Source organism: Camelus ferus, chromosome 5, assembly GCF_009834535.1.
Source record: "Camelus ferus isolate YT-003-E chromosome 5, BCGSAC_Cfer_1.0, whole genome shotgun sequence".
Lineage (NCBI taxonomy): Eukaryota > Metazoa > Chordata > Mammalia > Artiodactyla > Camelidae > Camelus > Camelus ferus.
Window position 1 is genome coordinate 89,886,192 of NC_045700.1, and position 120,032 is coordinate 90,006,223.

Genomic DNA, 120,032 nt, shown 5'->3' on the forward strand with positions numbered 1-120,032 from the left:
CTCTTTCCCTGATAGCCCATAGCAACCTTAAGCTGGAGGAATCTGAGAAACAAACTCAGGAAGGACTCAGTAACCTTCCCCTGAAACAAATGATAAGACCGTCCCGTGAGAGGTGCCTTCCACAGACCCAGAGGAAAGAAGCATCCTCAACTCCAAGACACAGATGACTATCACATTTTAATTATCCTCAAACCGAGCATAAAAAGGCTCAAGTTTAACAGCTTCCTCAGGTCTTCCTTTCCTTATGCAGGCTCCCGTGTCACATAAAACTTATATTAAATAAGCTTGTATGTTTTTCTGTTATTAATCTGTCTTTTGTTACAGGTGCCCCAGCCAAGAATTTAGAAGGATAGAAGAAAAAGATCTTTTTCCTCCCCTACACATGCCTTCAATGCTTTGCTCAAATGTCATTTTTTCTCAGTGGGGTCCATCTTGACTGCCCTGTTTAAAACTGCACAACCCTACTCACCTCCGTCCTCCATGGCCCTCAGTACCCTATATTACCATACCTAGTATGCTGTCAAATTTATTTATTGCTCATGGTGATTACTTATTACTTGTCTCCCTCCTCCAGCCTTTAAGCTCTAATGGGCCAGGAATCTTTTTTTATTTTCTTGTTGCCTAAAGTATCACCAGCTCCTAGAACAGTGCCTGGTATATAGAAAGAGGTCAATAACACTGTGTTTGGATTGAAAGAAAGGAAGAGAAGGATAGGAGAGAGAGAGAGAAGGAAGAAAAGACAGGGAGAGAGGAAGAAAGAAAGAGTGGGGTGTTGCATACCATTTTTCTGGGGGAAGGAGGCCACATGGGGAGGCATTTTGTTCTACTAGTTTGTTGTCCATTTTATTACCTTGTTTGGTTCGTTAATAGTAGAAATAAAGTCAAGGGTAATGTCTTGGTCTAGTGTATAGGCTGGTCTTAGAATAAACTCGCCTGGAATGACATCCTATCATGTCACTGGCTTCCAGGGGCATCTGAGGTTACACATCTGGACCCGTCAGCAATTTGATCCCAAGTGCACACTCAGGACCTGCAGCACGAATTGGAGCAGTGACTTCATAGGGTCTCTGGTCCTTTGCTGGTGTTCATTCTTCTAAGAGGATACATCCAGCAGGCAGACCACAGGCCACAGAGGGAGGACTCAGCGTGTGTGGGGGAGGGTGTTGGTCAAACACGTGCATCCTTCTCACTGTGACCTCTGGGGCACTTCCTGTGGGTCTAGCCAAGTACCCACAAAGGGCTACTGGGTACTGAGGCCTGAAACCTTGGGCCGATGTTGGTGGGTAGAACTTTTGAGCTTGCTTCCTTCCTTCTCAAGGCTTTCTCTTTCAGCCTCTCCAGAGCCTGAAGGCAGACAAGGGATGGGGCTGAAGGAAGCACTAGTAAACCACACTGGTAAGGTCTCCTGACTGCCATGGTCACCACAGGTCCCTAGTGAAGTGAGAAGGGATGGAAAAGGAGCCCATCTGAGCATGGGGCTGAATCCCATATAAACATCAAACAGCCAGAATCCGCCCCTCCCCAACGTTGCCCACTGGGCTGCCCTGCCCCTCCCCACAAAGGCCATATCCTTGAGGTAAGACGAGGTTACATAGCAAGTGGCCCTTGGCATCGGGAATAAGGTTGCGTATTTACCTCATGCAAACCAGCTCCCTGGAAACTTGCAGAGGAGAAGTGACTCAACACACACATCCCAGAACCCTCACAGCTCTTGGCAAATGCACTTCCCCCACCGGCTGGATGCAGTGCACCTCCTTTCTCTTATCCCTTCTGTACTGTTCATGTGGAACAGCAAACACAGGCTTTATTCACAGGCTCCAAGGCTCAGACTTCTATTGAAAGCTTTCCGAATATGCAAATTCCTCAGTACTTGGATTCTCCTTTTCAAGGACTTTAAAGTTGCATGTTCCCACTGAGAGCAGTTAAGCAGATCTAGACTTCCCTGGGCTGGAGGCTCCTTAAAAATAATATTTGCATTTAAAGGAGAAACTACTGAAACTGCCAGAAAGCAAAATTTTCAGCTGCAAAGTCAGGCTTGATGACAAAAGGCAGGCACCCAGTATCTGGGGCTTCAGCTCACTGGGGGTATGCAGGTGTTAAACCCCACTTCTGCTGTCTGAGCCCCACCCTCACCATGGCCTGGTCTCCTTCATTCAGAACTGCCCACAGTAGTCCTGGGTGACTGGGGACTCAAAACAAGACAGTTGTTGCCCACCAGAAGCTCAAATTCCAGGAAGCTAGACAAGGCTCTAAATGAGCCAGCTCTCCCCTCTCCAGGGGCCCTGCTCCTTCCTCCCCTAGAGCCAGGAGGTTCTGGTCTCAGACCCTCTCCAAGGGAATAGATCCCCCTGTGATAACTCTTGTGTCATAAGCGCTGGGCATTTTAAGGCTTGTAGTCTGTCTGTGCACCCCCAACCTTGGCATTTCAAAGACTAGGTCCCTTCCCCCCAACCCCCAGCTCCCGTGCTTCTGGTTCACCCTCTGAACAGGTCTCTCTGGAGGACGGGGTGCCCTCTCTTCCCTCAGGCATCAGATAGGATTCAAGCTGAGATAACTGAGAAAAACAGGATCCCTCTCTCCTGCCCCTACCTTCCCCCATTCCACCAATAGATCACGTGGTTAAAAAGGATATTTTCCCCTTTGATTATATAGGATTTCATGCCATATATTTGATACCTGCTCTTTTCACTTCTCGTTGAAATCGTTCCATGCAAAATCTCATTTTTAGCAGCTGCGTGATGTATCATCATATGACTGTTTCATAATTGATTGAATGAGCCTCTGCAGCCCGCAGTAGCGCCAGCTCCCAGCACTGCTCAGTGGATCCTGCCTGTGCTACCAGTCAGGCTCTCTTACAGGGAGGGGAGATCTAGCTCTATCTGGCTTAGACAATAAGGAAAACTGTGGCTCATGACCTGTAGAAAGTCTACAGGTCAGGCTGGCTCTGGGGTGAGGCTTAATCCAAAAATCCCATTTCTTTCTCTTACTCTGCCTTCCGTGAAGTCAGCTTGGGGCTAAAACTGACTCTCCTTGTGGTTGTAAGATGGCTGCCAACAGCACCTATTACTGAACTGAACTTGGGTCTTCTCGCCCCCATGCAGTAAAGCCAATTTACTGACACCAGGCTGTAGTGAAGGAAAAGTGCAGCATTTATTACAAGGTGCCAGACAAGGAGTCCAGGATAGCTAATGTTCAAAGAACCAAAACTCCCTGATGGGTTTCAGGGAAGCAAATGCTTCCCTTAAAGGCAAGGTGAGGGAGGAAGAGTCACAAGCTGCTTGATCAGCTTGTGCAAAATTCTCTGATTGGTTGATCGTGAGGTTATGGGGCAGTGTCACAAGGGTTAATATTATCAATCCTCAGGCTCCAGTAGGTCTGGAGGGCTACGTGATCTTGGTCATCAAATAATACTTAACATCTTCCATTTGGTGGGGGCTTTAGCATCTGTAAAACAACTCAGGAAATGTGCATCACATACTGTTATCTAGATACTTCAGGGAGGAACTAAAGATTCTGTGACTACCATATAGCTGATTTACAGTTTAAATTCTTACCAGTTCTCCTAGTGTTACGGAAACGACAGGCCAGCCAAGAAACAAGCACCACTCGGAGGGTTGGAGTACTCAAATGTATTACGCCGGCGGGCTCAGAGGGGCTTCTGCTCCGAAGCTCTGAGCACCTCCAAGATGTGTGCATGAGGTTTTATAGGGTAAAGTAGAAGCTTGGGGTATTCGGCCAATAGGCATGGAACAGCTTTAGCAGCATCATTATCACAAAAGTGGAGGCAGGGAGGCAGCAAACCAACATTCCAAAGGCAGATATATCTCTTTGAAAATCCAGCTGGCTAGCAAAAAAATATGAACAGCAAACCAACTCTAATTAACTTAGATTTACCAATTAGTCCAGCAGATCTCAGATCAGTATTCCAATACTTAGATTTGTGAGTTATCTTGTTAGCCCAGCCCAGCCTCTCCTTCACATTCCTAGACTTGTGAGTTATCTTGTTAGACCAGCCCAGCTTTTCCTTGACACTAGCTCAACTGCTAGTTTTGTCACTACATATTCACATCCTTTCAATCATTAATTCATGAGCCAGGCTTTTGTGACTCAGGGGAGGCCTGGGAGACTACAGCCTTTCTGCAAACAAGAGGCAGGCAGAGGACACGGGAGGAGGGATCTGTCCCGGGAAGTTCCCACAGAATCCTGCTCCGTTATGCACCCAGGGCCATGAAGGGAGGCAAAATATGCTATCCCAAAATATGCCTCTTTGGCATAAAGATATTTTGAGCAAAAAGTACTTAAAACACAGATAGTGCAAGAAAGGCATTCTAGTCTCCCTGTTCTTCCTGAAAACAGGAGATAAAATCTCCCATGTCAAAGTAGCCCTCCCTGTACCAGAAAGCAAGCAATATTCTTACCTCAAGGAGCAAAAGTTGAGACTGAGAGAATTCTATACAAACAGACCTCATTAAAATAATTCTTATCTTCCCTTAGCCTCCCCAGATAGTTTAGTAACTTTTCTACAATTGCCTCTCTTTGTTAAACCTAATGTAAAAGCATGTAGGTTTTGTCATTTCTTGGGGTGTTCATTCCCTTGTGAGGGCTCTCATGTCATATAAAAGTGTATGCTTTTCTCCCATTTATCTGCCTTACAGTCAGTTTAAATCTCAGGCCCAGCTGAAAAACCTTAAGACAGTACAGGGAAAATATTGCCTCCCTTGCTGCTGTAATACGGTCTTTGTCCACCTCCAGAGAAAGTGTCCACAAGTCTGTTCCTCTCCCAGCATTCCAAGGAAGAGTCTTACACAATTCACTCTAATTGGACCACCTTGGGTCACATGACCCCAAGTGATGTGGATGGGGTGGGGCAGAGGGGCTGGAGTGTGCTGATTGGCTTAGACCACACAGAGCCCACCCATGAGTTGGGTTGGGTTAGCTTCCCTGAAATGAGTAGACTGCAAGAGGGATGGCAGATTATGTGAATCAAAATTACGTTATTATAGTAAGGAAGCATGAAATGCTAAGGAAGCAATCAACTCACATGCATTCTCAATACGTTTTGTTCCTTTTTTAACACATCGCTCACCTACTGATGGATATATACGTTTTCCCAATCTTTCACTTTTATAAACAGTACTACAGGGAACATCCTTAAACATACGTACTTTTTCACACAGAATTCCTTCTCAATGCCTCTCCTCTGATTTCCAGGCCCCTGATACCCTCTTCAGTCTTGCCCTACACCTCTCTCTCCATGTTTGGGGCCCTAAGAACAAGCTGCCTGACATCTTCACTGTCCTTACCTCCGCAGCCTGAGTAATGGAAACGGAAATGAGTCAGGGTGGAAAAAGTAATGCTTGATCTCACTGCACCATGGCCAGTCATGGCCATGCAGTACTTCCCTAGCACCAGAAATCCTGGTCAGTTACCTTCATTGGTCCACCTACCATGTGTCTAGAGACTAATTCTTTATGCCTTCCTTTAAGCCAGGCACATCCTGCCAGGAGATGGTCTTGGCATCAGATAAGTTATTTGTAGCCCCTTTCCTATATCCCCCAGTGGGCTAGTAGTGGAAGTCTATAGAAACATGACTGTAGTGCATGCTGGACTATGCTCCCCGGATCAAGGCACTCATTCCCCTAGATGCCAGAAGTGTTGGCTATAACCGCTCACAACTGTGCCCATCTCTGGGACTTGCCCTTGGCTAAAAAAATGCTGCCTCACCCAAGACAATACCATCTTCCAAGAGGCAGCATGGTTGTAATGACAGGTCTGTAGGGTAGGGGAAGAAAGTGTTTCCCTTCTTCCCTTCTAGGTTCTTTGGCTGGTCTAATAACTAACTGATGTAATACAGAGTAACAGGAGAAAAACAAATTTAATTTCATATATAAGGGAGCTCTATAAAAATACAAAACTCAAAGGCAGTCAGGCAGTTGAGGCTTATATACTATCCTGAGCTAAGGAAAGGGGTAGAGGCCTGGGGCTCCAAAGCGGAGGAGGGCCACTCCCAGGAAGGTGAGAAGAGGAGATGCTATAATCAGATGTTTGCTCTGCCGGGCAGATGTCTTTCAGGGCTTTTGTTGTTGCTGTTGTTTTTAAGTCATCTCTGGTAATAGCTCTCTTTCTGGTAGAGGCCTTCTGTCTAAATTCTTTTAGGTAGTTAAGGGAGAGGTAAAAGGCTTTTTCTGAGTCTACTGGGCTTTGATTGCCTTCAGCTTAAAATAATCCACATACCAAGTAGCACATTGTGGGATGGCCAATTCTGCTCTCCTCCAGGGAGTAAAAAGACCTGGACTCCTGTTTCTATGAGACAGCTCTGAACAACTCTTCTGGTTCCAAAGTTTCCTGTGTGTTCCAGGTATCTATTGCCACATAACAAACCACCCCACAAATTAATGGCTTAAAACAATGATTTGTTATTTCTCATGATTCTGTGGATTACCGGGGCTCACCTGGGAGATTCACAGTATAGCTGAGATCACTCAGGCGGCTGCATCCAGCTGGGAGCTCGGTGAAAGCACCCAAGATAGTCTCTCATCTCCCACGTCTCTCTCCACACCACCCTCACCTTTCAGTCATCTGATACGGGCTTCTTTACACATGGCAGCTGAAGTCCCAGGAGTGTTTCAGGAGGACAAACCCTATTGTGCAGGCACTTTTCAAGTCTCTGCTTACGTCATCCTTGCTAATGTCACATTAGCCTTGAGTCAATATGGAACTACCCAAGGATGTGAATGCCAGAAGGCATGGTTCACTGGGGGCCACCAATGTAACTCCTCTAAACTCCTAATGATTCATAACCACTTGACAGTCACCTCTCAAAACAAAACAAAACAAAACTTCCAAAATGTCTTTCCATTCCAGCATCAGACTCAGCCTTGAAGTCCAGGGTCTTACCAGCAGAATCAGACCCAGGCTGGGTGATCTCTTCAGCTGTGGTCCTCAAGTGTGGCTTCTCAGCTCTGGTTTCATAGATGCAGAGGCCTGTGGACTACAAAGACCAGTTAGCTCCCTGACACCTACCTGACAAATACTGGTGAGGCAGAGATAGGAGAATGCAATAGATACCCTCTTATTCAAAAAGCTGAGGGGAAAGGGGGCGCATACTCATCCCTCATCCACAGCTATAACAAAAGGAATCTTCATACTGATTTAGTTGCATTCCACAAACTTTGGTGTTTTATTTTCACTCTTACTCAATTTAAAATATTTCTTAATTTCACTTTGTGATGCTTTCATTTGTCCCACGGGTTATTTAGAAAGTGTGTTGCTCAATTCCCGTATATTTGAGGGATTTCTAGACATTTTATTGATGACTAATTGAATACCTCAGATAACGTACCCTGTGTGTTTTCAATCCTTTGAAATTTATTAAGACTCGTTTCAGGGCCCATCTTATGGTCTATCTTGGCAAGTGTTCTATATGATTTTTAATACAATCTGACAATTTCTGTTGTCACATTAAAGTATTTAGTTCATTGATATAAATAACTATTAAGATGGTTAGATTTAAATCTACCATCCTAGTTTAGTTTTCTGTTTATCCCATAAACTCTTTTCCCTCTGTTCACCCTTCTCTGCAATATTTTGAGTGAACTAAATATCATTTAGTTTGCCATTTATTTCCTCTATTAACTTTTTAGTTAAGCTCCTTGGTATTGCTTCTAGTGTTTTTTGTTTTTTGTTTTAAGAAACTGAAATATTTGTCTTGAACTTATCCATGTTACTGAACTCAAGCCTGCTTAACACCGCTTGCATGTCACCTTCTACCTGTGGACTCTCTGTCCCTCATCCACACCATGTCTCCAGTCCTGGAATCTGTTCATTCATCTATCAAAGACACACTTAATGAGCACCAGGATTATGCAGGAAAAGGGTGTCAGGTCTCAAAGGAGGCATAAATAGAAAGGGAGCTGGTTCCTTCCACCACCAGAAGTGACGAAGCAGTGTAACCATTAACTCCAAGATCAACAAGAGAGGATGCCGTCACTGCAGAAACTAAGGCCATTAGAAGGAAGAAGCCAGACGCTCTCTTCCATCATCTCCTGAGCATTCTTGGTCAGCTAGACCTGAATGTGAATGAGTCAGGCTTCATGCACAAGATGATTACCAAGGTACAGACAGAAGTCATTGAGCTAGAAAACCCAGAAAGATTATGGGCGACCTGGGGCCAGTTTTCCACACTGGTGCATCTGAGGTTGAAGAACATTTTGAAATCATAAGACCAGCACACAGGTCTGTATGTGTCAGGTTGCAACAGAGGTGCTTTTGATAATTGTCTAAAAGGTCCCAACTTTAGGGGACTGATTAAAATAAACTGGTTAGTTATCTACATAAAATTATTCAGCCTTTTGAAACGACAATGTCAGTGTATAGATGTTGACATGACAAGATATCCAGAATATACGGTCCAGGAAGAAAAGCAGGTGTCAGAACACTGTATACCGGGTGATGGCATTTGTATAAACGGGCTCTGGTAGAGCAGATCTAGGGTAGGAGGCATAGAATAGAGGCTGTGTCTAGTTTTAAACACTGCTATATTTATTCTAGGACATCACACAGTGATTTACATACAGCAGGCCCTCAGTAAATATTTGTTGAATATAATAAATACTTTATTAAAAAATCTTGATAGTTAACCCCCTAGCTGTTAATAATAGGACAATGGGTGATATTTTTTCTTTTTTATGGTCTTTACTTTCTGGGTTTTTTTTTTCCTCTACAAGAAATATGCTGATAAGAAGATTGATCACTGCCTTCAGAATTACTCCATAATGAACACATGCCTTTTTTCTGTAAACAGACACTGGTTTTTTATGTCCCTGTTGTACGTGTTGGTGACTGGGAGTGAGAGGCCAGTGGAGGCTCTAATGAGCCTCAGGGACTGCAGGTTGTTCTTAAGTTTGCCTCTCAGACGAACTAGTGACTTTTTAATGTTGATCTGTACCAGATCCAGGTTCAAAGAGGAAAAAAAGCTTAAAAACTCAAAATTCTTAGAATTCTTCTACAGGATTACAAAGCTGCATGAAGATGTGAGTTTCTGAATCCCATTCCACTATCCAGAGAATAAAGGTTAAGTTCATAACTTTTGTGCTGGGTGTAAAATAAACATCAGATGGAAGAAAAGGTGTTTTGAAAGAATACAAGTGGATGAAAATTCTTTCTACCACAGGAATCACAGGAGTAGTGACAAAATGATTATTCTCAAAGACTGAAATTAGAACTTTAAACTCAATAAAACCCCTGAGCTTCCTAGATTAGAGAATGGCACAGAGTTCAGTATAAGTCCAAGTGAAAACATTTTAAATATTTAATGTGTGTCTTTATTCTACCCTGACTGAAAAAGTTAAAACATTTAGGTTTGCTTACAAAATATATTAATAAAATATTTTTTAAAGAAATCAGAGAGGACTAAAGTCCTCCTAAAGGAAGAAGAGAAAATTAGGTTAGGAGAAATCATATGAAGCCAGGGATAAGATTAATACACAAAATGCTTGCCATGAAAGTCCTCTACACTTGTTAGCTATGAGCCACAATTTCACTCTGAGTTTCCTAGCAGCCCATGCAAAGAAAGAAACAAGACCAGCTGTTTTACTCACAATGTCCATTAGATTAAAAACCAATCAGATGTTTAATTCCAAGACCAGAAAGGAATTGCTTCCATGTGTTTTCATACTGAACAAGGCCCTAAAAATATCCTTATAGTAAATAAAATAGTGAATGCCATGGACTTGGTGATTCTAGTCTTCCTTCTTTAAGTCAATGGCATGACTCCATGTAGGTTCAAATAAAACAATCCTAATAGGAAGAGAAAGCATGCGATCATCTAAGATGTAGTATTCAACCCCAAAATAAATGCTAATGAGAATTAGAGCTCTCATGCGTGAATGAATGTGTATTACTGTTAAGACAAATCTTCATAAATGTTTTTCAATTCAAGCAAATGTTTGCTAAGTTTGAGGTTGTGGCTTTGATCTACTGCTGGTTAAGTGTAGACTCCAGTGTTTGAACAGGCAGCTGAGCTGGGAGCAGGTTAACAACCTCTTCTGAAAATCAAAGAGCTTGAATAGAGGGCACCAGACGTCCCCTACAGAGGATCCCAGCAGGACCCAGGCAGGCCACTTGGGTTTCACCCTCACACATAAATGACTGAGGTCCCAAATTCTTAGGCTAGTATTCCTGATCTTTTCAGGTCCAAGAACCATTTTTAATGCCTTCCCTCCTCCTAACATGTATAATAATTGTAACTTTGCAATTGGTTGATTAAAAAATATATAAAATGACAGACTCCTTTAAAAAAATTTCACATGTAATAAATGCTCATTCTAGAAAAAATTTTATAACTATGTATGGGGCTAGATGCTTACTAGACTTATTGTGGTGATCATTTCACAGTATATACAAATATAAAATCACTATGTTGTACACTCGTTATATTATATGTCATGTTATGTTATATGTTAACTGTACCTCAATAAAAGAAAGAAAGAAAGAAAGAAAGAAAGAAAGAAAGAAAGAAAGAAAGAAAGAAAGAAAGAAAGGAAGGAGGGAAGGAAGAAAGGAGGGAAGGAAGAAAGGAGGGAAGAAAGAAAGGAAGAAAGAATGTCCAACCACATAGATAAGCAAAAAGTAAAGATAAAAATCACCAAAAATTTGGCTGCCCGGCCTCTAGGGCAGATGAAAAGCAAGCTTCTTATCTACTCTCTATGGAAGCCAAAGGGGAATCAAATATTCTCTTTCCCAGCTTCTTTATAATTAGTACATGGTCATGTTACCTAAACTAAGCCAGTTAGATACTCCTGCCAAGGACTCTGAATTGCAGAGGAGTGAAGCAAAGGCCGTGTGGTCAACTAGAGACTTTTCACAGTGTACTCACAGTGGCTACAACAGAGCCAAGAGTCCAACAACATAATTCTGAGGGGCCAGGATCAGTGATGCCAGGGCCAGCATCCCAAGCAGACTGTTACTGGGGAGATACTGCTATCAAAATAGTCTCTCTGATTTCAGATCCCAGAGTGGTAGAGTGGCTTCTCTGATGTGTCAGTTCATAGCCCCTTGAATTAAATGGAAACTGGGTCCCCTTAGGAAAAGACCATATTTTAAAAAAACAAAAACAGAAACAGAAAAAAAAAAAACTGTGTTGCCTGAAACAAAACAAAAAAACTGCTGTTTAAAAATTTAAAAATTAAAAAATGTTTAAATACCATATGATAATATCAAACGTATATGTTTATCTGTCTTAATTCTGCTTTTCCTTCGAGGGATCTGACCATACACTTGACAATTGTGCCATGGGGAAAGGGATGAATCAGTCCTTTTCAGGGAATTTACAACATTAGGTCTGAACTAACACTAATCACTGGGGGACCAGAACATCACCGGATTGGGTGATAAATGGAGCTCTGACTGGAGTCCTGCTTGTAGTAAGACTCGTGGAATCCTGAACCCATTACTTCTCCAGCATCTGGGTATAGTTGAACAGGTACCCTAAACTTCAGGCAGAATCCATATTTTGGCTCTGTGACCCAAAAAGTAGACTATTATGATAGAAAGCACAAAAGGGAAGCCCTTGGAGTCCCCTACCTTTTTTTTTCTTTTTAACAAATAGCAAATCTAAAGGAAAACCACATCCCAGCAGGGAGTACAGGTGTTAGTGTCACTGTGAACGAGGTGAAGGGGTGTGCATATATAAGGGGGTGATTCCTCTCACAGCCCCGTATAACCCTCCCATCTGGCCAGTGCAGAAAAAGGGTGGGGAGGGAGTGGATGGCAGCATGTTTCCTTCATTTCGCTTCTGGACTTTGTGCTGGATGGACCTTGGCCACCTCACAATTCAGCAGGATATCATACTGGTCTACAGTATTGACGATATTGTGCCTAGACTTGGTGAGATGTCTTAGATGCTCTAACAGTACATGGGTTCACTGAGTTTTCCCAAGATCCTGATTGTCTTGTCCTTGCCCTCATGATGACACTATGGCTGCCACAGCTCCAGATATTAAGTCCATACAACAGTGTCCCACACAAGAAGGAAGATGACAGGCCAAAAAGGACTATTCACCTCTCATATTCAGGGAAGAAAATCTTTCCCAGAAGTCTCCCCAGGGAACCTTCTCCTGTATTGGATTGGCTAGAATTGAGTCACATCCCCACCCCAGGACCAATTACTGGCAAAGAAGAATAAGAATTTCATGGGTGCTTCACCTATTTGTGATCCAACCCCCAAGGCTGGGCCCATAGCCTTTGTAACAAAATCAGGGCTCAATAAACATGAGTGTCAGTGAGTAGGGAACCAACAGTGTCTGTCACAGTAAGTACCCCTTCTTCTCATTGTCTAATGTTGAAGACCAATCTAAGCTAAGTTGTCAATAAAGCCACAGAAATCATCCTCACAAGACAATAGTAATAGCCTATCTTCTAGATGGCCAGTTGCTTCTCCAGCTGCCGCTACCAGTGATAAGAGGCATCTCCTAAAGCTATGAGGTGAGGGCTTCATTGTCCCCCCAATGCCTGCCACCATCATGTCACTGGCAACACTGCCGTTGACTTCACCCAACACAACCTGAGATTGGTAAGCTGAGCAGCCTCCAAGCCAGGGATCACGGAAGCCTCTGACCTGGGAGGTTCCATCAAACACATAGATCTGGCAGTGAAACCCGTGTTTCCTTCCATGCACTCACTGAGCCCATTCTTCTGATTCCTTGATTCATCCCTCTGGGTAGAAGAAGAGCTGGCCCGGAGCTGGACTGAGCAAGAAATGTTTTCATAAAATTAATATTTAACAGCCACTTGTCCTGTATCAGGCCCCCTGCGCACAGCGATCATGACATCACCCACTGTCCATATCCCCAAAACACACACACTTCCTAGAGCTCATCAGCTGGAGATCACGTGGCTGCAGAAAGTGCCCAGAATGAGACACACAGGTCCTGGGGCAGGAGCCCATAGTGAGCGCTAGCCCTCAGAGCCACCCCATGGACACAGCTGGCATGTATTTAGAAGTCTATAAAGAGGTGCTTGCTCTGAGCCTTGACTGAGGAATGGAGACACCTCCTATGATTACTGCCCTTTAATCCTACTCAGACCTCGAGGGGCCTGGCAGGTAAGGGTGCCTGGTCCAGTGAGGTTGGTACATTCATGTTTGGGGCGAGGTAAGGCCCCATTCAGCTCTTAGAGACCCTAGTCGCTTCCTGGCCCTTCTTGACCATTCTCCCACAAGGCTGGATCTGTGTAGACTCACTCTCAAGCTCTAACTTGATCTGGCCAGGTGGATTTTAAAGGAGGTAAGTGGCTTTGAGGTCACCACCATGTCCCTACAGCACAGGTAAGCTATCGCGCCCTCCTTGTCCCGCCAGAGCCTCAGGTGCTGACAGAGCCTCATGAAGTCACCTTGAGGCTGGGGCCAGGGCCGGGGCAGCAGGTGCAGATGCCTTCTCTGAGGCTGCAGGCTGAGGCTGCATTTTGCGCTGGGCTGGTGACGCAGATGTGCGCCCTGCTCAGGCGAGCCTGTCAGCCTCTCCCAATGCCAAGTAGAGCTGGCTGGTGCCTGTGCTTCACACAGAAGTTCCCTCAGTTGTTACTCCCAGGTCCCCTCCCTTATGCCCCTCAGAGGATGGGTAGGGGTGGGATGGGCTCAACACGGTGGGAGTACAGGTTTCTACTGATGGAGGATTGCCTCCCTGCCCCACAATTCACTCAGCCGGTGCAGGTGTCCAGGGGGCGGTGTGCCGGGGATGGGACGGGAGGCAGGTCCACCCGCCTCTTCTTCTGACACCACTGAGCCCAGCAGGGGTACAGTAGGGGTTTAAGCCCTGGCTCACAGCATCCTCTCCCAGGCTTCTTAACAAACCTTTATTAGACCCCTGGAGTTCCAGTAAAACTGAGATGCTTGACCCCCAGAGGAACACCAGCTGTCTCAGAGAGCTGCACTCCCTGCGTCCTGATGGGAGCTAGTCCTGGCCAGGTAGGGGCCCATGAAGGGGAACAGGATATGCTGCCCCCAAAATGTTTCCCCTTTGGCATATAATTTGTTTTGAGCTGAAGGCGATCAAGACCCAGCAAACTTAAGAAAAGCTTTTTGCCTCTCCCATGACTGCTTCAAAGATTTTAGGAAGGAGACCTGTATCAAAAAGTCAGCTATTACCAGAGATAAATTTTTTTTAAATTACCATTTGTTTTTTTAAATTTTATTTATTTATTTTAATTTGTTTTATTTTATTTATTTATTTGGGGGGGAGGTAGTTAGGTTTACCTACTTATTTTTAGAGGAGGTACTGGGGGTTGAACCCAGGACCTTGTGTACGCTAAGCATGCGCTCTACCACTTGAGATATGCCCTCCCCTACTTTTTTTTTTTTTTTTTTAACCTCTGAAAGACTTAACCTGCACAGCAGGGCAAACATATGCTTGCAACCATCTGCTCTTCTCATCTTCCTGGGAGTGGCCCTCCTCCCCTCTGGAGCCCCAGGCCCCTATCCCATTCTTCAGCTCAGGATGGAGAATAAGCCTCAATCACCCAGCTGCCCTTAAATTTCCCGTCTTTGTGAAGCTCCAGTACATAATTGCAACTGGTTTTCTCCTATTAATTTGCCTTCTGTCAATTTACCTATTAGACCAGCCGAAGAATCTAGAAGGGAGGGAAAATTTTTCTGCCCCAAGGATGAGGAAATGAAGTCCTAGCTCAGTGGTGCCCTGTCTGGCCATCCAGCAGCCAGGACACAGCAGAGGGCTGCCCCACAGTGGGACCCACAGCCCCTTGTTGGACTGTCTTAGAACTTTCTCCCATGCCTCCTCCTATCCCAACCTCATTCCTCTGTGGTCCAAGAGGCTTCCCTAATATTCTTCCTCTCCGTGGTCTCCTGAACATTTAAGATCTTTTTCCCCTCTATCTGGCTCACCAGGGAGCCCATAGAGTCTCCCCAGGTCCCACTTTCCTCATACAATTGTTTTGGGGAGAATAGAGAGTGAAGGGAGAAAAGAAAGGAAAGAAAGAGGGACAAAAGGGTGATGGAAGAGGAATAAAGGCAGAGGTGGAGACAGGGAAAGAGGGGAGAAGAGAAGCAGGGAGTGAAGAGGGAAGAAAAGGAGAGTAGGATGAAAGAAAGGGAGAAGAGAGGAGACTGGAGGCACCAGCCACCAGACCAAGATTGCTCCTTGTTTACCAAATCAACACTTTTCTGTCACACCTCCTCCCACGTTCTGCTTGAGCGAACACTAAGAAGCAAATTGCTTCAGAAATCCTAGTTTCACTTTGTATCTCCATTGATAAACCAGAGAAGTAAGAAAAAGCCTGTTTGTTTTATGATTTTTTAGGGCATGGACAGAGTAAAGGAAAAATATTCTTGGCTTCCTGCCTTTGTTCTAAGGTCTTTGCAATTTCTTGTTAATTTAATACCTAAACCTTTGCCATGTAAATAGCACAGGTAAAGATAAACTTTGCTGGCCCTGGACTCTGACCTTTGTTTAACACTCTGCCCTCTCTGATCCATCCTCCATCCCGTCAGTAGGAAGTTTGGGATTGTTACCTGGAAATTTACAGCCAGAGAATAAAGAGTTCCAGAGGCAGCATGTTGGTTTTAGACAAGCCTTGTAAGAAAGTACAAAAACACTGGCCCCTTTGAGAGTTCCTCTCTAGTCTGCTGATATGTTTTCCTCTTTTTCTCAAAAAGGTGACCTAGATGGGGTCAATTCCCTTACCTGGTAGAGCCCCCACCCGCTCTGCCACCCTCTCGTCTTATGCCCACCCAGGCTGTGATTTGCTGGTGCTACACGGCACCATTTAGACAATAATTGAAACAAGTGATTTAATCCCTCTTACTTGCTGTTATTCAACACGCCCGTGTTCATTTCCCTTCCTGTTGGAACGCTTCCCCTAACAGTGCTTTCAAAGAGGGGCTATACGTGATAAACCCTCTGATCCCTTAAAAACCTGTTAATTTAGCTGGAGATCAAAAATCTAGGTTCAAAGTTCTTTCTCTTTGATACTTTAAAAATATTCAAATATCTTCTTAAATCCAGTGTTGCTGTTAAGAAATCTGAAGTCAATTGATTTTTGTTCCTTCCTCAGCCCTCTGCTAGCCAGCTGCCTAGAACACAGATGTGATGGCTGGAGCTTTAGCTGTCAGCTTGGATCATGAAGACAAAATAGGGGAGCATTGATCTGGAATGAAACCTGAGTCCTCAAAGACCTAGCAAAATGGAGCTACTCTATTAGCCATGAACTGTCCACCTTCAAACTTCTACAAGAGAAGAAAATACTTTCATTGCATGTATGATACTGTTATTTGGAGTTTGTGTTACTGGTGATTGAGATGAATCTTAATTCATATATTGATTAAATCGGCACTGTCTTACATTTTCCAGAAATCTGATTAATTTTTTCAGCGAGCTCGCGTTCCTCTGGATATCAGCTACCTTGGCTGGCAGTGGGTAAATCTGAAAGGGACTAATGTTTAGGTTTTACTTTGTATCTTTCCTAAGGAGCTCAAAGAATACAGGTGGGCATGGGAATTGCTTCTGGCATTATAGTGTGACTTGGCTACTCCGCATGTGCCACTGCCACCCCCTCTCACTACTAGGCAACTTCTGGGCACACTCTCCTGGCCACTGCTCTTTTCACAAGCTAGGTGTTGTGGATGTAATGCCCTGACCCAGGCAGGGGGAAGAAGGGACTGCTAGGTGCTGCAGGTTTATTAGTTTGTACTTCTAACCTCAGCCTCATGCTCCATCTGAGGCTACAACAGTTTTCTGCCTTCCAGTGCCATGGGGTGGGGGGGTAAATGGAAATGGGGCTAGAGCTGGATAATGGTCTATGGAAACCAAAGTGGGCAGAGAAAAGAGCACATTGTAAGGTGTTCACTTAGCCTATCCTGTTCTAGGGCACCCAGCTCTTATCTGGAAGGGGCTTCTGTTTCCTTCCCACACACCACAACCCAGCTGCCTGCTGCCTCCTGGACAGTGGTAGGGGGCAGTGTGCTTCTTGTGGTTTTTACATTGGTTTCTCAGTCCTCTTCAACTTCCCTCTTGCTTCTGGGACATCTTTAGGATTGTATTTACAGGAAGAGGCCAGCATCTCAAGTACATTACCATCTTGTCAGCCCTGCATTATTTCTTTTCGCAGCACCAATCACCATCTGAAGCTGTTACTTATGTGTTTGCTTGTTTATCGTCTGTCTTTCCCAGTCTCCACTAGACCATCAGCTCCACAGAGGTAGGAACTTGTCCTGTTCGCAGCTGTCTTCCCAGCACCAGGCACACAGCATGGTAGAGATGCTTAATAAATGCAGGGTGGTTGACTGAAGCACTGAGCTGGTGCTGGAACCCAAACTGACTCCAGCCCAGGGCTTTTTGCTCCAAATCTTGTGCTTTTCCCACCCAAGCCCCTGGACCCCTGTTCCAGACAAAGATGGTACAGAAAGGCAAGAGGTCATTTTAAGACTCCAACAAAGATATGGGGTTCTTCCCCCAAACATTGGCTAAAACCACTGCTAAATGATCAGATTTAGGGCAGGGCTGCTTTGTATATATTTGAGTCCCCAGTGTTTGTACACAGAAGGTGCTCCCAAAAGGTTTGTTTTATTAAATGGACATACAAACCCTCCAGGAGGAGATGTTTCAACATAACTATAGGGGGCAGGAAATGGGGTCACCATGAAGCAGACTGGGGCTATATGGTGAAGGAGAGGGCTGAGTATTAACATGTTCTTGACCCAAAGGGGCCCTTGGTATATACAGTGTAACAGAGGGGAGGTAATGAGCCCTGACCAGCACTGTCTAATGCCCTAGCCACTCACTTCATGTGGTTATTTACATTTAATTAAAGTGAAATAAAATATAAAATTCAGTTTCTCAGCTGCACTAGCCAGATTTCAAGTGCTCAATAATAGCCACATATGGGTAGTAGCTACTGCATTGGATGGTACAGATATTATAAAATACTTACATCATCACAGAATGTTCTATTGGATAAAGCTGACTTAGATCTTTAGAATGAAAGGAAATGCATTCTTGCTTCTGATGTGGCTTTTTGACACCCTCCTGCCCCCTCCCCTCCCCTCCCTCCCCCTCCCCTCCCCTCCCCTCCCCCTCCCCCTCCTCCCCTCCCAACTCCCCCTCCCCTCCCCTCCCCCTCCCCCTCCCCCTCCCCTCCCCTCCCCTCCCATAAACCAGGTTGCCATCAGTGCCCCACCTCCAACCCCCTAGACTTTCTGCTCCACAGAGAGCAACACTATCTGCCTTCACTCCCCAGTGCCGAGGGAAGTGTTCTGCAGGTAATAAGGATGTGTGGAAATAATGATCCTTCAATTTGTTTTTGGTAAAGGCTGAATGCCCAAAACTAAATTAAGGACAGAAGTAACAGAAGAGACCGCTGCTTCCCTTCTTTTCTCACCTCCCAACCCCCTTCTCTGGTGCCCACTCCTACCCTGAACACTCCAAAGTAGCAGTCAGGGGCAGCCCTGCCTCCAAAACTCCCTGTCCCCAAACCGTGAGAACTCCTCAGAAATATCTGCTCCACGTTTCAATCCAATCTAGTTTGTGAAGGTATATTTGTTCACATGATAATTTTCTGTCTTTCTCCACCTTTGGCTCCTCTGCACCTAGTAGGTGTTCAAATGCTTGTTGAATGGATACAGATGAACGTATATAGATGGATGGATGGATGGATGGATGGATGGATGGATGGATGGATGGATGGATGGATGAACAGCTTAGTTTCCCCGCCTCTGCCACAGGGACTGCGGGAGGCGCCACCTGTAGACCGCTGGGGGAGAAAGCCTCTGCCCCCGCCCAGCTCCCGGCTAGAGCTCGGGGATCTCAGGCTGCGGGCCCGGGGTCGGGCCGGGCGAAGCCTTCGGGGGCGTGTCCTCCCGGGCCCGGGCGCCGCCGCCACCGGAGAGGCGGGCAGCTGGCCCAGCAGGGCCGCAGCAGGCGCGCGGCGGCGAGCATGGAGCGTGAGCTGGAGGCGCTGGCGGCCCGGCCTGCGCGCCCGGCCGAGCCGCCCTTCCAGGCGCTGGTGGAGGCGGCGGGCGGCTGCGGGCAGGTGCTGCTGGTGGGCGAGCTGTGGGAGCGCGAGCAGAGCCGCGCGCTGCTGTGGGACTTCGCCCGCGCGGTGTTCCCGCCCCAGCGAGCCGCGGGCAAGCCGGGCGGCGCGGCGGCCGAGGGCGCCGAGCCCGGGGCGCCCGGCGCGCAGAAGGCGCTACGGACGGGGGCGGCGCGCGCCATCCGCTCGCCGCTGGTCTTCGTGCTGTGCCGCGCGTCGTCGCTGGCCGCCCGGGAGCCGCGGCGCCACCTGCGAGAGATGCTGCGGGACGTGCGCGGGCGGCGACGGGCCGGCGCGGCGCTGGTTGGGGTGCTGGTGGCCGAGGCCGAGGCGGAGGACTCGGTGGTCCCGGAGCTGCGGCTACTGGAGGCGCTGCTACGCACCGTGTTCGGCCGCCAGGCGGGGGGCCCGGTGCAGGCGGTCGCCTACTGCCCCGGCCACCCGGCCTCCAGCCTGGCCGTCCAGGCGGCCGCCTGCAGGGCCCTGCAAGCCGCCGGGCCTGCGCGACCAGGTGAGGAGGCGCGGGGCCCGGGAGGGCGAAGGCGAGCCGCGGGCGGCGGCTGGGGGAAGGCCCCCACGTTGGAACTCTTTAGGCCAGCACCCTCATTGTACACCGAGGTAAACTGAGGCCGGGAGAGGGGCGGTACCTAGCACGAGGCCTCCCAGCTAGCGTGGAGCGGGCCCTGGGCAAGGCGCCAAGTCTGTCCTGGGAGGGTCCTGAGTGCATGGGAAATACAGAGGCTTAGGAAAACGTAGGGGACAAGCAGAAGTCAGGAGAGTTGTTGGAGAGAGGGTTGGACTGAGCTGGGCTAACATCTGGGAGTTGGGAGGAAAGGAAGAGACGGGGAGGAGATAGGAAAGCCTTGGGACGCGCTAGTTTCAAGATGGGAGGAGGACAGAACTTGGACTAGGGGGGGTTTCCGGTACTAGGAGCTTCGAGGCACGGAGCTAGGGGTGCGACGTTGCAGACTCACAGTGGAAGCGCCTCTGGGTCAGAGGAAGAAGGCAAGGATGCCGGGACTTGGAGGTGGGGGGAAAGGATGTAAGGGACGGAGGGCACAGAACTTCCGAGTCCTTCTTGGCTACTCCTCCAGCTTGTGCACCCACTGCGGTGTCTCCCTGTCTTCCCTTCACACTCTCCTGAAGTGTGGAGAGGGGAATGAGGGTCTCTTCCCAGCCCCGGTGACTGTTGCCATCAGCAGAAGGGTCAGAATCTCCTCTATCCCTGTATACAAGGTCTTACAGAACCTTCCCAGTGCCCCGGGATTAAAATATGGACGTTAAGTACAGCTTCATCTGGCAAAGCAGGGGAATGCAGAGGCGTCCTTTACAATCTAGCTTCTTTCCTCAACTCCTCTCCAGCACCTGCCGCTCTCCAGCATCTCCTGCCCTCCAAGCCTTCCAGCTTCTGCAGACCCTTCTAGATAAAGTGTTAATGAAGATAGAGCCTGTGTTCTGCCTTCTTGGGCACTGATGTGTTAATCCAGCAACCGTGCCAAGGGTGGGGATGTGGGGGGTGCAGGTGGTGGTGGGGTTCCAGCAAGGAGACCTGGTACCTCTGATGTCACAAATGTCACAGACTTACCTGCCAGCCTGGCCTGCCTAGGTGAAGATCATCCCTCTCAGCTGTAGAGCCTGCCCTAACCTCCCCAATCCCTTCCCACAACCCTTCTGTTGAGTCTGTGAGGAAACCTGCCAAATTTGAAACTCAACAACCATCCTGAAAGCCTTGGAGAAGGTCCTGAGGTGGATTGTCATTTTGAATGTCAATGCCAGCACCTTTGCTGATGTGGACGCATGGGGAAATTCTTTTCCCCTAATCAACTGGTGCCTAGAAAATTTTCTGAGCCCTTAAACTCTCTTAGTCATCTCCTATTCCCAGCAAACAACTTTCAATTCCCCAGAGCCAAGCTTGCTCTGGCGTCCAAGCTTTTGCATACATTGCAGTTGCCTCAGAATGAAAAGCCTTTTCTTCCACTCTGCTTTTCCTTCATTCAGAACTGGACTTCCTCCTCCAGAAAACCTTCCCTGACCCTCCCTGCTCCCATTTGCAAGTTCACAAACGAAATCCCAGAATCTGCTTCTGCTCTCCAAGTTCTTACCACGTGGTTTTGTCACTTTCCCTTGTAAGTTTAATCACCACTGTATCCCCATTTCCCCACACCCTGCTTGGCATGCGGAATCCTTGACTCCCATTAAACACTAACACTTAAAACTTCTTAACATTTTGCAAGGGAGTCATTCTCTACTGCCTTAAACTTGATTGTACTTCTATAAAAAACATACTGGACATGAGACCTTTCATTAATGACTAAAGGTCATGAGAGTAATTATAACTCATGGTCCAGTAATTTCTTCAGGGCTGTTGCAGTAGGCTGCACCACAGATTCATGTTGCTAAGGTTTTGCTAGCAATTGCAAAGTTTCTCTATCTCTTTCCTCACTCTCTCATAGCTATTCTTACAGTTTTAGGTTGCCTGCCTCTTGGCAGTGCCCTTTTACCCATTTTATCCCTAATACAGCTGTCTTTGGGTTGAAAAGTAAGGCTCCAGTCTTATTAGAGTTGGGTGCAAATTAAGAGTAAATAGGCCCCAAGTAAAGAATCATGAACAAGGACTTTCTGTGTTTTGGCTGCCTGGAGTCCTTTTTAAAAACTTTGTTCCAGTTAACCTTATCCCAGATGGTTGGGGATCTCAAGTGATCTCCAGATAACTGAGGTGGTATTATAATAAGGAAACTCAAATCAATATGCAATTATTTTGTGTGTGATTATCAAAAAAAGATGAAATCTGTTCCTATTAAGAAAGAGTTTGAACTAAAAATCAGGGAGGAAGTAACTGCTCTTTGAGTTTTGTCTTCAGTGCTCTATAATTGTAATTAATTTAATGTCATTTTTGTTACTGTAGTTTCCCTGACATGATACCTACATAGGGTTTTTGTGAAGATGAAATGAGGTAATACATATAAAGCTGTATTTCTTTTTTCCAGCTCATTTTTTTAAAGTACAAAAACTCCATCCCCTTTTGCAAATCAGAATCTTTTTTTTTTAATCAGACAGTTGAAACTAAGGCAGCTGACAGCTGAAGCTCTTGGTTTGCTGAACAGAAAAGTCTCTCAGTCATGTCGAGCACCATCTGACCCATTCCTCTGGGACTTTGTGTTCTTTCTAGCAGAAGGAGCCTGGGACAGACCTGGCCTCCCAGCACTGCTGGCATGCTTTTCCTGGGGTCCCTGGAGCCGGGGGAAGGACCCAGATGCCACCTCCCCCAGTGGCCCAGCTCAGGGTGAGTGTGTCACCTCCCTGGCCTCCTGGACCCTGAGGGCTGGGGCTTGGGATTGTGGTCACATGCACACAGGGACAGTAGGTTGAAGTAGACCGACATCCATAGAGCACTTGCCACATGTGGGGCATGAGGATGGGTAATGTGAGGTGCCCACCCGGACCACTGGGCAGCCGGCACCCAGGCTCAGTCTGCAGGGCTCTCGCCCCAGGAGTCTCTGCCTAAGGAAGGCGGTGTGGGCAGGGCTGTACCACAGGTGTTGGACACGCATGGTAGAGTATCTGAAGCCAAAAGCATTCTGTCTCTCCCTGAGGATCCAGGGAGTTTCACAGAGCAAGTGACATTTGAGCTGGGGGCTGGGGAAGTTTTCTTAAGTGGGAAGATTTGGAGAGGGAGCACCATGAACAAGGCTGGTGAGCATGATGTCAAGCTCAGAAAAGGGACCCCTGTCAGGAACACCCCAGGGGTGAGGTGCAGAAGACTGGATTAGGGGATGGGGCATGGCTGAAAAGGAGAGTTGGAACCAAAACGGGGCCCTGGACTCAAGTCTCTCAGGAACAGTAGCCACTGGTGACTTCTGTAACAAGGGTGTGCAGATTAGGGGTGTGTTTAGAGAGGTGACTGGACTGCAGGAGCAGGGAGAGACCAGAAGCAGAGCCCAGCTAGAAGCAGACTGCACCCTACTGGAGCACTGAGGTCCCCCGGCTTGCTGGCTGTCAGCTCCAAGAGGCCCCACAGCTCCCTCCCTCACAGGCCCTTCAATCAGCAGGAGAAATCTCCAGTCTCCTCTAACATAACACAATCACAGGAGTGACTCTCCATCACCTTTATCAGATACCCAAATCAAGGGCGTGACTCTCTTATCATACTCACAGGTCCCACCCACACTCAGAGGAGGGGATTAGGCAGAATGAGTTCACCAAGGGGTGAGAATCATCCTGGAATTCTGCCTACATAATTGAAAACTCAAAAACTACAGAAGAAGGAAGATAAATATTAAAAGTAATTCACTTAATCCTATCACTCAAAGGTAACTACCACTATAATTGTGGTAGACTGTTCTGTTTGTCTATTTATATCCCCTTATACTATTTAAATTTTAATAAATTCACTTCTATGTAATATATAAATCATCTTCAAAATGCATCACGTATTTAAAATATTTAATTGCAAAAATGGTAACTTCAACCTCTCCATCGTCATTTTGGATGTATCTGGAAACTAAAAGGAAACAAAAACAAAGGCTTCATACACAACTTCATGTAAATCTTTGATAACTTCCCCTTGTAGCATGTAATTGTCTAGTCTCATACAGAAGTGAATGTATTAAGATGCAAATTGCATGTCTGGAGTATACTTATACATTTATAATATCTACAATAAATACATACATACATTTACATACACTGTTTTAGAACCTTTCTTTATCAATAACGTATTGTGGCTGCAATATTCCACGGCAATAATTATACGTCAACATCTTTCATCTTTTTTTTTTTTTGAGATAAATGTAGATTCACCTGCAGTTGTAAGAAATTATGTAAAGAGATCCTGTGTTCATTTTGCCCGGTGTTCCCCCATGGTAACATCTTGCAAAACTGCAGGATAATGTCGCAACTGGCATATTGACATTGAAACAATCCACAGACCTTTTTCAGATTTCCCAAATTTTACTTGTACTTGTGTGTGTGTGTTTAGTTCTATGGGATTTTTTTTTTAACATTTTTTATTGAGTTAGTTCTATGGGATTTTATCCATCATTTTTAATGCCTGAATCCCATTATGTGAGTGAGCCAGAGTGTACTCAGCCAGTCCTTTTGTCGGACATCAAATCAGGACATTTTCAGCCGCAGGTAGAGAAACGATGACTCAAACTAGCATAAGCAGCAAGGAAATTCATTATTTCACCTAAAAGATAGTCTAGAGGTTGAGTTAGCTTCAGGGCTAGTTGATTCAGGGGCCAGTGACCCCATTAAGGACCCAGGTTTTTGAGTTTTCTGCTGGGCCTGCCTCAGCATTATTTCATCCTGAGGCTGGCAGCAAGATGACTCAAGCAGTTCCACTAATTATTTCCTTAGAGTAAAACCCTAGAAGTGGAATTGCTGGGTCAAAGGGTATGTACAGAAGATTTTTTATAGTGTTTTGGTGTGTTTTTAAAATAGATAGTCACTGGGGCCAACTTCTTCCCTTTCGTTCTTAGCCTACCCACTCATAAACTTTATCTTGTGATTGGATGGTTCCTTCTCTTGTGTTCCAGATAACTTCCAGGACCCTGAGGAGGAGCTGGCACTGACAGCCATCTACCCCAATGGAGACTGTGACGATCCTGCAAAGGGGTCGAGAGCCTGTGATGGAGTTGCTCCCACTCCTGCTGAGCCTGATGGAGACTTGAGATGAAGGCTGGACCCCTGGCTGCCCCGGCTCTAATCTACAGACTGGGGGCTGGCTCCTTCTCACTGAGCTGCCATGCCGCCATGTTGACCTTGGGATGATAGTAACTACGAAGGCCCCACCTGCCACCTGCCACCTGCCAGCTGCCAGGGGGGCTGTTGGATTGACAGTTTTGCCAGCCAGGCAGCAGGATTTAGCAAGCTAAGCAGGACCTGGGAAAGTGTATCCTCTGGAAACCTGCCCCCCACCTCATATTTGCATACTCTCTGGTCATAATGGGGTTATTTTTTCTCTCTGTGCCGTTGAGACAGATGGCTGTCTACTTTGAGGTGCTGTGGTGCTGTGGTATCCCATGGTTGTTTGCATGAGCATCCACCACTTCAAGTGCAGCTGGAAAGAACTCTGGATCAGAAATCATCAGATCTGGCAGGGGGTGGCCTTGGACCTGTCATTCAACCTTTGGGGCTTCTGTTTCTCAAACGCACAAGGGGGCTACTAGCCCAATGGCTCTCAGCCAGGGACCAGGCCCCTCCAGGCAGCACTGGAAATTTGTGTGTGTGTGTGTGTGTGTGTGTGTTAGGAAAGTCACTGTGACTGAGGGGAACCCCTGACATTTAGTGGGCGTTTCACAGTGTGCAGAATAATCTCCAACAGCACAAGTTTGTTCCACTCAAGATGTCAATCATGGCCCCTTTGACAAACTCTAGATGAGACAATCTCCTCCCGGTCAAATTCTAGGAAGAGTCCCTCAGAACAGGAGGCTTGGGCTTCCTGGGACCTCGACTCCCAGAGCTTCCCTGGGGGCCCGTCGCACAGAGCCAAGATGGTCCGTGTGCTGCAGGCCCAAGGCAGAAACAGCTTTGCACATCTGGAAGAAGAAAGGGCCGTCTTTCTTCCTCATGTTGACATTGACTTTCTGTGCCAAGTTCTTTGAAAATAAAGATGCTGGGAACTAACCATGGCACCAAACAGGAGGAAAGTTATGGGTGTGGATTACAAGGGCGTGGGGCTTGCTCTTGATCTCAGGTCCTAACCCAAGGTCAAAGCAGACGCAGACCAGAGCCCTTTTTTCTCTGTTTATGAGTCAGTCAGGGTCAGTGATGTTCCCTTAAAAGCCAGGAAGTCCATCTATCTGTTTACTTGGAGAGGGAACTCTGGATTACCTCCCGTGTTTTCCTCACCTAACCCCTGGAGACATCCAGTCTTTGGAATGGCAAGGACAGCTCCTGATTTTCCTTAGGAGGAAACACTATCTAAGGGAGGTGGCCAAATCCATTCACTCCTGCTTGACTCATTCAGCAGACATGCAATTTTGCCTACTAGTTGCCCAGCGCTCTGCGAGGTACTGTGTAACTTGCATGAGTTATTTCAGCCCTGGCTATCATGGTGACCAAATGAGAAATGGGAAACCTTTGTGGCCAAGGGGCTCCTTGTGATTAAGGAGGAGCCCTCCCTGCCCTGTGCCTCAATTTATCCTCTCTAATAGGGAGCCTAACCCGTATCAGTGTGAGGGCAGGAAGGATGACAGGAAGGACCCAGCTGACTTCTTCCTACATAGGCATGGACTCGGTAAATTACTGTTGATTTTGTTTTAAATGGGGAGACTGGTATTTTTGAAGCTGCTGCATTTTTCTATTTCTCTGCTAATTTCTTTGTAATCATTTGATTGGAGTTTTATTATTTGGTGAGGGGAGGGAGCTTTTTTAAGTTAGGAAATTATCTAAGGCAGAAGTCACAAGACAGCAGCCTCTGCTGTGTTTAGAAATCTTTTTAGTTGTTGCCAATATTTGAAGCTTGGGCAGTTGCACGTAAACAAGCTAGTTTTCTGGGTGAAGGATGGGGCACGTTTTCCTCTCCAGTTTCCTACTTCTCCCCCACCCACCCAGCCAACTAGAGCCCCCCTCCCGCTGACCTATACCACACTCTACAGCTCTTCATTCATATGCGCCACCTGCATGGTCCTGGCCCCGGGGGACAGGTGAGGCTGCAAGACTCTGGTGTAAAGGGCAGTTGGCACATTGGTTTTCAATTCCCTTCAGTATTCCTGTGAATAGTTGAAGAGGGAAGGTCTTTCTTTACTGACATGTGGGTTCTGCCTCCCGAATGCTCAGCAGGAGACAAGGAAGCAATTTCGCTTCCTTGAGAAATTGCGAAGCTAAGCTGCATCCTTTTGGGAACGGTGTCATTGCTGTCTTGTAGCAGACAGAAGAGTTCGGTGCCAGGAGGGATGGCCTTGGTGGTGGGTCTCTTCTCTAAGGACCTTTACATGGCATGAAGGTTGGGGTGGGCCCCTCTGAGGGCAGAAACCCTGAATTAGGTCAGTGGTACCAGGAGCCATCGGCTGGGGGCCTCCAGGTAAGGCCCCTGTCTGGGCTCTTGGGTACTAATCTCTCTAACATGGCAGCAGTTATGTGACTCTGACTTGAATCGGTAATTCCTAATATCTAATAAAACCAAGAAGTACCTCTGCTGTCTAATCGAGAACAGAATGGATCTTCCCCTTTATTCTCATAAAATGCTCCTTGTAGGGACCCTTGGGAGCAGGGCATCTGGGCAAATGGCAGGACTTCTGGAATCGTCTGGACTGAAAATCCCCCAGCTCTCCCTGGATGACATCTCTGCAACCCTATTGGCTGGGACTGGAAAACATGTAGCTGGAAAGTATAAGTAAATATTTAAAAAGAGGTTGGTTTTTTTTTAATAGCATTTAACTTGGTATTTATTAGTGTGTGTGTACCCATGTGAACGTTCAATGAGATGAAACAGTCTCAGCGGAGTCTCAGAGAACCTTTTATGGGACGTGGGTCAGTTTCTCTCCTCTCAAAGAGTTTGTCTGCAAGACTTTCTGCATAAGAGTCCCTTGGTTGTCAAACTAACACCTTAAGGCAAACCTGCAACAGGCCAAAGACTGAGGCCCCCAAACCTGTGATCGAAACACACCCCTCTTACCCAGGGCAGACGACCTAGGACCCCGCCTTCCTGGGGAAGGCTGGAAGGTTGACAGCAGCCACGTTAACCTGAAAGCGGCCTGTACTTCAAAGTGTAGCAGAACCACGCTGCAGAGCTGTTCCCTGTGGTGAGGAGGCTGCACTTTGTCCTGTTTGAGTGGCAAACACAGCCAACACAGTGGAGGATATCGGTTATTTTGTACCCAAGGCCTGTGTAACCCCACTCTGACCCGATTTTGTGTGTTAGTGGATCAAGATTGGGACAGACGTGGAATTTGGCCTGGGCTGCGTGCCACTTGTGTAATCTTGGAGTTCAAAGGGAAATGAGGTCCAAGGCAAGGGTGACAACCAGGATATTACACATATCCCTCAGATGCCTTTGGGCCCTGAGCCAGAGCCCTCTGGTTGCCTTCTCTATGGGGCTGTCTAACATGGAGCAGGGCAGAGACTGCCCCACTGGGCCGTACTGTGGTTCACAAGGATCTCAGAATTCAACTCCAGGAGACCATGGTGTGGGACAGGGCACCAGGGCCGCTGTGGGGCCAGGGCTTTGGCAAGAGCGAGAATCCTGCCTGGCTTCCTCCGTGAGCTGCCCAGTGCCAGCCAGGGCTCCTGCTGCAAATGCAGACCAGGCCTGGCTGTTCCTTGACCAGTGAAATACTCAGGCAGAAATTCAGATCTTAAGTTGTAAGTCACGCTTTTTGCTGTCCTGCTCTGCACTTGGAGTAATCAGGCACTTAGCTTAGTCCTTGTGACTGAGTCCTGGTGGCAGAAACTGGGTCTCTGTCTTGTCACATGAGCTCTTTCTTGCTCTCGCTGGTTAACAAGGTCTCAGAGCAGGGTGTTGCCTCAGATCATTACCCTAACCCCAGACAGCCCTCACCCTGACCGTCCCAGGGGCACTGCTCTCTCCAGGGCAGTCACTCCAGCCCCCTGCTCCCTGACAGGAAGGGGTCTTACCTTCTGCCTATGCCCCCAGTCTGGTCTGACCCGGCACGTGCCACTGACAAAGAGCCGCCATGACCGTGAAGCAGGCCAAAAGGCCAGGCCCAAATGGGAGGGCAGAGGGACCAAGACCTTGGGGTGGGTCTAGACCAGCCCTGTCTCAGAGGAACCTGATGCCAGGCACATATGTAGCTTTAGGTTTTCTAGAAACATTAGGAAAAAAAAATCAAAAGAAACAGGTGAAATTAATTGTAATAACATTTTATTTAGCCTAGTATGTCCACGATGTTATCAACTATAAATATTTAAAATTTTTAACAAGACATTATACATTTCTGAAATCCTATGAGAATTTTACACTTACAGCCCAATTCAGATATAAAATTTTTATCCAAAATACTTAGATATCATAATTTTATAGTTGAAAAAATAGACTTATATCCTCAAATTGTTCCAAATACAGTTAAAAGTTTTCCAATGACTGATCAGGTATCTTTAAATTTCAATTAAATAAAAATTTAATTGAATTGAAAATCAGTTCCTGGGTTGCACTAATCACATTTGAAGTGGCCACCTGTGGCTAGTAGCCACGGGATAGGGCAGCAAGACTGCAAGAGACCTGTCTTGGGGGTTCTTTGTGGCTCCTCCTACCCCTTGCCACTTGCCCAGATCTGGCTGGTTACCTCGGACCCTTCCCACCCCCACATCAGCTCCTCCAGGGCAGGCTTCTGGTTCCCCAAGATAAGCGTTGGGCTCTTGGACACTGTCCATAGAGGGAAGAGAGCCTGGCTCTGATGGCTTCCTGGGTTCTTTCGTGCCTCAGTCCATCCAAGCCAATTCTAGTCCCCGACAGGCGTTTCCCTCCGACCTAGCACCTACACGCGGGAGGCCCCGTCCCTGTCTGCGTTTCACGTTTCTGCTCCATGATCAAATGCCTTTACTGTAAAAAAAATAAAATAAAATAAAATAAAATAATAAATAATAATAATAATAATAATAATAATAATAATAATAATAATAATAATAATAATAATAATAATAATAATAATTAAAAGCATGTGGCCAGCGTGCTGTACATGAAGCCATCACTAGCCTCTGGCCAGTTTTATCGCGCGTGGCTCTGTGCCAAGCCCTTGATTGGAGCACCTCCTCTCACAAGCGGCCCTGCCAGGCAGGCGGACCGCCTCCTATACAGCAAGGCTCATGTGACCCCAGCACCACTGTGCAGCTAAGTGGCAGAACAGGGATTTGCACTTTCCACTTCATAACTCAGCAGCTCAAAAACCAATCAAGTCCAGTTCTTGACAGAAGGATCGAGCCCTTCTAAGACCCAGGATTTAAATGGCAGAAGGCTTGGAGGGTGGGGATCGGGACGGGTGACCACACGGCGCTCGCCGGTTCCCGCGATCTCCGCCTTCCGGGGAGCGCTGTGACCACTGGAGGGCGCCGCGCGGGTCAAGGAGATGCTCCCGCGGAGCTTCGGTCTGAAAGCCGGGCACGCCCTCAAAGGAAAAGCCTGGTCACGGCTTCCTCCCTTCACCCTGAGAGAGGCCCCGGCCCAGCCCGGACTTATCTGAGCCCGCAGCTGACCTCGTGTGGGCTGGAGATCTTTTGTATTACTCCTAAATTTGGAGGGAGATAGTTGTTTATAAACAGAGCACGAGGTAAGAATTCTGTGATTTTACTATATCTTAAGTCCTCTCTGAAAATGGAGTTCGTCTTATAGTTTTGGAGAGAGCAAGGGTTTCCGAGACGTAGGTCTGAGTTCTAGCCTTGTGCCAATAGCTAACTGACGCTGTGTTCGTTCATTCATCCACCAAGCATTTATTGAGCACATTCTTCGTGCCTGATCCTATGCTAGTTACTATAAGGGACACTGAGATGAATAAGGTTTGACTGTGCTCTTGAGTAGTTCCTTGTCCAGTTGGGACATAGGGAAGGATACATGATTATGGCTGTTTGTAAGGGGACACATTGTGAACTAGTCAAGGAAGGCTTCCTGAAGGAGGTGCTGCTTGACTGGGGCAAGTTTTGTTAGCTGAGGGTGAGGGGAAGAAGGCCATGAAGACAGAGGGGAGAGAAGGTACCAATGTCAGAGACAAGGCACCATGGCTGCACAGCTGCTCTGGGATGGCAGGAGTGTGGCAAGCCAGGGCAGAAGGGTGGGACATAAAGATGGAGGGTGAGCAGGGTTGGGTGAAAGTCCTGGAGGAGCTTGGAGGAGAGAGTCCTTGTCTTCCTTGTTTTTGGTATTGCTGCAGACTGGCTGTGAAGAATGGACTGAAAAATTGTGAGACAGTGAGCAGGAGGTTAAGGCGGTTGGAAGTTGTTGCAGCTGGGAAAGAAGAGGGGGAGCCGACTAGTGGGTAATGGAGTGAGACAGGAGGCTAGGCTGTGGGGAGAGATGTTAGGGAGACCAGATCTGGTGCAGACCAGGTGAGGGGGGCAGAACAGTCAGTGGCATAACCACCCCCTACCCCTTGGGGCCCTGCTTCAGTAGCTGATGGATGCCCTTCATCACGCTGAGATCAAGGCAGGAGACACACATGGGTGGAGTGGCTGACAGTGTGTGCAGCTCTGAGGTCGCTGAATTAAGGAGCATCAAGTAGAGATTCCTGGTATGTGTGTGAGTCTGGTGCTCCAGGGAGAGAGCAGGGCTGCAGGGGTACATGTTAGGGCCACCACCTTGTCCATAGCAACTGGAGGCAGGGTACTTCCACACAGAGAATGGGGAGTGAGGAGAAGGTTGTGTACAAAAACATGGCAGAATGAAGCATAAGAATAGAGCCCAAGATGGGAAGTGGGAGTTTCAAGGAGCAGAGGCAGTGGTCAGAGTTGAGTTTTGAAAAAAAATTGCTCTGGGGAAGGGTATATAGTTCAGTGGTAGAAAGTGTGCTTAGCATCAAGGAGACCCTGGGTTCAATACTCAGTACCTTCATTCGCTAAAAAAAAAAAGGAGGAGGAGGAAGAGGAGGAGGAGGAGAAGGAGACGAAGAAGACAAAGAAGAAGAAGAGGAAGAAGAAGAAGAGGAACAGGAAGAGGAAGAAGAAGAAGAAGAAGAGGAAGAGGAAGACGAAGAACAGCAAGAAAAAGAAAAAGATTGCTCTGACTAAAGAGTGCAGAATGGAATGAAGAAGCAGAAACCACAGGGCTGGAACAGCTGAATCTCCAAGGAGAGAGGGGCCTCTCGCAGGGTTCCCAAGAGGCTCAGATAAGGTCGTGACAGTTACAAGCATAGCATACCCAAGCAAGAGACATGGTTGTCCTCCCATAAAGAATGTCTTCATTTCAAAGAGCAGAGGTGACAAACTGGCCACTTCTCTGTTTTAAAACATTTTGAATTAGTCACCAACATTTTCTTTTTCTTGTCTTGTCTTTTTTTTTTTTTTTTTTTTTGATGCAATTGACATGTAACATTGTATTTGGTTTAGGTGTATAATAGAAAGATTTGGTATGTGTAGATATTGTGAACTGATTATCGCATTAAGTTTAGTTAACATCCATCACTGCACATAGAGTTTTTTCTTGTGATCAAAACTTAAGATTTACTCTCTTAGCAACTTTCAAATATACAGTACAACTGTAAGTCATCATTGCTGTACATTACATCTCCAGGACTTATTTATCTTATAACTGGAAGTATGTACCTCTCCACCCCTTTCACCCAATTTGCCAACATTTAAAAATCAGAAAATTTCACGCAAAATTCCAATTTCTGACTTTGTTGGGAAAAATCATAAGCTCTCACAACAGTAGCCCTGAATTTTTGAACAGCAACACTGTAGAAGCTGATTAGCCACTGCTGTCTTTAGATGGGGCATCCCTCTTCATTTGTCATAGTCACCACCACTTCCTACTGCCTCTCTGACACTAAGCGCCAGTTGTCATTCACCATCCTGCTGAGCTAACACTTTCTTACCGCTTCACTCATTTCCACTACCTGTTAGCATTTGTATGTGACTCTTTTAGAAGTTTGGGGCACACAAGTGTCTTTATGTGAGGGATCAGCCAAAGTGCCTCTGTAAAATAATACTCACAAACACTCAATCTGTTTGTTTTTCTTGCATACCTCCTAGGGCAGTGACTTTCAACCTGAGCTATAGGTTCTTCAAGTGTTTAATAATTATACTTAATGTATTTTAACAACCATAGTTTAAGAATACGATTTTTTTTGAAAAATTCACGCATACACTCAAATGTGTTATCAATTAAATTTTATTTCAACCAGAAAACATTGACTCCTGCCACTACGTTACATTGTTTTGAGAAGGCCTCAGAAATGAGCTTTATTAATCACTATCCAATTGAACAGTAGCTTGATAGTGCAAGGCTAGTGGCTTAAAAATGTCACCATTTGTCACTAATCTTTGTCCAGGCTTTTTCAGTACTTTGTCTATTGAAACCGGTGTAAGACTGCAGATGGCGATCACAATTGCCATTTCAAATTAGATACAATAAAAATCAGGAACCTGTTGCTGTGGAGGGAGAGAGGAACTAGGCAGATGGAAGACAAGAATGGAAAACTTTTTTTTTTTTTTTGGATACTTTTCACTGTGTATCTTTTTATATTTGTGACTTTTAAACCATGTACAGTAGTAACTCATCCAGATGTAAATAAAAACCTTCCTGGTTCAACTTTATTATAAACCAGTGATTACTTAGGAATTCTTTATAATATGATAATAAATTGTTTCTGTGAGGGTTTATTTTGGAAGCTGGGCTTTTAAAAAACTTTGAAACTCACTTTTCTAAGAAACCGCTCCTCGCCCTGTCCCGACCCCTGAAGGCGTGGCTGGGGTTGGAGGGGCGCTGCAGGGAGACTGCCGATGCAGCAGGTGGCGCTGTGAGTCCCGCGAGCACCTCCCCACGACGCTCCCCCACTTTTTTCGGCAATGGCGGGTGGCGGTGGGGGTCCTTTTTCTAGGAGTGACTACTCTAAAGCCTGATCCTAGGTGCGGAAGAGTGTTCCCACTCCCGCGGTGTGCTGACCTCGAGGGAGGTTAGAGAAGATCATGGAGCATTTCGTGCACCCTTCCGAGCGAGCCAGAGCGGCGGCGGTCGCACGGAAGACATAGGCCAGGGGAGAAATCGCGCCGGGAGACAGGCAGAGCAGCGGGCAGCCCCGGGGCGGGCGGGGTCCTGGGTAAGAAGCGAGCCGGCGGCCTGAGGAGGCGACTGACTGAGCTGGGCACCGGGGGAGCCAGGAGGCGCGGCGGAGCGAGCGAGCCCGGAGCTGACAGATACACGGCGCGGCCGGAGCGGCGAGCGAAGGAGCGGGCGAGTGCGGGACGCAGCCATGATCACCTCAGCCGGTAAGTGCGACCGCAGCCGGCGCTGAAAGGGAGGAGCCGCCACGCCGGCTTTTAGCTGAGTCAGGGCCGGTGACTGGGCACCTCCCGGCGGAGCACCGGCCCGCGCGGCCGCTCGCTGCCCGAGGCCCACCCCCGGGCCGGGGGCTGGCAGTGTGGCTCGGCCTCTCTGCGAGTCCCGCGACCCTCGCTGGCTCGGGGGAATCAGGCCAGGTTGACCGCCTAGTCATCCCTCCCCAGGCACACCCCCGTGCCCGGACGAGGGGCTTCCTGGGCCCTTTTCTGACCCGGACGGGTTTTCCTTAATTCCATCCCTCCGGGAGTTGGCCATGTGGGTCCCGTCCGGTTCCAACTCTTCCTCGCAGGTGCCTGGGATGGGATGGTCCCTCTGTGCAGCCGGACAGTAAGGCAGCTTATGCTGCACTTCTCGACCTGACCCAGCTCCATTCTCCTTAGAATGAAATCTAAATTAAACTAGGCTTGACGCAGGTCTTTTCTGGGTCTTTTCCCAGAGAACTTGTGTGTTCGTTTCAGACAGCACCCCGAAGACAGTATTGTACTGAGAATCAATCTATGATTTTGAGGCTAGGTGCTCAGTAAACATTATGCCTTGAGAAAAGAACTCATGGGTGCGCGGAGCAGGTTTTCTCCACTTAACCACTGTGTGGGTATGTTCGTGGGATGACGTTTGAAATGGGAAAAGCTAAGAAGTCAGGCTTTAAGTGGAGATTCTTAAGCCCCCCAAATACAGATTTATTTGTACTTAGCTGTCCGCAGCCCTGCCGCCTTTTTTCTTGTTGCTCACACACCCTTTTCTAGTCCTGTTTACTATACACTTGTGCCACAAGTATTTTGTTGTAAACAAACTGGTAATCAGAAGACAGTATCTTGGACTTGTAAGGAGTTCAAAGCCATATGTTTATTGATGGAAACATAATAGTTATTTTTAAAGGCTTGAGGTGTCACCTGTACGTGGAATTAAATTTTTGTCCCCAGGAGGTATATAGGATTGGAGGATGAATTTTAGTTCAATATGAGGAAAAGCTTTTCCAGTCAGAGCTCTCTAAAGATAAAACAAGCACTAAATTTCTTGCCACTTGTAAATGTAGGCCTCGTGCATTTTCAGATCCATCTTCTTATCCCAAACCATCTCCATTTCTTGCCTGGTTTGCTTTGACAGCCTTAAGGGTTTGTTTTTCCTCCATTACATACATGTAGTTCTGTCTTGTAGTCGAGAGTATTCTTTTTAAAACCTTAATAACATAATATCATTTTCTTTGTTTAAAATCTCTCAGTGCTTTCCACTGTGTTTGTAATAATATTTAGACTCTTAAAGATCTACATGATCAGATTCCTGCCTTGTCTTGTACTGCTCTTCCTCACTATATGCTAATCATACTGACCTTGTTTCTGTTCCCTGAGTATGTCTCAGCGCCCTTACACACTGTGTTCCCCCTTTCTAGATTCCTCTTCCTCAAGTTTTCCCTTAGCGTCTCAGTCCTTACTCTCAGCTCAAATGTTAGTCTTTCCTGATCATTCTGTTAAAACATGCTGCCTCTCTCCCCCTCAGCTGTCCCATCCCTTCACCACAGTCTTGTTTGTTTACTTGCCTGATGACTGTCTTTCTGTGGTAGAATTTTGGGCGGGAAACTTGTCATTTTCATAATTCTTAGAACACTGCCAAGCAGATGGCAGAAGTTCAAAAGTATATCTTGAATGAGTAAATCAGTCAACTAATCAAATCAGTAAGTTAGTCCCTACACTATTTTAAGTAGAGGCTGAAAAAGCACTTGGTGGGAATATAATAGAATTTAAACCTAATGATTTTTTTAGGTCCTCCTCTGTGACTCTGTGATGATAGTGTAGTGTGAATTCATTACTGTCATTTGTTACATCTATTGGATTACTTACCAGCTTTTGCTCCAAACCGTCTGTCACCTGGTTTTCTGTCCTTTGGCTCACAATGGCTTAGGCTCTGTCCCAGGTGCTAAACAGAACCTAACAGGTTCCAGTTTGGATTATTCAGTTTATTCCTTCTGCACTTGCAAGGCACTAGGAACACAGAGGTGAATTCGAAGTCAACATGTACCGTTCAGTTTTTCAGGAAGTTTAGCTGGGAAAGGGAGTGGAGGGAGAGAGAGGTAGTTGCTGGAGAGAGATGTAAGAATGAATGGTTTTGTTTTTTTTAACATAATATAGGCACATAAAGGAAAATTGTGCTTAAAAGCCTTAAAACAATAGTCTCCCACTCATCTTTCCCTTTCTTTATCCAGAGGTAGCTGTTTTCAGCTTTTAAGCTGTATCTTCTGGAACATACCTTCATATTTATAAATATTATGCTATTTTAAATAATACTATAAATTGATTCAGCAATTTTAGATATCTGCTGACTTCATATTATGAAATAAGAGATTTTTTTAGCATCCCCAAACCTTCCCATTCCCCAGGTGTGCCACCCGCCCCCCATCCAAAGGAAAGTTCTGTTTTGTTTTTAAGATGGGAAATATTTGTGTATGGAGTGTAGAGTAATTGATTTACTTGTTTTCCATGGACAAAGGCTGATTTTTTAAGCTAGGACAACCATGTAACAGATTATTCATAAGGTGAAACCAAACAGGAGAGTATAAAAAAATCCATCACCTCTTTTGGTAAAAGCAGTTTGGTAAAAACATACTGGTGGTTGATAATAAGGGAATAGGTAGCATTTTGATAAAGTGTTCTGCTATTTATGATCTGTTCCATATCTAAAGCACTCTTGCCTGTCAGCTCTTCCACATTACTAGTTCACGATCCTTCTCCCCTACCCCTCAATCATTGCATTCTTTAATTTGTCTTCTCTTCATGCTGTCAATACAGCCTCTCTGTTCTGGGTTTGTTATACCAACCTAGAGTACCAGAAAGTTCTTTTTATCTGCTTTTAGAGTAGTAATATGCCCTAACTAGAACCATAGCATGGTTTTGTTCGCTAAATTTTGTATCCTTTCCTGTATGGTTCTCTAAAGACTGCTGAAGCTGTTTAGCAAACCCACACTTATCAGTTAGAAGTGGCTACATCTCCTAAGTAAAGTTGCTTTGACCCTTTTTAATCAACTCACAGTTTCAGCTTTGTTCCAGAATGATTTTAGAAGTACATGGAAAATGCACCAAAAAAAAAAAAAAAGAAGTACATGGAAAATGTATCTGAGAGACAGTTTGTTTCATGGTCTAAGGACAGTAATTTCCCATGTCTTTTTTTTTTCTCATAATCCCTTTGATATATTACTGTATTTCAAGGTGCATTCTTTTGGAGAGGATAGTTATTTCCTTTACAGTGTTAGCGCTAACACCTCAAGGTCACAAGGGGAATGCTATGCTTGGGTAATTGAAGTCAGAGCAGATCAAGATTGCTTCTCATTTATCAAAACCTTCTAGGTTACTTATGATACAAAGGAGGTACCTTAATTTAGGCATCTTGAAATAATTATTTTACTCTGTTGAATTGATGACTAAATACTCTTTTTTTGTAAATAGTTTTTATAACTTTTGGTTTATTTCGTGTGAATAATTTTATTCTAAAATTGTGTGGGAAAGTTTCCAATTGACAATACTGGACCCCATCCCCACAATTTCTATTTCAGTAGATCTGGGATGGGGCCAAGAATTTTTATTTTTAACAAGTTCCCAGGTAATGCTAATGTTAATTGGTCCAGGGACCACACTTTGAAAACCATTGAATTAGGCAAATAATGCAATATATGTGGCGTCATGAAAGTTTGATAACAGAGTTAATTCGTAAACCTTGAAATATAAATGTTTTCAGTTTTAAAGAAAACTATTCATTGCTCTAGTGAAGTCACCCCTCAGAAAATAGTTTTTTTCTAACTGTGATGTATTTTTGACTAAACATTAGTTTATCTTAGCATATATATTTCATAATCATGATATATTTTTGTCTTACAGCTGGAATTATTTCTCTTCTGGATGAAGAAGAACCACAGCTTAAGGTATGAGTTGAAGAAAAATTAACTGGGCTTAATATGAGTTCTTTGAAGCTCTTTGAATTTAGTGATATCTATCTATTTTCCTTCACTTAAAATAGCCATCCTACCCAGTCCATACCTAGTCACTGAAATCTAGTCCCAGAGGACAGTATTTTGGCAACAGCAGTTGGTTTTCCCTAGAGTTTAACAAAACTAAGGTAAATGAATCTCAGTATGGCACCTGGAGTCCCCCATTCTCCTCAGTTTCTTCATCAATGGAAATCACAAAAAATTGTTTCTTCTGTGTTACATTTTAAAACTATTTTCATGTGACAAAAATGTATAATATATTTCAACTGGCTCTAGGCAACTGAATTTATTTATATCCAAACCAGCAATGTAGAGTCTATCTTATATATATATTCAAAGAAGAAAAATGTTCAGTATGATAAGAAATGACATTGTATGGCTAGTCTGATATTTTATGATTGAAAACAGAAAGGAAGTATGTAAACCTAAGAGAAAATATAAGTCAGTTGGTAAATTTTTATATTTGTTATAGATTAAAAATTTTAGTAAACATGACTTATGATTTGGCCACTGATTTGTTGGAAACTTTTTCTTTATGGAAGTGTAATGATAAGTCTCTCTCAAAGTCGAATTTTGGTTTTATCTTCTACAGGAATTTGCACTACACAAGTTGAATGCAGTTGTCAATGACTTCTGGGCAGAAATTTCTGAGTCTGTAGACAAAATGTAAGAATTTACTTTATTTCTGTTCATTAGAATAAAGTGATGACCTTACTTATCTGTGGATGTGGGTCTTGTGGCTTATTAATTCATTTAGAAATTTGCTGCTACTAAATTGTGGCTTGAATATTTAGATTTGGGGTTTTTAAGGAGAACTACAGTTTGAACTAGGCCTATACTTCCTAATTTCTTTCAGAGAAGTTTTGTATGAAGATGAAGGTTTCCGGAGTCGGCAGTTTGCGGCCTTAGTGGCATCTAAAGTATTTTATCACCTGGGGGCTTTTGAGGAGTCTCTGAATTATGCACTTGGAGCAGGTGACCTCTTCAATGTCAATGATAACTCTGAATATGTGGAGACTATTATAGGTAATTATCTTCCATCTAGTAAGGCATTATCTTATTGGCTTCTGTCTTGCTCTGGTGCTTATAGCATTTTTTCTTCCTGAATTACTTTTTGATTTCATTTTAATTGAGAATTCATAATCTTCCTACAATAATTTTACACAGGCTGAGTTTTTAGATCTGCCTTCCAATTCTATGCTTTGTTATTTTTTTGTTGTAATGAACAGTAACATTAAGAACAGTAATAGTTAATGAAGACACCTCACAAAACATGTTAAGAATGAATCTAAGAAATTATTCAGAAATAGCCAACTTAATCAACCAAAGATAGTTATCTCAGTGATTATGATTATCTCTTTTCCAGTAAGCATACTGTTGTATGAAAAAAATTAGATTATTATGAATAAAAAAATTAAATGATAGCAATTTATAGAGTTGTTTCTAATACAGGAAACCATTATTGACTGTCTCCATTGTGCTAGGCACTATGCGGGTCATTTTTCATAGCATGGTTTATTCCACAGCTGCCCTGTGAGGAAGGAGCTAGCCCTGTTTTACAGATGAGCTAACTTGGGTTTCAAGATGATAAAGACACATGGCTGTTAAATAGGAGGGTCGGAGTTTAAAACCCTGAAGTTTACTCACTTCAGAATGCATACTGTCTCTACTAATAACCATTGTTTTCTGTTTTGTTTCTTTGTTTTTGAAGTGAGAGGGTACCACACAGGGAAGGCTTTGGGTTCTCTATCTTGTAAGTTGAACCAGCTCTGTAAGATTTTATTCAAAGCTTCTGTAGCTTTAAAAATGTTTGAAAACTCCTGATCTAGTAGATGAGCGAAGGGACTGCATACCCTTCAGACATGTCTTTATGAATATAAAGCTTTAGATCATAGTTACAGAGAGCCCGAGTGTGTTCTCTATCAAGAGTGTATGGTATAGATATTTTCTGAATTGCTGATTAAGAGGAGATCTGCATTATTCATCTGCATTTTCTCCTTAGAAGGGGAAAACTGGTGTTCTCTTTCAGAAACTGGGAAATGCACAATACAGTCCAAAGGGGTACTTTTCAAATGTCCCTGAAGTTCAAAGTAAGATTTTGTGTTCACACTTAACAATTTTTTGCCATTATGGTATGAAAGTATTGCAAGTAACTTTATGGTTTTTGTGGACTCATTGAATTGGAGTTTTCATTTGTGAACCCTATGTAAAGAACAGTTGATTTTAGAGAGTAAACCATATCATTTGAAACCACAGCACTTCCCCTACATTAAATTAGAAATGGGGAGTTAAATGCATTTATCTCTTTTCTTTTATTTGAAAGGTTTTTTTTTGATGAATGTTGATACTGTTTCCCAGCAGTGATCTGCAAGTGCTTGCAGTGTTACGATTTTAAGTGAATGCTTTTAAACAAGCCTTTGGTCTATAAAGGGCTATGAGGTGGTAGATGCCTTCCTATGTATCATCTTAATCTTAGTTTGTAGAAGGTGACTGTTGATTGGTAGACAGTTCTGTTTGCTTTTCTTTATGTGGAAATGGGATTCACCCTTCTAGTATTCTTCGGATTGTTAGAATGGATTTTTTTAAATGTCAGTGAGATTTGTTAGAGGATATAGAAAATAGAATTTAGGAAAGGCTTCCTAGGATCTTACTGAATATCATAAACAATACAGCCAGAAAATTCAAGACTAGAAATCTTCCAATTATGATAAAACTTCAGCTAGGAATGAGGGTAGATTCTGGGATACAGTTATGACATAAACCTGGTAAGTGAGAGCACAAGTCTCATTTGAAACCTGGGAGGTACCTATTTCTTTCTCAGTTATAAACTAAGGAAAGCTCCCCAAATGCAGTAAATCTGAGGTTTATTTCTGATGAGTTGGCAGTCATGTTTCCTCACAACTACATTTGGTTCAAAAAGTTCATATTAGGACCTGGTGAAGATTTTCTGCAGCCAAAACTATTTAAGGTCTGCTTTGTGATTGCCACTTTGTTCTTATTAACTGTACCTGAACCTGCATAATTCTACCTGGATGGACCCTGAATGTGGTATATTCTAATTTATAAAAGTCTTCTGCTTTGCCCAAAGTACAGACCTATTAATGTAGGCCATCTGGTAGACCAGCAATTCTTTATGCTAGTTCAAATCATTTCTGTTTCCTCAGGCTATAGTTTGCAGCTAATTAATCCTGTCCTTCTACCTTTCTCTTTGAAAAGGAGAGTGTCAAGCTAGTGAATTATAGAGGGAATAACTATTGTATATGTCATTCACCTTGTGTGGCTATTTATCTTCCCTATGAAGGTAGAAGAAGTCTTAGGGAAATTTCCTCTTTGGTTGTTCCTAAGAAGGTTAAGGTGTGATTGTAAAATAGTGTAAGTTGTAAATATGACACCCTTCAGTGTGTTGCCCCATTCTCCCCATTCATCTAAATTATTGTGAAATGTGAAAGCCAAATTGTGCACATGCACCACTGCATGAATTTTCAGACTCCCTGTTCAGGGGAGTGAGGAGGTATGTGTGAATAGGCTCACCCTACCTCACATTGAGACAGTGAATAATTTAGCTGATTGCTGGAAAGGTTTTTGGAAACTTTTGGAATTGCCTTTAGAACCTGTGGCACATTTCAGGTTGTTTCACCATTATGCTACCAAGATTGTTTAGACAGGATTTTTACTCTTAAGGATCTAATAGTTTCATTAATGTGAAGAAGTCCAATAATTTACTGCCATGTGATAATTTCTACAGTAGTTAATATCCTCAATAATCGTTAAGTGTTTGTTTTTGGAAATTAAACAGTCAGGAGTTATTTGTAGCCAGCTCTGTAGAATATGCAGCTTAGTCAAGTTGAATAATACAATTTTGGTCAAAATACTGACAAGACAGAAATATTTTAAATAATGTCAGCTTATTGAAATTAGTGTGTAGCCCTGCAGTGTAACTGTTATGAAGGGAACAATATTAATTTGAATGTATAACTTCTAGGATTTAAAAAGTTTGATATTTGGTTATTACTCTATAGTCATCCCATAAGTTTTCATGATTTTAAATGTAGGCGTTGTCTTTTCTAGTAGTTTAGCCCAATTTACAAGGTGATCAGAGTTATTTTGTTTTCTCCATAGCAAAGTGCATTGATCACTACACCAAACAGTGTGTGGAAAATGCTGATTTGCCTGAAGGAGAAAAAAAACCAATTGACCAAAGATTGGAAGGCATTGTGAATAAAATGTTTCAACGATGTCTAGATGATCACAAGTATAAGCAAGCTATCGGCATTGCTCTGGAGACACGAAGACTGGACGTCTTTGAGAAGACTATCCTGGAGTCGGTGGGTAGCTGATGTGATTGGTACAGGGACAGTTGTATATCTCTTCTTATAGTAGACAGCACCACTCTGTTACAGTGTATTGTGTTCATATAGTGATGATCCTGGTTGATCACTGAATATTAAATTGTTTTCAACTCATTTTTTCATGAAGACAGGGAAATAGGGAATTTTCTTTTAAGGTTCTTATCTAAAATGGTTAAGAATTTTGAAGTTTTATTGTTTAAATAGCAAATCTTAGGCTGCTTAGAATGACTAAAGAATGTTGATTAAAATAATTCAATTTCTAAATAAGCATAATGCTAAAATTAACCAGATAATGATGTTTCTTTAAATTACCTTTCAGAATGATGTCCCAGGAATGCTGGCTTACAGCCTCAAGCTCTGCATGTCTTTAATGCAGAATAAACAGTTTCGGAATAAAGTACTGAGAGTTCTAGTTAAAATCTACATGAACTTGGAGAAACCTGATTTCATCAACGTTTGTCAGGTAATTACATTACATTGCTTTGCACTGTATTGCTGGGCTATGCCTCATTACTTTATATTACATCACATCACTATGTTATATCATGTCACTGTAAATTCATACATGTAGCTCAGTTGACCTTCACAACAGCCTGTGAAAAGGTACGCATTTATATTCCACTTTACTGATATGAAACTGCATCTCTCAAAAGTAAAAAGCTGTTTTGTTATAATGCGTTCTTTCTATGTATTCTTTTCTAAAAAGAATTTCAGGAATAAAAATGATCTTTGGTTTCATTGCCCGAATACAACCAAGACCTTTGGGTATATTCATCTCTTTTCATGTATGAATTTGCTTGCATACGTTAAAAAAATTAAGACAATGCAAAAATTATATATAAAATGAAAAGTGTATCTTTCCCTTTCCGTGGACTTTTTCCCAATTAAAAGATGCCTAGGTGTTTTTCCTCCACTTACTAGCACATGTGAAGCTACCTCATTCATCTCAATGGCTACATTGTTTTGTTGCCTGGAAGTGCTAAATTTGCTTTTTAACAATTACCACACTGTGTAAGTTCTTGTATTCTGCTTAGAGTATAGAAATTGATCACACATTTGGCTATTTTTTCACTATAATGTGTTATTAGAATTTATCCTCTATATTTTTAAACTGTAGATTAATACATCCTTTTTTTGAATGTTTTTTTGATGTTCTTCTTAAAAATTGAAGTATGGTTGATTTATAGTATGTGTTTTAGATGTGCAGCAAAGTAATTCAGTAATATATATATTTTTTCAGATTATTTTCCATTATAGGTTATTATAAGATAATGAATATGTTTCCCTGTACTGTACAGTAAATTCTTGTTGGTTATCTATTTTATGTATAGTTTTGATGTTTTTTAAAGCAAGTGGGAAACAGAAAAGGCTGGAAGAAAAATATCCTCCATTACATCACCCACAGTCTACTTAACATTTTAGTGAATTTCCTTTCACTTTTTTCCATATAGGTTTTGGGAGTTTGGTTGCTTCTAAATAGTTTTTAATAGTTTTTTTTAATAATTGTTTTAAAAACCTCATATGAAAAACAAATAGTCCTCTGCCCTCTTCCTCTGTGTGTCTGTTTTATTCCTCAGAAATAATTTTGTTTCTTTTAGTTATCTTATTTCCTGTCCCTTTAAAACTTTCTAAAGATTTATTTTACATTCTTAAAGTATATTTTTGAATAGATAATATTACATTGACATGATCCAAAATTGATAAAGAACCAAAGTATATTCAGTAAAAAGTCTTTTTCCCACTCCTTTTCTTTGGCTCCCACATTCCTTTCCTTGGAAGCAAACAGTATCAATTATATATGTCCTTCAGTTTAACATTTTTCCATGTTTTAACTCTTCTCAAACTCTTGTTCATAGTCTTTCATAATTGTGCAGTAGTCATTCAGTGGGTGTACTTTGCCCTTCTTAACCAGTCACCTATTATTGGTCATTTATTTTGTTGTCATTATTTCCTATTCTTAATTTATAGTAACTTTAATTAATATGTTCATTTTGAAATTGGGTTATTTGCTACTTAAGGGAACAAGAAAATTTAAATTAAATTCTTAAAAACCCTAAATTCATTGGATAGTTTTTGTTAAAATACGTGGCAGAAGAGTAGAAAGAGAAATGCTTCGAAACGGTCATTTTAGTGCCTCTTGTCCTGACCCAGCACAATACAATGTGTTAAATGAATGAATGACTCCTACAGTGTTGTTAAAGCAGAAAGTACAAGTTAAGGAGCACTTGATAGTGATTTAGGGATAAGATTTAAAGAAGGCAAGATTCATTCACCAACCAGTTATTGAATACTGCTAATTGCCAGGCACAATATTAGGAGCCGTGAATACAATTTGTATGGATTTTCTTATGGAAGGCAGATACCATTTTCAGGAAAACCTTGTCTGGTACCAGGATCAGAAATGGATGCTAGACCACATGCCTAGTCTGCCCAGTTTGCCTACGCTTATATTTTAAGGTTTCCTATGTTGTTGACTATCATTCTCTAAGTTTCTTACAGACAAAGTTTTCAATTACTATATAATTATTCTTTATCTGCATTTCAGTGCTTAATTTTCTTAGATGATCCTCAGGCCGTGAGTGATATCTTAGAAAAACTGGTAAAGGAAGACAACCTCCTGATGGCTTATCAGATTTGTTTTGATTTGTATGAAAGTGCTAGCCAGCAGTTTTTGTCATCTGTAATCCAGAATCTTCGAACTGTTGGCACCCCTATTGCTTCTGTGCCTGGATCCACCAATACGGGCACTGTTCCAGGATCAGAGAAAGACAGGTATAAGTATCTTTTTCTGTGGCAGAACTAACTAAACAATCTTTATTTCATTTTGGGAATAGATAAAATATATACAGTCAATATAATCTAAGAATAAATTTCACCATTAGCTTTCATAGATTGTAAAATCTTGTAAAGGCTATTGCTCTGTTTTGTGCTCTGCTGGACACATTAAGGAAAATCAAAGAAATGGACCCTTCTGGAAAGAAATGGAAGTGATTGTCTGATGAGGGGGTCCTGCCAGATAGTGTGTCCTATCTAATCAAGTCAATTAAAAATCTGAGATGGGGTAAGTGGGCTAGATTTTAGATGTTTGGGTTAGATATTTGGACAGTAAGAAACATTCTCAGTGTTTTTGCACTTTTTAAAAAAAAACTAATAAAAATTACTGTAATCCAGTCATCTTGTTACCTTTATTTATTTAGGTTTTTCTTTCATTTTTTCTCGCAGTGTTTTGTAGATTTCAGTATAGAGATTTTGTACATTTTTCCCTAAATCTACTCCTAAAGTTTATTAGGTTTTTTGATGCTATGGTAAGTAGAATGTTTAAATTTCAATTTCTAATTGTTTGTTGCTAATATTATAGAATTATAGTTGATTTTTGTATATTTATGTTGAATCCCACAACCTTGCTTAAGTCACTTATTAGATCTAGTACATTTTTTTAAATAGATCCCTTTATAAAATTTTCTGATTGGAATCATGTCATCTGCGAATAGAGACAATTTTACTTCTTCCTTTATAACTTTTACACCTTTCCCCCCCTTATTTTTCTGCACTAGTTAGGATTTCTGAACATCCTTACTTTCTTCCTAATTTGTAGGGTAATAGTATTTAGTTTGTTTCTTTTTGATTTGAAATTTTCTTTTCTCATCTCCTTTTCTTGTGTTTATTTGCTCTCATGTTCCTTCTGAGTTAATCTTCATTTCTGAAATAATTATTTTTCTTCTTTCATTCCTAGTTTTTCCCTAGTTCTGTTATTTCATTTCTGAGTTTTTCTGTTTCTGATAGTAATCTTTTACATCTTATACATTTTTCTTAATGTCTTTTACCTCTTTAAAAATAATTTTGTTCTCATTATATTGTATGGGATACTTTGATCCTTTACTGTGGTTATCTTTACTGAAATTAGTTTACCTAAATTTTTACAAAGGAGGCTTATTTGGGATAGTTTTTTCTAATTTCATTGTTCTTTAGAACTTCCTCTTCTATTGTGTTTGTGGAGTATATTAAACAAAATGTCTTCTTATGTTCTGAGATCTCCTGGCTCTGTTTCCTTTCCCACTTTTATTTGGGCCTGTTTCTGCCTTCTTAATTTGGATTCTGTGTCTAACATTTTCTCCTCAGTGCAGTGCTTTGATCTAGAAAGCGGTGTCGGCTGGTTAGTTTTAAGAGTTCTTAAGGCCCCAACTGCTTCACTTCAAACTAGTCTTGTAACTGGTGGTGGTATGTCTTCAGCTGACTATGTTTTAGGAATCCGGGAAATACTTTGTCACCTGGTTTTGTTGTATTTGTTATCCATACATTTTGCTAACATAGTTAGTTGCTTTGCGTGTTTTTATGAATTTGTTCGGCAGAAATTCGGTAACTGGCTGCCTCCATCTTATTTTACAATCTTTTTTGTTAATGGCATTACTTTTGAAATAATTAACTGTCATTTTTCCTTGTAAAATATTTAATTTGGATGTGGTCCAAATCTCTAATTTGGAAAAAAAGAAGTCACCCATACCATTCAGAAAATATTTATCACATTAACTGTTGGTTCTCTTCTTTTTAGTGACTCAATGGAAACAGAAGAAAAGACAGGTAGTGTACTTATAGTAAAGACACCAGAAGTGGTAAGTATGCTTTTTGAAGTTGAGGTTGCTATTTAAACATATATTTCCACACTGTATTGTAAATTATTAAAAGTGTTACATACCTGCTTTTATGGAGATTTATTATTGCTTGATACCAAAGTTATTTCATAAAAATGGATTTTCTATAAAAAGTAAAATTTTAAAGATTGACCCCAGAAATCATTTGACTTAGAAGAAATGAAATCCTTCCTTAAATCCATACCAAAGAATGAACTCTGTCCAGAATGACTGAATTAACTGTCACAGGGTGAGAAGAAAAAGTATGGCCTCTAACAAATAAATGGCAACTTACCAGAGAGGTTACAGTTTAGTTGTCTTTATTTTTAATCTTCATGGTGTGTGGAAGAGTGGAGCAAGGATTAGAGTAGTGATCTGTTGAATGTCAGTGTTTCCTCCATCAGGATTTTTGGTATCTGATTATCAGGTATATAAATTTCAACTCTTCTTCACCTGGATGGAGAGTTGTGTTAGTAACCTGGAAGTTCATGAGATCATACATGTGTGTTGATTAAAGATGCTTTTAATTTTCTCAGCTTGGAGTAGGGAGTTTCTTACCTAAACTTGAGTTGGCTCTGTATAAAATAGTTTTTCTTGCATATCATCAGTAATTATTCTTTTACAGTTTTTTAAATATTAAAATATTTTACATTGAAAGTGAGTTTGGAATGAATTGCATTCTTTCATCAAGCTGGTATCATATCTCAATGGCATTAACAAAGAAACTATTCTTTCTTGCAAATAAATGATATATGACTTTTTTAGATCCTACTGTTAAAGTATGGGTTCTGTTGTGTGTATGACTTAATTTCACTGGTTTAGAGCTGTTAAATAAAGTTGGCTTAGTGGATTTCAGTGATATAGTAATTTTCATTCTTGTTTGTTTTGGCAGAGTCCAGAGCCCAAGGACCAGACTTTGAAAATGATTAAAATTTTAAGTGGTGAAATGGCTATCGAGTTACATCTGCAGTTTTTGATACGAAACAATAACACAGATCTCATGATTCTAAAAAACACAAAGGTAGGAAATTCATTTATAATGGAGGCTTTTTTCTTATGTTTCTTTGTTGAATAAGTGCTTATACTTATTTCTTACTGAATAATTTGTTGCATTTTATTTCTGATCAAGGAAATAAGTAAGTTAAAAAAATAAAAATGGGAGAAACACTTGATCTTGTTGGAGGTGAAAGGGAATTAATATTGATTGATCTGTTTTTTTGTGCTAGTCTCTCAGAGTTGGGAACTTTAGTGGCTTTTTCCCCCATTTACTTTTTTTTAGCTGACTTTTTATTTTATGTATACATGTAGCATTTGGACCACAATCAGAACATTAATATAGATTGTTTATATGTCTGTTTTTCCCACTGAACTGTGAACTCCTTGAGAACAGGGCTTCTTTACCCTTATACTGTAACTTCCGTTGAGATATTGATCCTAGCAATTATTAATTTTAATTTTTGAACAAGTTATCTATTTATCTGGTTCCAAAAATGTTTTAATATGAAAAGATACATAGTATGAAAAATCCTTCTTCCTTGACTGTGTTATTTACCCAATATTCTTTCCCAAAGTCATTTATTCTTTTTTTAAAATCTATATACTATCCCATTACTAAACAGTTGTTTGATTGGAACATATTTGTAATCATGCTTCTCAGGATTTTTAAAATAATTTTTACAAATGGCAAAAGACAGAATTACATAATTGATGTTTATGAGTTTTTTGAAGCTTATCTTTATAATACAGTCTCATCAAAAATAAGCAAAATTACTTTGGTGACTGCCAGAGGTACAGTGCCAGAAGAGTGCAGCATTGCTCTTCAGGTTACCCCAAAACTTGAAAACCTTGGGCAAAGTACTGAAGAGAAATGGCAAGTTAAACTATTCGGAAACTGAAAAATGGAAGCCTGCCACCTAAATTCCTGTATAAAATCTACTACTGACCTCAGATTAAGACCACAGATAAAACTTTGTTTGACTTGCTAATTTTTATAAATGATTTAATCTTTATAAAGATATATCCAAGATTCATATTTTAAGTATCAATTCAGGTTATTCATGTTTTCACCATAAAACAGGGCCTCTTATTGTGTGTTCACATGCGAGCTTGCATGTGTATGAATACTTTGCTAATGATAAAAATCTGTGTTTGGTTTTGTAGGATGCAGTAAGGAATTCTGTATGTCACACAGCAACCGTTATAGCAAACTCTTTTATGCACTGTGGGACTACCAGTGACCAGTTTCTTAGGTAAATGTGCTTGTAGGTTTCCACTTCGGTTAAAAATTTCCTTTAAAAGAGACTGTTGACATTATTACATGGATGCAGGGAACTTTTCAGCCTACCAGTCCTTGATTTTAAATTCTATTTTTACCATTTTATGTTTTTTATTGCATTTTTATTTTTATATGCCTACTTATTTTGAGATTAAATTAATTTTATTAGTTTCCTTGAATATAGATTTTTGAGTGAACTATGTTTAGCTAGGAAATTGGATGCAGTTTTGCTTTCATTCATAGTAGAATTGCATATCATGCATTTTTTTTTGAAGTCCTTAAAATATTAAGAACAACTAGAAGATAAAATAGATCATCAGTAACTTGAGATACATGAAATAAAATGATTTGTGACAGTTCAAGGTAAAATTTTAATGCTTTGACTTTACTGCTATAAAAAGAGAATTCATTTCAATAGTATTGCTAAATTTTCTTTTCTTACAGAGATAACTTGGAATGGTTAGCCAGAGCCACTAACTGGGCAAAATTTACAGCCACTGCCAGTTTGGGTGTAATTCATAAGGTAATATATGCCGATCAGTGTGAGCAGGCATTAGAATAGAAGCACGTTTTCTGGAGTTAAGAAAAAAATGAAAGTTTACTGTAATTCATTGACAAGTACATTTTGTTAAATCGGACCAGTCCTCTTACAGGGAAGGATAAAGTAAGTAACAAATTTGTGTCTGTTTTTTAATAAAAAGTGGAAATCCTTTTCCTGTGAAGACTATCTAAGCCATTTCTCGGGATGAATTGAAATAAGTTGTTTGCATAGTCTTAAGATGAATTTGGGGAAATGTTATAAAACAAGGGGGAAAAAATTGAAGCACTTGTTTCTAACGAGGATATGACTGCATCTCTTAAATTAAGGCTGTCTTCTCATTGGAGTGATAAAGTTGCTTGGGAGAGAGCCCCACTTTCCTCCTTCTCTTTCAGCAAATGAACGTTCTGGAGGAAAGGCAATAATCATAGAAAATGTTGTCTTTTTTTTCCCTCACTTTCTCTTACTGACATCTTTGTGGTGCCTCAAATTTACAGGGTCATGAGAAAGAAGCATTACAGTTAATGGCAACATATCTTCCCAAGGACACTTCTCCAGGATCAGCCTATCAGGAAGGTGGTGGTCTCTATGCGTTAGGTCTCATTCATGCCAATCATGGTGGTGATATAATAGACTATCTACTTAACCAGCTTAAGAATGCCAGCAATGATGTAAGTATTAGAGCAGAGAACTAAATTCCCATTATTTAAGAGTCCAGGGGAAAGTATTTATATTTGCCAAATTATTTTAGTGAATTAGAAATTTTGTAGGATTACCAAATCACTACTGTTTTCATAGAATCTTTTCTTTTAAAGGTAATTTCCTTTCCTTCTCTATAAGCTAAAATTGTGCTTCTCAGTCCTTTAAATGTTGTGTGTGATAAGCAAAACAAAGTCCCAGATATTTATAAAATATATGTTATATTTTCATACTTTAGAGTCTTGTAATGTTATGTAAGTGACCTTAGTGATCATTTAGTCCAATCCTATTATTTTACAGGGAACTAAAGCCCAAAGAAATTGCATGCACTCTCTCAGGAATCAGAATTCTTGCTTGTTTTGATCTTTGATGATTTTTTAAATATAATTCTTTTGGAAAAACCTATTAAGTAGCCCTGTTCTTATTTTAAGGAACCTTGAAATAGAATTTTAGACTTTAACTTTTATGTTAGTCTCTTTTAGAAGGCCATTCAGAGAGTAGCTAAGTGAGCCAGAAAACTGTCCTACTTCTGTGAAAAGATTGAGGTCCATAGGATGGTCTGTCAGCTAATAAGCCCCCTATCCACAAATCTTATATATGTTTACACATATCTCTACCTTGTTTCCTCTGGCCTCAGGTACACATTTTCTTACCAGATAAAGCTTTTTAATTACCAGCAAAAAAACCTCTGCTGACCAACTTAACAAGCAATTTATTGGAAGTAGCTTATATAATTAAAGGAAAACTGGTGAACCAGTTCTCACAAAGGTTAAGAGCCAGGGCACTTCTAGGAATCTAGATAACAAGAACTAATGGGATGGTCTCTTCAGGGCCCTGACTGTCAAGATGCATGAACTTGAAATGTTTTTGGTCCTTGGGTCATTCCACTTTCTAAGAAAGATTAAAATTGCAAAGGAGTATCTGACCTGTCTTGGGTCACAGGCCCCACACATTGGCTAGGGGATGGCGGGAGCTTATTAATGACAGTCCCACCAAGATGCTAAGCAGTGGGGAGGACTATTCCCCAAACAGCATTGGGGTGCTATCACCAATAAAAGGATACTGTACGTTAAATGACAGATCACCACAAAATACTCTTCAGATTACGACTAACTTTTGCTCTTGCACCATTTTCTCCCACTTTCTTCCTGACTATGTTCCATTATGTACCTTTTTCTCCTCTATCTTCAGTCTCCTGTGCTGCATCCCTCAGTCGATAAGCATATCCAGGTCTCACCTATCCTGAAAAACATTCCTTGTCACTTGCTTCTCCCTTTTAGTTGTTGTCATCTTTCTCCTCCCCTTTTCATGATAACTTCTTGAAAGAGAGCTGTACTGTCTCTTTCCACTCTTTTCTTTCATTTGCTTCTCAACTCAATGTTATTTTGCGTCAGCAAGCACTGTTCTTTTGAAACTGAAATTGTTGAGGTTACCACTGGCCCTTTATATCCTTTGATCATACTCACTAGGCCAGTTGCTCTGCATGCCTAATATCACAGTATATTTTAAAATTAGAATAAAAGCTTGGATTTTAAGTTCAGTGTACCAAATCAGTGGAACCCATGCTTTTTCCCTAGATTGTTCGACATGGTGGCAGTCTGGGCCTTGGTTTGGCTGCCATGGGGACCGCACGCCAGGATGTATATGATTTGCTAAAAACAAATCTTTACCAGGATGATGCTGTGACAGGTAAGTGATTCTTTCCAAAGACAATGAACTGTGGAATTGGTGTAACTGTAGTATTTATTTTCTAACTTTATTTTGTGGTCTGTAAAAAATCTAGTGGATTTTTCTAGTTGTAGAGGGAATGAATTTTGTCCCATTTATCAAACTCATCTTATAAAAAATACATTTTGTGATATATAGGCTTTTTTTTAATGGTATATATCATGTAGGTCTGTCTGTATAACTGATTTATTAGTCTGCTTGTATCATGGGGCTATCCATACTGCTTGGTGATAACGTAAGGAAAATATTGCCATAATGTCACCTTTGAAATCACTGTAGGATTTGATGGTATATCCTATCAATATTTAAAAGGAAACTAGCTCTAATATCAGATGGCTTGAAAAAAATGCTGTCAGAAGCTAATGGTTGTTTTGATAGTTGATGCTAATAGTTGCCACTTCCAATAGAATATGTTTTATATACTTTACATACATAATTCTTATCCTTTAATGTTTTGCTTTTTACTTACTAGGGGAAGCAGCTGGCCTGGCCCTAGGTTTGGTTATGTTGGGGTCTAAAAATGCCCAGGCTATTGAGGACATGGTTGGCTACGCACAGGAAACACAACATGAGAAGATTCTGCGTGGTCTTGCAGTTGGCATTGCATTAGTGATGTATGGGAGGATGGAAGAGGCTGATGCTCTCATTGAATCCCTTTGCCGTGATAAGGTGAGATCACGTATTAGGCATCCTTTTCTCCTTTCATTCCCTCACTTTTCAGTTATTATCTCCACCATTTACAGAAACACTTAACTTTTTTACTGGATATTATCTCTGTTCCCGTCAGAACACCTGGCTACATTTGTTGGTAAAACTTCTCAAAAGATATATAAAGCGTAATAGAATTTAGGAAAGGAAAACACTAATTAGAAGAGGAGGAGGACTAATTTGAGATTTTGAATTTAATCAAGACTTCAGATCAGTGATTTTCAAGTAAGCAGATTCAGAGAAGTTCTTTAGAAATGTGTAAGTTCATTTCTTTTAGAAATAATGTTTTGGGGATGATTTCGTAATCATTTAATAAGATACAAAGTTTGCTTCATTATTTTTTCATCAGAAAAACAGTGCCAATCTCCATATTTATTTGGGTGAGATTTTTTTTTCCATTGCCTTTCGTTTTGTTCTGTTTTGTTTCTGTGATAGTATCGTGTATGGTAGGTGGGTAAGCTGTCCTCTATAATACTATCCTCTGTAACCTGATAAAAAATATCCACTGTTTCGATTTATTGATAAAAGTATTTTGCTTAACTATCAAATTCCGTATCTCTTTCACTCAACACTCAATTCCTGAGAATTAAGTGATAAGGTAAAAAAAGCAAGTTAGAATGTAGAATTAGAAGCAAGCTTCTTTGTTGTTTGTTTGACAAATGAAAGTTGAGTATCTTAGGGCAGTGAGTGTTGATACTGGGCTTGAGTTTATACTGTACTTTAGAAAGTGTGAGGCAGCATAAGCATGTTGACAGAATATTGGGAATTAAAAGCAATTGATTCCTCCCATTAGAGTCTTTTATTTCTCTGTTCGTTTAGAAAATTAGCAACCACAAAATGGTTCATCATTTCCTACCTAAAACCAACTCTCCTGGTGGATGGAACTAAGCCTGTAGAAGTTACATATATATTTGAAGTGATAAGTTAATGATCGACGTTAAATTATTTCTTAGGATCCAATTCTTCGACGATCTGGAATGTATACCGTAGCCATGGCTTATTGCGGCTCAGGTAACAACAAAGCTATTCGACGCCTGCTACATGTTGCCGTAAGTACTCTGACCTTTCTTGGATAGAGATGGAAGGGAAAGTTTACATGTGGATACTAAATGTCTTGGTGACTGCACCACCCACACCAGATGACCGCCCCCACTGGTCTCAGGTTCAGAGTCTCATTCATTGGACACAATCAGCCATAACCCAGCAGCAGGTTCATTAGCTTTTCAGAAGGATATAGGACAGGATAACAGTCAGTTTGAATGGAAGTCCTTAAAGTCTCAGGTACAACTTCTGAAGCCCTGTTCCAAGGGGCACCTGTATTTGTAAGGAACAAAACCACATGAATGTGTGCAGGCATCCCAGGATAGGGAGGTTTAATGAACAGTAGGAACAACTTTTCTTTACAGCCTTTGAAGTTAGCTTCTAGGTCCTCCTAAGGACATGCTCTACTACAAGAGACACATTGCACAGGAAAGCCAGTGCCCTGTTTTCAAACAGGCTTTTTCTTTTCATATTCACTCAATCCAGATCTAGTTTATCAACAATAAATAATGTGCCTGATAACACAGTGGACTTATGTCTCAACTTAGTAAGTTTCTGCCATCTTGGTGCTGGGAGAAGGTAAACCCAAGGTCATCCTTCCCATGCAGAAAGGGTTTAGAACTATTATTATTTCTTTTTTCCTAGATAGTCACACCCCACAGTATTTATTAGTTATTATTTATCAGTGCAGCATGTGGTATATTCTAAATGTTTGTATTTTGCTTGAGTTTAGGACATAGGTTTTTTTTTTAAAATAACTTTGGAGGGAGGAATGGTTAGATTTTCAATGTGGCTACAAAAGCCATGGCGCAACTGAAATAGTCTTTAGAAGTAGCCCTGAATCTTAAACTTCATGAGACTTTAAAGGCTTCTAAGCTTTGAAATGAAGAAATTCTCAGATGAATTTTTCTAAATTGGGGAAAAACATTGTAATAGAGGAACACCATAGTTCCCCCTTATCTATGGGGTGTAATTTCCAAGACCCACAGTGGGTGCCTGAAACTGCAGATAGTACTGAAACATATACTATGTTTTTTCCTATACGTACATACATACCTATAATAAAGTTTAATTTATAAATTAGGCACAGTAAGAGAATATCTGAATTGCCAGCATCACTACTCTTGTGCTTTGGGGCCGTTGTTAAGTAAAATAAAGATTATTTGAATTTAAGCACTGCAGTTCACATTGGTCTGATAACTGAGAGGGCTACTAAGTGGCTAATGGATGGGTGGTATATACAGCTTGGATACGCTAAACAAAGGGATGACTTACACCCCAGGCCGGACAGCGTGGGAAGTCGTTAGAGTTCATCATGATACTCAGAGTGACATGCAATTTAAAACTTATGAATTGTTTATTTCAGGAATTTTCCATTTAGTAAATATTTCTGACCATAGTTGACTATAGGTAACTAAAACTCCTGAAAGTGAAACCGTGGATAAGAGGGGTCTACTGTAAAATACTAATGAGATCTACTTTACATTTGAATGATGTGGGCCTCGCATATCAGTTTCTTCTTGTAATACAGTGCATGTAATACAATGTATGTAGTAATAGAATGCATATAGTATAATGTAATCCCCCTTTAAAATTTTTCCTAGGTAAGTGATGTTAATGATGATGTCCGGAGGGCAGCAGTAGAATCACTTGGGTTCATCCTCTTCAGGTAATAATTTCTAACTTCTGATTCTATATATATTCCATTTCTATTTGTAGTTAGTAATTAAACAGAAACTAAATATCTGAGGAATATGTCTAGGTTCAGAGTGACAACCATTTAACAATACAGTTAGTACTGTTGATCTGAAAAAGAAACCAGTATGTTTTGAGAGTCTGAGAACCTGTTTGAGAAGTAGTATTCCTAGTCCCATGTGTATTGGTAATTCAAACGAATGCTGTCTCTCACACAGGCTTGTAGAGTACTTGAAGCCCTTTAATAAGAGTAAATGGTAATGGGGTTTGTCTAAATGCAAAAGAGTGAAAATTTGCAGATTTAAAAAAAATTATTTTGAATTTGCACATTTGGAAATGTCCTTGGGAGTATAGTATGGTTGTGATTTAGAGGACACACTCTGAAACAAACCTGCCAGGGTTGAATATTGGTTCTGCCACTTGCTAGCTGAGTGACTTTGGGCTTGTTATTTAGCCTCTTTGAACCTTGGATTCCTCATCTGTAAAATGGGTATAAAAATAGTACCTAAGACTGTTTTCTGACAGTTAGGTGAATTAATATATCTAAAGCCCTTAGAATGGTATCTGGCTCTAGTAAATGATATTTGTGTGTGTGTGAGTGGTGGCAGTTGTAATAATGGTGGTAGATGCAGTAGTATTTCTTATAGTAGTTCTTCTTACTGCCTGCTTGTCTCCAGTCTCACGGACCACGGTTTTTTTCTGCCAAGATACTTTATCATAAAAGGCAAATTAAAAGTACTTCTTTTAACTTTTTTTGGATACTGCCTATTATGGCTTATTTGTGATGAAATTGCACAAGAAGTTCCATGTAAGATGAGTTTCATGTCCTTTTAATCTCTGGTCTAGATTTTCTAGCCCAAGTTTTGGGGAGTGAACTTTTGTTGTAAAGACTGTAATGTAATTCAACAAATATTTCTTAAACATTTACTGTGAACTGGTTAGAGGATTTTCTCTAAGATGCTAGATAGGAAGTTACCCATTTACTGCAGGCAGTAAATATTTTCTTCCTATTGTGGATAAAAATGTTGAATAAAACAGCAAAGCACAGACCCATATGGCATGCAAATAGGTTTCACCTTATACCAGTCGATTTTATTGAATGAGGTTGTTCAACAAAATACTAATCTCCTTTACTGTATTATCCTCTAACTCTCATTTGTCCAGGTTGTTCACAAAGACACTAGAGAGCTTTATTAAGTCCTAAAAATGTAGTATTTGTACCGTTCCATTAGTCTGTATCCCCAAAACTGGGTATGTGATTAGTTGGTTATGGTTCTTAGTAAATCCATAGAAGTGTCAGATGTTCATTGATTCCTTTTCTAAGATCTGATAAAACCTATTTGTATTAAGCTATTGCACGTTTTCCCTAAAGATCTACAACAGACCACACACTTAAATTTCTTGAATCCTATCTCTTTTTTCTCTTTTTGAACATCAGAATATTTAGCCACTTACAAACCTTTTGTACCATTGCCATTTTCTGTTTTTCCTCAGATTTGTCAGCAGTGGTTCTATAATGACGTTCACAAGTTCCATTTCAGGGAGGTGATTCATTTAGTTAAGAGACATGAACTCATTTAAGGCAGCCAGTCTCTCCACCTATTTTGCATTTTGATCGGTCTTAACAATGTTACTTTTTACTTTCTAGTCTAAAAATCTTTCTCCTGAGACAAAAGATAGAAGGAAAACAGAAGTTGAGTAGTTCTGTTTCCTTCCTGTCATTTTTGGTGTATCATTCTAGCCAACCTGTGACCCTAACTTTTCCTTATTTTTGCTCTAGAGTTTAGACACAACTGAAAAACAAAAACAGATGATTTTATTATTGCCATTCAGGGAGGGTTTTTTTTTTTTAATTCTTGGAAAACTAGATAATTTTTGTATGGAAAGTATATTCTTTTAGGTATACCCAGAGTAAATAATTGGCTTGTATAATGGTCCTGATATGGTCTCTTCCTTTGTTTTATTTATTCATTGTTGACTACTAACTCTTCCTATTAGTCACTTTATATTTTATATCATATAAGTTAGTCACCTAGTGTGTAAATTCTACCACATAAGAAGTTGAGATTTCATGAAAACTGTTTTTCTTCCCTTTTAACCTGACAGTGCTTTTGTTCTCTAATTAACAGAATTCATTTCAGCCCTTGTATTTCCTGAGGCTCACACAAATTCCCTGTTTCAGCAGTAGGTGTCTTCCATGAGCTGCTTTTAGGCTTTTAGGCTTTGCTGAGATCTCTGCTACCAAGGAGAGTCAGATCCAGCTAATACACTCGTTATTTCCAAGGGTTCATTCTGAGGGTTTTTGTTATGTTTTGTTTTTTAATATGTTTCTTAGAAGTAGAAACTGGAAAAGACTTTAGTGATGATTTTGTGTAAAACTTACTTCATGGATGAAGAAATTAAATGTGATCAACTTATCTAAGGAGATGCAGTTAAAACCAAGTTCTCTAATTTTAGATTAGTGTCAATTCCCTGGAGTGATACTTTTTAAGGTGAGAAATACATAAAAATCAAACAATATTCCCATTTTTGTAAGAGAAACTGAATTCTGAAATTGTTAACAAAACTTCCCATTGTCATAGAGCTAAATGGTAGAACTGAAATCAGAACAGATCTCATGATAGAACAGTGCTATCTCTACCGTACCTTTCCTTCAGAGCACCATCTTCCTGAGGGTATCTGATGGAATATTTTTATTCTCAGATTTCCTCATTAAGTTTAATGTTTGACAGGTTTCTGTCCTGTGGCCTAAGAATTAGCAAATGCTTTCTGATGTATCATCATCTACTTTTTTAGTATGCTCCATTTGATCATTTCTTCCCTATTTTTAAATGTCACTTTTAAAATAACTGCAGACATTGGGTCTCCTTGAACTGTTATTTTAAGAATTTGTTTCTTCCTAATTTTTAAACTTCTTTAAAGTGCCCTTACTGAGCACAAATACTGAAAACATGTCGGTAAACATGTATTTGTTCCTCAGCAGCTCAAGTGAAATTGTCTTTGTAGGAAGCTAAAACTTCTCATGTATATTATCTCCTTTAGTCTCAGGATAGTCCAGGGTAATATTTTCACTATTTCTTTCTCCTGATATTTGTGTGTTGTTTGTTCATAATGTATATAATAAAAAATAGAAAATTATATTGAAAAACATTTTTGCCAAGTTGAAATGAACCTAGAACATTTTATCTGTGATGAGTGCATCCATTGTTGTCAGTCTGTCAGCAGATTTTATTATTATCACAACTCTTTGTACAGTACTGTGCTTGGCATTGACTGAAACTCTGTTGGAATTGAACATAATCTGAATGATTTTAACGACATTAGAAAGGAAAATGAGGAAAGAAGTTAAAAGAAGTATTGGTTTTTATATACCTATTGAAATTAAGTTGCTCTAATGATGAACAAGCTGATGATCTGATATAGACCTTTTTTAAAATTAGATTATCTTGGAGATCCCTGGTCATCTTTGCTATGGCTTAGCTATTACAATATGAAACAGTATTTCTCAATTTATATATTAACGTGCTTGCAGATATGGATGGATCTTGCAAGATGAGAGGGAAATTCGTCGTGTGGATATTTTTTAGACCACAGGAAATGGTTTCTTGAATATAAAAATGTTGCATCATCATAGATCTTTAGCATTTGAAAGAACCCTAGCAAACAATTACCACCAGATGCATGAATCATCTTTACAGTATCTCCATTTACAGTTTCATATGAATTTGATACACGTTCTCTGTATGCTGTTCTCTGTTTTTGCCTCAGTGTCTGGGTTCTATAACTTCCTTACTTTATTTGACTTTTTAATTCTACTTTCTATGTATTTGTTTTCCCCTCTCAATTAACAGTAAATGTGGAATAGAATGAAAGGGGTTTTTCTTTTTTAATTATTCTTGTAAAGAGATACAATCTATTCCCTTTCTTTGAAGACAGGACTATTAAAGAAAGTCTCTTTGTTGCCATAGGGGTAGTTAGCTTCTGAGATTTGCTTTTAAATATAGGTTTCTTTAAAATGTTTTAAAATAGAAATATCAGTTATATATCAAGATACACTAAAAATTTTGTGCTATGTTGTATGTTTTCAGGAATAGTTTGTATATCGGAGTTATATTTCTTTTTCTAGAATCTTCTGGAAATATAGAATGACCTCATTAACTATAGAAAGCTCTCTCAACTAACTATAAGCAAAGAGATTTTTTTTCCCCAGGAATTGATGCTAAATAGATGAAAGGTTTTACAGTTAATTCTGTAGACGTACATATGTTTAAGCACATATGCAAGTTTGAAGTCAGTATGGCACATGTGTGAAGATAGTCCTTCTAATCTAGATTATCTAGCTGGTAGACCTTGCCCAGTGAGATTGCTATCTCTAGTAGTTAAATTTTCTGAAACAATTTTATATGCCATTAGATACATAAGATGTGGTTTGGAATACTGTTAGAGTGATAACGCAGTTTGGAATACTTAGAGTGATATATGAAAATGTACTCTCTGACTTGACAAGAATATAAATCTTAACGTATACTAAGTGGTTCATATGAGAGACTAAATCCAAAATAGAAAAGAATGAAATTTTTTTAGGAATGTAAATTATTTTGCCTCTTATTTTGAGGTAGTCCACCCTTAACACTGCTAAAAAATCTTAGAGTAGTGGGGAAAAGTGCCTCAAGTGTTGATGATTTAGGAGTTAAATTTGTAAGATATACTCTTTCTGGCAGATAACATAGAGCCCATAAGATCTGTGTATTGGAATCGTGTTCTAAGAAAGGCCATTTGGATCCTATATACCTGCTTCACTTAGGCTGAGCTTCTCCATAGCCAGTACATTTCTTGTGATAATTTTCTTAAACCATGTTGCCTGGAGAGAAACTGATGGAGCAATAGGTTAATGCATAAGAATGGGTCAGTCTGAAAAAGAAAGGCTAAGATTGGGCTGTCTTCACTGCAGATTCCCTCAGCCTAAATTTATTCACCGTTTATGGGAGTACCATAAAAATAAAATGTCAAAGGTAAATAGACTTGGCTTTACAGAGATTTACAGTCTCACATGTACTCATCCCCATAAGAACCCAGTGAAATGTAGATGAGAAAATTGAAGCTTAGAGAAGTTAAGTATTTTTTGTAAATTCAGTCAGTTAGCTAGTAAATGGCACAGATTGGATTTATTCCAGATTTAGCAATGCAAAGAGAAATAACAAAAGGGTGAATAAAAAATTTTGTACCAGAAGTTGTCTTTGGGCAAGCTTGGACAACCATGATCTCAGTTTATGAAGTCGTTAAAGTTCCTGAATTGATGACCAGTGCCTCCAGTTTGCACACGTTCTTTGAGAAACATAAGGAGGTTCAGGTACCCAAGAGTGATTTCATTTGCTTTCTCCTCCTCCTCCAGTAGACCCATCCCTGCTGAGTAGATGTCTGGTGTCAGCCGTTTAACAAAGAGCTCTAGTTCTAAGATCCTGTTATTTTATGTGATATCCAACTATTGGCCTCCCTACCCTTCCATCAAAACAGTTTCCTGATCAATTCAAAATTGTGACTACATTTAACTAAGCTACACCGTAAATGGAAATCTTAGCTTACCTTCAGTTGTGATCATTATTTTATGCTCTTATTTTTAGTCCTCTGTTCCTGTCACTATTGTTCTGTGTTATGCCGTATGCTTTTAAAAAAGGCCTTGAAGACAAGGTTAATCCTTGCTTGTTTTATTTCATTCTTAGTATAGCTTTGCATGCAGTTAGGAACTAGATAAATTCTTACGGTGACATTGGGGTTTTTTTTCAGTCTGAAATTTATTGATTTATTTAATTTTATTTCATTTGAATATCTTAACATTTAACCAGCATGCTGGATTGTTTTAATTTGCAGCTATACAAAATTATTTTTTCATGGAATAATTTTGCCCAAATAAAGAAAATTAGATAATCTTACCATCTAATTCTTAATTTAAAGAGATGATTTGATACATCATATAAAGTTTTTCTTTGTATAATTCTTGGTATATTTACATCTTTATCATCTTACTCATCTTATTGGTTAGATAAAAACTGGGCCATTACTGCTATACATAACTGATTTGCTCTTCAGTTTTATCACCTTCATTTTCAGTGAGGAGAAGTGTATCTAGTAAAATGACTGATGAAGACTGAATGGTTGAACTTCGGAGCCTCATTGGGCTCTGGTACATGGCAGGATTGATGCCATTTCGCATTCCATGTTTCATGAAAAACTTAGAGTTCTCTGCCATTGGATTCCGGAAGTAGATATTACTGGAGCATTTTCTAAGAGTTTTTGCTGATTTTGTGGCCCGGTAATTGCAGGTGATGTATCGGCGAAATGCATCCCGAAATGTCTTGTTGAAGAGGGTGTAGACCAAAGGATTCACCCCTGAGGAAACATAGCCTATCCACACAAATATCTCCAGGAGCATGTTGAGAGTAGTCTGGTTGCAGGAATCGCATAAAACTAAAGTTACATTTGTAATAAAAAAGGGGCACCACATAAGCAAAAAGAGGAAAAACACTATCCCTAGAACCTTTGATGCTCTCTGTTCATTGGAAATGGTCTGCACTGACTTTTTTCCTACTGTGGACATTTTTCGCGTAAGTATGTCATCACTTGCATTGGGCAGAGTTTTGTCCTTTTGAGAACCATCCAGCATTGCTACTTTTTCTGGGGATGAGTAAGGTGTTTCATCCTTTCGGAATACTGTGGACACAGTCAACCATGTTAAGCGTTGAGGTGGCTTGTTTTTGAGCAAGTAAGCTTTCTTCTGTAAAGCATGGATAGTAAGAAAGTAGGTGACAATCATGATTGCCAGGGGTGTAAAGAAGGAAGCCAGTGAGCCAAAGAGCATGAAATTGCCGAAACGATCCTTTGTCAGCCCACAAGTGATGTTGTTTGGGTTACTCACGTCATTTTCTATCCCTTTAATAGGGACCGGAATGGCAATGCCTAAGGAAGGGGAAACAAGATAAATTGAGTTACTTTATGACCTTTGACTCTTAGATTAGGTCTTTTTAGAGTTTATCTTAGTGACTTTATGGTGTTAGTGTATTATAATTCTGGTACCCATAATGTGGAACTTGTCAAAGCGCTTAATCAAAGGAAGAGTTGACAAATAGAACCTAAATCAGCAAGCCTGCTGTTTTTTTTTTTTTTAATATTTTATTTGTTACTATGTTTTGGTGGGAATGGGGAAGGTAATTAAGTTTATTTATTTGTAGAGAGTGTATTGGGGACTGAACCCAGAACCTCGTGCATGCTAAGCATGCGCTCTGCCCTTTGAGCTATACCCTCCCCCAAGCCTGCTGTTTTTTGAAGAGATTGGCCAGTGGTTTCAGTTTTATAATTAAAGTTTCCCTAAAAGTACTGTATATCTAGGGGATGTCTTCATTTATTCTCCATTTCTCATAATCTGTTGTTTGTTGATCTATTCCAGGCTAAGGAAAGGAATTCAGAAGAGAAGGTGCTTTTATCTTAATTTCCAATGTAGCTGAGCTTAAGTGACTTCAGAGTACATTCGTTCAGCATCTTAATAATGAATAGATAACTATTTTATCTTTGAGGTTGTATAGTTTCATTTAACAGACAGTTTTATCTTCTGATATTTGTGAATGTCTTTTAACCTTTTCTTTCTGACTTCTTAGGAAAAACTAAGGGTTCTTTTTTTTTTAATGCTACTTAAAATTTTGAGAGTATGTGAATTATGAAATTTATTTTCAAGATTGAGGGTTCCTCTAATAGGAAAGACATGTACCTCACGCTAATTTTCTTATACTTTAAATACCATGAAATAGGTATTTAAATATGATCTTGCTTAGTGAAGTAGCTTATTAGGAAGACAACAGAAAGGTTAACCTGAATGCTTTCTCTTTGAAACAGCAGATATTTAAAAATAAATCTGAATTCATTGATCTTTAGACACCTCTAGAATCCTTAAGGGTATCATAAAAAAATTCACTTATATGAATCTAAAAGTACTCCTATCATCTGTACAGCCTTTTTATGGTAGCAGAGAGACCTTGACAAGAATATTTTCCTCAAACTCTTTCTGATGGATGCCACTGCTTTTTCTACTTTTCCTCAGGTACACTAGCAGAAAGAAGATTTTGTATACTGTATACTTAATGTTCTATACTAGGGGTCAGCAAACCATAGCTCAAGGGCCAAATCTGGCCTGCCTTCTGTTTTTCTAAGTAACATTTTATCAGAACACAGCCATACCCATTTGTTAATGTATTCTCTGTGGCTGATTTTGTTCTCCTGCTGCAGAATTGAGAAGTTTTGACAGAAACCATATACAGTCGGTAAGATCAAAATATTTACTATCTTGACCTTTATGGAAAAACTTAGCTGACACCTCCTCTGCCCTGTTACTTTCAGGTAATCATTTCACTGCTCTCCCCCTCAAAACATTTCCCTTTTAAAGTTTGTTTAATCTACTTATACCGTTCTATTCTCCATCTGAGTCGTCTACCAATCTCTAGGACATGTGTTTGTCTTCCTTAATGGTTTCAGCCCCTTGCTGTAGTCTTCTCTCCACTGTTCCATTGCTGTCGTCTCCCATGACTTTATCCCATTGATGACCCTTCTAACCCCTAATTTTATATTTCTTGAATTTTTCAACTCTAATTATTATTTGCACTCCTGAAACCATTCATAAGTCCACTTAAAAGTATCCCAAATCTAAAATCATGAACTCTGATATATCCCTTTTTTGTCCTGCTACTCTTCATCACTGTAGAACTTCTTTTCTGCTATCTTGACCTCTAGTCCATCCTTCTTTCTCTATTTTCACATTCCATTAACTCCCATCCAGGCTCACATTACCTCCTCAACCAGCTTGCTGGTCAGTAATACTTAAGTTTTCATTGTTTTAAACCCTTACCCTCTAATTCTCCTTTCATACCTTACTTGTTATTGGGTGTTACCTGGCATAACTGTAAATCCAGAAAAAGGAAGTGAGCTCTTTTTAGCTCTTTGCAAAATTGAAAACTGAACTAACCCTGTTATCTGCCTTTTCTTTTACAAAGTTACTAGATTGTCACTGGTACATTTTCTTATTTATCTTTGTATTCTTAGTACCTCACATATCATAGGTACTCAGTATACATTTGATCAATTTATAAATTCATGTAATCTCGCCTTGAGATAGCATTTCTACCAGCAAGCTGTTTATTGGCTTGATATTTCAGTTTCAAATGTTTTCATTCTTAAGGATCCATTTTTCCTATTTTCTCCCTACTATTGCTCTATTCCCCCCAGTGTACCCCAACACATACACCTCACACCGTCTTCCTTTCCTCCTTCTTCATTATACTGAACTTACCAAAAAGATAATGGATTGTTTGACATGAACTTCTTCAGTTTTCTGTCTCTCCACTTTAAATTTTGGTAATTGTCATCCATTATCTCCCATGCCCTTTCCCTAGCTTCCGTTTTAAGGACCTCTTCTGTTCTGTCAATCAGTCTTTGTCCTCAAAACTAGATTTATCTCAGTGCCTGCAGATATCTATATTCTAAATAAACTTTTCCTGGACCCTTATGTCTCCCCAAGCCAGAGTAGTAATACTCCTTACTTTGACCTCCAAACTTTTGAAAAGAGGGGTGGCTTTGGTATGCTTTATTCCAGGATTGTAAAGGGTCATTTTCAGTGTCTTTCTTTCTTGTTTTTTTTAGCCCAAGTATTCCTTTTTCTGATTAGAGAAAAATCACATCCTTTTCTTGCTTTTCTTTTAGCATTTTAGGTCTCTTTTGATTCTTTTTCTCTTTAAATTTTTTCTTACTAGGAGAAAGTGAATCTGCTGGTCAGACTGTTAATGGTCATAGTAACTATTGTGAATCTGTTTGTTTTTCTGATACTAACTTATAAGAGATTTGAGTTATCATTTATGTTGTACTTCATGCTAAGATATTCTAATATAGCGGCTATCTTTGAGCATCAAAGATGGATGCAGGGACATAAAACAGAAGCATGATTCTTCCAAAAATCATTTCTGAACATCATTTGTATCTCTCTTAAATCTTCTAATTAAACATGTTCAGAACACTTAAGCAGACACTAATGCTTTTAGTCTGTATACATAGTGGCTTCCAGGATGAATATATGAACTTTGATACCTGCATACAAAATATTTGGGTTTTTGTTTTTTTTTTTTGCTTTTCCTGTTTATCTTCTTAGATGTGATTTAAGGTGCATTTCAATTTTTTTTGTTACTTTAATAAAATTTTGGGATTCTGCATGCTATTTAGACCTTAATGATTGGTTGACAAATATGAAAACTGTTACTACATTTAGTCTTACTGCATGTCAAAATTAAGCCATGAACTTTTCTGCTTTTTCATACTTTTTGCTTATATTATGGTTTAGAAGCTGTAAGATGAATGCAGTGTCATAAGGAGCTTGTATTGGTGTATCAGTGTCTACCAGACCTGGTAATTTCCTAGTCAAATGGAACCAAAGACTATATACACCACCCCAAACCCTGACGTTCCCCACATACCAATTGAAATTAACCACACCACTGTGATCTTGATGAATGCTGTACCTCGTGAGTTACATTGATTGGCCTGGATTGGCTTTTTGATGGCTATGTAACGATCCACTGAAATGGCACAAAGATGCATGATGGATGCAGTAGAAAAAAGAACGTCAAGAAATAACCAGGCAGGGCATAGAACAAGTGGGAGGGGCCACATAGCCTCTGAAAGAAAGAAAAAACAAAAACATTTTCTGCAAAATGGCAACCTTGAATCTGCAGTTTTTAAGTGATACATATTTTTTTAACTTTTTCTTCATTCATCTGGAATTTTATGACTTAACTCCACAAGATAATGTTTAACTTCAGATAATGGAGTCAGTAATATTAAATGTATTTCTGTAGGTGTTACCTTTTTTTTTAATATTTAATTTGTGTGTGTGTGTTGGGGGGAGATAATTAGGTTTGTTTGTTTGTTTATTAATAGAGGTCCTGGGGATTAAACCCAGGACTTCATGCATGCTAAGCACATGCTCTACCACTGAGCTGTACCCTCCCCCTGATGGTACTCCTTTTAAGTACATTTTGTTTTGTATAATAATTACAACTCTTTTCCTAAATCAGCAGTTTAGCATTTTTAGCATAGCATTATTTTAACCTTTGCTCTTTTGTCTATTCCTTTTGTGATCTTTGAAAAATTTATAGTTTTGCAATTGGAACTTAACCTTGCTTTTCAGATAAAATTTACTTTTAAGCTGCCATTAATATTAAAAAAAACAAATTTTTTTACCGAATAGAGGAAGCAATATAATGTGGCAAAAAAAATATTAGAATGGGAGTCTCACTAATGCCTGGGATCGCTCACTTCTGGCAATAAGTAGCAGCATGATCCTTGTTTATAGCAAACTCTAATTTGGTTAAATAATTAAATGGAATGACTTGAGTTTTCTTTTTGACAGAAATAGTTCTTAAATAAAGTTTGCAAAAGGAATGGCTTCACATTATCCTGAAGAAAAGTGGATTATTACCCTTCCATATTCCATCCTTCACTCCAGGCACTGGAGATGTAATAAGCAAAACAGTCTTTTGGTTTAAAAAGAAACTCTCATTATTAGGCATAGTCCTTAATTTATTTAACAAACTCTTATTTAAAAAGCACTTACTCTACTCCTCGTACAGTTTTAAGCACTTTAGAAATACTAACTTTTTTTTAAAAATTCAGGTTTGGGGTATGGTATTGAATATTCTACATAGTTTTCCAATAAATTTTCTTAGACAAGTATCCATACGTATATGAATTTTATATACTAAACATATACCCACTACATACATGTTTGCAGTTTCAAAGTAACTAAAATTTATAATAGAATATGCCCTAGAATATTTCAGTTAGAATCCTTTTTACCAACACACACACACAGATTTTAGAACTTGCTATAAAAAAGCAAATTGCTCCTCTGTAGAACAAATGTCATACATACGAGATTATCTAAACCTTTTTATGGTTTAATTGTTGTATGTCCACTGACTAAATGTAACTTTCTTTTCTTTTCCTTTTTGCAAGTGTATCTGACTTTGTCAGCTATAAAATGATTAAACTAATTGAAGGGGGAACCAAGATAACCATCCCAGGATTTCAGAGCACAAAGAGACCCTTCAGTTGTAAACTGAATTCAGGAGGCCTGCCTGAGGGTGGAGAAAGGTTAGCATCCCAGACCAAAAAAGGACCATAATTTAGGGAAAGAGTTTTTAGGTAGACTTGAATATATTTTTTTCAAGATTCAAGAAGGATCTTACTGAAAAATATTTGGATACTTCACAAAAAAGTTAGCAAGGCTGACAAATCCACCCTTTGGTGCCTTCTGTTGTTTCCAGAGCTGGTATATGGCATTCTTAATAGGAATATTGAAATAATTCTTTTAAAACAAAATCTGTATGAATTTTTATTGAAAAGGGAGAAGTGATTGCTTGGTACTTGGTTCCATGTTCAGTAGGTTCTTTAAAAAGGCTTTAAAGCATCAAGTAGGAGTAATTTATACTTTTAAGTAAATTACTGTAATCAGACTTTATCTACTTCACTGAATTTAGGGTGGGAATAAGGAGTGGAGATGATAAATTGTAGTCATTGAGCTGGAGAGGGACCTTAGAGATTATATCACTGATTTTGCAAATGAGTGAATTCAGGTACATTTAGTCTTTGAATATGAGGGAGCATTTATTTATCAAAACTTAAATGTTAATTGAAAATGTTGTTTAGGACCTTGCCACTCAGGGTGTGCTCTTCTGGTCAGCAAAGATCAACATCACGTGGGAACTTATTAAAACTGCAGGCTTTTGGGCCTCGTGCCATACCTACTGAATAAGACTGCAGTTAAAGGAAATACCCAAGTGATTTGTATGAAGATCAGTGTTTGAAAACCACTGCTTTCTTGAAAGGGTATCTTGCATTTGCTGGTATAGAATAGGCATTCAGAATTCCTTATAAAGAGAAATCTATGGGAGATCTCTTAAAGAAATAAAATATGGCAGAGAAACTTGTGTTTAAGAAAGAATCTAATCAATTAGATTTTCTCCCTATTAGCAGTAGTATTTGGATTTCCTGTTAACTAGTGAATAGTCAAAGGCAGCAATGTATTCTTTGACCTGAGCTTAAGCAAACTAATGGTCTGAGTGAAAAGAATCATATATGACTGACACAGTTTTGCAGTGGAAACTACTTAAAGTGAGGCTGCATTTTAAACCGTCCTAAAGTTCAGATTTAGAACTGAGTAGGAAGTAGAAAAATGCTCAAGTCTAGAGGTACAACCAGAGATGTTGATCATAGTTAAGGATTTTATAAGGTGGATAATTAATGTCTTATCTCTTAGGCTTCCTGTTTTTTGTTTGTTTTTTTTTAATTTTTTTTATAAGGCTTCCTGTTTTTAAATGCATGCCCTCTATCGTCTTTTAAAGTGGGTTGCTAATAATTTAAATTTACCCGTTTAGCTACTCTAATTTTGACTTTTTTTTTTTTTAATTTAAGGTCTGGAAAATTCTAGTCATAAATCTAATAGCCATCAGCAGGAAGCCACAATAGAACTCTCATATGAAAAGTACATGTCTTTGGAATTGGGCTGTCTGACCCACATACTTCTAATTGTGGGCCTAGAGGGAAAGCTCTTTAGTGCTGATTTTAATTAAGCCTATGAAGCCTTGTTAGCCTCACTTTCCAACAGAATGAATTTATTTTATAAACTCCAATTTTGGGACAGAAAGTGGATGTTAAAATTAATGCAGATCATTAGAATTTTATTCCTTGAGTCAGTGCTTTCTTATTGTTAACAGTAGAAATGTTGAAACATGATAGAGAATTTTCTTAAAGAGACTATGAGGTTTAGGGTTGAGTGATGGATCTTTATGATTAACCTTTATGATTCCAGGTTTTATGAAACACTAGTGAATAGACTGTGTTTATGAAACTAACATAAAAGTAACAGATGACTGCATTAAATTAATCTTTTATACAAAGCTAAAAGAAAAAAGAGTTTATCTAATTGCCTAATTAGAATTCATGTAATATAATAATTTATACAAATTAAAAAGTTCCAGACATCCTCAGTTTATGAAAGGTCTTTTCTTAGTCCAGACGCTTTCATTCTGAAGTCAAGTTGGCATTAATTTGATAGGCTCTAGGTCAGAGAAGATTTTTACTATTCAGAATAACTGAAAAAGTTTACATTGGTATGGTGAGGTATGTTAACTAACTATTCAAAACCTTATGTTATTTTTATTAGGAGTTTTTAATTTGTTTTAAGGGTTTATAATTTCATTTATTTGTTGTGATGTATTATGTCTAGCTTATTTCCATAGGCACGTAATGTATTCTTTAAAGTACGGATTTACATAAAAAGGAAAAAAGTTGAAGAATCAGCCTAAGGGAAATAAGTTATCAGGTACTTAAAGTTCATTACTGTTGGAACTCTAAATTTGACTTTTTTATAAAAGCTAAGATAGAAGGGGGAAAATATTTAAATTATGTAGTATTTTTTGTCCCATAAGAAAAAAGCACACAAAATTTCTGTGAAAAAAATCCCATTTTCTACCTCTTTGCCCTGCCCACTTCGAAAGAGGAATTTAATTTCGATAAGATTTGAATAATGGCTTTTCTTTTGGCGCCTGAAGTAATTACAGATTGATAATTATAGGAGCAAAACAAGTCTTTGAGTCTTGGATTATAGACAGTTTATTATTTATAACCTTAAAAATACTAGTAGCACAAATATTTTGTTGGTTAAAATGAAGGCTTGTACACTTTAAGTACCACCATACGTAAAAGGTAGCAGAGCTGCTGTTCAGGTATGTAGGTTTCTATTTGTCTTCTAGAGAAGGTTCAACAACTTCTTAGGCCTAAGTCAAATATTTTCCTCAGAAAAGAGGTCTGGCAATAATTTCAAAGATTCATACAGTTATTGGTTAAGACCCAAGTCTGTATCATTTCATATGAAATAGAACTTTTAGAAAATATTGGGTTCTGCCTTGTCCCTCAAGAAAATTCTGTGGCCCTCCTGTTAGAGTTATTTAAGAGAAAAATGTTGTTTCTTTGCCAAATATTGAACAGTCTTGGTTGATATAATTTCTCATTTCATTTGAGAAAGCAGAAACAGGTTAAGGATGTGAATTCTAGAATCAGTTCTGAATTCAGATTTTGTCCCTGCCATTTATTTGTTTTGTTGTTCTCCCTTGTAAAATGGGGATGATAATAATAATACCAATTTTATAGAGTTACTTTGAGGATTAAATGCAATATTACATGCAAAATGTTAAGAACAATGACTGGCATAGATAAAGCACTCAATAAATGTTAGTTCTTATTACTATCATTGTTTGACAGAAACTCCCAACTAACCCAGCCATTGAAACACTCCTACTTAGAAATAATGAGCCATATCATCAGTGTAAAATCAGTACGTTTGTCTTCCTGCCTGCTGTAGCAAGAGTGCATGCATCCAATAAAACTTAAAGCTATACTTCAAAAAAGGGCATGAGAACATGTTTAACTATTTAACTTTTAATTAAATTTGTACTGAAGTTGAATTTTAACTATATGTTTTATATAGATGGCAAAGAAGAATAAATAACCTCTGTGCATTGCCATGCCTGTTTTGGGGGGGTCTGTTTTTTGGTTTGAGGTTGTTTGTTTGTTTATTTGGCTTTCTTCTTAACTGTATAGAACTGTATAAAAACCTGAATTTTTTTAAACCACAAACTCCATTACTTGATGAGATAGACTAATGTCATCTGGAACTTGTTTATCCTTTGAGCAAGTTTTTAGTTTGGAAAGCTAAGTTTATATCATTAGTTCAGAAAATAATTAATATTAATCTCTGAATCTGGGACATAAAAGATTTCCCTTTTGAGGATTTAAAAGACTATTTTTAAAGCCATTCCAAGAGGACTGTGCCTATAAAGTTCACTGAGGTAAATAGTTCATGAATGTGTTAGGGTAGGACAAATCCTAAATGGTCCTGTTGTCCAAAAACAATATATTTTCAAATATACATATTTTTTATCTCAGAGATTCTTGTTCTATATTTTTCTCCCAGAAAAGAGAGACATAGGTCAGTGTTTAAATATTTATTATGAAGCTTCTGCTTTGTTTTTGTTGCTGTTTTTTCCACCATGTTAGAGGATATGAAGTATCCTGCGGTTAGGTGTCTAATATGATAGTGTTTTAAATGTTTCGAGTGATATCTTACTTATGAAAATTTTTCCTTGCTTTTTAGAAATTTTCGCTTTCCAAAAAGAAGTGCTTATAATTGCTTTGCTCCCTTATTTAAGAATCAGAGCAGCATTTCACTGCATAAATAACTTTTTTTTCTTTTACTGCTATAATTCATTTCATCTCTGATCAAATGCATATCTAAACTAAATCATATATTTTAGTATATAAACCCTTTGCATATTGTACTAATACCTGCCAATTGTTAGTATCTAAAACGTGCTGGGCCCTACTTTACAATTTCACTAGATACCTGCAGTAGAAGATTTAGCAGAGTCATTTTAAACAGAAAAGTGATTGAACTCTGATACTGTTAAGTGACTTACCTAAGCCAATACAAGAGAACCAAAGCCTAGGTTGTCTTGCTTCAAACCCCATGTTTCAGCCATTTTATACACCCTCTTTCAACCCTACTACAGACACTTTGAATTTATCGCTCGTGAGACATGAATTAAAACTTAAGTTATAGGTCAGCCAATGACCAATGGATGACCAAATGCTATATTTTCTCCCTTTACATTTTTAATCATTTATTTAATGAGAGAAGGAAGTTCAGAGATGTTCTTAAACTGTGAATGATATCCTGTCTTTTTTATATTGGCGTATGATGTTCTGTCCTCCTTTGCGTCCTACTCAGAGGCATTTTCAAGCCTTATTTTATAAGCCACTAATCTGTGATCATGGTTTTTAAAAATTACAGACAAGACAGTAAAAAAAAAAAAAAGCTAGAACTGTAAGGTAAAGGTTAAGTCGAGTGCTCCCAGAGAGGAAGAAGTGACAGAAAAGTTGATGTAGCACTATTTATTTGAAAGACTGTGTTATACCAGTTGTCATAATCTTGGTAAACTAGAAATTCAAATAGTACATAATCAAACACTGTACAAATTATTGATTGAATAAAATGTTTCTCAGTGTAAAAGCCACTTTAAAATTTTCAGTGCTCTCCTTTTTTAAAAACAAAACTTAATTTTATTAGAATATAAAGTATCAGTGCTACTTTCATTGAATTTCCCTGAGATAACTAAATAACTTATATCACTCATAATGATAGTTAATTTTTCTATGTTGAACCAGGGACACTTTTGTTTTTACAGACTTTAGAAGTTCTGGAGATTATCCCTGTAATGAGAGAAAAATACACAAAACTACTTCTGCGTTTTAAAGTTATCAGAAATTCTTATAAATATATTAATTTAGGAAGTCTTTGTACATGTTAACATGTGAAAGGCTATCAAAAAAATCTTAGTATTTGAATCATGTCCCCATTTGTATGTGCAGTTCCCAATTTATGAATGCATCCTTTTGAAGCTTCTTAGAGGGCAACATGCATTTTCTCATACATTTACTCATAAAAATAGAATAATGTTTTCAACAATGAATTAATGCAATAATGTTTTAAATAGTAGTTAAGTTCCCAGGTTAGTTTATTTTTTTGAATCTACTAACCTTACTATACAGCTTAATTACTGATAGTGGAGGCTATGAAAGAGTTTATTTTGTAATAAAAAATTAACAGATGTTTGAAAGAATAAAATCAGGTTAAATATACATATAATAATTATTCAAGACATAGATACAAAGATAGTCTACATATTTTATGTTAAAATATGTTGGGTTTTCTGCCAACTCTTACAGCTAAGAGTATCTTGGGCCCCTAAAATTTAAATATACACAGTTTTCAGCTGCTGTATACTTACTATTTTCCTGTGGAATACATGGGATTATCACTGTTATCAGCTTTTGTGTTTTGTCAGCTCACTTTAATACCATAAAACTTTGCCTTTTAAGATTTCTTAACTGTTTACCTGTTGATTTAAGTATCTGCCACAGTATTTTGCAGATACTAGTAGATGTTTGATATTTATGGACTCATGGATTTTAAAGTTAAAATTTACTTCTGTATAACTTCTTTAGTTTCATTTATTCAATTTAATGTATCAAATTTTACAGTAGTATGAGATGAGCATTTTAATATTTTCTGTATGCGTAGCAAAGCACAGTTTAAAGAATGATTTGACGTAGTAAGTTATTATTGTTTGCACAGAGATAAGAGCTTGAATCAGTGCCTGTACAATCTTTACCAAATATGCACAAATATTCCTACATAATCCTCATTTACTTTATTTCTTTTAAACTGTATTCAGAATTATGATTGTTTAGGTTCTCCTTTAGAGTAAGATTTCTTAATTATTTTCCATGGCTATGTGTAGCACTAGTTTATTCAAAAGGTTGCAGATTTGCAAAAAGGAGGGGGATAGATAGAAAGACAATGTTAATGTTTAGAGAGTCTATTAAAGTAGTAGAACTTCATTCATTACTCCTTGTCCTGCCGCAGATTTTAAAGCCTGAGTTAAGTGTTGATTTAGAATGAGAAGTTTTAGCCTATCACCATCTGATTGTATTTGGGGGATCAAGTACTTAATTTTAGATATCTTTCTATAATTACTTATAAAAATGTAACATTTAAACCTGAATGTAAATAGTTTGAATGTCAGTTTTTCTTCACCTTCTAATATGTATTCTAGTTATCTTAACCATATAAACAATTCCAAGAAGCCCTGTCTGCTACAAAGAATCATTTTTCTTCAACAGTTAAGGAATGGAATATCAATTTATGTCAAGCATCAAATAAGTTAAATACCCTCTTAATCCTGATTCTTAGGAGCCCTCATAATTCATGATCAGAATTATTTGTGCTTACCCAGATTCTGTAACTAGAGATAATATGCATGAATCAGAAAATACTTACATCATTGAAAATCATTAATATTTTATTATAACAAGCTAAGATTTCAGTTCGCATATTTTTTATTATTGTAATAACATAGATTTTAGTCACTTATTTTAATAACTTGAGATCTTGATTCTTCTAACATGTATCAAGGACGCAGATAGATGGTCAGATATCTTAAAAATTAAACAGCTAGATCATCTCTTGGGGTTCTCTGAGCCAGACCATTCCTTCAGCAACTAAACATAATTTTTTCTTAACATGACACGTTGTAAGACTTGTGTTTAAAAGTTTCAAGTAGACAGGCTATAAAGAGATAGGACAAGACTATTTAGAACAATTGTAATTTAAATTGGGGTTTAGAGATGTATATTGGAATTTAGTGATTCAAAGATCTTGTTACTGATAATTACTCCAGGACGTTAACTGTTGCAGGAGTGTCCTAGCTATTGACTTATCAAGAAAAGAAGTATTAGTAACAGGGTAAAATGTAGGTCTGTTCTTCACTATAATTTTTAGGTAATGTATGCAGAATGTATGAATATTGCTAACTTGGATGACTTTAAATGATTTTATTAGATGGATGAGACTTGTTTCTAAGAAATTATTTTTTGCTCTTAAAACTAATTATCAACCACAGAAATGATGAAAAATGCAGGATTGTTTACTCATTGTATCTTTAAATAGTCCAAGTCCATCTTTAAAGATTAAATGAGTATCCATTTCTCTAATAGTGTATCATAGTTCTGTGGTTTGATGGCAGGAACAAAATGAAATACTTACCAAACATTATTGTCAGGAGGGCAATCGGCATCACAAACAGTCCAACCAGCAAATCAGCCACTGCCAGGGACATTAGGAAATAATTGGTAGCATACTGCAACTTTTTCTCCAGTGAAACAGCCAGAATAACAAGGATGTTTCCACCAATTGTGGGTATTATCACCATGAGTATCAGAAGAGCTGCCCAGCGCGGTTTATTTCCCTGTTCCTCACCAGTCTGTTTCATTTCCTCTGGTACTGATCCTGTCTGTAATCCAAACCAGTTAGAAGAGATTAATTGATCAAATGAGCTCTGCAAAATGTGCTGAGGAATTGTGCTTTGTTCAGATTTTCTATAAGAGAAAGCCGTTTGCTGTTTTTTATGGTTTGAACCAATTCTGGACAGTGGTCAGCATGGTCAGTAGCTAAGCTGCTCATCTGCTTTTTTAAGGCATTGTACCCATGCCAAACACTCAAGGTCAAAGTTGGCTCCTTCCTTAAAAAAAAAAAGAATTTCAAGTTCTGTAAAACGAGAGCATACGTGCATCTGTCCTTGTCTGGTAGGGAAGGCCCAAGTGCTTAGTATTCTGCAGAGGCTTCAGAAGGCTTAGTGAAAGAAACTGATAGCTGTGAAAAAACACTATTTTGGGGGTTCTCTCTCTCCCTCTTTTTTTTTTTCCTCCTGTAGATGTGGAGTTGAGTTTAAATTTGAATGCCAGAAAGGAGTTCCCCGTAGATATAAAATATGTCGGTTGCAATATGTTATTTCTTTATTTTCGAAAACCAGTTTAAAAAAACACTTGAACTTACTAGTAACCCCTCCCTTCTCAGTAGGTCTGCTCTACATTTGTAACAGTGCAGCCAATTCTGATATGCTTCGATTAATGAAACAGGAAATGTATCAATCTTTTCAGTGGTATAATGAAAACTTAGGTGTTTCCTGACCCTTAAATATCTTTTTACCTTTACTTTAGAATACATACAGAAGATTAGAAACATCAGAGCACCAAATAGTTCTGAATAAGACTTTTCATACACACTGACCACCTACCTAGGAACACTCTAAGCCCACCTGTGGTCTTAAAAAAATGATTTACCAGCTAGGAGTCCTTATTTGTAATTGGGTTTTGCCTGATCAGGTTTATTTTAATACCGCCATAAATGCTATTTTTATAAAACATTTTAGAATTCCTTCATTTTGAAAGAAGGGGGGAAATAATTACTAGGATCCAAATAATTGTTTTTACTTATTTCATCTTTCAAAGAAAGCATGTTTCTGCAACAGATATTTCCCAAATATATCACTTTATGCCAGATTTGAACCAATTCTTTTTTTGTTCTAAGTAGTAATTTTTTTCTTAGCCTTCCCAGCTTCCATGGGAAGGAGTGGAAGCTAAGAGGAAGATTAAATCATTTATTCATAAAATCTACAAATCCCACATTTAAAATCTCCCCTTTAACATTGTAAATTTTTCGGTTTGGTTTTTAAACCACTGAATAGAAATAAAAGATGATGGTAGCAGAGTTTTTGAAGGAAGAAAGAAAAGCCCCTTTAGATTAACTCTATTTTTATTTGTTAAATACTTACCTCTTACTTGTTCGTTAGTTTCCCAAGCATGTCATCTTATCTGCTCAGTAGACCTGCTTGCTGCTGTGACTGAAGTCCTCCTCCCTTTGACTTACTCTGAGCCTCCAGCACTGGTGCTTGAAAGCAGTGAAACAAATGTGTTGTATAGCTGTAAGCGTGCCAAGGAGGTTATTTCATCTTTGATACATTCATTTCCAGAGAGTAGCAGCATTCATTATAATTCATAAAATCACCAGTTAAGTATGTTGAACCAGTTCATGACCCCTATTCAAGTTATATTCTTAAGGGTTCTCTTTAATATTTGGGAGACTGTAATAAATTCTCATTTTAATGTAAGATAGTTTTGTTTTAGATAAACCCTAGGCTGTTTTTCCTATCTGAGAAAAAATAAGATACAGTCTAGAGATTCTAGAGCTTTAATTCTGTGAAGATTCTGCCCAGTGAGCCTTAAAGTGACTTCCAGAGTTCTAATTTCTACCAGTGAAACAAGATTCTTACCCAGCTTGCTGTGGAACACAATTAATTTGCTCTGGTTGCAACCTTATATAGAAGAACACAGAAAGGTCTGAATTCTACATGTATATGTAAGTTTCAGCAGAGACTTTTTCATTGCTCATTTTTAAAAAGATGACCTCTGGATTTGGGAATTGGTTCACTGGCAGTTTTTTCTTTCCACAGATAAATTGGGGAAAGTTACGATATATAATAAAAATATATTTCTGCCTTATTTCTGAAAATTAGTGTAAAAGTCTTAACTAAGCTAAGTTTTCCTTAAACTGTAGGACTGGCTTAGTATTAGAACTTAAGCATTTTCAAGGTTTCCTTTTAAAAGATCATCATAGCTCATTCATATTGTTAAATTGTTTAATTACTTCTACATAAGCAAGAGCATCTGTACCTCTTTTCTATTTCAAATTTATATTTCTTAGCTTGTGTGAAAGTTATTGGAAAATGTTTTGTTCATTTCAGTTCTACTGAGCACTTCAGATTTTATTCAGTATTTACTGCTTTATTTTAACTCAAAATTCAATATTTTAGAAAAAATATTTGCTAAGAATTTGGGGTGAAAATAAATAAAGTAATCCTCAAGAACAATCAGATAGATTGTAACGTGCCAGAATTTCTCTTCAGGAGTATGGAAATACCTTAAAATACTGCTTTATTCTGATCCACAATTTGGCTTCTGTGCTAGTGCAGGCAGATAGGTGTCTGCAAAACAAGTAATGTCACATTGAAAATAGCACCATTATATTCAATGAAAAGACTTGTATGAAATAAACCTTCATTGACTTGTATTTATAGATACATTTCTTTATTCACTGAGTATATTGCAAAAATACCAACCATTATTATTATTACAATACTTTATCAATACTAACCCTTCTTATCCACATTCACTCACTTTAAAAAAAAAAAGACCTTAACTAAAATAATTTAAAAAAATAATTAAAACTTGTTCTTGGAAGTTTTTTATTTTATTTTTATATTTTTAGTTTATGGCTAAGGAATGTAACTAGTTATAACAACTACTTATTTGGCAACCTTGAGTTATTAGCGTAATTGATAATCAGAGAGGAAGTAAAATAATAATAAATAAAAAGGTAGATGAATCTCTCAGTTGGCAAATAACTAAATTTGTGCTCTAAAACATCATGCATGATAGGTAGAAGGCCCCACTCCAAATCTTTTTACTCTAAAAACACATTTACAAAAACTTTTCTATCCCCCATCTTTAATGAAGATAAACATTTGCACATGGTGGTAAATCTGAATAGTCCGAAAGAATATTCAGTGATAAATTCACTCTTGAGACAGTTTTAACAAACACATTTCCCTCCCTACTCCAGAGCAGGGTAACAAATTAAAGGTGAACACACATTTTGGTAATAGCAAACAGGGCCAACTGAAAAAATAGGAATTAAAAACTGTAAGTGTGTAGGTCTACTCAGAATAGAGACTTGTATTCACCAGAAGTCATCCCAACATTGTAAATCAGCTATACTTCAATTTAAAAAAAAAAGAACAGAGGCTTGTAGCTCTTATATAACTCAACCCTGTACAACTCGTATGTGGTATAATAATTGATATCATAGTGATGACTTCCACATACTTAAGTAGAGGTTAAATTATCTTTATTCAGCTCTGTTTTAGATGGCAGAAAAATGTGAAAAACATTTTTTTATTTCTATCCAAAATGGTGAAAAATATAAAACTATGATTCTAAATGGTAGAAAAAGATTTCAAATATCTGGAAGCTTCATTTTTATAGAATATCTCATTTACCAAGAACTCCAGATTAATTAATTCTTACTATTGTAGCTTAAAGGTCAGACTCAAACTCTAATCTTACCATAACCAAGAAACCTAATTTGTGCATTTTTTCTAAAATACTGAACTTTATCTCTGATGCCTTTTAATTTATTAAACAAACTCTATCTTTGATTTAAGGAAGCAATCTAGTTTCTTTTATAGGTTTAGGAAGACAACTTAAATATCAGCCAAATATTATTTTTTTTTACCTCTCAGTCATAGTATCTATCAAACACTAATACATTAAGGGATTTTTAACAATATGTGGATTGTGTCCATTACATATTCATTCATTTGAGAAGTATTCATAGAGTTCTGTTTGCTTGTGGAGTTACATTGATGAGCAGGATAAACATATTCTGCCTTTATGTAATTTATAGTCTTATGGGGGATACAAATGAGTATACTGAAAATTATAATATAGATATGGTAGAGCTAAGACTAGCTCACTTCACCAGGGCCCACAGCACAGCTCAAATATTTCTTGGCTTTTTTTTCATTCCTTTCTTGGTCATTCTCTTTGATTAAATCAGCGAAAGAGCTGAAACTTTAGAAGGAATAGCTATTTCAAACTTAATCTGTTCTCCTTAGACTCTTTTGTTCATTCTCCCCTGATGACTGAATTTACTGCTTATTTTAATGAAAGACTTAGACCAATCTGAAAGCTTTGTGACCTTTCAGCTTCTTCTCAAGATGTCTTTATTTTCATCCATCCTATCCTTTGGGGTCATACTGTCATTCCTCTTTTCCACGACTAACTTTTACTCAAGTTCTTGATTCCAACACTTCGTGATATTCTTTGCAATCTAGCTGAATAAAGTATTTTCTTTTTCACACATAGAATACATGCCTTGAATATTCATTTCCTCAGCTTTAACTTCTTTCTTGCAGAAATGCTCAGGTTTCCAGTTAATGAAAAATGAAACCTTTCTTTATCCCTTAAGTTTCTTTCCTTCCTCATCAGACTTTTTTAGAGAATTGCCTATCCTTTTCCCTTCTTACCACCCACCCAGTCTATAACTCTTGTAATCAGATTTTTATCCCCAGCACTCTGCTAATATAAGTCTTAGAACGTCACTGATAACACTAGTTGTGATTTTGTGCAATATTCAGCACTGTTGACTGAGGTAGCCTCTTAACTGGTCTTCTTTCTTCTACCTTTGTGCTCTGCTCTGAATGGAGCAACCAAAATGACCACTTTTAAACCAGTCAGATCATATCATTCCTTTGCTTAGAATCCTGATGGCCCTTCATTTCACTCATAGTAAAAGCCAAAGTTCCTATAAATACTGAATAATCTGATCCTGTTTTCAACTACTCTTCCCCTTGTCACTACACTCAAACTGTTGGCCTCTTTGCTGTTCCTCAAATATGCTGAGCATCATTTCACAACAGGGCTTTTGAATGAGCTGTTTCCTCAACCAAATACACTCCTCCTCCCCCTAGCCACTTGGCTCACTTCCTCCTTGCCTTCTTGTCTTTACTTAAATAGCACCTTATCATTGAAGCCTGCCCTGACTATGCTAACTAATACTGCAAAATGGCCCCTTCTTTTGGCTCTTCCAATACCCCTTACATTGAATTACTTTTTTTGTTCTCCTTAGAACTTCACCATTTTACTTACTTTATTATTTATTATTTGTCTCCTACTGGAATGTAATCTGTCTTTTTGTTCATTGATCTCTTTGAGTTTATCCTGCTTAAAGTTTGTTGAGTTTCTAGTCTTTCATCAAAATTTGGGAAATTTTTGGCCATTATTTCTTCAAATGTTCTTTTAGGCCTTCTTCTCTTTTCCCACTAGGACTCCCATTATACATATGCTGGTATGATTTGTGGGTGCCCACAGATTTCTTAGGCTCTGTTCATTTTTCCTCATTCTTTTTCTGCTCCTCAGACTGGATAATCTCAACTTACCTAACATCAATTCTCAATTAACCTAACTTAATATTATCAATTAACCTTACTTGGTTCTTTTTTCTGCCTGCTCAAATTCTGCTGTTGAGCCCCCTCTAGTGAATTTCATTTCTTGGTTTGCTGATTTAAAAGGCAGAGGGAAACACACTAATAATACTGTAACTTTTTTAATGTTACAGATTTCTCTAGATCCCGGAATGCAATCTGAGATTTTTAAGAACCATGTTTCTTATTATGGTGAATTGGTAATTTCTTTATATAAATCTTATGAATCTTCTTTCTTCTCACCTCTCTGAGGTGTTTTCACTCCATTTCAGCAGCACCTGAAAGAAATTAATCTGTTTGGAGATATGCCAAAAGCTTGTCTAAAACTATAATAATTTTTAGTTTTCTGAAGTCTAGTAAAAATAACTTTAAAGAAAAAAAATATCCCCCACTCTTTTAATCTCTAATGGCATTCACTTTTTAAATTTTTATAAAGTAGCCAAAAAATAAAGAGAGTAAGAAAAGTTGTTAGAATTCCACAACATGTAGCTCCATTGTTGAAAACATATGCAGCTAGCAAATTTGTAATTGTCTGAGTAAATATACTTTAAACATACCAAAATGTAAATATGAGGTAAAGTTAAGTCATAGGTAACACGTTCTATGCTAATCAGATGGTTTCTCAAGTATTGAATTCCTTGCTCTCTAACTGTCCCCATCCAATAAAACAAAATCTACTGTTTTTCCTATGACTTGACCATTTCTAGACATTAATTTTTCTAAATATGTTTATGGAGACATAGAGATAAACTTTTATTGCTACTCAGGGATTAGTCATGTAAATACTTGGTTATAAATGCTGATCCAAGGGCTGCTGCTGATCCATTTATAACAAAATATGGGAATTATTTTGTGATATTATCTTAAGAGATAAATGTTTACATAGAAAAGCAAAGATTTAAAGAATGTCAAAAAAAAGAAAGATTTAAAGAATGTCAGAATTATCTAAAACAACTGAAAGAAAGCCTTACGCACTGTTATTAAAGAGTTGGTGTATTTTCTGTTAATTTGTAGATTCTTTCTCTCTCTCTTGCCTTGCCTCTTTTTCCCCCACTCCTTGCTGCTTGTTTGTTGAAGATACCAGGTCATTATTACTGTCAAATTTCCCACAGTATGGATTTTGCTGACAGCGCCCCTATATGGAATATAATGTATTTTTTTGGCCTTCTATAGTTCGTGTAAATTGATAGTTAGATCTAGAAGCTTGATCACATTCAAGTTCAATTTTTCACTCTTTTGTTTTTAAGGAGGGGCTGGCAGTGCGCATAAGGTATAAGGTCCAATTGTTTCTCTTTTCATGATGTTAGCAGTCATTGACAATGAAGCTGAGGTCCATTAATTCATTCTAAGTTGCAAAATGGTGATGGTATAATTTTATCATTTATTCATTTATTAACTTTTTAAAGTTTTATATATACATACATGTATATATGTGTTTGGGTAAAGATTAATGTAAGGAAGTTTTGCTTTCAGTGAATGTCTGCATTCCAGTCATTGCTTAGATTGTTTTGTCCTTTTATAGCTGCCTGTTGAAAAATTGAAATAAACATAGACTATTACGATTTTATTGTACTCTTGAAGAGGTTGCATGTCTAAGCTAATTTATTAAAGAATTTGTCATTCCTTGTCTTAACAAATCTTCTGAAGAATGTGTCAGAGTTGGACCTGTTATTAGCCTGAGAAGTTTAAAAGAATTCTTTATGTGCTTTTGAGTTTATAGCCCTCACAACCTATTTCAGTCTTTATGGTAATCAACTAGGTAAAGCTCTCTGCATTAGGCTCTCAGGAAAAGCTCTGTACTTATGTTCTTAGGCAAAATTTTTTCTAAACCTCATGAAATTGCTAATGCCCTTTTCTAAGTATAATACTTTTTTTTTTAACAAGTTGGGGATCATAAGATAAATGAAGTTTTAAGATATATTTAGGTTAAGTACTTTGCTGTGAGTCAGTTTTCCTTGGAATGCTGCAGGTGAGGGGCTAGGTGGGTAAAGTGTTCTCTGTGCCATTAGCTCCCTAAAAAGTTGGTGAGAAAATCTGGAAGTCAGAACCCTGAATATAACCAGCTTTCTAGGTTTAATATCCAACTTGTTTTCTATTGTTTTGAATGAACTTCTGAGTGTTGCCTTTTTAAAAAATTAGAGCCCAACTACAGCATACTACTAGTAGCCAAATTCCTGGTTGTGACTCAAAGGCATTTCTGATTATGCATCTAGATTTTAGTAATTAGTATAGTATTCTATTCTACCACACCACTAACTCTCCTCCCCAGCATGAATTGGAACAGAAAGCAATTAAGGCTTAGAGAGACTTAGCGATTGCCATTCAATTAATAAATGGCTGTACTAGAATTGGAATCCAGGTCTTTCTGATTCCAAGCCCATGTTCTCTCTATTACAACATATTAAAGATGAGAGGGAAAGGAAGCAGAGAGTCATTTAAGGAATCACTGTATTGTTTTAAGTAAGAGATGATCGGGGCCTGAAACAGGCAGTGGAAACAGAAACAAGATTTAAGGGTTTCATTTGACATGGCAGATTAGATATGGGGAATGAAAGGATAGAATGATCAAAGTGTGAGTTTCCTGGGTGTGTAGATGGTTATAGTGAGAGAAGAAACAGTTTAGGGAAAGGGTGCCCTTTATTCCTCTTTCTGTATATTGATGGAGGTGTCTATGGTGAATTTAGTTACGGGTTAGTTAGTTAGTTAGTTAGTTCAGTAGGCATTTTAAAATTCAGAGTGCTGCTCAGATTATTTGGAGCCTTTTGGTAGGGAATACAAGGGAATAAACAGAGGGAATATTCTTAATTCCTGTGTCATGTTAATGCTGTGGCACTTACTTAATGAAAATATGAATTCTTAATTCTATGAAGGGACCTTTTAAAGGCCATAGAATTGTAAAGTGGAACAGACCTTATGGAATTTCTAGTCCAATTCCTTTGTTCAGATGTGGAAAAGGACCCCAGAGTGTATGATTAATTGAACTTTGTCTAAAATTATGTCAGCTATTTAGAGACAAAACAGGAACTAGAACATGGGTTTTTCACTTTATGGCTTCCTCTTATATATTATTTATCTCAGTATTCCTTAACTGAAAGCATATGTGTTATTACCATATTTTCAAGTTATTTGCTTCTTTGTTTTTATATTATTCCTGCATTATAGTTAAGAACGTTATCTCTAATTACAGAAAAGAAAATATAAATGACTTGCCTAATGTCACTTACTAAGAAATTAACAGAACTAAGACTAAAACCCAGATCTTCTGTTTCCTAGGACATTGCTTTCTTTACACCATCAAACTGTTTTCCCAGATTGTTGCCATTTGTATTATTTCCTGATTATTCCAATTATTTCAAATTATTCATACTAGGAAGCTTTCTCAAACTGAGAACATTTTCAAGGAGTGATGGATTCTGTTATAGGAGGAAATAATCCAACCTTCCTTTACAGCAAAATTCCTTTTTTTGAGGTATAGTTGATGTGCAATATTATATAAGTTTCAGGTGTACAACGTCGTGATTCACAATTTTTAAAGGATATATTCCATTTATAGTTATTATAAAATAATTGACTATATTCCCTATGTTATATAATATATCCTCATAGCTTACTTATTTTATACATACCTCTTAATCTCCTATCCCTGTCTTGCCTCTCCCCCCAAATTTCACCTTTATAAACAGTTTTCATAAACTTGACTCTACTCCATTTGAAATTTGAATTTACCATTTACTAGAGTTGAGACTAGAGGGCAGTTTCAACATAGAATTATACATTTGAATTGATCTGTAAGTAATAACTGCTTTCATTCACAACAGGGTCCTTTTTTTAACTTTCTGTTGAAACATAATACATGAGTAGTCTTTTTAAAAAGTTATCGAAGTGTAATATACATCTAAAAACATGCACATAATTGGCCTATAGCTTGATGAATTTTCACAACTGAACTGTGTAATCAGCACCCAGTTCAACATCAGTATCAACCTCCCAGAAACTCCCCTTATACGCTCTTCTAGTTACTCCCCCATCCTGCTGCCCCTCAAGGGTAACCACCGTAACAGAGTAGTCTTTCAGAGGTGAGCTCAAGTACTTCATTAGTCAAGGTTGGCGTCTTTTTTTGTGTATTTGCTGCAAATATGAAGAGGATTTCTCTATTCTTATCAACACAAAAATAATTGCTGAAGACAAAAGAAAACCAGAATTTTCTCATTACCAAGTCTTGTTTACCAATTTAATATTCAATCAGAGTAACACTGAGAGATTTAAATCTTTCCTGCAGCTTTGGAAACATCTTGGAGTCTCTATAAGTGACTTTTCATCTTCTGAAACAAAACACAGAGTAAGCAGGAGTTAGAAGAATGGATGTAGATTAGTGTTCGCCCCCAGTACCCCCACAGCTATTCCCCACTGTGGACAAGACACAAGGGAATGACTGTAATGCTGTGATGCAGAGCTGTGGATGAGGGATTACTGATATGGTCCTCTTTCTTAACATATATTCTCTGAATATTGAAGATAGATTTATAATGTCAATAATCAGAATTCTGTGGGAGATTTTTTAAATTCTGCAGCTTCTGTGTTAAATATAACTGGTGTTCCCAACTTCTGAAAAAAATGGTTAAAATTCTTCCATCTTGACTTAAATATATTATCTACAACACTGTCTTCACTTTCTCTATTTCTTATCAGGACCCCTGAACAGTGCCCCAGCGTTGTTTCATTGTTGTCAGAGAGTTACAATCCTCATGTTCGTTATGGAGCTGCAATGGCCCTGGGCATCTGCTGTGCTGGTACAGGAAACAAGGTAAAGCCCAAAGCCAATGGGGTCAGTTCTTTCCTGGCGCCAGACTGTTTTCCCTAGCAGAAAAGTTTATGTAACAGCTGTAAAAATACAAGTGTGGTGTGATCTGTAAGACTTAACTTGCCTTACCAGCTTCCCAGAACTTCCTCACTTTACTATGCCTGATCGCTCAAAGCTGTTGAAGAACAAACCACCACATTACATGGGTGGCTATAATGAAAACAATGCTGTTGAATTTCTTTTTGAAAGCACTGATGTCTTTAAAAAGAAGAAAAAGTATTTTTTTCTTTGGAGAACTATGGTCATTTTACATGGTTATTTTACATGTTTACTTTGTGTAATTAGTATTGTGGAAAGTAAAGTTCTTATTTGAGGCCACCACAGTCAACTCAGTTTGATTTTTTTGTTTGTTTTAAGCTTATACTTAACTGCAGTTTGCCTGTTTTATCCTCATGAACGTAACAGATAACCTGGTATTTGTTAAGCCTTCAAAAGTGATAAAGAGTTGGGGTAGGCACGCTGATGATTTCATCATGAGATTCATAAAGATATGCACCAGTGTAATAACAAGTATCCTTGAATCATGGCAATGACATTTTGCCTTTCATAGCGCACAGGACCACACCTTGGCCAGCTCCCCAAAGGGCGACTTCTTTTAGCAGTGCACAGGCGTGTGTGTGTGTGTGTGTGTGTGTGAGAGAGAGAGAGAGAGAGAGAAATAAGAATATGGTTATGTTCCCAATGTCTTTACATCAGAAAGGAGCCACTTTTTTAATCATCTCTTTTCCAAACTAAAGTAAAACAAAGTATAATTATTTATTGATTGATGCCAGGAATTAAATTTTAACTTGCTTGACTTTTTCTCTAATAAAGGGTATCAGTCTTGGATACAAATAACTTTTCTAGTCACATAAAATATTATTTAAGCTAGGAATTAAAATAGGCATTTTCACTATACATGGTAAGAATTGTATAAAACTTTATAGAGAAACATACACCCTTTCAGTATTCTCATTCTGTCCCCTTACCCTGCTTTATTTTTCTTCAGAGCACTTGTCACCACCTGACATATTTTTACACCTATTTATTTGTTTATTGTCTGTCTCCTCTCCACTGAAATGTAAGATCACTGAGAACAGAATGCTAAATACCTGGCACTGTAGGTTTTCAGTAAATATTTGCCAAATGAATGATGGAGGGAAGATCATTTTAAGGATATGATGGTGAACAAGTTGCACATGGTCTCTGCCCTCACAATTTTTTTTTAAATGCTTTCATTTCTTTTAGAGAATTTCTATGTGAGAATGTATCAAGTTTTATTAGGAAAGTCATTATGTATATAAAATGCAGTTTATAGAAATTGGCCTGCATTTTTTTCTGGGACACATCTGCTCTATAAACAAAGGAAAAATAATATAGTTGGATGTTTAACTGAGTATTTTCTCCCTCAGGTCTTTAGTAGACATTTATGTCAGGCCTCATAAGTTAAATGTAAATTAGATTTTTTTCTTTCCAGATTATTCTAAACTTAATATGGTATCTAGGAGCAAATGTTCTTTGAGACACAGCATCTGACACGTTAATTCAATGAAAATTTCCATTACTCATGCTAAACAAGTCTGCTTTATTTCTAGATAGTTTGTATGATTTACACATCAATACCTATCTGTCTGAAGTTTGGTGCTTTATTATTTTTGTTTCTTATACACCTGAAGCACCTATTTATTCTAAAATATGTCTTTGAAGTTATACCACGTGCCTCAAAAGCCAAGTTGGTGTCTTTTAATTTATAAGTTGGAAATTTTGTTATATTTTTACCATGACTACTTTATAAACAATATTGGCAATATATGAGTAATGCTTGAGAAACTTACTCTTCTAAACAATGGCACTACATTTTTCAGAGAAGTGGAAAGAAAGAATATACTTATCTGGTATGTGTATTATCTGTTAATAACTCTGATTTTTTAGATAAATAAATAAATTGACATGTAAGGAAATCCATAGTCGTTTCCCCCTTCCCCCAAAAAGATTCAAATTATTCTTCCTTTACTTGGCCTTGGAACAAAGGATATTTGAGAAATGACATACTGTACTAAAATAAGTTTGATAATCATGTTAACTCATTGCTCTGTTGCTTCAGATTTATACCTACCTAACAACCTCGTAAGGGTACTGAACAAATATCCTGCAGGGTGTTAATAGAAGTTATATGGGGCAGAAGAGTTCTTGGTCAGATGTAATGGGCAAATGCTGGGATATACAAAGTTCCAGTGGTTTCTTTAATAAGGCTGCCTGGAGCTTTTGTTGTGATATATACATTCCTGGGGGCCACAATATGCTATATAAAGTTTTGAATCTGCAAGAAGAGGTGATATGTAGTGTATAGGAACTCCCAAACTTGTTTAACCAAGGAATCCTATTTTCATAGAACTGCTACTCTAAAGAATGTGATATTCGGGAAATCCTGGTAAACATTTTGGAAATCCCAACACTTGTGGTCTTTTGAAGTGTAACCATGGTATCAGATCTAGCCTTGTTTGATTTAATTTGTTTTGCCATCATACTAGCAAGTAAAATCTTCCCTTTTGTTTTGGAAGTTTTGTTTCTCTTTGTTTTTTGTTTCAATTTACATTTGATTTATTTAATTTTTTAAATTTAGTTTTGTAAAATCATCTAAGACATTATCTTACCCTAGTGTTTGAAGGAAGTTGAATACTTGGAGTTAGACTGGCCTGAGTTTGCTACATTTATGTGATTTTGGCAATTTACCTTTCTAACTCTTACTTTTTTTTTTTTTTATAAAGATTGTTTTGTGTTGTTTTAGGATTAAGAGGATTATATGGATAACATACATAAAATACCTCCCACTGCACCTGGAAAATAATAGGTGGTTATCAAACATTAATCTCATTTTTTTTCTTACTTTGTTTTTGACCTCTTTTACCCCAAGAAAGGAGCGTTTGTGTTCTACAAGCTTCTTTTTCACTTGGCGTCAATAATGTTGAAACATAAAGCGTACTCAGTTCTGAGCTATTGCATCCAAGTAGTCTTAAATTAACTTGTAATTATAATGTTAGATGAAAATATTGACTTTAAATGATAGTAACTAATCTGAAATTTCAGCTGTATGAACTTTATTAAAAGGTTTTTTTTTTAATGCTTTCAGGAAGCAATTAATTTGCTAGAACCAATGACAAATGACCCTGTCAACTATGTGAGACAAGGAGCTCTCATAGCTTCGGCTCTCATCATGATCCAGCAGACTGAAATCACTTGTCCAAAGGTGAGCAAACAAAAAAATTCTCCAGAAGAAAGCTGGTTCAGGCTTTTCTTTAGTAGCTTATCTTCTTTTGAGGACATTTTTACCTCAAATATGGTGAACACTGAACTCACAGGAAGTAAAGAGGTAGGAGAAGGGGAAAATTTTAAATATATAACACTCTTTGAATTCATTTTTCTATAGGTCTGTGGTCACTTTGCTAATTCAGCTGTAGAGCCATTCTTGAAAAATTAGAACTCATGAGTTGATGAAATCATCAAAATCCACTTTAATTGCCTCCTACTATCCTTTTTTTCTGTCTAAACTTTTTTAACACTTTTTTATTGAGTTATATTCATCTTACAATGTTGTGTCAAATTCCAGTGTAGAGCACAATTTTTCAGTTACACATGAACATACATATATTCATTGCCACATTTTTTTTTCTCTGTGAGCTACCACAAGATCTTGTATCTATTTCCCTGTGCTATACAGTATAATCTTGTTTATTCTGCATATGCCTTTCAGTATCTACAAATTTTGAAATCCCAGTCTGTCCCTTCCCACCCCCTGCCCCCTTGGCAACCACAAGTTTGTATTCTATGTCTATGAATCTGTTTCTGTTTTGTGTTTATGTTTTGTTTTGTTTTGTTTTAGATTCCACATATGAGCTATCTCATATGGTATTTTTCTTTCTCTTTCTGGCTTGCTTCACTTAGAATGACATTCTCCAGGGACATCTGTGGTGCTGCAGATGGCGTTATGTTGTTGTTATTTATGGCTGAATAGTATTCCATTGTATAAATATGCCATATCTTCTTTATCCAGTCACCTGTTGATGGACATTTAGGCTGTTTCCATGTCTTGGCTATCGTAAATAGTGCCGCTATGAACATTGGGGTGCAGGTGTTATTTTGAAGTAGGGTTCCTTCTGGATATATGCCCAGAAGCGGGATTCCTGGGTCATATAGTAAGTCTGTTCCTAGTCTTTTGAGGAATCTCCATACTGGTTTCCACAGTGGCTGCACCAACCTGCATTCCCACCAGCAGTGTAGGAGGTTTCCCTTTTCTCCACAGCCTCTCCAGCATTTGTCATTTGTGAACTTTTGAATGATGGCCATTCTGACTGGTGTGAGGTGATAGATACCTCATCATAGTTTTGATTTGCATTTCTCTGATCATTAGTGATATTGAGCATTTTGTATGTGCCTTTTGATCATTTGTATGTCTTCCTTGAAGAATTGCTTGTTTAGGTCTTCTGCCCATTTTTGGATTGGGTTATTTTTTTCTTATTATGTTGCATGAGCTGCTTATATATTCTGGAGATCAAGCCTTTGTCGGTTTCTTTTCAGCAAATGGTGTTGGAAAAACTGGACAGCAGCATGTAAATCAATGGAGCTAGAACACTCCCTTACACCATACACAAAAATAAACTCAAAATGGATCAAAGACTGAAACATAAGACAAGATACAATAAACCTCCTAGGAGAAAATATAGGCAAAACATTATCTCACATACATCTCAAAAATGTTCTCCTAGGGCAGTCTACCCAAGCAATAGAAATAAAAGCAAGAATAAACAAATGGGACCTAATTAAACTTACAAGCTTCTGCACAGCAAAGGAAACCAAAAGTAAAACAAAACGACAACCTACGGAATGGGAGAACATTTTTGCGAACGATGAAGCCTCCTACTATCTTTTAAAATTTATTCAGTGAGATAACTTGTTCCTCTGATATGGAATATAAACTCAGTGATCCATGCCTTTTTTGATCTATCCTTCTGAGGCAATAAAAATTCATATAGTTTCTTTATATAGTATATACAATCTCAGTTTAGAAATGAGTACATCCAGATTCAGTTAGAATGTCACTGCCCTCGTGGGAGATCCCTTGAGCAGGGTTTCAGGTGGCTACAGGGAGGTTTCTTCGCTGACACACATCTTTCGCTGAAAAACACTCTTGCAACTTTCACCCTTCTGGTCGGGGGAGCGTATGATAGGCTCTCGGTGCAGCTTTGCCTGCCTCTTCCTCTTCCTCTCCTTGTCTCTCTTCTCTCCCTCCCTCTTTCATTGCTTGTGCCTTTGTCAATAGCTTATGCCTTTTACATTTTGTGTCAGATATCAATCAGTGCAGTGACCACTTTATCATATTAAGCTCACCAAGTGGCCTCTGTGAAGCCCATCTCTAGGTTTGGAGCTAGGAGGAAAGACTTAAAGCCCAGCTTTTCCCATAGAAATCCTCTTCACATATCCTTCTACAGTCCAGTCCTCATATATATCATGTGGTTGACTCCGTACAGATTTTGAGGCATCTGTTTTAAAATTTCCTCATGACAATCTTTCAGATCTCATTTTAGAGTTTGATATCTAATACATCTTGGCACCTTAGCCAGAACTCATTTTGTTGAGAAGCAGAAAATGCTTAGATCTTGTAATTTACATATACTAAAAATGACCATGTTTTTGACATATTAAATAAATGTGTATAGCTTATGCAATAATTTCAGATCTTTTATAATAATTCTTGAATTATTTAATTCTGCTCCTGTATAAGAAGCAGTCAAAGAATTGACAACAGGAAGAAAAAAAACATTGGCATACTGTCTTCTGCCTCTTCAAACAGATGTAGAACACCCTCATTTTCAGCAAAGTAGATTGATGGGGGGTGGGGAGGATGGCGTGGAGAAGAAAAATTTTTTTTAACTCCTTGATTATTCTGTGAAACTTTGTTTAATAGATTTCAGTTTCTGAGCAGTTGCTATCATTTCAGTTTTTGTTGTTTTTATCTAGTCCTTCTCTCTTTGTCAGAATCCTTTTTAAGACTTCTAAAAATTGGATGATTTCAAAAATAGAATCAGACTTCTCATCTTGTTTTAGTAATACATTACTTAATATTTTATATCTTCTAGAACATAAACATCTTTTCAAACAGATCACATTTCTTTGCTTTTTGTTCTTAAATAGAGCAGTTATAGCATGAGTAGCTTTCACATCTTTTATTTCTGCTTTTGATCTTCTGTTGACCTTTATCGGCTGGAGGTTATCCAACTGAGTAATGTCATTAAAGAAGGAAGTTTTGCTGTGGAATGCACCTCCCCTAACAGTGATATATAGAAGTTTATTCACTTTGACCTCATATATTGCTTTCACGTTATACGTATTGTGAACTGACACATGTTTTGCCATCTTCCCATCCTCTGCTACAGGATTTCATTGATTTGACATCCGTAAGTTCTGTACCAACAATGGCAGAGTACTTTGAAACAGGGATGGGGTTAGGGTTAGGGTAGGCTGTGTAGTTTCAAAAAGCCTTCAACTTTTTATTCCAATAAATAAAACTTTTTCGTATTTAGAAAAAGTGAAAAAAATACAGCAACTTAACCAATTAGTATTTTGTAATCATTTTATAAAATATTGTTGAACCAGGTCTTAGCCAATATGACTATTTGGGATACACTTTCATCTTCACATGGTAGCAAAATCTTGGGTATTGATTAGGAATGTTGAAATGCAGTTATAGCTGGTAGCCTTTGCCATTGATACAAACTCAGTGCAGAAAGTTAAACATGTACCCCACTAACTACAAAAGCAAAACTGTATTATGACAAATGTTAGAGTGCAGTTGTTACTCAGTTCATGAATTCTTGAAGTTTAAGTTCTGTTTCATTGTTTTCTGCTGTCACGCATGTAATCAAGAGCTTTGTATACTATAGTTTATATCATCTCTCTTTTATCTGATAATTGCTAAGAAGACAACATTGATACTCTTTTGGGATGGTATGTGACATTTTGCTGAAAAGAAACAGCTTTTAATAAGCTTGAAGAAAAGTATGTTCTCAAGGCTGTAGTCCTAGACACAAGTTTGCAAACTAGTCCATGAAAGAAGTGAAAACGCCTTGAAATCAAAGATCAAGTGTTGCCATTAAGACTGATCCCCCCTCAGAGGAATCCAAAAGGAACATTTCTCAGATACTTTGTGAGATTCACGATGGAAATTTCCAAAGGAAGTATTCTTTTATGCCTTCATGATCTGTGTCACATCCATTTACAGAATGCCATCTTTACACTAAGCTCTACGCACTGGGTCTTAGTTTAACTAACTCCAGTACATCTTTGCTTTTCTTCTGCCAGTTTCATACTCACTCATTCTCACAAACATAGGCCCAGGATCACGCATACACCCCTGGGTGATTAAAAAGATTCAGAACCATTTAACAAGAATACTGTTCTTTTATAGGTCCTTGGAGTTATTTTGTCTTAAGAACCCAACTCTACTCTTTGAAGGATCTATCCTTTGTTTTTCTTATTAAATGACCTCTACTGTTAGCAGTTATTTGAACATGTATATAGCAAGTATGATATGTAGAACCACATAAAAATACTGCAGTGTAAGAATAAGATCTGGTGCTCCTCCTTGCCTAATATCTGGCCCAAGGCCTGCTACAGGGAAACTTCTTCCAGCACTGACATGTACCCTTTTTAGAAGTAGGATCATATTTGGCTAAGTTTGACGAGCTTTTGCAGTTTTAAAATAAATCAGCATGGAATTTTATAGCATAAGGTTTTATTTTACAGCATAACACATTTCTAAATAGTAACCTTTGTTACCATACTATTGCCTTAAGATAGGGACTTGGGCACTAAAGATGGTAATATAAAGAAAAGGCTACAAGCAAATACCATGAACAAAATAATACTAATAAAATTGAGAAGGGAGCTAAAAATGTCTTTTGGGTTATTGAAAAAGAATAAAGATAATTTTCATTTTAGGCATGTTGAGTTTGAGATTATAGCAAGTCAGTTGGAGATAAAATGAGAGCATAGGAAAAAAGTCAGAACTAAAGAAAGAGATGGGAGCTAGCCCAGATAAATTATATAAGTCTGTGGCCCTTTATCCGCAGTTCCAAAATCCAAAAAGCTCTGAAAACTAAGAGTTCTGTTTGTTTTTTAAGGACTCATTTGGCTGCAAAATCTGACCCAGTATGAATTCATGTATAACCTTTATCCTGTGTAGTAAATATTCAGTCATTTTGCTGCATCAGAAATACTAATTTGGTTGATTATGGGATATTGCCCCCATACTCCACTGAGAGTATTGCATAATTTGTAGTGTATGCACCATATTAGCTTCATAAATTTTGAATTCCAAAGTTCATCCGGCCTCAAGGATTTCATGGAAGGAATTACAGACCTAGTAGAAGTCATAAGAGCAACTGTAATGTCATAGAAAGAGAAAAGAAAAAAACTCCAGAAGTAATTCCTGATGTACAGCTTCATTTCTATACCCCAGAAAAATAGAAAAAAAAAAAAAAACACAGAAAGGAAGAGACATACCTAGATGATAAGTAACAACAAAAATGACTCTTAAGGAACTTTATTCCCTTCTCTCCATCTTTTATTTTTCTCTATGACATCTAAGAGTTGACTTTGTTTTTTTCCAACAATACAAGGTGTATAGAGTTAAAAACATGGTGAATGTCTAAAATGCAGGAATTTGGAGAACATAGGTTTTAGATAATCAGGCACAGTAGAATACATAGATCACAGTGCTGTCTGAAATTTAATTGTCTTTTCTGTGAAATTATAATATAAAATGGGAAATTAATATGATTTTTCTCCTATAAATTCAAATTTGTTTTTTGTTGGGGGGGTATACTATTCATAACAATGAAATTGAGCCAGAAATTGAGTCCATTTTCTCATCTGTGAAATGGGAGTAGACCAGAAGATCTCAAAGTCGCCTTCCAAATTTAAGATAGTATCCTAATCTACTAAAATAATAATTCTTTATGAAGAATCATAACAATGAGAGTTAAGTTTCTGCTGCATAAATAATAAAACATAAGGAAAAATTATTTAATGATAAAAACTAGCTTTTAAAGTACTAGTCTGTTTAATTTTAATTGGATAGACCTATTATATATTTGCATTGATTTTTTTTTTTTTCTGTCTTTCAGATTATGTTGTCCTATTGTTTGGGGTGTGATTTTATATTTAAATTCTTCCTTATAATGTACATACAGTGCTTTGTCCAGTGTTTCTTTTTCATAAATTCATGAAATATTTCATAAACCTCTAGCACATAAAATCTCCATCCTATGTAAGGTAATGTAAATGTTCATCCAAAATAAGTTCAGAATCAAAGGAATTTGACCTGTTGAACCAGAGTGAAAGCATCAAACCTTAGAATTTTTAAAACTGGAAGGGAATGTTGTGATGATCTCATCATGCTGGGTTTTATAGTTAGAGAAAGTAAGATGTAGAGAAGTAAGTGGCTTGCTAATAGTCATGCTGGGTAGTGGCAGAGTTAGTTCAGAGTTGTTTTTCCTGTCATATTCTATTGCTGCCTGTGAATAAAAACTGAGAACCATTTTAAGAAATACCATTTTGTTAGCAGTATTTAGGTTGCAAAGATAGGAGTCAGAGAGGACTGGTAGGATTCTGCTCTGGAGTGGTAAGACAGCCTTGCTTACTGAACTATAAAATGCCTTTTACACATTACATGACGTACACATTACCTCAAATAATCTTACAACAGTCATGTAAGGTAGGTGCTATAATCTCTGTACAGATGAAGAAACTGAGACTCAGAAAAGCTGAGTAATTTACCCAGACAGCTTAGTAAAGAAGAGATATTTATAAGCCAGTATTGTCTGATTCTATATTACTCTGCACTTTATCACAGTGTGGCCTCCCAGACCAAGATGAATGAAAGGGAGGAGATTCTGAAAGAATACGTGATATGGATAAGATCGTTATAGGAGGAAACTCAAATTCAGTATTTTCTACTTTGGGCAGATCTGGGGAGGTCCATGATCATGTACTTCTTGAACAAGCAGACTTCTTTCTGGGTGCCTGCCATCTGAAAAGCACTTGGTGGGAAAACAGTAGTGTAAGACATGGAAGAAGCATAAAGTATTTCCCTTTTTGTCACCCCATTTTAAAAGAATCATGGATATTTTGATAAGAACATGTATTCTTTAAATGTTATTTTCTAATTATAAAAGTATATATATTAATTTTAGAAAATATAGAAAATAATAAAATAGCAAACAAAAATTACCAGTGATTCCTCCTAAATAAGTCAGCATGTATTCCATTTTGGTGTGTTCTTTTGATAAGAGTAATTGTTGTGATGTATCCTCAAAAAATTAACGTGTATGCATGATGAAAATCTTTACCATATATGTGAATGTACTTAATCCAAAATATACGTCACATAGCTGTAGTGAAGTTTGTTTTAAGGTAGAATTGAAGGACTGTGCCCATTAGGAAGTCTGTAGGTTGATGGTAAGCAGAATAGCTGTAATTCACAGTGCAATGAAAGCCTTAGTGTTCATTTGAACTGGTTAAGCCTACTGACTAACAGTGGTGCAGTATGAAATCGCATTCAGCATTCCCCTGAGTCTGAATCATCCACTGTGGAACAGTGATTGAAAACAGAGCTGGTCCTCCCACAGCAGAAAAGTCATGACACCCGTGATTTCAACCATGGACTTATTCTGCCTTCAAATCTAGTCCAGATCCCTTTTTTTTTGAATGTTGTGAAATTCAGAACTCAGGTTTCATTACCATTTGAGCAATCTAGTCCCTGCTCTAAAATGATAACAGCAAATGAATAGAATTAGACTATAATTCTTTTTCTTGTTCCTTCAGGTGAATCAGTTCAGGCAGCTGTATTCCAAAGTCATCAATGATAAACATGACGATGTCATGGCCAAGTTTGGCGCTATTCTGGCCCAGGGCATACTGGACGCAGGTAAATGTTTTTAAATCTTCCAGATTTATTTATCTATTTAAACTAAATCTAATGAAATATCTGTTCTAACCATATGATGTAGTAGAAATTGAGTCTGGGGCTGTTTATTCCTGGAGAAAATATGGAGCCTACTGTTCGTAGAAATAATTCAGTAGAGTTGTTAAGAGCACAGACTGTTAAAGTTTGAATCCCAGTCCCTTTACAGCACTAACTGTATTTCCCCTCTTTATGTCTGTTTTCTTGTCTTGTAAAGTCTACCTCATAGTGTCGGGAGGATTAAAAATACATGTAAAGCAATTAAAACAGTCCCAGTCACTTAGTTAAGTGTTCAATGAGTATTGGCTTATTTTTTTCCTTTAATTTTCTTAGTATATATCCATTTTTAAACACATTGACATTGGAAAGTTTTTTGAGGAAAAAATTAGGCTTTAGACAAATCCTAGCAGCCAAATGATTTAAAAGTAAGATGCCTGGAATATTTGCCTAGTAAACACATAGTACACTATACCAACTGGCTCCTGAATTCATACCCTTCACCACTGCACTATGGTTTATTTCAGAAGAGGTGGGCTCTCCTTACAAGGTAGAATGGTGTGCTTTAGTACCTTGGACTGGGGATTCATTCAACAGACTCTAACTGTTATTATTGGCAATATCTGACTCAATAGGGTAGAAGGGAATGAACATAACTATTTCGTTATTCAAGTATCTGATTCTTTTTCTAACTGTACCCTAGCCGTGTAGAATATAATCTGTTTTATTGATCTTTGTTAATTTGAAAGGTAAAAAATAGTATCTCAAGGCTTTCATAGTACTATTATTGATGAGCTTTTCTTAAATTTATTAGTTATATTGATTTCTTCTAATAAAAATTTTATTCCTTATTCTTATTTTATTCCAGCCATTCTTTTCTTGGTCAGCCAGACATGTGTTTATATTTTTAGTTGAAGGAGATCAGGAAAAGAAGCTGAAATTTTTTGCTATCTGAAGTTTTTTTGTTACTCTTTTAGGTTTTCTGTCTGCTGAGAATATTTTTTTAATCATATCAAGGTTTTCAGCATCCTTGTTTTATAATTTTAGGTACTCTCCTGTATATGGCTTTTTAAAAAAATCTGTCTCCTTTTGAGTATGATTATTTTATCTTTTCTTGATTAGATTTGCTAGAGATTTCTGTTTTTATTTATTTATATGCTGTTGCTGATCTTTTTCCCCCCTAAATTCTTTATTTTTGCTCAAATCTTTTATTTGCTTTTTTTTTCTTTTTTAGGATGTTGGTACTGTTTTCTAAATTTTTGAGGCAAATACTCTTCTCTTTTAATCTATTTTTCTGGTGGGATTTGTTTTGTTTTAATTTTCCAAGAAGTTGAACGTTTTCTGCTTAAATTTTTAGTGTTTTTAAATTTCTCTCTCTTTTAATTAAAGATAGTTCCTTGCAGCTGTAAATAAATAAGGGGACTATGCTATAGATATTTTAGATGAAGTGAACCATTTCAGTTCTCGGTATTGATTCTCCCAGGTATAAACAATATAGACATTGACATGCCATAGTTTCTCCCTTCTCATTCTTTGCCACCTTCCAATATTTTCATATTATGTTTACATTGTCATGGTTTATAACATTTACAGTCTCTTGTGAATAATAATTCCCACTGTTTAGTCTTAGTTCCATATTTAAATAGAGTCACTGCTCACCACCGTTTACTTTTGTTGCTGCTGCTTTTTCCAGGTATCTGTGCTATGACTTGACACTTAAATGGCTGGATTTTGTCAGTCTTTCATTTACATTTGGATTCATTCTCCATGAGTTTTGACACGTGCATAATGACATGTATCCACCTTTACATTATCATGCAGAATAGTTTCACTGCCTTAAGAATCCTCTGTGCTTTACCTTTTCATTCCTCCCTCCCCACAGTCCCCAGCAATCACTGTTTTTTTGGTTTTTTTTTTTTGCTGTCTTTATAGCTTTAGTTTTTTTCTTTTTCAAAGTTGTTGTGTAGTTGGAACCATATAGTATGTAACCTTTTCAGGTTGGCTACTTTTGGTAATTGGTTTTTAAATAGGATTTAGAAGAAACATTTTACCACTCCATAATCTTTTGTTTTTTCTTTTAGGTGCTACTTTTTGAAGTTTTGGTTTTAAAGTACAACCCTTTACTCATTCATTCAGTACTACTGTAATTTTTGCTGGCTTTTACTAAATTAGAGTCATTTGTTAAGAATTAAGGGAAGGATAATTCTCTGTTTTAGCTTTATTTTGCCATCTTTATTTGAAATCCTCTCTCTGTCTTCTCCTTCCCCTTTGAGCCCCTCTCTCCTTCCACCTCTTTTTTTGTATCTGTTTGATCTGTCATGAACCAATCAAGTTTTGATGCTTCTTTCATTTATTTTTTTTATTTATAATCATTTTTGCCTTAGGTATTTTAGTGTTATTTAGTACATAAAAGTTCTGTACTGCCGAGTTCACTCTTAGGAGCATAAAGTTATTCTCTTACTCCTTTTCAATTTGCTAATTTGCTATCTTCCTAGAAAACTGTGCTGCAACTGCTTAGAAAAATTTTTAGCCCTGTAATTTGTCTCTCAGAAGTTAGAAGTAGTAGAGAAAATCTGGAGAGGGTCACTTCAATGGAATGAGTGAAGTTGAAGTTTATGAGAACTTACTCATGATTTGGTTTCCTCAAGGAGAAAAGCTGAAGATTAAGCAGGTTTATGGTTGAAGTTTGTAAAACTGTGTAAACACTATCAATAGAATAAACTTGCCCTTATTTTATATTAAATCTCAGACTGTTAGAACTACTTTAGTTTCTAAGTCTGAAGAAGATAGGTTATATTGAAATAAAAGGAAATTCAGCTTCAGAACTTAAATCAAATATCACATTCCTCTAGGAAGCCTTCCCCAAGCCCTTCTTCTGCCCTGTTCAGCCTACTCCTAGGTTAGGTGGGCCATGCTTAGTTAGCTCTGTGTTCCCACTAGTACTTGGATTTATATCTATTATAATATTTTTATGCTTTATTTTAATTATCTAATTATCTGTCTTCACTAGATTGGAGGTTCTTTGGCATCTTTTCCAGTATTTTATTCAAAATTCTCAATATATAGTAGGCATTCTGTGACTGTGGGGGTTAGAATAGGGAAGGATATAAGCAGACAGTAAATATATATAACTCATTCCCGTTGGAAAAACAAAGTTAAAGTGTATCTGATTTTTTTTCTAGGTAAAATCTTAAAGTATCTGTAGTGGAGTATTAAGAAAATCTAGATTATTTGGTTGAACAGTAGAACCCTGATTCTTATAAAAAATTAAAATGCTTTTTGGTTTAGTAAAGTTAGTACATACTTCCTGACTCCAAGAAAATTTGAAGGCATCTGTGAGATACTGAGATGAAGAGAAGTAAAATGTAAGCAATGGAGATCCAGAATTGAAATTCAAATTAGGGTGGTGACTGGGTACAGAGAAGCCCTATTTTTGTAGGCTGTGGTATATAAACTAAAGGATTTGTGTCTCAGAGTTCTGGAATCCAGCACTAACACTGCTACTGTAGAACAGAGGCTGCAACACAGCAGCCCATGGGCCATATCTGCCTTAAACACAGTTTTCGTCTCCCTAGCAAAATTTTGGGCAAAATCCAGATTCAAGTGCACTTTTAAAATGAAAATTACATAGTGACTCTGGGCCTCCATCCCTAGTGACACGTCCTCTTTAAATATGATAAGAACTTTTCAGTTTGCTTCAATACCCACTGCTTCCAGTCCAAGTTCTCTCGTTTGTTTACCTCACCAGTTCCTAAAAGCATTCAAGTTTGCAACCCCTAAAGCCTCCTAAAATCTCAGCCTTACAAGGGTAAAGATGCAGCTAATTGATGCTTGGATCTTAGCTCTCGTTCAATAGCTTTCCGGCTGTGTTTCTCTGCACTCCCTCAAGGGATAGTCTAGGAGACGTGGCAAGGGGTAGGTAAACAGGTCAGGTTCTACGCCCAAAATCTCTTCTGATTTAACAGAATTAGCTCTGATTTCATTGTTTTGCATATTATGCTTCTTCAAAATTTTTTTTCAGTTGAATCAAGGATTGGATGTTAAAATTTTTCTTTTGTTAGTGGCAGTGCTCTAGTTCAAATGCTCAAGTTCAAACTCTCATTTTGTCAATGGGAAGAAAAAACTTAAGAGGTTAAGTGATTTGTCCATTTCCACAAAGCTAGTTAATGTTAGACCTGCCTGCATTCAGACATGACTAGAGCACAAAGAGTAAACTGAGCGAACAGTATCTACCTCTTGTCTCTTTGCTGTCTGCAAATACAGTATGTACTAAAATTTTACTTTTTGTTTGCACATTAAAGGCCAATGTACAGTATAGATTAATATATAATTTAGCATATACCATTCTGATATCCTTCAGGCTTAGTTTATTTTTAAATGCCTACCTATTTAGAAAGAAGTTCTAAATTTACCAAGTCTGGCACTTCCAGTTTTGGAGATCCTAGATAGTTCACTGGCTGGCTAATTCCAATGACTCCATATTAGATTTTATGAACTATACTTTTAAAATAATCACCAAATTCTTCCCTAGTGCAGTACTTAGAAATCTTTATTATTGCCCTGCTGGATTCATATTTATGGTTTCCCTCCTTTTCTACAGGTGGTCATAATGTCACAATCTCCTTGCAGTCCAGAACGGGGCACACCCATATGCCTTCTGTGGTTGGCGTCCTTGTCTTTACCCAGTTTTGGTTCTGGTTTCCTCTTTCACACTTCTTATCATTGGCTTATACTCCTACCTGTGTCATTGGCCTTAACAAAGACTTAAAGGTATGTTTGTGAGACCTCAGTTTTATAGTATATCTTCTTCAGCATATCCTATTCATCACTGACTCACAAGGATTTTCATGAGATTTTAAAGATGAGTTGGCATCTCATTAGTAAAGTACTTTCCTTCAAACTGACTCATCCATCACCTTGCTGAGAGGAGTGTGTTGGTGGAAGTTTTGAGAATCAAGTCTCCTTACTAAGTGTGTAGTCTTGGGTATATTGGTTGAGAGGGAATGGTGAGAAAGAGGCAAAATATAAAAATATGAAAAGGCTTTATAGGTCACTCTGGTGAATTTTATTTAATACTGAAGGTCTGTGGGAGCTGCTGAAAGATTTCATGCAGATAAATGACATGATGAGATTTGCATTTTAGAAACATCATTCTGGTATCAATGGATATTAGTTACAATGCTACTGCAATAATCTGGGCAAGGAAGACTTAAACGAAATCTTACTAAGGAAGGAAGGTTTGAGACAGAGACATGTTTCAGTGTTATGTGATCCTAGAGTGTTTGATGGAAGAAAAGATTATTGCTAAACAGAACAAGATAGGAGGGTGTCCCTTTGGTAGTGGTGAAAACAAGATCAACAGAGAGGAGCCAGGGAAACTGACAGAAAGAAACTGATCACTTAAGTCAGACTTAAGGTGACGCATTCCCTGTCATCTTACTATCCTTTTTTTATTTAAATAGGGTTTTTGCTTATGTCTTTCTCAGTCCTGTGGCCTAATGATTCACTTCTTGTTCTGCCACCCTCTCAGAGGCCCTTTGACCTTTAAATAACTCTTACATATGGTCGTCACCATTGTTTAAAAGTTCTATTAAATTTTCAGAGTAGAATATCTTTCTAAAAAAATTGGCTGGTAAAGATTGAGTGTTTCATTGAATTGATTTTTTTTTCAGTATAGCTATACAGCCAATTAATCATCCTTTAAATGTTTCAGTGTTAAACTACTATATTTATAAATACTGAGCAGTTTTATCTCTCAAAACAAGAGGTTTGGGTTTCCCAATCCTTAACCTTTAACATTGTGGTTAAACATCCTGTATAATCTTTAGGGACTTCTCCCTCTGCCACACAATTTTATGATCTCTGTTTCCATTTTGCAGTGAAAGTGGGATGGGAAAGATAAGACTGCTCGTCGTAATAAATGTGATGCTTATTACCATTCTCTATCAATGCAAATTGGGTATAAATGGAGAAAAATTCAGACTAGAGAACTTTAAATGTGGTCAATAAGTAATGCAAAGCTGACTTTTCCATTAGGCTCATGCTAGATTCTTGTAAGGTGTGATTGTATGGTGTAGAAACTGAATACAGACTTGTATAGGTTGTTAAGGTGGTACAAGGAAGGCACATGGAAGTTAGGTACGCAGGTTAGATGTCAGGTGACACTTCACAAAAGAGGTTAACAGTTGATCTCAGGCTCACACCACGAGTGAAACTTAACCCACTGAAGCAGAGTGCATAGTCAACAAAGATGAAAGGGATGCCTGTTTAAAGGCACAGAGTTTCAGCAAAGTATAGGGAATCATAGTACTGTAAAGCACCTCAAAACTAATGCAATGAAAGAAAACAGATGCTGTTGGAGAGGAGTGATGACGTAATTGGAGAGCTGTGTAATTTAGCCTGGATTGAGACCTCTGACATCCTTTTGCATTTGTATGCTTGTTAGGCACATAGAATACTTAAATCTTGATTTTGATTATTGTAATAGAGAGGGGGCAATTCTTTTATTTCTTCAGATGCCGAAAGTTCAGTATAAATCAAACTGTAAACCATCCACATTTGCATATCCTGCCCCTCTGGAAGTACCAAAAGAAAAAGAAAAGGAAAAGGTAGGTTCTTTATTCCTTTGAGCATTTGTACTTACAGGAGCTGCTTCGTGTTTTACTTCGGTTTGTTTTAAATATTTTTATGTTTTAAATTAGATATTTTAAAAGTAATACTTCTTATTGTAAAATCTAACATTTCACAAGAATATAAAATGAAAACCCTTTTCTTTTCTGGTCATCAAAGTCCGTGTTGCAGGAATCACAATTTGTGAATCCCTCCAAATATTTCCTCTGCACATATCAATACCTTTTATACCACAAACAGAATTATTCTCTCCGTACTGCTCTGCATCTAATTTGTTTTCACCCTAATGATTTTTTTTAAAAACTTTTGATGTGTATTGATCTCATTTTTCCCAAAGCTGCAGGGCGGTTCTTATATGTATATATCATTGTCTTACCAGTTCCTTATCTGATGGACATTCAGAGTTATTTCAGATTGTCACTGTTACAAATGAGACTGGAATAAGAATTTTTATATATGCATATTTGTGCACTAGTACAAGTATATCATAGGATCCTAGGTGTGTGGAATTGATTGATCAAAAGTAATGCACATTTTCACAAGTATTAACTAAATTTCCTTTCAAAATGGATATAACCAATTTATACTCCTACCAACGGATGTGAAGACACTCACGATACGTGTTTAGTTAAACTTGGTGAAATTGAGAGCTGTGCTTGTGCCTGCAGTTTTTTCAGTAAAATTATCCTTTATGATACCTTAGGTTTAGGGAAATGATTTTTTTTCTCTTAAGATGATGTTCCATATTAGCCAGTTGTTGATTATTTGCTGTAAATTTTGTGGGTGGTAGGTAATGATATCCTTTGACAGCAGTTTCTTGCTCATCAGCTGTGTTTCAGGGCCTCCTGCCTTTTGAGTCTAAAACAAAGTCAGCTTTACACCAGTTCTGCCCAGGCTTGCTTTTTCACCTTTGAAAGCCATCAAGGAGGATAATTCCAGTCTAACCACTCACCCACTGTGTATTACCATTGTAGGGCATCTAGTCCATGGAGAAAATGTTTGTTTTCCATTGCTTTCCCTATAAAGTATAAATGGGTGCAGCACCCAGCTCTCTGTCTCAGAAATTCATCATAGCAAATTCACATCCAAGGTAGGCTACAGAAAGAAATTAGAGTTATATTGGACACAGGCCTCTGGGAACTAAAGATTCACCTGATGGCTGTAGCAATAAATTACCCTTATATTCCCAGATTATTTTGTTCTTTATGACACTTAACTACCAAGAAACCAGGTAGTATTATAGAACTAAATTCTCTTTGAGGTTGTACATTTGTATGTGAGTAAGGGATTACAATGATTTACCCTGTTAATTATTCTAGGTTTCCACTGCTGTGCTATCTATTACTGCCAAGGCTAAAAAGAAGGAAAAAGAAAAGGAAAAAAAGGAAGAGGAGAAAATGGAAGTGGTAGGTATAACTAGGTGGTCATATGGGTTAATGTAGCTATTTCTGTCATGGTCCAGATTCTTCCTTAGTTAAACATTGTTATACTTTACTCTTGGCCTCCTTTAAATAATTATCCTATCCAAGCATACAGACTCATATAATTACAATTATAATTGGAAGAGACTTTAGAAATTATATCCATTCATGGGAAGAATAGAAGGGTACAAATCACGAATGAGTTCTTAGATAAAGTGATAACTAAAATGGGTTTTGAAAGGCAGAGTAGGATTTTTAGCAGACAGCAAGATGATGGTGTGTGAAAGAAAGGCCCTTTGGGAAAAAGGGAATATCATCTATTTAAATATCTCTGCTGATAGAAAAACCTCATCCTTTACAACTAAGTTAAATACTGTTCTCACCCCCAAGCAGAGTTACCATCTGTCTTGTCTGAGTTTTGTATCACTTTAGCTTCACTTCCATTATATCTAATCCTAAGTACCTTTTGCACCGCTAGTTGCTCAGTAAATTTATCAGACATTAGTCAGAGATGTGGAACAGAAGTGAATCTTTTTTTTTTTCCCCTCTAGGATGAGGCAGAGAAAAAGGAAGAAAAAGAGAAGAAAAAAGAACCTGAGCCAAACTTCCAGTTATTGGATAATCCAGCCCGAGTTATGCCTGCCCAACTTAAAGTCCTAAGCATGCCAGAGACCTGTAGATACCAGCCTTTCAAACCAGTAAGTTCCTAACGGCCCTTAGCTATGTACCAAAAGCATGTTAATCTATAGGACAATGGAATATTTATAGAGAAGGGTAGATCTCCAAAGTATTAGAGAAAGCTCTGTAGTACTAATAAATCTCTTAGCAAGAGAGAGCATTCTCTTCCATTCTATATAGATTTGGGGGAGCTTTTCTTTGAATAACACTGCAAACATTCTGCATCCACCAGAGGCTTCCATCATTAGAAGTTCCTAATACAGCATAGTAATTAGTACCGGAGACTCTGGAGCCAGACAGCCTGAGTGTGAATCCTGATTCTACCACTTTCAGCCACTGTGACCTTAAGCCAAGTGCTGATCCTCTCTACCTCAGCTTCCACTACTGTGAAATAAGAATTACCATCCCTAACTTGTAGGAATGTGGTAAAGACTGAACAAAGTAATGCAGTTACTACATAAGCAGTTAGAGTGTTCTATTTTACAGTTAGAAAAGGATCTTTATGCCATTTAATTTATTCTGAAGCACAATGTTTCATGTTAGAAACAAATGCTGATCAGAAATTTGAGCATGATAATGTCTTTATTTTCTAGGTTCTTATATCTAGAAAACTAGAGCGCCATTAGTAGACACATTTATTTAATACATCCAAATCCTGGACCTATCTTTAAAAAATGTCATACACAAGATTTCTAGATCCTTATAGAACAGTAAACCCATTCTTAGGAACTTGAAGGTGATCCCTGATGGTGGTGACATCTCTTACCCACAATTATGAGTCAGGGTCTTACCTGACTAGATTATCAGCTAGAGGAGAGCAGGGCAGAGGATGGAAGATAGCTATATTTAGTAGTGAAGAGCTGGAATTGGGCAGAACTGAGTTTATACTCCAGCTCTGCCATTTCTTAGCTGTGTGACTGAGACAGGTCATTTAATTGCTTTCTGTTTCTGTTTCCTCATCTGTAATAATTGGGATGGTGATACTACCTACCACCTAGTAATATTGTAAAGATTAAATAAATTGTTATATATAAACACCTGAAACAATATCTGGAACGTGGTAAATCCTCAATAAGTATTACTTGGTGGTGGTGACAAGTCCGCAGACATCTGACACTGTACTTAATAGGCAGACTAAATCAACTAAAATAAGTTCAAAGAAGTAAAGGAACTAAATCTAAAGAACTAAAGGAAAGGATAAGAATGATGTCTCAACAAATCGTGAATGTCAGTAAAGAGAAATTATGAACAGTAATCAAATAGACATTCTGGTGTTGCAAAATAACTACAGTAACTGAAATGAAAATTTTGCTAGAGGAGCTCAACAGCTGATCCAAGCGGACTTGAGCAAAGTTGAAGATAGGTCATCTGAGGGACAGCCCAAAAACAAAAGGTGAAAAAGAAGTGAACAGAGCCTCAGAGACCTGTTAAAAACTATCATGCACACCAGCATACACAGAAATGGGGTAATGGGAGTCCCAAAAGGAGGGAGCAAAGGATAGAAGTCCACATAGATTTGGGGGAGCTTTTCTTTTCTTGTGTGACCCTGTAAACCAAAGGCTTACATCATAGAAATAAGACTACTTGAGGAAATGACAGAAAACGTCCCAGATTGTATGAATAGCACTCATCTACATATCCAGGATGCTCAGTAAGAGAGAGATCCACACCTACACACATCATAATCAGCCTGCTCAGAGACAAAGAAGGGATCTTTTTTCTTTTTTCTTTTTTTTACTTGAGCTAGCATTGTTTTACTACCAATATTAAGTTTTGTGTATACAACATTATTATTGTACAGCAGTGTGCTCACCACTAAAAGATCAACAGCTGATTTGTCATTAGAAACCACGGAAGCCAGAGTTCTGTGGTTCAGAGTGCTGAAAGAAAAGACTCAACCAAGAATGCTAAATCTAGCAAAACTGTCCTTCAGAAATGAAGGCAAAAATTGTGACATTCACAGATAAGAACTAAGAGACTTTGTTGCCAGCCAACCTGCCATGTAAGAAATACTAATATTGACCCCCTCAGGCTGAAATGAAAGGACACTAGACAAAGTTGAAGTCATGAAAAAATAAAGAGCACTGGTAAACATTACTCTATAGATAAATATAAAAGATAGTTTGAATGTATTTTTGTTTGTAACTCTTTCTCTTTTAAGTGATTTAAAGACAATGGATAAAGCAATCATAAATTAGTATTGATAAGTACACACTGTGTAAAAATGTAATTTGAACTGAAATGTGTCTGACTTTCTTCTGGCTGCTGTAACAGATTGTCACCTACCAATTAAGCCTGGGTGACTTAAACAACAAACATTTATTTCTCACAGTTCTGAGACTGAAAGTGCAAGATCAGGGTGCCAACATGAGCGAGTTCTTGGTAAAGGCCCCCGTCCTAGCTTGTAGACAGCCCTCTTCACGTTGTATCCTCACATAGCAGAGAGAGAAGAAGCAAGCTCTCTGCATGTCTCTTCTTACAAGGACACTAATTGCATTCCTGACAGCTTTTCCCTCATGACCTAATTGCATCCTGAAGGTTCACTTCCTCCCACCATCACTTTGGGGGTGGGTAGGATTTCAAAATATGAATTTTGGGGCGGCAAAAACATATAGGCATGTTTGGCACATACATGAACCATACAGAACCATGTCTAGCACATAATACGTGTATAATAAACGTTGGTTATTGTTATAATTATTCTTATTATATATGGCAAATAAATTCCTGTTTGTTTAATCAAAAAAAAGACTAAAGGCGGAAGACTCAGATTACTAAAATCAGGAAACAAAGAGGGGATATTACTGCCAACCTTAACAGAAATAAAAGGATCATGAGAGAATACTATGAATAATCTAGATGAAAGAGGCAAATTCCTAGAAAGACACAAACTACTATAACTGACTTAAGAAGAAATAGAAAATCTGAATAGATAAATAAGTAGAGAAATTGAATTAATAATCAGAAAACAACAAAGAAAAGCCCAGGGCTAGATGGCTTCACTGGTTAATTCTATCAAATGTTAAAAAAATTAGCACTGATCCTTTACAAACTCTTCTAAAAAATAGGAGAGGGGGAACACTACCAAACTCATTCTGTGAGGCCAGTATGACTGTAATAGTAAAACCAGGCAACAACATTACAAGAAAAAAAGTATACAGAGCAATAATTCATGAATTGGAAGATTTAATATTTAAGATGGCAGTACTTCCCATTTTGATGTATCAATTGAATAGAGTCCTTATCAAAATCCCAGCTGACTTTTTCCCCCAGAAATTAACAAGCTGATCCTAAAATTCATATGGAAATGCAAGAGACCCAGCCGGAATAGCCAAAACAATCTCAAAAAGAAGAACAAAATTGGAAGAATCACATTCCCCAATTTCAAAACTTACTACAAAGCTACAGTAATGAAGACTATAGTATTGGCATAAGGATAGACATCCAGGTAAATAGATTTAAACTGAGAGTCCAAAAATAAACCCATATGTTTATGGTCAGTTGATTTTTGTCAAGGATGCTAAGACCATTCGATGGAGAAAGAATAGTCTTTTCAAGAAAGACAGCTGGATATCCATGTGCAAAAGAGTTAAAGTTGGATCCTACCTTATATCAATATGTAAAAAGTAACTGAAAATGGATCAAAGACTTAGATGTAAGAGTGAACACTGTAAAACCCTTAGAAGAAAACATATATGTAAATCTTCATGATCTTGAATTAGGCAGTGCTTTCTTATGTGTGACATCTAAAGCATAAGCAACCCCCAAAAAAGATAAAGTGGACTCTCAAATTAAAAACTTTTGTGTAGCAAAAGATGGTGTCAAAAAAAATGGAAAGAAAACCCACAGAATAAAAAATATTTTCAAATCATAGATCTGATAAGAGACTTGTATCCAAATTTTTTTAACTTAAAACCCAATAGTAAAAAGACAAATAACCTATTTTTTAAATGGGCAAAGGATTTGAATAGGCATTTCTCCAAAGAAGATTTACAAATGGCCAAAAGCACATGAAAAGATGCTCAGCATCATTCATCATTAGGGAAATATAAATCAAAACCACAAGGAGATACCACACACCCACTAGGATGGCTGTAGCCGTAGTCAAAAAGACAGACAATAGATTTGTAGATCAAAGATAGAAAGGATGTGGGGAAATTGGAACTGTCATGTAGTAGTGGTGGGAATGTAAACTGTTGCAGCCTCTATGGAAACCAGTTTGGCAGTTCCTCAAAAAGTTAAATGTGACTTTCCATATGACCCAGCAGTTCCACTCCCCAAGTATACGCCCAAGAGAATGAAAACCATGTCCACACAAACACTCGTACACTAATGTTTATATCAGCTTTATACATAACAGCCAAAAAGTAGAAACAACTCAGATGTCTGTCAAGTGGTGAATGGATAAACAAACTGTGATACGTGCAATGAAATACTATTCAGCCAAAAAAGAAAGGACATACTGCAACATATTTGAACCTTAAAAACATTACGCTAAGTGAAAAAAGCCAGACACAAAAAGCCACATATTGTGTGATTCTCTTTATTTAAGATGTCCAGGGAGACAAATCCACAGAGAATGAAGTTGCTTTAGCCTCTGCAGGGCCTGGGAGTAGGGGAAAACAGAGAATGACTGCTACTGGGCACAGGGTTTCTTTTAGATTGATTAATGTGTTCTTGAATAAGATAAGTGGAGGTGGTCGCACGACTTTGTGAATATACTAAAAAAAAAATCATTGAATTGTACTCTTTAAAAGAATTGACTTGTGTGAATTGTATCTCAGTTTTAAAAAAGAAAGAAAAGACTGCCTCTGTGCATGTGTGCAGTGATGAAAGGAGTGCCCCCTGACGCTTTCCTCCAGTCCCCTCAATGGCAGGGTCATCAGACCCTTCCTCAGACACTGTATTCGAAAGAGGCAGCTTTAGTTTTGAAAATGGGTTGCTTTCCTACTCTGTTTTCTGTCCATTTTAAAAGATGTCTTATAGAGAGTATGGAGCATTTGGGAACAGAAAGTGTTCCATTGCCTCTGTCTTCAGTTGTCACTAGCCTTCTCAGAAAACAGGAATGTCAGGTATCTTATTCTCTGCTTAAAGAGTGAATTTTCTCTCTAACGTATAAGGCATTAATAAATCTAAACCATGTAACTATAAAAAGCTCTTCCCATATGTTGATCATATTGCAGGATTTGGGTTGGAACATTCCAGTTAGGCATGAAACAGTACAGTTATAACCTGGGGCCATATGTTTCCAAAATATAGGGAGTCCCTTGAGAATATGGATATTTTCTTCTGTTTTCTGAAAGATTCATCTCCATTTGCCCCTTTAGAAGGTTCAAGTAACTTTTTAGGCTATGGAGTATTAGGATAGTGTCCATGTTACTCTGTTCTTGGGTAAATATTGGTAGTAAAGGCAGGGTCCATTCATAAAAATGACTCCTCTTTAAGAAAAGCAAATTTTTCAAGGGAAAAGGTTATAGATGTATGGATATGTGTGTGTTGAGAGAAGGAAAAGAGTTTAAAATTTCAGAAGGCACACCAGTTTTATAGCGTGGCAGGGCAAAATTCTTATGAGTGAAAATTAGATTAGGTTGAACTACAGAGATGCTTAGACACATGTGAATCATTTAACTAATGTGCTTGTGCTCCTTTTCCTTCCCAGTAATGTGCTTTGGTAGAAATATGTTTTTTTCCAGATGTGCCTGCCACTGTTGACTGATCTAATTACAGAGAGCAGCTTTCCATTTCCTTTGACACAGGCAAGCAAATAGAATAAGATTAGCACACCAGAGATGGGCGAACAGTTTGGTGTTTGGATTTACCTCACACTAATATGTTTGGGAAAGGGCTTAATAGAATTGCTTCTACATTCTACTTCCCTTTTGTTTCCCAACTAGTTCTTCACTGTCTTGTATCACAAGGATTTGTAGATTAAAGTGAAAAACCCTCAGATGTGTGTTATTTATATTGTAGTCTCTGTCATTCTAAAACTGCTGGAGAAAAATTGGCTTTTCATTTGTAGATTGTCTTTTGTGTCCAAAATGATGTTTGTCTCACAAATGATAAAGTATCTGTTAGGCTGACGTGCATCTCTAAACTTCAACATGCATACAAATCACCTTGGTATCTTGATGAAATACAGACTGAAAGATCTAGAGTAGGGCCACGTTTCTACGTTTCTCACAAGCTCCCGGGGAACAATGATGCCGCTGGTCCAGGACCACGCGTTGAGTAGCGCAAGGTGTTAGAATACTGTATTTGGATAGTAAATGTTCTCCCTGCAGTCCAGCAGAGGCTAGTACTCAGAAATATTCTTAAATTGACATGCACCGTCCAGACATAGCAATACCACATGTTCTGTCATCTAGAGACACTGGGCCGAGTTTGCAAATATTCCTACTGATGACAGTCATCTTTATCCTTTGTTATGCACCTTGACACTGCTGTCCTCATTCAGTCTTCACTGGCCCCTTCTTATAGTTGAACAGCTTGGTTAAGTCACTGGTATAGCATCACAAAGGCCAAATGCCCAGGTCGTCTGACTCTCATCTTAGAAAGCGTAGTTCCATCCTAGTTCTTTACGTCCAAATCATTCCAGTATCTTTAAGGTCCCATTTAACAAATTTGCCCTCTAGATTCTGGAGCAACCTGGAAATATGAGTGGAGCTTGTACTTCTTCATTCCCTCTCTTTATAGCTGTCCATTGGCGGCATCATCATTCTGAAGGATACCAGTGAAGACATTGAAGAGCTGGTAGAACCTGTGGCAGCCCATGGCCCGAAAATCGAGGAGGAGGAACAAGAACCAGAACCCCCAGAACCATTTGAGTATATTGATGATTAAGGACCAGAGGTGTGTGTGGAACAAAATTGTATATCAAGGGAAACCTCTCTGTTATACTTCACAGATGTTTTATGCAGGAACATTTTCTCCCTTTTTTCCTGTTTTGCTTAATCCCTGTTTACCTAAACAGTATTAAAACTTCCATTTTTTGACCTCTTCTTACATACATAACCACCAGTTCCTTTTTTATTTCTTCTTTGACTCTCTACCCTCTAGTGTTCCACCAGTGCTGTTCAAAGTGGCTGGACTGCAACTTGTTTTCATAGGTCCATGAGAAAGCAGGGATCTTAGTTCAGAATGTAACTCTACTCGATGCTTTTTCATTAAAAAAAAAAAAAAAAAAAAAAAAAAAATGGCCTTGCTACCCCCTGACGCTAAAAAAGTCCCTAAAAAAGTCTGCTGAGCTGACAGTCTGCTCAGTGGTGGAGTCGATTTACATTTTGATGCAAGCTCCTTGTTGCAGGTCAGTTACAGTTTATGGACTGGCACTGGTTGGTAGATCACACTTTGAGTAGCACAAGTCTAAATCCTTCATTGATCCTTTTCTCTATCTTCCTTTCCGTTGGCAGTTTTTGGCACCAAAAGGCTTAACATTCATTTATTTAATGAAGCTGTTGAACATCTAATATGTATAAAAAATGGTGCTTATTATAGGTACTTTGGGGTCAGACTATAACACAAAGCTTTGTGTAGTTGAAAAAAGATTATCATCATTATTATTATAATGGTGAAGGGGTTTTTAGATACAGAAGATTGGAATAATCTAATTTTATGAAATTGTCATTCTATGTCCCCCATTTTTTGAATGGTCACCTCATATTTGAAGATGCATATAAATTGCACAAAGAAGGTTCTGTAATTCCACACTAGTACAAATATGTTGTCAAATAAATATGAATTTATGCTATTCTTTAAAGAAAATAAGAACAGTATCAATTATTACATGACGACAAAAAGATACATTTAAATGTCAGATTGCAAATCAGCACCATGACTATTACAAACTGACTAGCAATTAATGAAAGCTTTTATAAAAATCTCAGATAAATATTAAGGCAGAAACCCTGCCATTAGTAGAAAAATATATTCAAACCTCTGAGAGACAGTTGAGATTTATATATTCCCTGCTTGTTTTTGAAAATTATCTTTCAGCTCTTGATGGTTCCCTAAGCTTTACCTAACCAGCCCACGACGGTATTAATACCATGAGCTCTCAGTCTCTGTGCAGAACTGAACTCACACTAAGCCCGTTCAGCCTTTCACAATGCCTTCCTGAAACCTCCCTGATGAGGTCTTTCAGGGCAGTTAACTATAGGATGGCTTAGAAGTTTTCAGTTGGAAATTGGATTCTTGTTAGTTTTCAAAAGGGTAAAATACTCAGTCCAATAAGAATTTGAAAACTAGTCTGTCTAAGCACAAACTGGCATATTAGGACTACGTGATCAGGGTTGGGGCTAGTTTTATGCTTCAACAGCTAGTAGTTATTCTTTTCAAAAAAAAAGAGTTTTTAAAATAAAGAATAGCTCTACTTCTCGCTCTCATTTCTTCGCCAGGATTCTGTTGCTCATCTGAAGAAGATTGCCCGGGGTCACACTGAAAATACCCGTAAGGAAGTTCATGCTGACGCCTGCTATTCACTGCATGTATCATCCATTGCCTCTGTGCTGGCCTTGTCTCCAAGTCTTTGGCTGACGAGAAGATATATGACTATTTCGTGTGCTCTTTCACACAAGTTGGTTTTCAAATAAATATATTAAAATCTTCCAGATGGACAAGGACTTGTTTGTTTTTTAGCCTGGGTTTTCAGTAGATGGATCTAATACCCTTTCCTCTCAGCATGAAATGCCTAAATCCAAAGAGCTAACTCCTTGCTTGCTGAGTGTGCATGACTTTAATATTGGTGAAAGAGTTAAATATTTTATAGGTTATTTGAAAAATAATGGAAAAAATAAGAAAGGAAAACAATCAACCCTTGTTTATTACTCCAAGAATTCTCTGTAGTTTTGTTTGAACAGGACTGAGGGTGTGGGATGCCAGCACTACTGAAGAAGTCCCTTTCATGATCCAAGGGAAGTGTAGTCTGTTTAGGCAGCTCAGAAGCATTTTTTAAAAATAAGCTTTGTTTATTGTTTCCTGCTTTTGACCCTGTTAAGGACAGTGTATATAAATTATTTCATTTTATTTATCCACATGATCTAATTAAGTACCTTTTTTTTCTCGTTTTCTGACTTTTTTCATGTTTTTAAAATTGAGGTATAATTTAAATGTAATAAGAAACACAGACATTTGGTTTTTTAGGGGTTTTTGTGTCTTGGCCTTTAACTATTAAAATAGAAGTAGGTAATTTTCAACATTTATACATGAGTGGTTCTTTACTCCAACCTTGATTGTTTCACTTACTAATTTAAGGTATAGCCTTCTGAGTCGGGGGGGAAAAAATACTTAGAGGAAACAAACTCCGGGATAGATAGATTAGTTCCATCCACTCGTCTACCACAGCTGTGTTGTTTTGTTAGGCCTGGGTCTAAAGGTTACTGATCCCAAAGGATGGCTCCACTCATTGGTTAATTTCATTGTATCCCCTCCTTTGTAAATTCCTTGTTTCCTCAATATCAGATGATTCTATAAAAGAGATTATCTCATTTCCTAGCCTCTCATTAGCTACATCCTTCCTGTTCAAAGCTCTTAACATTGCTTGCATTTCAGACAGAGTTATCTCTTAACATTTCCCTTAATATATGAAATGTTTAAAAAACAGAAGTCTTTCAATGATGTCACTGTCCAAAATTGAGTAGTCTGGGAAAAGTACATTCACTGGTCTCTGGCCAAAGTTAATAAATTCCTTCTAAAATAATAGATTGAACTTCAGGGAGCAGTCAACACTAGTTCCTGGTAAGCAGTGCAACTCAGAATTTGTACCTTAGTCTTGGGGGAGGGTGTAACTCAAGTGGTAGAGTACATGCTCAGCATGCACGAGGTCTTGGGTCCAATCCCCAGTACCTCCATTAAATAGAAAAATAAACCTAATTATCCCACACACACACACACAGAAAAAATAATAAATGTATCTTAGTCTTAAACCTTATGGTTATAGCTTTTCAGAATGCAAGCTATTAAAGTAAAATGGCCACTGAGATCAGATTATGATGATACTATCTGTTTTCCTGACTTTTTTTTTCCTGGAAGATTTCCTAGATACACATAGCACTGAGATAACTAAGGAGCAAAGAAATCTGAAGTGAAACAGAACAGGGTGAAATAAAGTCATGTGCGAAGACAGGAGCTGGAACTGACACATTCAGTAGAGGAAACAGAAGGGAGAATGGCAGCAACCACTCCCTGATGGTGTCAGTGGGCACAGTGCAGAGTTGAAGGCAAGGGAGATGCACATCCAGCCATTCACTGGGCGTCCCCATTTAGGCTGCCTCACTGGAACCTAAAATAGCACAGGCAAAGCACGTCCAGCTGCTTCTACTCCTTGAAGCAAAATGACAACCCTTCCACTTGGTGATCCACACCAGAAACCCAGAGAGGCTTTGCTCTTGACTCAGTATTCAGCCTCTCAAGTATCTCTCCAGTTCATCCACCCTCCTCCACTGTTCACTACCCCTAGTTCAAGCACTTAATTGTCTGCCTCTAGACCTGGCTCACTGTAATCCATCTTCCAAATTGGTCTTTCTAAATTGCAAATTGTATTAGTCTCCTGCTTAAAATCTGGTTCTTTGTTGAATAATGTCCAGATTCTCTTCTACATGTACAAAGTTATACAATACGTTAGCTGCTGCTCACCTCTCCAGCCTCCAGTCTCTTCATTCTCCCATGTCACACGCAGAACCGCTTTCACTTTCTTCAAAGACCCAGGCTTTCTGTCACCTCCTGGCTTTTACACGTACCATTCCCTCTGCTTGAAAGACCCTCCTCTCTTTTCTCCCACTCTCTCCTTCAGGGTCTGGTGAATCTACTAGTTAGATCTTTAGGTCCCAAAAGAGACTCTCCATTGTGCTGTATACCAGAAACTGGCACATTGTAACTGTACCTCAATTTTAAAAAAATTAAAAATAAAAGAGACTTCCTCTAAGAAACCCTCCCCAGTTCCCCCACCAGAGCTGGACTAGGTCCTCTCTGCTTCCCGAGGGCTCAGCATCACCCCGAATTGTCCTTGTCACAGCATAGTATCAGTTATTGCCTAGCTGACTTGCCCATCTTCCCCCACATTTGTCTTGCTCACCACTACGATCCTAGCACACAATGTATAATCAGTATATACTTTGAGTCCCTGTATTGTTGAGAACGGTGAGGACCACAACTGAGCACTAACAACACGTGGGACAGAGTCCATGGGCACATTAGAGGTGATTTTATCCGTCTTGGGACTGCCGTCCCCAGAGGCCTAAATGTCTTCTCATTTATCTCCTGCAGTGACTAAACGATCCTTCTAAGGGCTGTTTTTCAGTTGGTTTTACTCTTGAAGAACCTTGGCTTTTCCTTGTGTGCGTGTGCAAGATGATGTCTCTGAAATCTGTAACCGGCATGAGATAATGAGAAGAAACTGGCTTGAGCTAAAAAGTGTGCATGGCTGTCTCAGTCTTCTTCCCACCGCCTTATCCTCATAATAAACTTTCCTCAGAAAATCCCTTAGAAAGTGCTTAGCTTGATTGTTTCTCAAGTTGAAGTTCCTTTTCTACCCTCTCACTTTTTACAAGTAAAAGCTGTAGGGAAGAACCCTCCCAAACAAAATTGTGTAACAGGAAGATTGTGGACTCTGGCCTCAGACTTTGGTTCAGATCCTGATCATGTCCGTTAGTGTCTTCCTTGTTTGTACAGAGGGAATAACGTTTACCTCAAGGTTGTCGTGGGGAGTAAATGGTAACGGCTACTCATTGCATGCTTACTACGTGCTGGACACTAAGCTTCATGGGTACTGACTTATTCCTCACAGCTGCCCTGTGAGGTAGGTGCTATTATCTTGAGATAACCTGTCTCAATTAAAGAGCTTAGCACTTCAGCAGGTAGTCACTGAATTTTAGTTGAATCAGAATGGTATGGCCTAACCTCGTATTTCTCTGCCTATTCTTCATCCATCCAGCCTCTGCTCCAAGTTTGTGTCTTCCTCCATGCTCCTAAGCCAGTACTCCTTTTCAAAAAGAGATTGCCAACAAAAGCATCATTTCCAAATACCCACAACCTCTATAAAATAGCCCACTACTGTTGGGCACTTCCCATCTGTTTCCTGGGATCTGGGCAGTTCCTTTGGTGCATGCGCTCAGTGATTTCCAAATCACTAAGTTATTTATTTAAACTAAAATAGCATTCGGGAGATAATTACCTTCAAAGATCTTGGGCATCACACAGAGCTGGGACTTGGCAAATAGCTGGACAGAGATGAAGAGTTTCCCATCAAACTGTATTCCCACGACCTGGTGTGAAGAGCCTCTGACTCGCGCCGTGATCTCTCAGAAGCCCTGATTCACGTTCTAAAGCTTTAAGAGGTTTACAAGCATCCGAGGCTTTCTGCTTATGCTGGGTATGAACTAACCTCTCCAAAATCAGGAATAAGCATATTCCTTCCCTTGTTCCTGGATCAGAAGCCTGGTGGGGGTATTCACTTACACCTCCCTGCCAGCCCCAGTAATCAGTCTCTCCTCTGAGCAGCTCCCAGGCATGTATGACACATGGTTGGCAGGCAATTCGTTGTTCTCCAGTGGTTTCCTGTATGTATAGGAATTTTGTTTCCCAGCCAGTTTATAATAAGCTCATGGAGGGCAAGCCACAAAGTATCCCCCCAAAGTCCCTGTCTCAGTGTTTGAGAAATCACACCTGTTGGCTTCAGATTAAATACTTGGAGAGTCTGGTGAGACACTTGATTCTGATTTATTTTTCTCTGTGGCACTTACAACCACCTTGCATATCATGTTTGTTTATTGTCTATTTCCCCCACTTAGCATGTACACTTCATGAGGACAAGGAGTTTGTTTTTGAGGACTGCTGCATTCCTAGTGCCTACAGCAGTTCCTGGCTCACTGATGGACAGGTGGACAGGTAGACAGACAGACGGCTGGTCAAACAGATGGCTGGACAGATGACAGTGGCAAACCTGTATTTACCTCCTGTGTGCTAGGCCCTACGCTGGGCCCTTTCTTCACATTACCATTTTTAATCCTCACAATAGAATTCCTATCCCCATTTTACAAAAAATTAGACTTAGAGAGGGTGAGGGTACATACTAAGTTCTGAAACTAGAATTCAAACCCAGGGGGAGGGTACAGCTCAGCATGCACAAGGTCCTGGGTTCAATCCCCAGTACTTCCAATAAACAAACAATCAAACAAACCTAATTACCTCACCCTCCAAACAAAACAAAACAAAAAAAGAATTCAAACCCAGGTTTGTCTGACTACAAAACCTATTTCTTTCGTTTTTGCTTTTGCTGTTGCTTATTTTAGCCACTATGGCAGTGACACGGCAGATCTGAATCCAACTCAGAAATGAGCCAGTTTAGCCGGCACTCGGGTGACCCTGATGAAGATGATTCTGAGCCCACACCAAGAAACCCTGTCCCACACAGAGCTGCCTCCAGACCTTGCCAGTCTAGATGGGGTGTGGATACGGGGATAGTGAGGACTCCAGACCCCCTCCAACAGCACAGCCATCAGCAAAAGCCCTTGTGAGAAGACAGATACCTCCAGGGTAAGGTAGGACCTCACCCCGATCGCGGGAGCATACCTGGGGGCAGAACCATTCCCAGAAGAAAAGTCCCTAGAAACCAAATCAACACACCAACTGGCAGAAAGTGGGAGTGCTGTCCTGTTGGGGCCCTTGGGTGGGTCTCTCTTCATTACATGGGATACATGGCACCAGGCCTGCTGCTTCCCTGGCTCCAGGTTCTACGCTCAACATGGCGATTGCTGTTCACCATCAAGGACTTTGGGTTGGTCTAACTCTGGCAACAGCTCATTTAATGAGATGCTTTGCTCTCTTTCCCAGAGCCCTGTGGTGGGCATACGGAGGAGCCGAGGGGCCCAGACAGCCAGCAGGGGCAGGCACGATACACCCCTTACCCTGGAAAGTACCCTACCATGGCCCCCAACCTGAGACTGTCTGTTGCTTGCAGTGACCCAGGGAGATTCACACACATGGCATTATGTGAGCAGACAGTGCCTATGAGTGGATGTCAGTCAGTCCTTGCCCTGGAATCTCCAGGCCTCAAGTGGCCCCACAGTGGCCTGGACACGGGTGCCCCAGCCTCTCCTCTCTTCAGTGTTCTAAGGGGAACTGTGTTCAGACAGTCCTGTAGCACCTCAGCCAGCAGAAGGGGGATCAAGGGTCAAGCAAGGATGGCAGGGCCAAATTTCCCATCAAGCAGGCAAAAGAGCATGCTGGGGCCGGCAGAGCAGA

General features: G+C 38.6%; 3 protein-coding genes across 10 annotated transcripts; 2 read left to right on the top strand and 1 right to left on the bottom strand.

Moving 5' to 3' along the window:
• The first annotated feature begins 18,278 nt into the window (after positions 1 to 18,278).
• C5H2orf72 (chromosome 5 C2orf72 homolog) lies at positions 18,279 to 27,431 on the top strand. Of its 4 annotated transcripts, XM_032480464.1 has the most exons (4): positions 18,279 to 19,549; positions 21,037 to 21,164; positions 22,208 to 22,321; positions 24,576 to 27,431. In XM_032480464.1, the coding sequence occupies exons 1-4, from the start codon at positions 18,646 to 18,648 to the stop codon at positions 24,609 to 24,611; spliced, it is 1,182 nt and encodes a 393-aa protein (XP_032336355.1). In that variant the 5' UTR covers positions 18,279 to 18,645; the 3' UTR covers positions 24,612 to 27,431. The 4 variants fall into 4 exon arrangements, with proteins under 4 accessions (XP_032336355.1, XP_032336356.1, XP_032336358.1 ...); XM_032480465.1 differs by lacking the exon at positions 21,037 to 21,164 and having other exon boundaries at positions 18,280 to 19,656; XM_032480467.1 differs by lacking the exon at positions 21,037 to 21,164 and having other exon boundaries at positions 18,309 to 19,549; positions 22,211 to 22,321.
• Positions 27,432 to 33,654: 6,223 nt separating this feature from the next.
• PSMD1 (proteasome 26S subunit, non-ATPase 1) lies at positions 33,655 to 114,409 on the top strand. Of its 2 annotated transcripts, XM_032480459.1 has the most exons (25): positions 33,655 to 33,915; positions 37,852 to 37,895; positions 38,554 to 38,627; positions 38,818 to 38,987; positions 42,081 to 42,286; positions 42,630 to 42,773; positions 44,856 to 45,082; positions 46,860 to 46,920; positions 47,831 to 47,959; positions 49,099 to 49,187; positions 49,658 to 49,736; positions 50,249 to 50,422; positions 52,028 to 52,139; positions 52,651 to 52,847; positions 53,840 to 53,935; positions 55,532 to 55,596; positions 85,901 to 86,015; positions 89,182 to 89,298; positions 96,933 to 97,035; positions 101,669 to 101,838; positions 103,584 to 103,676; positions 105,018 to 105,104; positions 105,671 to 105,817; positions 112,491 to 112,646; positions 114,191 to 114,409. In XM_032480459.1, the coding sequence occupies exons 1-24, from the start codon at positions 33,900 to 33,902 to the stop codon at positions 112,635 to 112,637; spliced, it is 2,862 nt and encodes a 953-aa protein (XP_032336350.1). In that variant the 5' UTR covers positions 33,655 to 33,899; the 3' UTR covers positions 112,638 to 112,646; positions 114,191 to 114,409. The 2 variants fall into 2 exon arrangements, with proteins under 2 accessions (XP_032336350.1, XP_032336351.1); XM_032480460.1 differs by lacking the exons at positions 33,655 to 33,915; positions 38,818 to 38,987 and having other exon boundaries at positions 37,878 to 37,895.
• HTR2B (5-hydroxytryptamine receptor 2B) lies at positions 60,522 to 77,773 on the bottom strand. Of its 4 annotated transcripts, none has more exons than XM_032480461.1 (4): positions 76,943 to 77,771; positions 75,376 to 75,622; positions 66,173 to 66,328; positions 60,524 to 62,576 (listed from the first exon to the last, which is right to left on the bottom strand). In XM_032480461.1, exons 2-4 carry the CDS (start codon positions 75,599 to 75,601, stop codon positions 61,684 to 61,686), a joined length of 1,275 nt encoding a protein of 424 aa, XP_032336352.1. In that variant the 5' UTR covers positions 75,602 to 75,622; positions 76,943 to 77,771; the 3' UTR covers positions 60,524 to 61,683. The 4 variants fall into 4 exon arrangements, with proteins under 4 accessions (XP_032336353.1, XP_032336352.1, XP_032336354.1 ...); XM_006183279.3 differs by having other exon boundaries at positions 60,525 to 62,576; positions 66,128 to 66,328; XM_032480462.1 differs by lacking the exon at positions 66,173 to 66,328 and having other exon boundaries at positions 60,522 to 62,576; positions 76,943 to 77,773.
• Positions 114,410 to 120,032: the final 5,623 nt, after the last annotated feature.

Bases quoted from the DNA above. Each gene is read 5' to 3' on its own strand.
- C5H2orf72 (XM_032480464.1), top strand. From the start codon at position 18,646: ATGGATGGATGGATGGATGGATGGATGGATGGATGGATGGATGGATGG. The intron at 19,550-21,036 runs GTGAGGAGGCGC...TCCTTCATTCAG, and splicing joins CGCCGGGCCTGCGCGACCAG to AACTGGACTTCCTCCTCCAG. The intron at 22,322-24,575 runs GTGAGTGTGTCA...CTTGTGTTCCAG, and splicing joins CCCCAGTGGCCCAGCTCAGG to ATAACTTCCAGGACCCTGAG.
- PSMD1 (XM_032480459.1), top strand. The intron at 42,774-44,855 runs GTAATTACATTA...TCTGCATTTCAG, and splicing joins ATTTCATCAACGTTTGTCAG to TGCTTAATTTTCTTAGATGA. The intron at 105,105-105,670 runs GTAGGTATAACT...TTTCCCCTCTAG, and splicing joins AAGAGGAGAAAATGGAAGTG to GATGAGGCAGAGAAAAAGGA.
- HTR2B (XM_032480463.1), bottom strand. From the start codon at position 75,601: ATGAAACAGACTGGTGAGGAACAGGGAAATAAACCGCGCTGGGCAGCT. The intron at 66,329-75,375 runs GTAAGTATTTCA...TCTTTCTTTCAG, and splicing joins CCTCCTGACAATAATGTTTG to AGGCTATGTGGCCCCTCCCA. The intron at 62,577-66,127 runs GTATGTGGGGAA...CCCCTTCCTTAG, and splicing joins GGTGTGGTTAATTTCAATTG to GCATTGCCATTCCGGTCCCT.